The 101118-nt window shown below is 49.0% G+C and overlaps 3 protein-coding genes and 1 long non-coding RNA gene across 15 annotated transcripts; 3 read left to right on the top strand and 1 right to left on the bottom strand.

The window, feature by feature from the left end:
- Positions 2401 to 8611, top strand: LOC110396154. The gene is made up of 2 exons (XR_002436805.1): positions 2401 to 2534; positions 5656 to 8611. It is a non-coding gene; the product is annotated as an uncharacterized LOC110396154 (long non-coding RNA).
- Positions 24543 to 59002, bottom strand: ANAPC1 (anaphase promoting complex subunit 1). 6 transcript variants are annotated; one of them, XM_021391043.1, is made up of 47 exons: positions 58635 to 59002; positions 58305 to 58466; positions 58098 to 58149; positions 57653 to 57762; positions 57182 to 57264; positions 55690 to 55763; positions 55290 to 55435; positions 54564 to 54784; positions 53739 to 53948; positions 53034 to 53129; positions 52480 to 52570; positions 52297 to 52362; positions 51299 to 51436; positions 50191 to 50331; positions 49681 to 49741; positions 48954 to 49141; positions 48112 to 48186; positions 46864 to 47129; positions 45430 to 45521; positions 44389 to 44528; positions 42713 to 42791; positions 42571 to 42607; positions 42402 to 42472; positions 42088 to 42266; positions 40489 to 40715; positions 39228 to 39346; positions 38443 to 38714; positions 37386 to 37620; positions 36406 to 36497; positions 36108 to 36242; positions 35856 to 35938; positions 35625 to 35703; positions 34987 to 35061; positions 33841 to 33917; positions 33488 to 33578; positions 33346 to 33399; positions 32887 to 33080; positions 32588 to 32674; positions 31940 to 32057; positions 31017 to 31094; positions 30527 to 30594; positions 28764 to 28899; positions 28156 to 28242; positions 27530 to 27625; positions 26943 to 27141; positions 25914 to 26048; positions 24543 to 24912 (listed from the first exon to the last, which is right to left on the bottom strand). In XM_021391043.1, exons 1-47 carry the CDS (start codon positions 58845 to 58847, stop codon positions 24797 to 24799), a joined length of 5844 nt encoding a protein of 1947 aa, XP_021246718.1. In that variant the 5' UTR covers positions 58848 to 59002; the 3' UTR covers positions 24543 to 24796. The 6 variants fall into 6 exon arrangements, with proteins under 6 accessions (XP_021246718.1, XP_021246719.1, XP_021246717.1 ...); XM_021391044.1 differs by having other exon boundaries at positions 27530 to 27619; positions 55290 to 55438; XM_021391042.1 differs by having other exon boundaries at positions 55290 to 55438.
- Positions 66991 to 88029, top strand: MERTK (MER proto-oncogene, tyrosine kinase). Of its 2 annotated transcripts, none has more exons than XM_021391496.1 (19): positions 66991 to 67148; positions 70391 to 70763; positions 71021 to 71121; positions 71300 to 71473; positions 73257 to 73343; positions 74215 to 74330; positions 77363 to 77546; positions 77886 to 78037; positions 80950 to 81103; positions 81733 to 81886; positions 83231 to 83316; positions 83649 to 83744; positions 84040 to 84120; positions 84773 to 84865; positions 84942 to 85060; positions 85758 to 85867; positions 86218 to 86377; positions 86763 to 86899; positions 87496 to 88029. In XM_021391496.1, the coding sequence occupies exons 1-19, from the start codon at positions 67070 to 67072 to the stop codon at positions 87950 to 87952; spliced, it is 2913 nt and encodes a 970-aa protein (XP_021247171.1). In that variant the 5' UTR covers positions 66991 to 67069; the 3' UTR covers positions 87953 to 88029. The 2 variants fall into 2 exon arrangements, with proteins under 2 accessions (XP_021247171.1, XP_021247172.1); XM_021391497.1 differs by having other exon boundaries at positions 80953 to 81103.
- Positions 88794 to 94874, top strand: FBLN7 (fibulin 7). Of its 6 annotated transcripts, XM_021391498.1 has the most exons (9): positions 88795 to 88975; positions 89305 to 89567; positions 90908 to 91067; positions 91562 to 91732; positions 92050 to 92175; positions 92272 to 92409; positions 92482 to 92619; positions 93174 to 93312; positions 93427 to 94874. In XM_021391498.1, exons 2-9 carry the CDS (start codon positions 89478 to 89480, stop codon positions 93797 to 93799), a joined length of 1335 nt encoding a protein of 444 aa, XP_021247173.1. In that variant the 5' UTR covers positions 88795 to 88975; positions 89305 to 89477; the 3' UTR covers positions 93800 to 94874. The 6 variants fall into 6 exon arrangements, with proteins under 6 accessions (XP_021247176.1, XP_021247174.1, XP_021247175.1 ...); XM_021391501.1 differs by having other exon boundaries at positions 88794 to 88980; positions 89305 to 91067; XM_021391499.1 differs by lacking the exon at positions 89305 to 89567 and having other exon boundaries at positions 88794 to 88975.

Raw genomic sequence — 101118 nt, forward strand, 5'->3', positions numbered from 1 at the left:
CTGGGGCGGCCGGCCTGCCCGCGGGAGCGCTCGAAGAATGTCACCCGAGCCCCGCGCCCAGCTGTCCGCTGCTGCCCGAGGAATCTCCGGCCGATGTTTGGCTCTCGGTGGGAGCCGGCCGTCGGGTTAGCCGCTCGTTACCCCGAAGAGCGGCTCTGCCCGCGGGTGCGTGCGGAGCGGGCGGCGCTGCGCGCCTGAGCTTTCCCCGTGCCGGCGGCATGTCGCCGCGCGGAGGAGCGTGCGCTTCCCATTGCTCGGCAGCGAGCCGGGGCGGGCAGCCACCCGTGTGCGAGCTGAACTGAAGTCCGTGCTGAGCTCGGGCGAGGCACGGAGGGGAAAGGAGCGGTTTCGTCTCGGCGCTGCGTGAAAGAGGGGGAAATCCTCTGGGTGCGGCGGGGCTGAGTGCGGGGGGGAAGCCTTAAAGCGAGGAGCTGGAGGTGTGCGGGTTGGCGTGCTACGGGCTGGGTGCTCCTCCCTGCCCGCCCGACCCGGCGTTTCAACTGAAGCCATTTTCTGATGTTTTTGCGTGTGGTTGCGTTGGAGGGGATTTGGGTTACGAAGCCTGGAAGGTGCTTTGGTTTCCACCTGTGAGTGTGGGCATGGAGGCGTTGCCTCGCTGGGACGCGCATCATCCTCGTGGCACGCCGCTTCTCAGGGCCGTGCCTGGGTGCGGGCGCTGGGCGGAGGTGGCAGCTCCTGCTCTACGTGGGTGATGTTGGGCAGGGAAACTTGTCAGACGCCTCCTGGGCTTCAGGCTACAGACTTCGCTTTGGCACAATTAGAGGAGGAACTAAAAAAATCACAAAGCCGTAGAATTGCTGGAATTGGAAGGGAGCGTAAAGGCCATCTGGTCCAACTGCCCTGCCGCTCCAGCGGGTGCTCAGACCTCAGATGGCCCCAGGGATGGGGCACCCACCTCATACGGCCCCGCCAACCTGGAACCTCCCTTCCAGCTGCCTGCTGGCCGCGGGCCCCGTGCTGGGGCGCGGAGCTCCCGGCCCACGGCTCACGCAGCGTGGGGCCGCCTGCCCCGGCGCGCGTCGGGCAGCACCAGCTCCCGCTATGACTGTGGCCACGCTCCGAGAGTTCCTCTGCCTCTCTGCAATTATGACTGGACGCTTTTGATATTGCGACCCGGCAGCGCCGCAGAAAGTCCTTTCTGAAAACCTCAGCCCGATTTCACTCTCAGCCACGCGTCCCCGGCGGGCGGGCTCCGGTGCGGGGCCGTGGCCGTGCCGCGTCCCGCTGGGTGCGGGCGGGCTGCTGCGTGGGCTCCGCTCTCGTGCTGCCGCCGTTCATTCAACGACCGGGGAAAGAAACAGAGCGGGGCTGTCCCGGGAAGGCGGCGGGCACCGCTCCTGCACTACTACAGTGTGAAAACAAAACAGCTCCCCGAGCCAAGCCGTGTCAGCTTGGCTCAGAAATACATTTTCCAGTCGGGTCGGAGCCAGACTCCTTATTTAATATTTTTTTCTAATTTTTTTTTTTTTTTTTTTTTTTACTGCCCTACTAATCCTTTGAATATTTTGAGATTGGAAGCTATTTGTATTCCCTCGCGAGTCCTTTTGAGCTTTGGTGCCAAGTTTGTGAAATGCTCTGCTTTGTTTTGCGTGCTGGCTTTTTTTTTTGGGGGGGGGGGGTTGTGGTGGTGGTAGTGTTTTATTTTGTTGTTTTCTATTTATTACTTTTTTTTAATTGTTTTTTAGGCTGTGCTTCTTGCATAAATCTGAGCTTTACTTGGCAGGAGGGGGCACAGGTGCTGCACCAGGGGCTGCTCATTTCCCCTCCAATATTTGGGGGCTTGTACCGTGCTTTTATCACGTGCTCAGGAACTTAAAATGGAGACTGAAGAGCTTGGTGCTTTGTATTAAGTGCAAGTGATGTATTAGCTCTTTTTTTTTCCCCCATTTTAGAAGCCAGTGCTGTTTTCTCGTGCCTGGTTTATTTTCTGCTGAAGTGCTGGAACATAATATTGAAGAGCAGAGCCTTCCAGTCCCGTCGTGGGGATGAAAAGCCCTCGAGTTTGCTCTAAGTGCACTTTGTCCAATTGTGGCTTTCTTCCTAGCGCGGCAGAAACAACCATGCTCCTTGTCTTGTTGGATGCCTCAGCTGTTTGGGGAAGAAACGTGAGAATTAGATCAAATTATCAGGACAGAGGTTTTTTAAGGTTAGAGGAGGAGTTGCTGCTTTGCCTGTGAGAAATCGTTAGATTTAGAAAAGGGGAAAATAAGATGTTGCTAGGGAAGAAGCTGCTGATATAATCATGAATAAAAACCTGATAATAACGCAGAAACGAGGACGATGCAAGCCTGCAGTGCACACCTTGCACGGCGAGCCTCGGCTGCGTTCTTCCCATGTTTAACAGAGTATTTGCTTTTTGAGCTGTTCCTGTTTCCAACGCTCTGTTTTCGCTCTCTGCAGCTTCCAGGTGGCGGTCTCACTCGCTTGCAGAAGAAATACAACCAGAAGTATGGATTGCACAGGAGCTGCGGCGCATCGGGGATGAATTCAATGCCTCCTATTGTCCAAGAAGGGTAATTTTCTTATTTTTACTTTCCATTTCTTTACGCACGGTCTCTAAAAGGGAAAAGCTTAATCATATCTGGAAACTAGCTCTGTGGCAAGTGTTTTGTTCACTCAAATGTAGAAAAGGATGCGCGGGTGGCTGTCGTCTGCTGCCGCCGCATCATTGAATATACTCAGCATCGCCTTTCGAGTTGGGACCGGAGATTTTCGGGTATCGTGGCTTCATTCATGGTACGGAGAGCCAGCAAAGCATGAGCTGTCACTGGGTTAGCGCTGAACTGTGGTAAGGAGGGAACCAGGCTTCTGAAAGTCAAGGCAAGAGGAGCTCAGGTGTAGCGGTGTGTTGTTGGGGTGGTGCTAGGAGCTGTGCTGAGTGGCTGGCAGCTCTGGGGTACCAGCCCTGCTGCTATAAGGGAATCGCTGCTGTGAAGGGTCGCTGGCGTCAGTGTATAGCAACAGGGGTGAACCTGCTCTGACAGCTTCTTTTTCCTAGAAGAATTCAGCAGTAGGTCCTTCAAAAAGTGTGTGTTTCATAGAATCAATAAGGCTGGAGGAGACCGCTTGGATCGTCTGGTTCAACCATCAGCCTATCACCGCTCTGCCCCCTAAGTCTGTTTGTAAGGCTGTAAAATCTCACCTTCCAGTGGTGCAACAAAAGTGAGTGGTACTAACACGCACAAATAGAAGTCAGCACAAAGAGATGAAGTAACAGCAATTATCAGGAGAGCAGTGTTAGCTGATAACTTGCCTCTCATCCATTGTTCACAGCTGCATGTTTGTACATGTGGTTTCTAGTCTATCTCCTGTTCCTTTGGCTCACCTGTGGGAAGAGGAGGCAGGAGATGTTGGTGACGATGTGCTGACTGCCCACATCTTTATTCATCCCCCGGCTCATGAGTCACTTCCTCACTGTGTCCAGAGTCTGCACGGCAGAAGCTCTCCCCAGAATGTGTGCCTGTCGTGGTGCTGCCCCGCGTCCACTCCTGCCTCTGCTCTCTTACCAGCTCATTCTTCTTGAGTTTGTATGTTTTTCCCCTGCCCTGGAGTCACAGCTTCCCTCGTGGGTTTGCTCTTGTTTTCCCTTGCTGCTGCACACGTGGGTGAGGGCAGCAGCAGGGCTCGCTGGGGAGCGCAAGGGCAAAGCAGCATCGCTTCCCGCAGGCTTAATTAGTCTGATGAATTCCTCTTGTCTGTTGCATCTAGAACCAAGCAGCTTTCAGAGCATTTAAGTAATTGCTGTGGATTTATTGTCCCCAGCATGCTTGGCTATCGCTCCCTGAAAAGTTGCCTTTTCCTTCTGCAAGCAGCTTGCTGTTGAAGAAGCAGCTCGTGCTTGCAGAGCTGGATCGGCGGCACAGCACCAGGGAAGGGATAAACATGAGGCTTTGCTGGCAGCCCCTGCTACCATCACCCTCCCATCACAGCGGGTTCATTCGGGTTTACCCCTTCAGCACGGGTGGAAATGGGGAACTAAGCAGTGCCAGAACAATGCTCGCCAGACAGGTCGGGGCTGTCGGACGGGTCGGCGCTGCTCCTCTGCCCCGGCCCAGCTGGGGGCCCCGGGGACGAGGACCTGGCTGGGACACCAGGAGGGGTCCCCAAAAGCAGCCTGGCTGTGTTCTCTGTCTGCCCTTAAAAGCTCCCCAGGGCAAAAACAACAGAGGGAATTGGGTAACTCAGCACTGATCCCCCTTGCCGTGATGAAGAGGTTGAGCAAGCGGGAGTGGCCACTGTGCTCTCCTGCCTCAAAGCCCGGCTCCGCACACAGCAGATGCACGGCGAGCTGAAAGTGCCCTGCTCACCCTTCACCTGGCTTGAGCATCCTCTGGGGGGACAGTGCACTCTGTGTGCCACTGTGCCCGCAAGAGGAGTTTGCACATCGGTGTAAGCAGCGTGGTTTCTCCCTGCAGGGCATGTACAGACATAGCTCTGCTGCACTAAATATAGCCCGAACCACACCGTGTTCTGACAGCGTGGGAAACCAGAGGTGGTGATGCTGGGACTTCTGTTTCACTACTGGGGCTGGGGAAGGAAAAAGGACCCCAAAAGTAAATGCTCTTTGAATGCTGCTGTGAAATACTGGTCCTGCACTCAAAGGAGGAGCGCTCTGCTGCGGTGGCTGTGCCCAGAGCCATCAGAGCTGAAGCCATGGCCACTGCCACCAGCAGGAACCTGCCTCTGCTTCCACCGCTCTTCCTACTACTTCCTTAATTTTTAGGTGTTTTTTTTTTTTAATTATTATTATTACCTCCCTGCTTCTCCTAGCAGGGCTTACTGCTTGCTTCCACACTGCAGCCCCGAGCAGCATTATCTGCATCCCACACCTGGATGAGGGAGTCAGTGTGATGTCCTCTCTGAACTTTCATGGCAAACGTGGCTGGGAGCAGGCAGCTTTGGCCCACTGAGGACTGTAAAGCTGCTTATCAAAAGCCAGCGTGAAATGTGGCTGGGTTTACTTCTTCATAAAGTCACAAAATGCATGATTTCCAGCTTGTGAAATCTCACAGTTTCCAGTGTTAGCAAGAGCTGAGAACTGTGTGCCCAGCCTCCCTCAAAAGTGTTGGGGTATTTGCCCTATTTGTGTTGTATCGTCTTCTGCTCAGAAGAAATCTTGAGTTGACTTCAGTGTACTTGACTTGAGCCCGTTTTGTGAATGTGTGGGGAGAAACAGCAATCCCTGAGGCTGGGGGCAGGGAACTGGTGGTCTTGCAGCAGTTTTGTTCTACCTTGGTTTGGTGCTGGTTGGGATGCCAGCGGTGGATTCTCTGCTACTACTGAAGTGCTTGATGTCTCTGAGTTGAGCTGTCTTCATTTTATGTTCGTCTTTTCCCTCTGCATTTCCTTGGTAGTGACAAATAACAAGCATCAGTGCGTTTCGGCCATCCCCTGGGGCAAACTTTGTGGTCTCGGTCTGTGCTGAGCCCCTTAAAGAAAGCTCAGTAAGTTAATGTAGACCTCTTCTCGTAGTGGCAGCAGCAGGGAGAAAGCTTGGAGTTGCAGTAAGGAAGGTGCCGCGTCTACCTTCTCCTTCCTCACGTGCAGGAGGTGCTCAGCTCTTGGGAGCTGGGAATTCATGTGCAGCTGGGAATTGGAGTCACTTTCTTATTTTCCACCCCGTTTCCCTTCTAGGGTTTCTTGGATAACCACGCGGGAAACCCCCAGGTCGTCATTCTGCGCCTCCTGCATTACATCATCCGCCTCATCTGGAGGATGCAGTGACGCTGGCCGCGCGGGCCTCTGGGACTTGATGGCTTCTTCCAAAACCCAATGGAGCAGAGCCGATGCCAGAGCTTGGCGCTTCCAAGCTGCCCCCCTGGCCAGGGCACGCGGTGGCCGGAGGAGGGTGGATTTCCCACGTGGACCTGCCGGGACGCTCTCAAGCCAGATTTTATCTGAGAGTGGTGTTTACTGTGTTTCTCTCGGTTTTAAATTTATTATTATTATTTTTTTTTTTTAAATGTCTAAGAGAAAAGTCCTCAGTGCCGATGTTTGGTCATCGTTTCTGGAAATCTATCGGCTTCGCCTTGGATGCGCCCCAAGACCCTCCAGATCCAGCTGATCTGCAGAGCTGCCTTATTTGTGCTGCAGGTGTGCTGCGCTGCCGCCTCCTCCCGCCCGCTGATTTTAATCAGCACTTCTCTTACATGTAAATACTCAATGCTACTCCAAATCCAGCTCTGTTTGCGCCACGCAGATAGCCTCTTTCCTGCTGACTGGTGGTTGTTTTTTTTTTTTTTTTTTTTTTTTTTTTTTTTTTTTTTTTTTTTTTTTTTTTTTTTTTTTTTTTCCGATTTTTATTTTTAAATTCTGAATTTCAAGACTTGGCTGCCAGATTCCCAGGGTCTAAAATAACCTACCAACCAAACAAAAACAATCCACCGGGTTGCCTTTTTAGAAATTCTTTCTATAAGACGTGTGAAAATGCCTATGTATTGATAATATTATAATATATAATATCGGTGACTGAGTAATTCAGCAATAAAATGTACGTGGAGGCAGGTTAAAATAGTTCCCAAACCGCTGCAGTTTTGCACCCAGAGACAGGTCCTGGAGCTGATTGAAGGCATGGTTAGCGTGTTGCTGTTAAACCCAGGAGGGTTTTTGGCACTCTGGATGTTTTCTGGGATCTTCTGTTTGGACTGGACCAGGGTGATGGGAGAAGTCCGCCACGTGCAGGCGAGGAGCGAGGGAATGAAGACCCTGAAGGTTCCTGCGATGGGATCCAGCCGAATGAGGGGCCCTGCGGCGCTGAAGGACACAGACTTGCTTGTGCAGCTGTTCAGATGGTATCGACTCATCTTGGAGCGTGGGCTGTGCGCCCCGCTAACCTGGAGCATGTCTTCTCCTTGTGGCACATCTCCTCCTTCCGCCTGGGAAGTCCTCAGCAGGTGTTTGGCGTCCCAGGATGATCCCCTTTCTCTCCTCCCAGCTGGAGACCCTGCCACGTCACTCGACTAGGTCACCAGCGTGGGTCTGTGTCCCGGCCACTGGAGGCCCTGCCGTCGTCTCTGGTTCATCTCGCACAGGAGGCTTCTGCACAGCAGGTGCTTTTTGGGACGTGTCATTGCTTCGACCGCCCGTGTTTCTATGCACAAACATACTCCTCTCACCTTCAAAACTGTCCCCTTCTCTCCAGCTGGTGCGGATGGTCCTAAAATCAACTTCCAAATGCTGCAGTTAGTTCTGGTTTCACCAGCACCATAGAAGAAGAAGCAAACCCGGCCATATAATAGCGGTTTTTCCTCCGCGTTGCAATATGCATGTCAGGAGAAAACTGTTCTGCGTGCCATTGTGTGAAGATCAGTGTTCCTCTGTTAGAAGAGCTGTACAGTCTGACCTCTTTGCACCGGCTGGGAGGCGGTGACCCATTGGCGTGGGGCCGCGTGGCCCTGATTGCACTCGTCGGAAGGAGAATGGAGCAATTTTAGCTTGTCTGGTCCCGCGGGGAGGTGGCCTCGGTTGCAGGGGTGAGTTGGGTGGAGAGTTTTGCAGGAGGAGGACCTCAGCGCTGGTGGAGAGCAAGCGGCTGCCGTGCCCATCAACCCCAGCCAGGCTGGAGGCTGCGCCGCCTCCACTGCGTCCCATGGAGCACACCAAAGATTGGTGGCCAGCACTTTACCCTGTCCTCCTGGCTCTGTTCTGCGGGGGAAAAAAGAAGGGGAAGGACCCAAGGCACCGTGGCTTGGACTACTGCACATCCAGCCTTCCCAGCCAGAAGGCAGGCAGAGGAAAACGTAGCTCCAAAAAAAAAAAACAGAAACCAGGCTTCATCCCTGTAGGATTGTGAGGGTTGCTCATTTTTGTTTTGTTTTCTTTTTTAATGTCCTGAAGAAGAAGGCTGATGGTTTTAAATCGGCAGCTACACTCACTTCGAGCAGTGTTCGCCGATGGATGTGGGTTGTTCTAAGCCTGTGTCAGCTGTGCTCTCTGTTCTGCCAAAACGATTCCATGAAGTTCAGTAGTTTCAGAGAGCCTGAGTGTGCTGGATGGTCTCACGCAATGCGTTACGCTTCTCAGTTGGTAACTGTAAATACCTGACTATTTATTAGAATAGGGCACCATATTATTTTCATCATCTGAGCCAGATATCTGTGTGCAATGTATTCTCTTTCCATTCTCTCATGTAAGTTTTGTACAGCTTATAAGTAATCAAAACAAAAAAACCCATGTTTTTTCCTAAACTTTTTTAGAGTTAAACTTGGTAAATACTGTAGATTACCCCTCCTCTTTTTTTTTTTTTTTTCCTCCCCCTGCCCCTGTGTAATCAATGCACTCTACTGTTCCATCATGCTGTAACTTGTAGAAACGATGTATATTTATTTCCTGCTTATTTAAATTCCTGTCGAGGTTTTGTCTCCCCCTCTCTCCTCCTGCCCCAGGCCTCCGGTGTGGATGGACCATGTGAGTGATGGACCTTCCAGCGCTGCCCATGCCGTGCAGAGAAAGAGATTATTGGTTTGAAGTGCCTAAGTCCTGCACTCCCATAGGGATTTTGGCACCTCCGAGATTGCAGCATTAGTGAAATTTGGGGAAGTTTGGCTTCTCCACCACCACCACCACGATTCAGGTCCTCCCCTCTTTAAAACCACATTCTCCTCCATCTCAGCCAAAAGCCTGGACCAGCTTTAGCATCAGGTACAACCGGAGTGCACACTGATGTCCCAATTAATCACTAACTCGTTTCATAAGACCCAGCATATGTAGCGTTTTTATTGCAATTTCCCTGGCTTACTTGTGTTTTGCACTGATGAATTTTGGACAGGGTAATTGCCACTTTACTTGTGCAATACTGCTGTAAATAATTGCAGATCTTTTTTTTTTTTTTTTAAGATGCAATCTTTTATGTTCTTAATATGAGTTTTATATGAATAAAACCTTCAACTATTTGACTACTTGTCACAAGTGCTGCTTTCTCTGGGGGCTTCTGCATCGACTCTGCTGGGAAATAGTTGGTGATTTTAGGTGCCCGCACGTGAGAAGAGCAAGGCAGTGATTTATTCATTCATTTAATTCAGTGGGGTTTTACAGGGCTTGCTGTTTTCTTTTTTCTTTTCCTGAGTTGTTCGGGGTTCCTAAATGAGTCGCCTGAGTTCTGGGAGGCTTTTTAAATTTATTTTGTTTTGTATTCGTCTTGAAAGTCTGTTCATCGATCCCGCTGTCCTTTGCCTTGGCCCTCCCTCCCTTTTCTGGCCCCAGTTCTGAGCCCTCACCAATGTTTTGTGGCTGGATCCACTTCAGACTGGGAGAGGGTGGGAGAGCACAAGGGGATGGCTCCTTGCTCTGAGCCATGTACCTGAGTGATTGCTCACTTTGCCTTTATTTCACCACAGATAATAGCTGGCAGATAAATGATAGCATCAGCTGTGGTTTGGAGCAATTATTTTGCTGCGCTCGCTCGCGTGGGGCTCTGCACAAAAGGAGCAGCCACGATGTGATCGCGCGGCTCGTGAAGTTCAGCAGGAGACCATCGGGCAGCAGAGGATGGCAGAAACAAGAAGCCAAGCGTGCAGATGCGTGTCTGCGTACACCTCTCTGCTATCTGCTCCCTAAACAGCACCCAAGCTGCTCGTTCAGGATTAGCACACCTTCCTTTGCTGGGAATTTGGCCCTGACCGTGAGTCACAGCGGTGAGGCGAGAGCAGGGCTTGTTTCTGCAGAGGCAGCTGCACTTCCCTGTTTGTTTGTGTTTTGTTCTGTTTTGTTTTTGAGCTGTTCAGAGTCAAGGAGGAGTTACTTCTGATCACAGAATAATAAGGTTGGAAGAGACCACTGTGCCGATCCAGTCCAACCACCAACCCATCATCGCTAAGATATTGCTGTTCCCCTTCATCTGCCCCCTCTTTTCAACTCTCCAAAAGCCTTGAAGTGCATTTCGCTTTAGAAAAAAAGATAAATAATAGTTATAAAAAGAAATAATATAATAATACTACTAAAAGATCCCCAACCTCTCTTCGCAGTCCCGCTGGGCTCCTGGGAGGCTGTCTTTAACCGCTGCTCCCCGCTGCCGAGTGCTCAGTGCTGGGACGCTTTGGCTCAGCGCTGTGATGCTGACAGCTGAAAGGAAGGAAGAAAGTGGGGAAGGAATAAATCAGAGGGAAATGTGCCCAGGAACCCGCGCCCTGAGAGAGGCTTCTGTTGAAATGTATTAAAGAAAATTAAAAGCCCCCCCCCCCCCACCTCCCCAAACCTTGACAAACAACAACATTTCTGGATTTTTTTTTTTCTTGTGCTTGTTTCAAATTACAGAAGTTCTTGAAAGGGAAGTTTATAGGTTTCAGGTGCTATTTTAGGGGCTTCTTTAACTCAACAATGCCCGTATTGCCCAGCCAAGCCCACGCCGTCTGCCTGGGGATTTTTGGTCCTGTTCAGGAGTATAGAGGAACTGGAATGTTAGGGGAGGATTCTGGGGGGAGCCCTGACCCCTCTGGGATCGACATCTCGCCTCTTGTCTTGAGAGAAATCCCATGAGTTCTGCAACCTAACCAACAGGACCTTGGCCACGAGCTGGAGACGGAGCCAAGCCAGAGTGACCTGTGCAGGCAGGTTGTCTGCTGATGGTTCTCCCTTTGTCTTTGCTGTGACTCATTTTGGAAGGAGCTCAGCCTGAACCCCACGACCTCAGTGAGACAGCAGGGAAGGGAAATGCTCTCTGGCGGCATCCCACAGTGGTGAGAGTGCCAACTGGTTTCTGCCCGTGGCCAACCAACCTGGCCCAGGTAGGCTCCGGCCAAGTCTAGGCAGGCTATGGCCAGGCCCATGGCAGTCATGGCCCATATTGGCCTCGGCCCCATCCTGGCTTGCCATGGCTGGTGCAGTGGTGGTCATGGCCTGGGTTGGCCATAGCCCATGTTGGCCATTTCCCAGGTCCACCAAAGACATGTTGTCCAATCCCTCTCCAAAAGCCCGACTCTTTCTTTCTGTGATCTCAAAATCTTGCTTGAGTAACAAATTAAAACCATCATCCATTTTGTGTTTGTTTTAATGATGACAAACTTCCTTTATTCCTTGGAAAGGAAAAAAAAAAAAAAAAAAAAAGTTTGATCATGCGAAAAGCCACGTGCATTGCTCATGGCCACATGTGGATCTGCTCTTAACCTCTTTCAGCTGAACCTACTGAAAATATACCTAGTCTTGTTGATGTGGGACAATTTAGATCTAATAATGACTGCCCTGAGGATAGCAGTGGGCCAAGCCACATGGAAGGAAGCCCTTCTAAACTTCGTGGGAGGCGGTGATGTGGAGAACGGACACCAAAAGCCACCCTAACAATGAGCAGATGAGGGGCTCCTCCTGCCCACACTCTCACACTAGGGCATCAAGGTGCTCTGTGTTAATAAAGAACTCCGAGTGTCAGTTTCATTATGGCTGGACTTGGGGTGGACTTCTACTTGGGATTAATTTTGTTCTTTTTTTATATACTAACCTATGAAGCCAAGTGTCTCTTTCCAAAGACAGTCTGTGCAGGTCGGTGGTACTGCCCCAGCATCCTTGGGGTTCCATAGAAGGATGGACTAAGCCTGGCCCAAGCTCCATCCCCCAGAAATGAGGACGGAAGGGTTTAGGGCCTTCCAGCACCAGGGAAGTGGCAGAGCCATCCTGCCGTACCCTCTCTATATTTTTTTCCAATGACTCGCATCTGACCTTTCAAACACCTGTTCAGCCTAAAACAGCTAAAAATACCCACCAAACTTTGCATCTGATTTTCATATTGCAACAAAGGTCACTGTTTCCAGTGGGTTTTCTTACATTTCTGATGGGTTCTAGGATGTTGGAGCCCTGGGCGCTCTGACTTCACCATGGACGGGCATCCCGGAGCCCTGGCCACTAGGCAGGGTTTCCCAGCCTTCCCCAGCACTTCCCCCACAGGTCCTGGATCTCTGTGGATGTGGTGGGACTGGCTGCATCTGTATGGTGTGACAAAAACAATTTCCTTCTATTGCTGGACTCCTTCTGCTCCCAACGCCAGCACAAAAGCCGCCTAGCTCATGCTCCTCTGTCTTCCCCAGCAGCCCTGTCCTGAGCCAAAATTTCCCAGCAGCTTCAGCCCAAGGACGCACAAATCCCAGCAGCACCGAAGGAGTAGGGTGGGAGTTTCTCCTGCCCGCTATTTTGATGGGCTCATCTTTTAATGTTGTCGGGAGTGCACGGGGGAGCCTTTGCTGCCCGGCCACGTGGGCTGCCGCTAATTAAACCACGCTTTCTCTCGGTGCTATTCCCGACATCACACGGCGAATGGAAACTTTTTGACAAAGGCATCGGTTTAATTAGGGAGAAAATGTTTGAAGGCGACGCGATGTCAGCTCCCGAAGGGGGGCAGGACACGGCGGGCAGCAAAATGCCACCTCCCCAGCCGTGCACCAGCACTGCCGATGCCGCTCTAATTGGCTCCAGTTTGCACATCTGTGTTGGCGCTGGGCTCAGCCTGGAGAAAGGTGAAAATAAATGGTTGGATTTTTTTGCTTTTTTTTTCCGTAAGACAGAAGCTGGCAGCACGCATCCTCCCTGCTCCCTTGGGACACCCAGCCCAGCGCTGGGTCACGGGGCTGCGTCGCAGCATCGCGGCGAGGAGATGGCTGCAAAAATGTGAGCAGAGGGACACGACCTTATTCCTCCCACATGAAAGATGGGTTTCCGAGCTCAGTTATTAGTGCTGGGTCTAGCCCTGTCCTTGGGATTTGGGTGGTGGCACCGCTGACGGTGCCTTGAGGTGATGGAGAGTGGTCTCAGTGGCACAAGGATGTACCCAACATCCACAGCTGCTCAGAAGTGATGGCTTAAATCGGTGCGTGGTGGATGCTGGGAAGCCCAAGGGGAACGCTGCTGCCCTGATCTCTCTAAAACCAGTTTTAAAGAGCAGTTCTGTGAGCAGGCCCTATCCTGACCGTGTGATCATGGTGCTGGCTTTAAGGGATGTGCTCAGGGCATCTCCTCCAGCACATCCCTCAAGAAAAGCCACCAAGTGCCACCACCGTACAGCCAGGGTGTGAGGTGGCTGCCGAGCCCTGCTGCCAGCCGGGGAACGCTGCGAGTGAGCATCAGCATTCAAATTACTTATTGGCAGAAATGGGTTTAAAAATAGGTTTTTATGATAAACAAACTAACCTCATACAGGAAGTGAGCTGCAAATACTAAAAACTCGTATGGTGAAAGGGAGCTGGTAGAGCATAGATCTGCCCTGCAAAAAAAAAAAAAAGAAAAAAAGGGGAAAAAAGGCATTTTAAAACATTTCGTAAACTTTCTTGTGGGTTTGTTTTGTTTTGTTTTGTTTTTGTTGCCCAGAGGAAGCAGCTGGCACGGGAAAAGGTGGCTGGGAACAAGGGCTGCTCCTAGAGCTAACAGAGCAGGGGTGCCAGGCTCAAACTCACCCCCCAAAAATACAAATGCAGGGTTGGGGCACGAACCCATTGCTGACACTGTGCTCCTACACGCCCTGAGCAGGGGATGGAGGGACAAAGCCCAGAAGTGGCCCCGGGGTGATGCTCGGCTCACCTGCATGCTATCCATATGCACGGCCCTGATGAGCAGGGAAAAAGGAGAAAAACCACAGAAACCAAGCAATGCAACGCGGGTCTGCGTGCCGAGAGCAGATTCGGTTTCTCACAGCCCTTTTTTTGTTATGGAAAACAGCATGGAGGCAAACATCCCGCCGGTGCTGCAGGGACGCAGGAGCTGGGTTGTGTGGGGCAATGGGGAGAGGCAGCGGGGTTTCTGCCCTCCTCACACACCCCAAATCAGAGCCAAGCCCCGGCAATGCACAGCCAGCTTCGAGTCACGAACCCGGTGTTTCAGTGCCTTTGGGCTTTAAAAGGCGCCTGCTGCTGCTGCTGAAAAGGTTAAGCAGTTTTCCTACCGAAACCCGAGTGTGGGCTGTGAAAGAACATGTTAATGAAGAAAATTTCCCCAGGGCTGCTCTTTTATTATCACCAAAGCCATCAAGTTTCAGTTTGAGTTATTTGTATTTATTTATAAAAAACAAAGATTAAATAAGTAGAACAAAAACAAAAACCTCATCCTAATTTCTGCGCTCAACCTGATTTATTAAGACAAAGGAAACTCCGCTCCAGCAGGTAGCTGCAGCCTGTGCTGCGAGGCAGTGCATCGTGCTTCGGGCTGAAAAACGCTCCTGCATCTCGGCACCAAGGTTTTGCTTCCACCCCCCACTCTGCTCCACGGGGCCGAAACGATTACGTTCGCTATGAAAATGTTGCTGTGAGATTTGGGCGTTCGCAGAGAGAAAGCAGCCTGACAGCTGCCCCCCAAAAAGCACCACTGTGCTCAGCATCGGCCCAACGCAGGGACTGGCTGCAAATCAAACATGGGAACTGCTATCTCCCCCCAAAACACCAGCAGAGCCTGAGGGCACAGGGAAGGGGCTGGTGGCCCCCAGCACTGCTGCCCATGCCCCCTTTGGTTGTGAGATATTAACAAGGGAGCAGCTGATGTTTCTCTCTTCATGTGTTTTCACTCCCATCGCCAGAGACCTGGTTAGAAAACACACAAAAAAGCCCTTCAGTGGTCTTGTAGCCTTTAACGCGTTGTTTTTCTACATATTTTATGTTGTTGGCTTTTGTTATCAGTCTCATCTGCAATTTGTGGCCAATTCTGACATGCTTTAGGCAGACATCTTGTTCCCAAAACTGTTTGCAACCTTTCAGCTACAGTACAGTGGCAAATACAAGTGCGAGACCGGCTGTGGCAAAACGAGAAAAAGGGCAGATTTAACCCCAAAATCACCTTTGGGATCGATCTGCTCTCTGCAGAGGGCCAGCGGCCTGCGGGCAGGTCCGGCCTGGCACATCGGCCCCTCTGGCTGCCACGGCATGGGCAGGGCCAGCACAGTGCCTGTTTCCAGTGTTTTTTTCCCCAAAATGCAAGGCATCCCATCCCCGCACCGCTGATGGGGTCCTGGGGGAGGCAGGAGTTGCCGGGGAGCAGGGGGCAGCCCACAGGGCCGCAGCGAGCCCCCCGCACCCTCACCAGCCCAGCGCCACGGCCATTAAATCACTTGAGCGCTCATTTACCACCGAAAACAAACGCCGCCGACCCAGTGCGTATTCAATATTAATATCGAAACCAAAAAGCAAATTAATACCGCAGAATCAAGGTATTTAAAAATAAAATGAAAGTCACGCCGGGGAGGGCTGGCTGTCGGCTGCCGTGCGTGCCCCGTGGGCTGCAGGCCCAGCGCCCACCAGGCCGGCCTTGGGCCGGGGCTCAGCACCGCCATTTCGTGCTGCTGGCCACGGCCGAACGAACGCCGTTGTGCTGGGCGGGAAGGGCGTGTGGCTGGGCCCCGCGTGGCACAGAGGAACCGGGAGCGAGGGGCCGCATTCCCGGCCGTTCCCGTGCCCCGAACGGCCGCAGATCGCCTGGGTTTTTCCACCCGGCCACCCACGGCGGGCCGGGGGCATGACACATGCCGAAACCCCGCTCCCCTTCCTGGCCCTGCCGCCGGCGCCTTGCCGCCTCCCGCTCGCCCGAGCCCACAACGGTTTCCGCGAAAGGGCTGGCGGCAGCCGCGGCCGCTGGACGAGGGGCGACGGCCACAATTTCAGCCCCTCGGCTGAGGGGCACCACGCGGCCCTGCCGCCCTGGGGGGCCCTGGGGGGGGACCCCACCACCACCGCCCCACGCACGCCGAGCTCCTGGCCCCCCGTGCCCCCACTGGCGGCCCCGCATCCCTGGCACACGTGGGCCGTGCCGGGGCCCCCGGTAGCCCCTGCCAGCAGGCTTTTGTGCACTGAAATTGAGTGAAAAATAAGCGTGCCGCGGGTCTCCTGCCGCCGTCTGCACTTCCTGTGACTACGCGCGGCACGGCGCCTTTCGGGCTGATTCTTCCTCTATTTATTGGCCGTGAGGGATGACAGCGTGGGACAACCCCACGTCCCAGGCCCCCGGCCCAGAGCAGGGCACGCGCCGAGGGCTGGAAGCCAAGCGGCAGGCTGCCCCGTGCCCCGCCAGCCTCCTCCCCACGCACAGTGCTCCCCACGTCCTCGTTGGAAGCAGGGAGCTGAAACGCGGCTAGAACGGGCTGGGTTGGATCACAGCGTGCTTTGACTCATCCACTCCTCGGCCGCGCGGCCCGCCAGCCACTCAGTATTTGCCACTCGGCGAGGGAGGGCACCCATGCGGTGAGGTTTGCAAAATCCTTTTAGTTTGACTCATGTGGAAAGAGTGAAACACCAAGAGTGTCCTGAAAGTGGGCTGCACGGAACGCTTTTACTGCGCAGCTGACCACATTTGATGAAAGCAGAATTTCGGACAGATTCAGACAGCCATTTTCAGCGGCTCTGGGCTGAGGTGGGTCCACCGCTCGGCTGCTGTTTGAGCGGGCAGGGGCAGAGTGGGGAAAAACAACACAGCCTGCGCTTGGGATCGAGCTCATCTTGCTCTTTTGTAATTCGCACTACACGACGGTGGGGAGGAATGGGGCCGCTCCTGCTGCTCTACCTGAGTGCCCAGCAGGAGCAGGAGCAGCTGCCTTGAAAATGGAACCCATCTGGAAAACCACCCTGGGACTTCCGTGGGGGCTTAGCAATCACCTCTATGACGATTAAGCTGAAAAAGAATTAACACACAAGCACTGCAACAAAACGTGGAGTGCTATTCATTGCTGCAGTGCATCGAATGAAAGTGGAACCCAGGGAGAAGAAAAAAGTGCAGCTTTCTGGGCGAGGGTGAGTGGGAAATCCCAGCCGTGAAGTACATAGGAAATAACATCCCCAGCCCTGCGGGGTGGCATGGGGTGTTTGGGGAAATGTCCCCAGGTACGGCACGGCGGCCGGGCGCCTTGAGCATCGCCGCGCAGCTCAGCTGCGAGATGCCAATCGTGTCATCAAAGCCAGCTGAAAACAAAACTGAGAAGCAGCTTGTGGTTTTACGATGAGCATTGGCATAAAAATATAGAGATTTTAAACACCTTCGGCATGCCGTGAGGAGGCATGGGGGGCGTTCGCGAGGTCCCTGATATTTGGCAAGGTTTGGCCATGGATCTAGACAGCTTTTTGCTGGCCTCTCATCTCTCCTAAAGCAGGTACGCGGCCATCAACAGGTGAGGAATTAGAATCATGCAAGCATTAAGGTTGGAAAAGACCACTAAGATCATCCAGTCCAACCCCAGCCCACCCCCACCGTGCCCTCTGCCCACGTCCCTCAGTGCCACATCCCCACAGCTCTGAACACCTCCAGGGACGGTGACCCCACCACTCCCTGGAGAGCCCTTTCCTTACATTCCTTCCCCTAAAAGCAAGGTGCAGACAACAGAACTCAGACGACAAGGTGCTAGAGCCCTCTTGGGTTGTGCAAACCCAGCATGTGCCCCTTCCCTGGCGTTTTGAGGAGGTGCTGCTCCAGCAGCAGTGCTCTCAGCCCAGTGCTTCCTTTCAGCAAAGCCCGTTCCCTCGTTTCTGAGTCATTTGAAGATCTAAGCGCAGAAACACCCCCTGCTTTCAGAGCACAAATTATGGCAGGGATCAGCCCGGCAGCACGCCTCAGCCTTGCCTTGCTGCCCAGCAGCGTGTGCAAGCCCTCATTTCATATAAATACACGTCAAACCATACGCATTTTTTTTTTATACATAACAAAGTGCCTATCACCAGGCCGACGCGCAGCGCGTGAAGTGCTTTCCGAAAGTAGAAAATCAGCCAAAAAATGGAGGAAAAGCCACCCCTTGGCACCCACCCTCGAACCCAGTGCCACCCAGGGGTGCTGCAGCCAAGGCGGGTGGAGGGCACGGCAGCACCCACGCCTGCGCCGGGCGAGATGAGCACGGCGATAAGGTGCAGCCAGACGGTGCCTCCGAGCCCCGTCGGGAACGGCCGCGGGTGGGTGTTCGGGGTGGCGAGCCCCGGCGAAGTGTCCTGAAACACTCATTTCAGACAAGTGTATGCAAATAAACGGTATATAAGGCTAAACCCTCCCACTTGGGGTCAAACCACATCCCATTATAGAGCGGCGCTGCGCTGAGCCGGTGCCGGGAGCGGGGCCGTGCCGAGGGCTCCCCGGCTTCTCCATTTTGCAGCAGCGGGGCCCCAGCGGCTGGGAGCGGGCAGGGGCCCCCAGAGCCACCCCATCCCCTTCAGAATAACCCCTCCTGAGCGCCTAGGGTGGTAGATCGTAGGATCACTGAGGCTGGAAAAGACCTCTGGGATCATCCAGTCCAACCGTCGGCCCATCCCCACCGCGCCCGCTGGCCGCGTCCCTCGGACGGGACGCCACGCACTGCCCGCACAGATTTGGGGACGTTTGCCCCAGCTGCGACGCTGGCTTTGCAAACCAAAATGCGATGGGGCGGGAGAGGGCGGGGACGGGGGGAACTATTTGCTCGCAGCTCCGAGGCTTTGCCGGGCTCCTGGTGGGAAGGAGGAGAAAGGCTCCCGCCCGTTATACAACAGAGATTGTTTATCTCTGCGTTAGCGATGTTTGCTTTGGAGCCGCTCCAGCCTCTTACACACGCCAGCAAAACACGCCACGAAAACACCGAGCTCCCGCAGGCGGCCGGGCCGCACCTCAGCGCACCCGGCTGCGGCCCCGTCCCGCTGCGGTGCCCGCTCGGCGCCGAGCGCCGGCTGCCCCGGCCCCCCAACCCCGGCCCGGCCTTGGCCCGCGGGCTCCCCCCGCTGCCAGAAAAGTGCATCTGCCGCAGCGTCCCTTGCCCGTCGAACCGTCTATCAGAAAACGCGTGCATCAAGAAAACACGCGTCGGCAAACAGGATCTCTGTCGGCAAATACCAAGAGCAGGGGGGCGAGGGAACGAGCCGAGGCGGAGCTGTGTTCCCAACCCACGTTCCCCAAAGGGCGCTGCTACTCCTGAGGGATCTGGTCCCTCAGCGTCAGCCCGGGCCCACGAGGCGGCAGCGGTGGTTCGGGGCTGTGCGGGATCACGGCTGTCATTAACCTCGACGCGGGGACACGGAGGGGCCGGGGCACGGCGGGGAAGAGGAGCGCTGCGCGGCACGGCGCTTCCAGCCCCAAAGCCCGCGTGGCGGGGGGCAGGTCGCGCTGACGGATGGCCACGAAGGCGGCCCGCAGCCGGGCCCGCTGACTCATTTTTGGCCGCCTGGGGAGGTGCAGCACCTCTCGCCTCCGCCACTCTGTTCCCTGGGGTTTTCCCTCTCCCATTGCTCGAGCAGGAGCTGAATTACCAAAAGCGCTCATCACGTGGCCCTGAGAGTGCAGACCCAGTTTCATTTACTGTAAGTGCACGGGCTCGAAAATACTCCGGTTTCCCGCAGAACAGAAGAGCTGCACACTGCCCGGAGACGCAGGAGGAAAGGGATCTGCACCACGTTTTGGATCCCCGCATCCCACTCACCTGAGGTGTTGCCCCGGGAGAAGAAGCCCACCGTGCCCGGCTCTCGCTCCGTGGGGCTGCCGGTGCCGACCCACTGCTGCGCTCCAGCATCCCCACGCATCTCCTGCTCCAGCCGGGGCCCTGCGGAGGGAACGCGCCTTCCTTAGCAGGATAGGATGCGGGATGCTGTGCGAAGAGGGCTGCCTTCACCAAGCAACTTTCAGCAACGAACACCACCCGGCCGGCGTGCCCCAGCGGTGCGAGCAGCGGGATGCTGCGATGGGATGGATGAGCAGCGCTGGAGGTTGGCTTCAATCTGGGAGGCGCGTGGATATAATGGGGGTGGTAAGATGCAGGGGACAGACTGCATCCCCGTCCCATCCTGCGCGGATCCGTCTCATCCTTCCCAAGCTCCTGCCCGGGGCTGGGAGCACGCAGGGTTTATAGGGAGGAGCGGGATGGGGCGGCTTTCCCACGGCCGCTGGCCAGCTACACCCATCGGGAAGCACGCGGGGTTTTTCTCATCAGAAAAAGCCTTTGCTATGGGAAACTGTGGGCCGGGACTGCCCAGCTGGGAGCGAGAGGCAGAAGTAGGGATGGGAACCGGGCAAAGGCTTTCGGCTTGTCAAATCCAGTGGGAAAACTCCCACGTGGGGTGAAGGCAGAGGCCCTAGGAAGCCCTGGGAAAGGTCTCGGTTCCGAGGGTTTGCAGCAAAACTTTGAGCGGGAGACGGGGACAGAGGCCCCGTGTGTCCCTGGGGTGGCAGAGATGGCCCCAGGAGCAGCTGGGGGGGTTGGAGCTGGGCTCCCACTGCCCCACGGTATTGCTTTTGGCAGCACCGTTCCCCCTCTTCCTCTCCTGCCTTATTTAAAGAGCGAGTCGTATTTTTTGCCATTCCGAATAAGACCTATTAAAACGCCAGGCGCGGAGGGGAAAAGTTGCTGAGATCGGACTTTGTAGGGATAAACTGATTTCTTAAAAAAAAAAAAAAGGACAAAAGAGGAAAAAAAAAAAAAAAAAGAAAAAAAGAAGAAACCCCACCCCCGTGCTACCTCCAGGCAGGAGGAGCCCAGCACGCCAGCACTTTGGGTGCATTTGCTGTTGGCCGTCAGCCCGCTGAGCTGTGCGCACTGCGGGGTTTGGCTCTCGGTGGCTGCAGGAACGTGCACTTGCTGCCCAAGTGGCTCCACGCCTTCTGCAGCACCCGAGAGGGGAAAAGGGAGCGAGAGAGATCGCTCCCTCCCTCCTAATGGCTTCAAGATGTGGCTGCCGGAGCCTAGTGCTGGAAGGGCCGTGCTGCTTTGTGGCCAGCCTGGCTGTGGGTCAAGGGGCAGAGGGAGAGCCCCGAGGTGAAGCTGGGAGCTGCTGCTGGCAGCGTCCTCGTGTGGCACCTTCTGTGCTCCAGTAGCACCCTGGAAGGGGGAGGTGCAAGAGGTCACCCCACTAGCATCACTCCTGCACCCCACGGGCAGCAGCAGGATGGAGCCCTGTGATGGAAGCAGCAGAGTGCCATGGGGCTGAGCCTCCCATCTCTTCCAGAACACAAGTTTGGGCCATTTCCATGGGGGTTATCACAAAAAGGTGACTTTTAGGGACGAAAGCGTGCTGCCCTTTGGGGCACAAGGAGGCAGAGCAGGGCGGCACGCTCGGCTGTGCGTGAGGGCTGGGCAATGCTCATCCTGGCCCCAGGAGCCTCCCACCCCCAAACATCGCAACAAAACCAGAAGAAAAAGCCTTGCTTTCGTCATGAGCTGCATGGAAAGAGCTGCTTTTCTGGCAGAGCTCCAGGAGCCGGTTAGGCAGAGAGCCCCGAGCCCTTACGCGGTGCAGGGGTGTGCTTCGCTTGGGAGCTTAATGAAGAGAGAGAGGTTTCAGCTAAGAGGAGAGCGTTGGGTTTTTGGTGGAGGGAAGAAATGAAACAGGGCCCCGAGAAGGGAATTTGGGGAAAGAGCAAAACCAAGAGAAGAAAACCCGGGGGAAAAAAATGAAATAAAACATGAGCGTGCACATCTGCCCTGCACGGTGGCCAAAATGCCAGCGGTGCCCAGTGTGCCAGCAGCTGCCTGCTCGCGGCACGCAAAGCAAGGTGCTCAGTCACAGCTAAACCATGAAAGAAAAACCACAGCGACCCAAAGCGCTTCTGAGTCACTCCCCGGCCGCGGCGCTGGGACATTCCTCCTGATCTCACCGGCACCCACGGGTGGGCCCGGAGCACGGTGGCACTTGGGGCATGGGCGCAGCGTGCTGGAGCAGGTGGCAATATCGGCGCTCCCTGCTCCTGCTGTTTTCCCTTCTCTCTCATTGAGTGATCCCCTGCTCCATTGAGTGATTCCCCCCTCTGCCACCGACACGCCGAGGAGGAGCGGGGTGGCAGTGGGGCCAGGCGGTGGTGCCGACAGAGGTCACTGTTGCCGAAGAACCGTCAGGGCAACGGCACGCCAGGCAAAAAGGGGAACTCTGGGGGAAGAAGGCATCGATTGGGCCGGGCAGGTTTTGAAAAGGAACCTGCTGCAGAGGGGATGGGCGCGGGGAGGCAGGAGGGGGAGAGCCGAGGGGGAAAGCTGTGCTCTAGGACACACATGTGATGGCACTGAGAGGCATCAAGGGTTGGGGACGCTGCGTTCTGCTCTGTTGCTGTGCAGGGATTCAGATGTGAGTAAAGCAAAGGCAGCCAGCACACAGCTGGTCAGAGCAGGGAACATCCCCTGTCATTGCCCAGAGCCCACGCACAAGAGCTGGTAGGTGCGCTGTAACCCCCCCCCCCCAGGTGTCAGCCCATGGCTCGAGGCAGCCCGGCTGTGGTCCTGGTCCTGCCAGATGCAGGAGACATTCAAGGGAAAAGCCCTGGCCACCCCAATGTGCTCCTCCACAATCACCTCCCCAACGTGCATCTCCACTGCACCCACCGAGCAGAGTGCTTGCAACTTCAACACACAGCATTCAAAACTATCTTCACCCCGTGCCGAGGGCAGAGCCCAGCCCAAGCAGCAAACAGCACCACGAGACCTGCACGCGTTGCAAAGACGCATCTTTGCAACTGAACTTGCAGCAGATATACCGTGCTCAAGTGCAATAGAAATGACCAGCAGACAAAGTAGCCGTGCTCAGCATTCTCAGCGTCACACAAAGGCAGCAAGCAGCACCTTACCCTGGGTGGCTGGCGGAGCGGGCAGCGCGACGAGCGCGGGCTGCGTGTGGCCGGGAGCGAGGCCGCTGTTCGTAACGGGCGCCAGAGCCGCCGAGCTGAAACTCCCCCGTTGCTCTGCCCAGATCATTGGTCCAGGTCGCGGCAGTGGCTGCTTTCAAATTCTGTTAAAGCTTAAAAAGGAAACAGGAAGCCTCTCGGCTTCGCACAGCTCACACACACGCACACCCACGCGCCCGCCTTCCTGCAGGCAGCTCCTGGCTGCGCTGCCAGCACCGCGCTGGACACGCCAATATCTGCACAGCACAGCTCCTTTCTCAGCTGAGCTCCCAAACACTAGCTTCGTGCTGGTGCCCAAATCCCAGCCAAAGCCTCCTCTGTCCCCTAGGACAGTGACAGTACCCTCCCACAAGCTCCTAACAGACTTTTGTAAGCCCAGAAGAGGACGTCAGCCTCCCCCAGACAGACGCGGTGCAGGAGCACATAAGGCAGAACCAAAACCAAGCAGCAGCTCCCAGAGCTTCACCTTCCCAAGTCAGCTAAGTCAGGCTGTGGAGTACAGGTTTCAAAACCACCTCGAGTTTTTTGCACAGCTTGGGCTTGGCACATTTACCCATTCGTGGACATTTGGCCCCTGGCCTGGTGGCTCAGGTAGAGGCCATCTGCCAGAGGACACAGCCAGAAGCCTGGGGTTTATTTAACACACACCAAAGGAGGTGCCTTTGGAATGGGGGGGATTTGTTGTTATAAAACTGAAACCCAAAACGTCTGTTTTCAATTGTCACTGAGGCGCTGTCAGGTGCTCCCCTCTCTCCCACTGGGGAGACAGGGACTCAGGACACATCTGATTTCCTCTGGCACACGCTGCTCCACCCAGCGACGCACTGTGTCAGGCTCATCTTCTTCTGCAGCCCCTGCTCTGACCCAGAGCCAGCAGCAGGAGCTGGAGGACAGGCAGCCTGGGTCACTGGCAGCAGCTCAACGGCAGCTGTTCTGAGTTTTTGTGCTTTGTCCATCACGTCAGTTAACCTCCCTTGGAACAGAACATTGACTTTGCTATGATGAGTGCCCAAAGAAGAGATGGGATTTGTCACGGACTCAACATGGCTAGAATGCAAGTCTCTGCTTCAGGACATCTTAAAGCCACTAAAACCTCAGTTACTACACAAGGGTTCTTCAGAAAAATTTTATACACTTTGTAAGTGTTCTTACACCTTTTGCTTTCTTCATAATCCCTCAGTTGTCTTCATCCATTTCTCCCCTCCCTAAGGCCCTCTGGCTCCCCTAAGCAAGGGTTTGGAGAAAGGGGATCAAGGTCACTGCAGGATGAGATCAAGCTTGAAATTTCAGAATATGCAAACCCAACAACTTGGCCCTGGCTGCTCTTCTAGTAGTAATCATTCAACCACCGGCTGCTTTTATTGGAGTAACTCCACCTGTTTCATGAAAAATTAAGTGCCTTGCCTGCCCAGAACAAATACAGAGCCAGCCGTGCTCCAAGTTCAGCGCACTGGGGAAATACATCAGGCAGCGTAGCAGAGATGAAGGAAACACAAACAAATGCCCAATTATTTAAATGGTCTGTAAGTAGTTTCAGTTCTTGCCCAGACATAACGTAACGTAGTGGAGGCAGGTGTTTTCTCAGCAGCAACTGACTAATTGCAGAACAAAGGTTACAAAAGAAGAGATGTAAACAGTGCAGTATTGAGTATATCGCAGACAAGTTGGAGCAAAATAGTCCAGACCCAAAGAAACCTTACAGAAGAGATCTACTGTAGCCTCTATGAGAGGAAAAAATGGCATGAATGAGACTGAAGGATCGTGTCAGTTCTTGAAAAGCGTACTTGGCAGGATGTGAGCAGCATGGCAGGTGGCTTGCTTTCTCTTCCAGCCTTAGCCCCAGGAGGAAAAGCAAGTTTGGCTTCTTCCAGGCTGCCCGTCTCCTGACATCCACAGTGCCTCACAGAAGCAGGTTAAGATGCATCGCAAGCAAAGAAGCTATAAAAACGAGGAAGTCATATGGTTCCCAGACAAGGTCTTCTCAGAACTCAGCACAAAGTATGTATTCGAAAACAATCTTTACTTATGAAAGTATATTTATTATTTGTTCACTTTTACACATTTTTTTTTATTATTATTCTTGTAACAATTTATATGCAACTCCCGGTCACAGTTATCACAACGAGGGGCAAGTCTGAAGTTTGTTGTTTGTGAAGTTCCAAAATGAAGTACGTTTTACCTGGATGTTTTTGAACAGCATGGAACAACACTGGCTCTGTCGCTCAGTAACCTCATGTAAAATGAGCACACCGCAGACTTCCCTGCCAGAACACTACAGCACCATGGACTGGGGATTTTTAAGCAACACAGGAGCGAGCCTTAGTAATGCACGAACCAGCACATTCCACTGCTTGAACTTCAACAGCATCTCAGAGAAGTTCGTGATTCCTAGAGAGATTACAGAAAGCAAGGAAACAATCACGTACTGATGTAACACTTGCTCAGGAATGGAACTATCAAAAGAGGAAAGGGTCAGTGTTCAGCGAGAGTTTCTGGAGACACACCGCTAATTTTGCTGCAATGCCTGTTAAAAAGCAAGTTTTTGTAACAGAATTTTAAGACATCTCAAATTTGATTAATATGGCACAAAATCCCAGAATGGAGGCTTGTAACAGACAAAGAGCACAAAAAACAGGGTTTCCATCAGGGCCTAAATAGGTAACTATGCACTTGACCAGAAGATACCCGAGATGAGACCCAGGAGCTTGTACTCACAGGGTGCCACGGTCTGTGCAGGAGTCCTGGACTGGGGGCTGTGGCCTTTGGCAACATTCCTTCCACCACTGAGGTGGTGACATTGATTACACACCCCTGAGCAAGCCACAGAGCTCCACAAATCAAATCGAAGCCCAGCTCTATTTCTTTTGCAGCCTGAGAAACCAAGCTGATCCTCAGGCAAGCAGAGGAGGACGGGTATCTTCCCAAGATGGGCTCAGGGAGGGCAGAAGAAAAGCTGCCTAAAGAAAGGGCCCAGAATTTCTCTGGATCTCAAATCAGATTACCACTAGAAATCTAAAAGAGAATGCGATTACTCTAACTAGGTACTTACAGGAAAGATTTAAGGACACTTAAGATACAGCTAGCCTAATGAAAGGAATGCTTACTCCTGCCACAGGCCACCACATCTGGTTCTGCTGCCTGTGAGAATATCATTTCCTTCAGGTCTGGAGAAAGCCAAGACTTTCATAGTGGATAATGCCAGCTTCTCTAGTCCCACATCAGGCCTTTAACCTCTACGCCCAGATTCAAGGCAATTAATAAAGAATAAAAATGATGTTAAGGCTTTCAGAGAAGCACAGTCACATAATTGACAGGATGCACTCCATTCAGCGTATGAGATTAAACCCAAATGCGTGTCCACCCAAGTTCAGTGTGTACCCCAGCCTTACCTTCCAGGCCTCCAGCTGCCAGCTGACCAGGCATTGGGACAGAGTGGTAAACAAGGAAGCAAGCCAGCATGTTCTGCTGGGATTCATCTTTAGGCTGCCTGCTTAAGTAGGCACGCAGGGCGACATCCCCTCCAGCTGCAATGTATAAGACACACTGATGAAATTTAGGGAGCATGCGATGGTGGAAGAAAAGGTGAGATGTAACAGCATTTCACCAGGAAGAGCCTGCTGATAAGCTTCCATCTCCCTAGAGGAGGTGGGCTAAGGGTTTTCTTAAAAAAAAAAAAAAAAAAAAAAACTTCTTCCTTCTGTTACTGCCAGCTTTTACCACTACACCTTGTTTTCTGCTGTGCTCATCCCTCACTCTTGCTCCAGAAGATTATATTAATGCAAAGCTAGGGAAGTATTTTCCCTAAGGTAGCATAAGATCTTCTGAGTTAGTAAAATCTTCCACACAGTGTGGCCATCATGCTTAATTCAGTGGATGCTTCACTCCAAACACACTAAACACGAAGAAAATGGAAGGCTGGTCGCCCCATCTTAGTTTTGGCACCACAACCATCCACGAGGAGATAACATTCATGCATACACAAACACAGAAGTACTCAAACAGAACAGAAAATCAATAATACAAATACTGTATTACTAGTTTCCTGCTAAAATGGGGGTATGTATCATACAATTTTGGAGCCTTTCCAATTGCAGTATCAGTAGGTGGTCAGAGAACACTTCAGCATTTGTATTTTTGGTGTTAATATTTGAGAGATTAAAGACTCAAGCAAACAAAAAAAAAGGAACAACTATTTTGAAGGCAGTAGCTGGAGCTTATCGATTGTACTCTGTCAGAGAAACAGATTACAATAACCCAGTCTTTCCCTGACAGACTTCCAGTGCCACGTTGAAGAAAGCCTAAGCAATAAGCTGGTAGGCAAGATACAAAAGAAACAGTTACAAAGGAGTCAAACATGAGCAGGACTTCAGTCACTGAATTGCAACCACAGTTGTAGGATTAAAGTCAGTTCTCTGTACCTTGAAGCCACTGATCCAGAGCCTTATCGATAGTGCACTTCATCACAGGCAGAAATTCAGAGTTCATGAAGAGTCCTCGGTTTGGATTCCTGCTTGTCCTCCCCTGGTGACACCTGGAGTTGAAGAACTCTAACACCAGCTTTATCTGCCCCAGCTCAAACGTCTCGGACATTTCTCCTCTTTCCAGTCTCCTCACAGCCTGGTAGAGGGGCACACAAAGAGACTGTGAGAATGTGAACTTAATGAAGAAAGAAAATGAAGCCTAAAAACCCCTCTCTCCAAGGGCTCCCCTTCTCAGCACCTACTTAGAAGGGCCATCAGCTAACCTTGTTGTGTAATTATAGTTTTTAAAGCCTTAGGCCATTTTCCAATTTGCTTTTAAGACCACCACTCTCTTCCTATAAGCTCACTGATGTACCCCCTGTTCTTTACTTCCCTAGAAGTGTATGCAATCATAGAATCATAGAATTAGCTAGGTTGGAAAAGACCTACAAGATCACCTAGTCCAACCACCCACCTAATAACATTCTTATGCCAAAACACAGTTTAAAGAGAACAGTAACAACTAAATACAGTATTTACTTCACCTGATCTATTGCTATGTACGTGGGCAGCATCTCTGGTTTTTCTTGGGTAACACACTCATAGAGAATTGAAGAGAAGAAATCCAGCATTTCCTGTTTCTGATAAAACACATGATTTACAAAGTGCACACGATAGGTACAATTAATTTCAGGTTCTTACACTGCTCCAGTTTCCTTCCATTAAAGTCAACCCATGCACTCATGTTCCATAAATTAACGATAGCTGGACAATGCTATGCAGCTTGCTTCCCTTCTCGTGATTATTAAAACTAGGCACAACGCAGTTGTATTTTACTTCCTCCCTTAGGTGAAGGAGTGCAGAGAAATATAGAGCCCCCTTCTGCAGTGACTCCACCTAAATGCTGCAGGACACAGCACAGGGCTCTCAGGATTTGTTCAGTGCATTCTGCAACGAACACAGCGCAACCTTTGGTGAATTCTGTAGCTTAACCAACTCTGAGGTTGCACAAACAACTAAAGAGTTCGCACTATCTTGCGCCTTCGCTCTACAAAGCACCCCTTAGAAAACTCCCAAAGGGCTGGATTTTGTTCCTCGCAGCTTAACAGACTTCTTCCCACCTTTGATTCATGAAAAAGGAAGCACGCTAGATCACATGTACACATCATACCTGGCCCATGTTCACAGTTGGTTTGCAGAAATACTCAGCAAACAATAACAGAGCAGGATCAGACGTGAAAGCTGAAATATCTTCAGGCTACAAAGCAAGATGAAATACACTCTTAAAATGAACTTGTTGGTTTCATCACACAAATGAAATGGCGATTTGTACCCCTCTTTTCCGTCCCCAGTACGTAAGTGAGAACACTACAACCTATGAGAAGTATATCATGGGTGAAATCTGTCCAAAATTTCTGTTGCAAATATACATTTGCACAGCTGCTGTTGGCCTAAGCTCACTGCATGCCCTGTGAAAGCCACCAGACGACTTCTCCCTCAAGCAAAACAAATGACTTCAACACTCATAACCTGGTGGCAGCGCTACCTGCTGGAAATAACACAGCCCAAACCTGCTGTGCTTCCCTCAGTCTTTCCAGAGGTGACATTCCCAGTTCCTCAAGCCTGTCACCTCAGAGGAGTGTCTGAGGACACCACTTTACCGCCAGATCTCTTTTTACCAAAGTTTTACCAGCTTCCATCTCTATGCGCCGTGTTGCCTGCATAAGGAAGTCTCCATGTTGCTCTGCATGAGCCAGAGAACTAGTGAGGCAGCGATACCTTGAACGACCGAGCTTCATTTCCATGAGTAATAGTCTGTGCTGAGAAACTGCGCCAGCCCATGGGGTCCTCCTTGTAGGAGAGCTGCCCAGCTCTCAGCTTCACGTATAAGACACCACCCTTTGAGAGAATTGATCTGAAATAACAACAGTGGTGCTTACTTTACACTGGCAGACGCACACAATGAGGTTGACCTGCAAAATAAACATGAACTCCACAGCTCGTATGTAATGTCCCCACTTATGCTTTGCCTTGATTATTTAAACTTGCATAAACAGTGTTGGTGTCTTCGAGGGTAAGGCTGCTATTAAATGGTGATGAAAACAGGGTAAGCCCTGCTAATACAAGGAATGTAACTTCCTGAAGAAAGTTTTTGTTAGACTTTTACAGGATGAGTCCAGCACCGTGGACAACCATGCAAGCTGGCACTCACAGCTTTAAAAGCATGCTGTGATGCGGAGCAAGTCCTTCCTCAATGTAAAATAAACAGAAAAAACTCAACACAACCCCTCTTCCCCATTCCTGACCAAGCCTACAAAGAAAAGCATGTAGAAGTTCAAAGTTACCCTACTACAAAGCAGCTGCATGTTTACCTGATTTAGAGTGTAGGCACTGGCATCTCTAAAACAACTAAGTTCTCCGTATTGGAAGTAACGGCTTAGCATAACAACACAGCAGCAATCTGCTTGTACTAAGACAGCAAAAAAAGATCTTTCACACATGCATTTACCTCCAAAACACTGTCAGCCAGGTCCTCGACATTGTAAAGGGTTGGGGACAAGACAATGCAACTGGTGTTGTGACAAGAGAGATGGCAGAGTCAAAGCATCTGGAGTCCCAGAGAGCAGACAGAGCCAAAGGCAGCAAGCTCCCCAGCCACCCGTGCTGCTTTCTGCTGTGGCAGTACTGGCAGGCTCTTTTTGGGCAAAGAAATGCTGAAGTGTGAGCAGTCTATAAGACTCTGCAGAAGGACAAAGCTGTGTCCTGCCAGCTCTGGTGCAGCAGATGAGTCAGGATGTGTCTGCTGATCTGGAGGACTCTGCACTCTGCATCAGTTCTGTTTGTTATCTCTAAAGGCACGGACCAACAGCCGCAGCATTGTAATGCTTAATTTAATCTCAATGGTGGCATTTAATGTAATTAGAACAATTATGGTGCTGATGAAAGACGCAGCTGGCTCCTTCTATACTACTCGGGGTGACAAGTTACACTGTAGGCTGCTAAAAGCACTAAGTGAGAATGATTTTACTCACAGATACTGTATTCCGGTAAGATTTCTGTTTTTCACAGTTGCCCAATGGAGAGTTTAAAAATGCAGCAAGCAGTACTTTGTATACTTCACGTAACATCAGAGAAATTGTATTTCACAAAGCGGTAACTGCTGGCTAATTACTGTATCAACAGCCTGGGAAACATGACATCACAACAACTCAAAACTAAACTAAAACCATGAGATTCAGATGGTTTCTGGTGCTGCTAAATCCCGCTACCAATATCTGTGGTTTTTACTATCAGGTTTTCCCCTGACCTGTTTTTGCATGAATTATTCTCATCAACAGGTGAAACCAACTACGCAGTTTCTCTCTTCACTTTAAAGCACTGTCAAATGCACAACAGCAAACTGATCAAAACCAGACTACTTTGCAAACCGTAGGTGTTACAAGTATGGGAGTTTGTTGGGTTTTTTTTTATTTTTTTTATTTTTATTTTGAAAAAATACTACAAAGTCATTATTCATTTAAGCATTAACAAATAGTACTTACTTGAGATGATTTGTTTCGTTGCTTAAATCTATTAGCAGTTCCCAGTACCGTGGTCCCTTCACTCTGATCTGTTGATGTAAGCATTTTTATTACTAGGTATAACCAGAACCCTAAAAGTAAGGGTTTTCTACATAAGCCTAAAGTTCTTTCTCTGCCCTTACGAGGGGAAATGACCTTTTATCATGACTCTGAAAACATGAAAGAGGGCCTATTTGTCTCTCCTGCAGTGAAGCTTTTGGCACAGGGAAATCCCTGCTGCATCAGGTCTTGAAAGTGTGACAGCTGAGACCAAAGAGAAGCATGTGCCACGAGACAGCACCTGCACTTCATAGTGACAACTGTCCTCAGAGCCACCGCTATAGGACAGCATTGTCCAGAGCCTGGCTAGTGTTGGACACGGGATCAAAGAAACTTCACCAAGTGTTCCTGCACCACGGGCAGCACAAAACTCAGGTGATTACATTCCCCATTAAACAGAGACTTCTTTTACCTGCTTCAGTAAGTGAAGCTCTGGAAGAAGCGTGGGTGCCATCATTTCCTCGGTGGTTTCTGCATACCACTGTGTGCCCTTCAAAATGCCATCAGGATTCACAAATTAGTAAAGCTCACTTTCATGTGAAAAGAAAGAAAATGTGCTTCTCACAACACAGTTGCAGAGGTCAGTCAGTTTCTGTTGCTGAACTCTGAGTAAATACATAGCTTAGCATTGCCTTTAACATTACAAGACATAAGCCTGAACTAGAGAGATACTTCTCATGGAAGCATCACCACACACGAGGCAAACTCAACTGAAATCCAAAAGCTTGAGAAGGAAACAATACTATGAATAGGGCTGTTGTTCTACAGCAAGGAACAGAACTTCAGCATCTTTGCCAGATCCACAGAGGATGCGCACTGCAACTCTTCTCCTCTGAAATCTCAGCAACCCTCTCTTTAGGTCTTTCTCAAGCACCACCCATCTCATGTTAATCTATATGAGAATAAACAGTGCAGTAAGCATCCTTCCCCAGAAGGCACATTGTCTAAAGAGAGTCACCAAGTTGCCAGTTTCAGCAGAATTAGAAGGCAGCTGTTAAACCCACAAACGGCTCCAACCCACCTCTGTGTTTTTGGAAGTTTTCTCTTTAGAAAGATGAGAACTATGACTCCAGGTCAGTTATTACACACTTGAACGCTTTGTGGTGCTTTTTATTTGTCCTGTATTTTCCTCTCAAGGTGTCATCAAAGCACATGTAACGCGTGAGTGGGCTGCACACAACCCTTCAATTATTTGCCTAAAGAACGGGGCTTATCTCCACCACAACTTGAAAACAAACCCAAGACTGCAGGCCACAACAATGAAAATAGCAGAGCTTTGGTATATCAGAGTTTTCAGCTGCCTCCCACACCTCCTCAAACGCCTTCACTTCTTACCTTGAATGTAACCTCTATCAGTGCATAACAAGGAGTGTTCGAGTCCACATCGACGGGTATTAAGAGCCTTGGATCTGCTGCCAGCACATACAAGTGCCGCAAAGCCTGAAGATGATACCTGTGTGTGGGAATAGGAAACTCAAGACATGCAGTACAGGCACAGAATAATCCCCAAATATTAAACTGCACACAGCTCAGTAACCACATACAGCTGCCAACTGATCCAAAGCAAAATCTGGAGTACCTTAGTAGGTTTCAAAGATTTCCCTACCGCGGCATGCTTCAGCTAACAAGACAGGACTTCATGAATTTTAACTAGAACAGATTAAGAATCATAAATGGACAGATCTTGCATGACTTTTTTTTTTTTGCTGAGCAAGCTGGAATGGACAAGTCATAGTAGCACAGGGTAGAGGCCAGAGAAAACCTGCTTGCATTTCTTCACTGATCAAAGATCAGAGCCATCACCTTATTTCTTGGGTTTTTTACGTTTCTGCAGGGGGAGAACCTCCAAAAAGTTAGCTATATGGTGCCTATATAAACATTCTAGAGGATTTCTCTATATAACCTCTATTGTAAGGAGATGATACAGCCTGAAAGTTAAGGAAATATGAACTTCAAGGAAACATGAACTATGCAAACCCTTACCTATTGTCTGTGCTGTGAACAGGGAAGTGAGGGTACAGAGCACAAAGAAGAGCAGCAATTGAAGAATTCGAAGTGCTCAGTGAGTATCTGTTGAAAAACGTTATCTATTAGTTTTAGTGCTAACAAACACTTGCCACTACCACAGACATTCAAAGGAAAGGGAAGGACAGTAGCAAAGTGCTAACAAGGAATTTACAAGTGTGTTCCCATTAAAGAAAGAAAAAGGAAATAGTACATTGCTCCAGCTTTTGCAGGAAAGGGGGAAAGAAGAAAAATGGCCTTGGGAAATGGCAAGTTACCTTCCTCCTCCCAGAAAGAGAAGCCCCAAAGCCATGTGGTGAGCCAGATGGAATCCGTAGTTCATCTCTCCGCCGGTCTTCTTGTGCATGAAACGGCAAAGCTGAAGAACTTTCAAGTTTCCAGAGCCAGCCACCACCATCGCAAGAGACAGCAGCAAGACGCTCAGGCACGTTTCGAGATTATAGTGACCTATCTTCATGTAGAACAGGGAAGGTGTCATTACACTTCTGTGGTCAAACACACACTTCTGATCTGTCTAATATGCTGCTCTCTACCCCAGAGTTTGAAAACCACACTCCACAGAAAGAGGGAGAGTGGAGAAGTCCTTATCAGTGATTCACAACCCTGCTACATTCTGTAATAAGACTGTAATACACACAAGTAGAAGGGGTAGTTTTCTTTGCAGTAAGGTTTCAGTGAGGGTAATCAAAGTAGAGAGAAAACTTGGAAAAACTTACTATAGAAGCTGTTGGTGCTGACAAACTTTTCAGGAAATCTGTTGCGTATTTGTCCTGGAAAGAAGAGAAAACCATCTAAATACAGGCACAAAGGATAAGCCATAGCTTCATGGATTCAAGGTGAAGAAACCCATCCTCTTACCAAGCAGTTAAACGCTGCCTTATTTTCTGAGCCAGCGAATCGAAATCCCAGTGACAAACATGCCCCAGCAATGATGTAGACATGAGCTTGCCTAATAAACATAAACAGGAATTGACTAAGTGTTTCTCTTTTTTATTGATCTGAGTATGCATCATAAGCTCTTTATAATAAAAGATAAAAGAAAAAAGACAGATCCTCTCTGTTATTACAGAAAACAGAGAATAAATTCCCCAAATACCAAGGGAAAGATTTGATACTATGTCTTTAAAAGTTCAGCTGCATTTTTTCAGAAGTAGAATTTGGCTTTGTAAAATATTCTTTTATCTGCATCTGATCTTTTATGAGTTACTTACATCAGTGTTTCTAAACTCAGGTCTTCAGATGAAGGCAGCTCTGTTGCATGAAGAGGTATACTGTTTTCTCTTATGATCTATAAAAAAAACATAAGAGATAAAAGAATAGAGGGGAACCTCTCTAAGCCCTTTAGCCATCAAGGGCTCATACGTGATACAAAACAGATCTGTTTCAAAGGAACACAAAAGCTAGCTTTTCTTCAACATGCTACTGCTCCACTGTATTACTGATCCAGAAAGCACACCTTTTAATGCTTGTGTACCTGGTTCCTTAGATACTTCTAAAACAATGGTATTACTAAGTCAGAAGAGTGATAGTGTTCTATGTATTCAAATATCAGAAAACAGAACAGGAAGAGACCTCAAGAGGCCAGGGAGCTCATCTCCATCCTGTATTTCTTAAAGACTGGGAGATATCACCTATTTGCTCTTAAAAATTCCACGTAACATATCCTGGAATATGATTGATCCTCCTGTTGAAAAGTTTTGCACCTAGCCTGTCTGGTTCTAGTGGAGGAAAGTTTAACCCCTTTCTTCCTCTAGCATCATTGCCTTGAAGAGTTCCATCCCATCATGCTAAAGGGGATGTGAGCCCCCAGGGCTCCCGTAACAGTCGAAGAATCCTGTGTAACCATCATCTCTATCACATGAACAAACTTAAAATGCAATTTGATTATACACCTTGGTCAAAAACACCTGACAAACCTCAGAGGGTCGGAAGCCTAGCAGTCTTTGGTCCAAGCCCATGCTCAAAGAAAAGCCATCTTCAAAGCTAGATCGGACTTGCTCAGGTTACGTTAACAAATTTTGCTTTGAATAATCTCAAAGATAGAGGTCCCAGGCTTTTCTTCTGATGTCAGATCACTCCCCCTGCAAACATTATTTCCTTACAAAATAACAGAAATTCCGACATCGCAATTTGTGTCTGTTACATTCATCTTTTCTGCCTCTCTTCTCTGACCTTAGCGTGATAAGAACAGTTTTAACTGTTAGCCCAGCCCACAGTTTCTCTTCTATCAAATTAGATCTCCCATTTCAAGGAAATGCAGCAAATTAACATACATTTTATTGCACAGCTCATGTAACTGAGGAAAGGTTCACACGCACAAGTCAGCAAGATGTAAAATTGGAAGCATAAATACCTACTTGAGGCACATTGCTATCGACCCACTCAGAACTGGGCATGATGTCATCCCACAAAATCAGGCACCGAGCTAAGGTCTAAGAAAGTGATAAAGCCAAAAGGTAAGGAAGAAAAAAAAATACATCAATGTTAGTTTTTAATGTATTACATGCATCCAGAAATGCAGCTGCCCATTAGCAGCTCCATTGCTGTTTCTTAAGTTTCATATCAGAAATGGCAAAATAGCTTTTATTTCAGTGAGATTAAAATTCTGCTTGGAAGAACCACTGAATAAATTCTTGTTAAGTCTGTATCTTTAGCTGGTAAATTGACATGAAAGCACATTATCTGCTTATACAGATGCTGAAGCCTAACTTTTTTTCAACATGTGAAATTAATTTGGGAAGAGCTACAAAACATTTAATTTACTCTGCTTGAGATGTATCCTTCAAGTGTTTCTCACCAAATTCTTTGTCTTTCCAGCACAGTGTGAAAAGCAAGCAGACACTGTTTGAAGGTATGACTCTATCTGACAAGTAACAGAGCAGCTATCTATAGAAAGAGTTCTGCACGACAGGCATATGGACTTTATTAATATAAAAAATAAGTATTTTTAGTATCAGTAAATAGACTGAGAAATGAAACAAAAGAAAAATCTTACTCTCAATAAAAGGAACTCTGGTTTTACAAAGTCCAGCAAGTACATGGTATCTGGTGCTTGAAGCCAGTCAGCAATGGATCTGTGGAGCACAGTAAAGGAACACTGTTTCCAGATCATATTACAGTGACACACAAACCTGAGTGAGCCACACGAGGCAAAGCCAACACCACGGCAGTTTGAACTCCCATCACAGGATACAGCAAAGTGCTTGGGTACCACCAGTGTTAATACCTGTTATTAGTCTTTAGGTAGATCATAGCAAAGGCGAGTGTGGCACCTGGACAAGTAACATCCACATTTATTGTGTCTCCTTCCTGTGAAAAAACAAGTGCATACTTTCAGACTAGTTGACTAGGAAAGTAACAGCCCACAGTGATGTGAGTAAGGATTGAAGGTCACTTCATTCACCAAGATACAGGCTTCTGTAGACTTCTAAGCTAATACTATTCTCTCCTTAAACAAGCAAAGAACATCAACACATACCTTAATTTGGTAACTGGGAGACTTGTGCTTCTCTCTGTGCATTCCTGCTTGGAACCGCCTGTGACCCCCAACCATGTACTGGTAAAGCTGCTCAGGAACGTTGAGGTCTGACATACCTATCAGATTACTGCCATGCTAAAGAATAAAGAGAAGAAATAATAGACAATTGTGTCCTTATTATAACAAAAAGATCATTTGGCCAAGGGAGGGTTCAAAAATGAAATCGTTCTCATTAGCCCTGCCCCAATATATAGTGACACTTCTACTAATTGCAGCTGGAGTGAAAAGAGGCACTTACTCCTAAGCACACCATGCCCAAGGCTAGCCCAGATGCCAGTGAATAGGACTCCCTGTCTGTGCAGTACTCCATTTCTGGTCCAGGTGGACGTCCTGAAAAAAAACAGTTACATATACCTTGAAGATCACTGAGCGTATACATTGTCAGCAGAGTTCAAAAGCTGTCACTTTTAGAAGACTACACATCAGATTACCAGACACAACAGATAATTTCATCTTAAAATGTATCCCATTCTCTATTTAGTAAACTGCAGTCTCTTTTAACTGAAGTTGCACATAGACATGAACAAGACCTTTACCATTGGAAATAAAATCAGAACTACACAGAGAACAAGGACAATTCAGATCAGAACTTTACTACTCAGAATCATCTCTCAAAGGAAAACCTTGAGCAACAAAATTGGGAACAGGAGAATTTATAAGATGATAACTGCACTTCCACCAATGTAGCTAGTCAGAAAGCCTGCCCTTGCAAGAGGCAAGTGTTTTTACCATCAAGTGCCTCAACCTATGTCTATGGTGACAGCTACCTCATGGACGGAGGTGAGAAATAACAGGCATCTTGGAAAGTACCAGATCTGCATGAGTGCTGTTGAGTCAGAATTTCTGCAGGAATCTACAACATCTGGGTTAGCAGGAATATGAAATTAAGGCAGTCCTTCTATCAAACAGCTGGCAACCCCAGAAGCCCCAGATCAGTTCTACTCAGCCAAAGTTTCCAGATGCAATAAGTATGTAGGTCCAGCACCAATGATTCTGCATTTCCTCCGCTAAATTCTGTGAGTGTTCTCTACTTTACAAACACAGTTCACAAGAACTTCTGCTCCTCTGAAAGCAAAAGATGATGTTTGGGAAACGTGAGATGCCTACTGCAGTGGCAATCTCTCAAGACATTCAGGTCCTCCCTGATGCATTGCAGAAATCATGCACACGTTGTGACACTCCCAGCCATCACCTTGTTTTTACAGCATTAGCACCCACCTATTTCAGCCAGCAGAACCTCAGCTGTGTGCCTGTGGGCAGTGCCCTGATAGACAAGGCCTATTCCTATCACAGCAGCCACCTGCACATTGTGGGGGACATCCAGCTCTGTTGAAGTTGGTGGGAGCAGGGCAGGTATGTGGATACTCAGAAGTCGTGTAATAGCCATATCCATCGTGCCCAGCTTGGCAGCAGAAACACCAAGCAACAGCCCAATACTTGTCATCTCATGGCCCTGAGAAAGGAAGCACATCAGCAATGAAGGAGAGTGGGTACATTCAGAAGAGAAAGGTGCCTGCCCCAGTACCAAAGACAAGTCTTACATTCTCCAATATACGCAGCTGCTAAAGCTCTGCAGCCAGCTCTTTAGGAAAATGAACACTAGCTGTTATGGGTGTAACTGTATTTCCCAAGTTTATGATCTTGCTACAGAAGTAAACTTCAATCTAAATCAAAATTCTTACACGATGAATTGATAAAGATGGTTATAATGTAGATACTTACTTCCTTGTACTCCTAGCAAACAGGATGTTTTAAAAACAAAACCTGAAGTTTTTGCTTTACATCCCTGGTAATTCATTATCTATCCCTCTTCCCACTCGAGCCACATGTAACATTTATTCTTAAGCTTTAAAGGAAATAGATACACACAACTTCAGACAATTTAAGGTGAAATTTCCAGAGCATATGTGGTGTTCAAGCCTTTTAATACTAAGTTCATAAAATCTCAAGTCCCTGGCACTGTAATGCTCAAATATGAACAAAAACTTTTTCACAGGGATTGAGCAGAGGTACTTCAGAGCATTTACCACTCTTGATGAGCTGTCCATCATCACAATGTGGAAAGGTTTAGTGACAAAACCACTGAAAAACTTTTTCTATTTTAAAAGTCTTGCACTACTAAGATTAACAAAGCAGTTCTGATTTTTGCCCACACCAGGAAACTTCCAATTTCAGTTCTTAAAGAAATACGCTTTCTTTTTTTTAAACTCGTTTTGTTTACAGAAATCAGCTCTCAGAAGTATTTCTCTCTGTTGCTTGTGAAAGAAGGCCTCACCTTTGTTAAGTAGTCATGTATATTGAGCGTGGCAAGTTTTGTGAGATGCCCACTGAGACCTAGAGCCATGAGGAAGCCGGCGTACTCATTTGCTTGTTCAGCATTCTTAGGCTTGTTATAGATAATCCAAGAAGAGTCTATCCGTGAAGCAGGTGCTATCTTCAACCCAGCAGCTACCCCATTGTGAAAGCTAGCCCAGCAAGCCATGTTAGGAGGCACGTCGATGTTCCCACTGTTCAGATCAACGGTAGAGTTCCTAGGAGGAGCACGGCCTGCCCGTGACAGAATCATTAAAAGCAATTAGGTGAATCCAAACCCCTTCAGAACCTGCTCTGAACTTCAGCAGGGCACCAAGTGAACACTGGCAGGGTGAAAGTCATACTTCAAATCTAAAGAATCTTGGATATCTTCAGGCACATCAGATGACGAGCACAGTACACTAGATAAAAAGCAATGAGGACTCGCAGTATCTGCTTTCTGTATGACTGCAATACTGGACAGTGGCACATCCTTGGGCAACTTCACCATTCTCTGCCTGTCAGAATGTATCTGATATAAGGTCTGCATTAGGAAATAATGTTGGTCTTGACCATTTCAGGAGAAAACACTAGCAAGCAGCAAAAAGTGCTATTTCTTCCCAAAGCCCACTTACACTATGGAAGAAAGACACGGAAGGTGCTCTAAGATTGCAAGAGGTTCAAAAAACAATGGGCTAAAAACTAAGAAATTACATCATGTTCTGTTAAATACTGAATTTCTTCACAAGAAAGCACCGGGCAACATACCAGTTAGATTCAGCTTAGGAATGGGCAGCTGCTCAGCTGGAATAGGATGGTAGGAGAACAAAGTAAACATTCCTCGTCCAACAGGCAGTGCCATGGTTCGCTGGCACAGCTGTAACAACCTGTTGGGGAAACCAAAGCAAAACCCATTGCTTAATATATTCCAAACATATGAAATAAAGTGAGACTACACAGAACAGGCACTGGTTGGCCAGCTTTTTTTTTTTTTCCTGTCTCAAACAGTATTGTTCCCCCCCTTTTTTTTTTTAGTAGGTTAAACTTATGAACCAAAATCTTCGATCCTTAATCTCAAACATTTTTTAGCTGATATCATGTTGAAATTTGCCTGTTTTTCACTTTATGCTAGGTGCTAATTAAACAAACCCACGCTACAATTTAGCAGCATAGCAGAACGCAAGGTGAAAGGAGAAAGCAAAACAAAGTTAATTGCTGTGTGATCCTGCTATGACTAGTGATCGCATTTAGTAATAACAGCATACAGAATTAATAGTGTACTTCCAGGAATACTGACCACAATTCTCTATGATTTACTCTGGAAACACTTTCTAGAATTGTTAGATTACTCAGCTTGTAAGGTCAGACAATAATTTGATGCATTCCTTTAGTTTTCTACTTCTGTAGAGTGTTTAGCATGTTAACAATGTTCTGAAGTTTCTGGATTTCCCCTCACTCTTTTTTTCTTTCCCCAAAGACGACACTTTTAAAACCCCCAAAATAACTGAATAAAGAAGCAGAACAGGGAGGTGAGTGACTGGGCAAAGTATAACTCCAATAAAAGCTTTCAAGAGAGGGCTGAGGCAGTGACCTTGCTTTCTGTAGAATTAACTAGGTCCCCTGACTTAAGTCTTACTTAGACCAGAATGAAGGGCTCTCCAGTTTTATACAGGAGCTAGACAATGCTTTATTCTCTACAGACACATGTTCCTCACAAAGTAGGTCCTGCTTTTATTCAATACCAATTCAAACCCTAAACTCCACATGGGGTTCAAACTAACAGACTTTGCCATGTGCTGCACCAATCCCAAAAGCTGTCCAATACAACGCAACGCAGTTTTGATGCATACTGAACTTCAACACTTCAATTACAAAATACAACCCTCTCCTGTGTGTCCCTCGCTCAGGTCTGCCTACTTCAGTGTTCCGCTCAGATAGAAATACACCACACAGTTAGATTAGACATACTTAAGTCAAGAATATCCATTTTTCACCTAAGTGAAAGCCTGCTAGAAACAGAACTCTTTACCGGTTTTCTTTTTCTTCTATGAAATCATGGTCACTAGCTTCTGGCATCTGCACTACATTGACACGTACAGGACGGGCACTCTGAAGGAGCCTGCGTACTTCCTGCACTCTCAAATCCTTGCTCCATATTAGTGACATGACTTCATCATTCATGTTGTTCATGCCATCCTCATCCTCCTCCGATTCAGCTCCAGAAGGACTATCAGAGGACAGCACTGGGCCCACAGACTGCAAGGGAAAGGGAAAAGAAGTCATTTTCAGTAGTGCACACACGTTGCTAACTATCAGAAGGCATCAAATCTAGAACTAGAAAAAGAACTAGATCAAAACTAAATCTAACATAGGCTCTCCTAAGGCACACGACACCAGGAGTGCAAGCAGATTAACAGCTGATGAATGAAAACTAATTTCTTCTGATAAATATGCACTAAATCTCAATACATAACTGCACCACCCATATAGCCAGCGTCCGTTTTGAAACAGGAAACTCCACCCTGCCCTCCTGAGAAATGACAAACAATTTGGTTTTTGAAGATCACTATCCTTTTAAGGTAACATATATTCGAGGCATTGTTGTAAAGTGATAAAATCAGGTTTATCATCATTTTAAGATTCAGCACTGTTAGAGTTAGGAGAAGTTAACCAGCAGAAAATAAAACACATTTTAATTAATGGTGCTATATCAGATTTGAATATATCGTTTTATCTTTGTTCTACATGATTAAAACATTTAACTTTTCTGAAATGGAATTAGATGTCCCTGTTAAAAAAATCCAAGTAATTTTAATAACACTTCCAAAACCAAGACAGTTAAAATTATCTTGACCAAGGTGTACCTGAGAATAAAAGACTCTTTTCCTGACTTCTGAAGAGTCGCACAATCTCTCTGCTATTATTTATGCATGGCATTAGTCAGCTTTCACATAGAGTTTTGGATTCCAGTGTCCTCAACAAGAGACACTTAAGCAAGCTCTAACTCCAAGAGATGCTACTAATTCCCACTATCAGAAGAAAACGTTTAAAAGAAAAACAATCAAAGACACATTTTTTCAGTTTTCTTCAGGATAAAAATAACTAAGCCCTTTCTCACAAAAAGGAGAGAAATACAAGAAGCAGACCTCAGAAAGCAATCCAGATCTTCCAGTGAAAAGGGATACCCACAGCTATGCCAACTCAGGGAGCAGCTAGACTGAAAAATTCCTGCTTTCTTCTCCCTGGGCCACTGTTGTTACGATGGCAGAGGCTCTGGGTAGAGTACCAGAAAGGTAGTACCGAAAAATTTTGGAAAGGAAGACTTACAGACAATCAAATTGCTCTGTAGGCAAAACTTTTGAATACAATGCAATGCTGAAATGAAGTTCAAGATCTGTTTTATTGAGTTTCCCAGCTATGCATGTCCTCTTCCTGGGCCAGATGCTGGCTTTTATACTGAAACCCTCATATGCAAGCAAATCCTGTATTGCCTTCAGTCTTGAATTCTGTACCTTCCACACGTCATTAACCTACATCCCCTGAGCACCAGCAGATGGTGGAAAAATTTCTGCACAGAGTGCTGTGTCCAACATTCAATATCATGAAATCCATTTGTGCCCGTACTCACAGATTTACTCTTTAGCATGTTGCCTTCACATGCCTGTTTGGACAGATCCTGGCGCCCAATCAAGACACAAACTGCTTCTGGCCAGTCTGAGGCAGGCTGCTCTCGGCAATAATATATTGCATCTCTGATAGGAAGAGCCACACCAAAGGGGAGAGTCTCCAGATCTCTCAAGGTGAAATCTTAAAGTTAACGAGCAGGGAAAAAAAAACAAACAACTGTTAACCAAAACTCGATATCATGCTTTTCATACTATGCAATTCTGAGACTTATTTATGACTGTTACCATCTCACACAAAGATAAAAGTTGTTTATACCAATATCAGTCAACCAAATAATTAGCTTCTCGGCAAGGCTGGAAATAGATGTGCTGTGTCCAAAACTGCATCTGTAAAATAATGGAAAATAAAGGAGAAGCCAATAAAACCTAATCAAAAACTCCACAGAAAGGCAAGTAGTCAGAATTTAAAATATTGAAAAACATACCGATTGTCATCCTGTTCTATTTGTTGCTTTTGTTGCCCTAGAAAAGACAAGGCTGTATTACCCCCTTGTTTCCCAAGCAAAAGGACAGCACACAACAAACAAGACACTAGGAGATAGTACAACGGCATCAAAGCATCATTACCTGATGTAATTTTGTACAAATAAGGGGAAGCTTCATTAGATACAGCACTCTCATCCCCCAGTATGTACAGAGCCACACTCTGGATAGGAAAGAGACACCATAATACAGAGTCACTTTGTTTGCAGCTATTACCAGTCTGCCTATCAAAACAAGCAGACGGTAACTTCAGTAACTTAAACAGTGGGATGCATTTAGTACAAAAACAACATGAAGTAAAAGTAGATTCAGACAACTGAAGCCAGTAAATTTTCCACGTTTTAGGTTTCTAGACTCACATTTGAAAATACAAACCTTGCAACAACTGAATTTCCTCTAATAATTGTTTCGAAGGTAAAAAGAAAAAAGCTTTCAAAACAGAAAAACATGTTTCTAATCATCTTTCCCATCTTAATCATGCTTCATTGAATTTCTCTTGGAAAACAACATTTTCCACAAACATATTTAGTTTGGTTTCCTCCGCTTCTTGATTATTGGGTACTTTGTGAAGTACCTGAGCGAAGAGCATCCATTTCAGGTAGAAAAATCAGTGATCCATCACTGTTTCCTTCCGAATACTACCACACAAGCTGGCAAGCCAAAGGCAAAATCACATCCAAGCAAAAACATGCCATGATTTTCCCAAATACTTTCTTACAAGCTGCATCACCAACATGCCAGCTCTGACTTCCGCACAGAGAAGACAGAGTCTTCTGCACAGGCAGACAGAGTTGGGGACAGACGAGTGACAGCCTGAATGAAAGGTTCCATTGCCCTTCAGAGCTTGAGGGTAGGATAAATTGTAAGTGAAAGCATCAGCACTTTAACAGGTTTCAGTGCTGCTGCTTCAACCTCCCATGCTTTGAAGCAGAGGACAGGCTGACTCATGGCAGTTCCAATGGAAGACTCTGCAACTACTCTTGGACAGCTGGGTCACAACAGGGCCTTGTCGCTCTGTTCTTCTCTTCAGCTCAACATTTCTGCTCCAAATCCTGCACTGACAGGTTTTCTCCACAAACACTTCACGAAGAAGCTAACAAGGCTGACCAGAAGATAACATCAGCACTAATAACTACTCATGCAGTTAAATATTTATGTTGATACGTGCCCAAGAGAAAAGCCAGGAAATTCTCACTCACGAAATACAGTTAACTGAGTTACATTATTACTTTGCACATGCCACTACTGCAAACCACAAAAAACCAAAAACATGAGCAGCGAAGCATAGGCCATTTACCCTGCACTCATACGCTCTTCTTCCCAGCCTCAAGTACCTCCTCCCACCTGCTAAAACCCCTCTAGATCCTTCAGTAATACTCAAGCTGTGATAAAAGATAGGACTTGCAGAGATTTCTCTCTGCTAAATGTCTGTTATTCCCCCCAGAAAGAGGCTGACACCACTATATCACAGGGATACCAAGAGAATTCCATGCAAACAACTGAGTCCTGCTTAGAACAGCAACACTTGGAGATGCTTAAATGTCCAAACAGTACAGCTACAGCCGTGCTCCTCAGCAGTCATTCATCATAGGCTCAATACTGCTCCAGCATGCTCCCACACACTACGACTCAACTTTTCATTATTTGACCTCCTACTGAGGGCACCTCACCCTCAGGAAACTAAGCAGCTAGAACAAACTGTGACCACAGTGCTGCTAGGCTGGCACAGAAAAACACATCCTTTTTGCCAATGTACGTACCAGTATTACCAGTTTGCTCCTTTCACAGATTCCTGGTAGGTAAGGATAAGGCTGCACTCTTCCTCCCTTTAGACAGGAACTCAGCCACTGAAAGATACTTGGAGGCTCAGCAGAAAAAAATGAGGGATGATGCATGAAACCTGTTTGGATTTAATGGTGTGAATAGTCACGACATTGAGCTCATGGCAAATACACAAAAATTGTTCTCTATTCTCAAAGCAAGCCCTACACTACTTGTGTAAGTACAGAAACACAGTATTTCAAAGCATTATGGATCACATCTGCCTTCTGCCAGATGCAAGTTTATAGCTAAACAGTAATGAAAGCATGAGACACCTTTGTGTCTTTCAAGAAAGAAAGCCTCAACCCACAGTGAAAAGTAATGAATGTAATTACTAATTTTCAAACACCTCAGGGGAACAGTCTTGTAATTAAGCATTAAATTGCTAAGTGAGAGAACAGCCTAACTATAACCTCTTTGCCTTCCCTGTCCACAAACACGAGCAGCAAAGCCCAGCCAATATGATGTGATTGTATTTTTTGTCAGGAAACACAGTATTTTGTTTTGCATGACTAGCAAATTCCAGCTGGTAGTACATTAAACAGGTGCACAAACAATATATGACCTTATTTTAGCTTTCATGATTGTGCACGGAGCTCTGATTTTAAAAGAACTATAAGCTACGAGCATACACCAGCCTACAGATACTTTTCACAGCAGAAGCACATCTCATTACCAGGCTTTTCCATAGCTCTCCACGAACGTTTCTCACTCAGCCTGAGCTAGGAGTTTGCTGGGATAAAATCCCCATTTCCTCCCAGGTCCTTGTTCTGTGAAACATCCCATGAAGCACCACACTGAAGGCAACAGCTTGTGACTGCAGGGTTCTAACAGACTTTTAAAGACAAGGGAACAAGGCAACCCATGCACAGTTTTACACATGTGGGTTAAGTCCTGACCAGTTACCAACATGCTCAGTATTAAGAGAACTTGCACATCACTACCACTGAACACCCAGATTCACATAGCCTTTAACTCACCTTGGTCAATTATGCAAGTCTGTCCAGAGCTTTTTACAAGGGCTGGATAGTCTCTGTAGTAGTAATCTATATAAGCTTCAAGTTTCAAGTCCCTAGAATGAAAGATGTGAATCATCCTACACTGAAAAACAAATAGGAACAAACTCCACACCTTCCTCCATTTCTGACATTTTCAGCTGACTTTTAATGTTAGTATATGCACCAAATACAAGGAGTGAAGTTATGACTCCTTTAACTAGTGCTGCCCCTCATGGGCATTGCCCCTTTGCTAAGTAAGTAATCTGCATGTTTTATTTCCCCCGGCACTATTCTCTTCAGTTGTAGTTCTACATTGTGCCATACCTCCACTACCACCACTTGCAGCCTGACAACTATCACTACAACTTCCCCAAACTTTTAAATATTAAACCCAGATAACACAGTGTTATCTACAAGATGTGAATGCAAACAGCAGCTCCCAGCCCCAACAGATATGCAGGGTTTCATCTCAGAGTTGCTTTTCGTTGACACAACAGAATAGTGGACAGGCCAATCTTCTCAGGATTAGATGCTACTTCTGGAAACTACTACCATCAGTCAACTGCAGTGCTAGGGGAAGAATCTGCAGCCACAGAGAGATCTTGGTAGAAATATCAAATCAAACTTGGAGAGGCATTACTGAGTCTTTTGCTTATACAGATAACTGCATGCACGTGTGTCTGTACATATGCCACGCAATCTGAATGTGAGCGTGGAAGATGCAGTTACTGGCTGCAGTGAAAACAGCATGAAGATGAATATTTGATAGATCTTTGAGCTGGAACAATGCAGCAGACAAAATGTGGGTTGTCCACGGTACGCAGAATTTTAGCTGCCACTCCCTGGCAACGTAGCAAGCAAAGCAGCTATGGCTCAAGTTTCTTGCTATGATCTAAACAGTATGGTCATGTAAAACCAGAACTGAGATGAGATTCTGTTTGTGTGGGGGATTAAAAAAAAAAAAAAGAAAGAAAAAAGAAAAAACCCAAACAAACCCACCACCACAAGCAAGAAATCACTAAATGCAGAAGACTTTGGTGTAAACTGAGGACTGAAAGTCAATAAAGTGATTGATTGTACTTCTGCCTGCAGCAGGGTTGCCCACTCTCTCTGATGTACAACATCTGTTGAGTAGACTTCTTCCCTCTCCCTTCTCTTGAATCACAGGAATAAAAGCCATCTACCAAGAACTGAGATTTGTGAATCAAGTTTAATGTTGGGAAGAGGTCAGAACTATACAAGAAATTTGCTAAAACAAATATCTTAACTGTTACTTATTAATTTTCTTCAAAAATGTAAGTTTGCTCCATTGTGGGTAATCCCCCAACTCCCCATAAGAAAACCACATCACCACATAGCTATCATCAAGAGGCAGCACCCAATACACAGTACCTGTCATTTTTCAGTTTGGCATACCTGGCCAGCTGAACCAGAAGAACAACAAGTGACCGATTTTCTTCTCCCATCAGAAGGTTCAGTTTGAACTCCTCATAGACCAGATGAAGAACAAAGAAAATAGCAGGAATGTGGGTGAAAAGGAGAGTTGAGTAATCCAGGCTAAGGCTCTGTAAGAAGTCATCCTTTGGAGCTAAAACTTCCAGAGGGTCCAACCCCAAGACTCTGGATAGAGGATGAGACTCAAAATTCCTGTGGTAATCAGAGCTTAAGAGATATTCCCAGTCCTAAACCAAGCAAACAGGAGAAAGAGGCAACAAACAATGAACAAAATTCCAGCAAGAGAACTCCAAAGCACCACTGCAGAGGGTTCTTTCCCTAAACCAGGGCAAATGCAACTGATCTATGGTAAATGTGCCACACAAACCCTGCAAGCTACATTGCACAGATTCAATCCTTAAGCTGCATCTTCCTATCCTCCCTCCACTTATGCATAAATGAATCAAAGCATTACATTGAAGAAAACGAGACAGAAGAAAGCTGATTCAAACCACCTTCTTTGCACTGATAATTCTGTGTGTGGCACCTTGCTGCAGTTTACCCAGTGCCCTCAGCCTTTCTACTTTCATCACAGCACACTGGGCATTCAGATCTTAACCTCCACTTCATACAGGTTGTAGCCTGTAAACTCCACGAGTTCACTGAGCTGTCAACCCAGAAAGCCTAATGGCATGATTGCACCACTGCAGCTTGTAAGCCTCTTACAATGGAATGCTAGTAAGCTTTATCCACTTTACTGCTTGATTACATTAAAAAAGAAAAGCCTTCCTATTCTTGCCTAGGCAAAAACTGGCAAATCAATGTTGAACCCTCTACTAAATACAGTAAGAAGCAGCGCATTTAGTGAAGCATGTAATTTGATGCTCGTAACTTGCTGAAGGTGCTGAGTGGATGAGAGAGAAAGCCAACTTTATTTTAAGGGGATAAAGCATCTAGGAGACATTTGACATTGTCAGAAAACTGCCTGGGGTTGCTTTGTAATTCATATTGAATTCATTCCCAAATCTAACTTACTTCTCTGAAACTGGGACCTCACAAGCAAGGTCACGTGATACAAAGCACAATGCAAAACAACTTTTCTTCCCCCAAAAGCTTGCAACCCCTGGTGAGCCCAGATCAGAGGTGTGTCCTCTGCACTGCCTTTAAAAAAAGTAACAATAAATCAACACACCCCTCAGCTTTTATTTGTCAAAGAGAACCATTTCTTACTTCATCTGACCCCGTTTCTGATGGCCTAGCCTTCTTTGGCGCACTCACTGGTGAGGGTGATCCTCCAACATTAAGCTGCAAGAAATAAGACCAAGCTTGCATAAGGAATTCACCAGTCCTAACATGTGCATTCAAACCACATGGTACATGATGTTGCTTTGTATTTTTACATACAACACACACACTGCAATTAGATTTTTCTACACACAGCTAATTAGTCTGGTGTATGTTGCAGGAACCTTGTGGTCTGACTGCCCAACATCTGGTATTGGCTAGGACAGAGGAAATAGTAGGGGTGAGCTAATGGAAGTAACGTATACACTGCTTTTATTTCATCAGTACACATATCCCTGCATCCTCCACTCCTTCCATCCTGTGAGTACCACAAGTGTATTTGATAGCATGAAATTCACTTATGGAAAACTCCAAGTTAAGTTCAGTTTGAAAGACATAACTTCAAGTGCTGTAATTTGAAAACTGCAGGGAAAACCTTCTTTAGAAAACATGGATCTCAACTGCGTTTTGTGCTTCTAATCAAAATAGGCTTAATTCAGGCTGCATGAATAAAATCTTTAATCCAACAGTGCTAGTAATGGAGCAAAATATTCTCAATTTATTTTCACCTGACCAGCTGGTGTTAAGTACCTTACAGGTACATGCATCACAGACTAAAATGTTTACCTGAAATTCAGAAATACAGAATTAATTCAGAGGCATCATGTTATTTAGGACAAGAGATGATCTATTTTTGACTTCAGCATCTCTCTAACCATTTCAAAACTTTGAAAAATTACCAGTAGTGTTAGCATAAGCTAAGGAAACAAACATGCACACTTGCTTACATTACGCGTCCAGGTCAGTTTCTCTGTGTTATAACCCATCATATTCATGAGACAAGTTACAAATAAATTCCATTCCAAGCGATAACTTGGTCCTCCAGGTGCATTATAAGCGTTGTACCACTTGACAAGCATCTGTACAGCTATCTCCTTGGGCAGGATAGCCTTGACCCCTTGCAGACATGTTTTCACTGTTGCAAAATGAAAAAAACAAAACCAACGAAGTTAGGCCCATTTTCCATTACTTCCTATCCCACTCATCCAATTAGTGCTACAAATTGTCACAGTACTTAGACCTACTTTTAACTCCCCAGAAACTCTTTCAATAAAAGCCACACCACATAACCTTTTGTTCCTTCAGTTTCGGTTAAACACAGCCTCTCTAATTCACCACACAAAGCAGGGGAAGGAGGGGGAGTTTTTTTGCTCATTAATGAAAACAAGTTGTGTCTGAACTGACATCTCAGCTTTGAGCAAGCATGAACAATGAAGTGTAAGGAACCTAAAGAACAAAAGAAGTTTTAAGAGTGCATCGGATGAAGCACTCGAAGCAGCAGAGCACACCTAAATAAATGGTAGCAGCTCTACAAAGTAAGCCAATAAATCTCAAAATACATCGTATCAAATGTTTACACAGTCTAAGCTATGTATAAACTACCTTAAAAAAAAAAAAAAAGAACCCTCAAAAAAATCATGGAACGTATTTCACGTGATAGATTCTGACTCATACCTAGCTCTGAAGTGGCAATTTCAGGAATCGTAATCCGAACCATTGTGTTACTGCTGAGCTCCTGGAGGAAAAAAAAAAAAGGAAGAGTTGAATTACAAAATGCATCTTTAAATAAAGATGGGGACTTTTTCCATCTACACAGAACTCATTTATGCATCAAGCATATTCCGAACTCTTAACTGTTCGCTGAACTCAAGGTTTGCAACCTCAGATTCTAGCTCCATGAAATGCTTTAAATGGATCTTGACCTGAATCACTTGAAAGAATCATTAAACAGATGTGCCTTTTAGGACACGCAGCATAGGAAAACATGGAGTTCACAGTGCATGTTTAACACTGTACTGCTAATCTGGAGCTGCCAGCAATGTCTTACTATACAAGGGGTTGAAACTAGATGATCTTTGAGGTCCTTTTCAACCCAGGCCATTCTATGATCCTATGAAAAATAAGCTTAACCCTTATTTTGCTTTGCTAATGAAGTCATGACTCAAATTACAGAATAATACCTACTAAAGTTACTCTGTTGTGGACAGGATCTCTTAGAGCATGAATGAAAGTCCCGTGCTGCTGAAAAGTGCAGTCCTCAACGTAAGTCGAGTCATGGAGTTTAGAAGAATCCCTTAGCTCTGGAACTGGTGACAAAAGCATACTCTGCAAAGAGGAAGAAATGATTGCTTAGAATTGTTAAAGCACGTATCTGAGCAAAGGACAGTTAAAATGACCACTTTGAAGTGTACTTGTAAGTATTTTGAAAGCTGTTAAATGTCTTTTCAATCTCTGCCTCAGAAGTTCTATGAAAATCATAGATAAGGCAGGACATAATAGACATACTTTAAACACTGTATTCAGGGAGTTTACAGGAGGAAAGTAAAAGATTTAGCTCCCAAAGACACTTCAAAAGTTAAAAATCAATTGATCATTCGAATGAAAGATGCCCAACTTCAATTGTCAAACATTAAATAAGTTGTTTTTTAAGATTCCCATTTCAGTTTACAGCACATGCTTATGAGATTTGCATCACACACCCAGCTCAGCCCTCACTGTACATTCATTTATCCTGGTGTATCAAAGCATCCAAAGTATGGATGGAGGCTGTGCATGAAAACTAGGGTGGAAAGAAAAGAGAGTGGTCTTGAACCACAGAAATAAGAGAAGCAGAGCCATAAAAAGTCTTTCACGATAGCTACATGAGGCTCAAAGTAACAGGCTTTCTCTGGCAAAATATTCGTGTTCTCCTCTAGCCATACTCAAGTCTCCCTCCTGCACTACTAAACAATGAGGAGGGACTGAGCCCCTCTCAAAGCCCATCCATGCATCCGCATTTGGCTACTTTGTAATTAAGAAACAGATGTATCAGTGTTTGAAAGCTTCATTGTTACATGCTAAAGATGTTCACAGGGAAGCTTCCCTAGGACTTCATTTTTAGCTAAAGACCACTACTAAATACAAGATAACATCATAAAATACCATTTCCATCACAATTTCTATAAATCTAAGAGAATGCCATTAAGATTCATAGAAGATTACATTACAGAAAAAAGTATCCAGTTTCTTGCTCAATTATGCCAAAGCTATTAAAACAAAACCCTTTTCAAGGCAGGATTTTGTTTCTGCTTACCTCTTCCAAGGGCCCCAGATGTTTATTCAACGGCTTGGATGGAGTGCTGACACTATCCAAAGGAGTGCTTGGCCGAGGCATTTGGTTGGACATTGTCAGGGATGGAGCAGGCAGTCCAGGAATAAAAACCTTCCCCACCTGTTTTGAACAATATATAGGGAATCAAATAGTTGGTTTTCACGCTTGTCCTTCCACAAGCTTGCTTACAAACGCCGATGGTTTCATATTTTAACATGCTAAAAGAAAAGTTTGGAAAGAAGTGGATGTATACTTGAACTGAAGCCTGAAGGACTGCTTAATTTAATGCCTTTCTTCAGATGAATATACACTGAAAAACGCTACCATATATGGTCAGTATTGTACATTACTGCTACTGGTCTATTTCTACTGAAAATTTAGCAGTGTTTTCATAGGAAAAATTGCACTTCCAGAGTAACTTCTTTCAAAAAATATATACACCACACACACAGGTACCTACACATACAAATTCTAGAGTTCAAGGTGTCTGCCTACATGGAAATAACATACTGCATCTGTAACCAGTCCAAAAACCACTTATTTTGAATGAATGACATCCATCCTAACAACAGCCCTCTGCAAAGCAAAATCATTTGACATCTACCACTGTCCAGCACACTGCAGAGAAGTTTGGAAAATTTTAGTTTAGAAGAAATTCTTACTTCCAACATTCTTGACATTTCATTTGTTTGAAAGCATTGTATTAGTGCAGCATTTTACTGTTGTAGAAAATAAGCTCCAGAGATTATTTAGTTCTACCACAAGGTGCCAGTCATTCTTCAGAACCACTCTTCCAGCACTGTACATAAATTACACTCGTTAGGTGACCACAGGCACCTTCCCAAGTAAGTCTCAAGTGAGAAGCAGTCTGCAGTAGCTTAAAATGATACCTTGTAAGGTATGATGCACCCTCTGCACAGCCTAGTTTATAACCAAAGAGTCAAACACTTGCTTTGGGACACAAAAAACCTGCTACTCACACGAACAATTCCAGAATAAAGCACCAGATTTCCACTGCCTTCCAGAACCAGCAGCGTATCAACACCCTGCAAGAATCAAACAGAGTACTCAGCTTCTTTTATTTAAGTAAAAGGTGACAAATGGATGACACACGTGACAAAGGAAGCCACTTTGCAGCTAATAGTCCATAAAAAGCTACATACCTGCACTGGGGCTGCATCCTTCGCCTGAATATTGGTAACAGAACCAAAGATTAGCTGTGACTTATCATTGCTCTCTTGAAACTTTACACACCTAGAGATTTGAGAAAACAACAGGAAACGTAAAAGGATTGTCCTATCCACTGCTATAGAAAGACAGAAAATAAAAGCTGCGTTACGTCATGCAATTAGCCTTATTGTGGTATATCTGGTTCCTTCCTCCTTCCTTTGCTTGCTTTGCCCTGCTAATCCTTTTACTGTTATTCCTCTAGTCTACATGAAATCCCCAAAGTGATTCTGAAGGGTAAAGATAAGGATAAATAAGAATACCACTCCAAGTACAGAATATCTATTTTTATTTAAATAATCCAAATCATCTACACCACTCTGATTAAAAACTGGTCATATGAGAGGCACTGCCACCTCACATCACAACAGATTCCACTAGCTGAAGGAATAATATGTTAAAGTCCTGATCTAGACAAAAATTTTTAGAGTGCTTTGCCCCACATACCCTCCCTATGTCTTTAACCTGTCCCCAAACTAGGAATGCTCACCGCAGCTGAAGCTGGGATTCCACTAAAAAGCACAAGAACTTCTGCCCACAAAGGTCAGTGGTAATAAACACTTTTGATGCCTGCGAATTCTTCTCTCTAAATAAGACACAAAGAGCAGCATAGTGTTGGGTTTATTACAAAAACTTTAAAGAAAACAATGTCCACAAACCACAGGGACACCAGACTTCAATTAGTAGTGCCTCAAGTTGCTAAGAATGTGCCAGTCTCAGTTTCAGTCCTTACAAGTGAAATCAATTTTCTAGCACTTCAGCCTTCACATTCACACTTTTTGGTGTGCAGAGCACATGCCGTTTGGCTTTGTTCTCCCATTCAGTCTTAGATTTTATGTTCTGCCCCTTTCCATGGTAACAGGGCAAGAAATATTCCTGCTACAAGAGTTTCAAAAAGTGCACACACACACACGCACACACAAATAATCAGTGATGGTATTTGAATCTACTTGGCTTGAGAGATCTCCCAACAGCATTCCCCACCTCAAACTGCTATGAATAACACAACAGGTAGAACTATTCCAAGTGCCCAGCTCCCTTTTCAAGTGGTCTGGACACTCAGCAAGCATCACTTCTCAAAAAGTGGGAAGTGCAAGTTCACACATCTATCTTAAGGTATCGCTGTCGTTTTACTTTCTTTCCCTCACCCCACTGGCAATCCCACACTTCTCTCATATTCCAACAAGCACTTAACCTCATTTTTGTGATAGCTTCTGTCCACAGATGATCTATACACAGCTCAGGAACAATTGGTTCTGTTTCTGTTACAAGAAAAGAATCACTGCAAGTGCTCTCTGGAGAGTGGGTAATACTGTGCCTTCTCGGTGACTGAACATTGCTGGATGAGTTGAACCTCTGCACTCCTGAGAATGAATGTACTCCCAGGGCAGGTGAATGAGAACGGCTGCAAGCAAAAGCAAAACATTACTGAAAAGTGAACTTACAAAACCAGGTAAGAATCCCTCTTAAATCAGTGAGCTCATACACTAAAAACAAAAAGAAAACCACTCTGAAACAGCAGCTAGGCCAGTATTAGCCTCCGTTAATGATACATTCTGTCATATGAAAACAATTCTCCAGTTTACCTTCAGTTGTCTCTGTCAAAATCCAATACGTGAGATTTCAAAAGCAAACTAACATTTCAAGTTGTGTGGTCCTGTCTGTAAAAATGTGTCCCAACCTGCTCTCTCTAAGTATGGCTTTCTTTAACTGAAAACACTCCTGAGACTCAAAAAACCTGGAGATAGTCCTCAACTCCACTACAGACTGGCTACACGAGAACAGAACAACCTCTTTGTCTCTTGCACACCCATTATCCTCCTGTGCTACAAAGATAATTGCAAAAAACACCACAAGAGCATTCCGAGAGTGCTTTCAGATGCTGTAAGAGAGAAGGCATAGTGCAGTTTAGGTGGACAGATTTGTAAGGGCAGAGAAAGGCAGCAACACCACAGGTGTTGCCTATTCTATAGCTTGTATTTGTTTGGTATCAGGTCTACGCATTATGTTTAGCACTCACCTCAAAGCAGCCATGTTGGAGATGGACGGCGAGCGGGACTGCATGCTGGGTGATGACACTGATCTGCTTTGGCTGTGAATAGATGAGTAGTTTTGGAAGGGTGAGGCCATAGGTGAGTCTCCTTTTGAAAGGCTCCTGAGCTGAGCAGTCAAGGAGCTGCTAGCAGCCACGTTCTGTGGTGTGCCCAACTGCTCTGAGAACTTCAGCACAGTATTCTGTTCCTGAGAAGGAAAAGAATTCTCTATGTACAAATCATGCATGGGGACTACCAGCCAAGAAGTAGCTCAAACAGCTTGTTTCATCAGTTAGATGTTAAAAGTGCATGCCTACATAGGTAAGGCATAAAGGTACATCAGTCTAAGCAATTATTCCTTCCAACAGTGCTCTCCCTCCCAGTCACCGACACTACTCCTGTGATTCTCAGGGCAGAAAGTTGTTTGTCACTTTTCTCATGGAAGACAACAATTTAAACAGAGTACAAACTTTCTGGTTCAATGCAAAGAACATCATAAGCACTGTATATACTATGTGGCCATTGTTATTGCGTGATCTCCACAACTGCTGTACATGCAAAAGCATTACTTTTTTTCTCCCCACTCCAACGGTCACCCTATTAATGGAATAAGTCACAATAAATCAGGCATTTCTAACAGACATGCCTAAGAATGGCACCTAAACACATAGAAAAAAAAGTATAATGACATATAGTCAATAATAAATTTGTACCTCTGGCTTCACTCTGCGGAGAGCCCAGACAGTATGTAAACTCTGTACAGTATCATAGGTCATCACAATGGAAGGTTCAGCATTGACAAACACAATCCTCAAGGTGTAATCAGCAACATACTGCACTCTAGCAGAGCCAAACACACCTGCTGAAGAAGTAGCTAACCTAAGTTAAGGTGAAAATATCATTTCTGCAGTACTGTTATCAGGTAAAGGATTAGTATTTTTCATACTCTTTTTATCCCTGAAATCTGGACTTTTATCCTGACCAGTTTCCCTGTTCATAAAGCAGCTAAAACAAGTCACTCCTGACTTCTTAAAATAGCCATTATTGCAAATTTGTAATACAGAAAATGCTTGAGTGATACATTAAGCATTTGATGTCAAGGCCTAAACCTACCTCCAGACTTACAGACAAGAGGTGTTATCTCATCTAAGGGATGCAGCATGCTGAACATAGTAGGCAAAGGTTCTCTAAAAAGAAACCAAACAAAGCATGTTCAAAAACCAAATGCTAATAAGCCTAACTGCCCTCTCTTGCAGTTGGTACACATGCTGCAATCCCAAAACACTCCTTCAGACCTTAACAAATTTGAGCCTGAAACCTAACAGTAGAGACATATTCCATTAACAGAAGCTCTTCTGGTTAACTGAGCAGAGTCACCCAAAGGCTGGTCTATCAAACAGGATGATCAGGCTTAATTTTACATTTTTCACATAGCACTTGAGAATGACCCCACCTGGTGGCCACATGACAAACTCTGGGTGGCCCAAACAAATGGAGCTAGCATTGGGGTAGCTACAAGGGACAAGGAGGGGAGAAGGCTCTTAATCCAGACTCAGTTGAAGAGTTTGGGCTCCACAACAGCAGCCAGACATCAGGTAACCTGTACCCATCACAGAGTAGCAATAGTGCCAACTATCTGTTGGTGGCAGTGGCAAAAGGGGAACATTTTCAGGAAAGTCCAGGTTGAGTAGGATCAACCATGAATTTTGTGAAGTTACAGAGAGCAAGAAAATCTGGGACCGGTGAAATTTTATCCTGCAGTAATCCCAAGGGGGTCCAGTGCAGATGCCAGCCAAGGCCAGCCACGAGAAGCAAAACAGGGGATAGCAGGCTGGAAGATCTGAGAGATGATCACGGGTTCAGATCCAATTGAGCAAACTGCCCTTCAGGGGAAGAAGACACTTCACTATCCCTACTGACAGGGTGCTGAGAGCACAGCACACCAACACACTAAAGGGGCTATTTGCCTGAGCTAACGTTTAACCCAGTACCAAAATTTAAATGGAACACCCAGTGCAGCTAGCTCATGGAAATGTAATCTTTTTCAGATTTTTCTTGAATATTTTCAATGCCTTTATTTCTAATCTCAACTCTGATGAGGACTAGACAATCACAAGTGCCTGGAATGAACACAAACACCAAGGAAGAGCAGGAGCGTATATTCAGACTGCTTATCAGCATGCCAACCAACTCCTTACCCTGCTTTTCACCTGTATATCCAGCCACAAAGCACAGGGTCTACAAATATGGGGCAGGACACTCCACAGATTCAAAGCATGTTGCAGTTGAGAGAAAACTTCTCAATGACAATTTCCCAGTGAATCTCCACGACCACCATCACAGCCTGGAACCAATTCCCAGGACAAACCTCAATGAAATTAAGTCATATCCTGTTCCCAGGATCAAACGCTCTCACATAGTTAAGACAACAACACGCTGGAGGAAATTCTGACTTGGTAGATAGCCCCTTCCTAGGATTTCCAGTTTCAGCTGTCTCTGTTATGAACACACACATTCTTTCATTATTCCTCCCCAATTTTCACACATCCGTATGAAGTTAGTAAACTGTCTATAACAAAGCAATCAAAAGCCACTCACTACATACCTGGGTGGACTTGGAGGTACTTCATGTGAAGAACTACTACGCTCCAATAACAAACCAAATTTTGTTGCCCAGATGTTTGCAACCTATTGAAAAATTAGAGATACAGTCATGGCGAAGATATCAAGCATTTACTGCATTGATAATGTTTCATGATGGAATATTGTGCTATGGCAAAACATGTTGCCTAAGCCTTTTCTTGAGAGAAGGGTAACATTGATGGGAGCAGGTTCTCAAACTACCAAACTGGCATAGCCATACTTCCCCACATCTTACAGTCCGGCTGCTGCTACTTCCAGAAGTGCTCCAATGCAATAACCAATGCCACACTTTCATCACTGGTGCACATTCACCCACTAGAGTGAAGAATTCAGGCAGCCACCAACAGCAGCACTTTATGCACACCTGCCCACCACAATACAGCAGGCAACCAGACAACAAGCCCACTGATGGACAACAAGATGAAGCACTTACCTGGAAGGGTAAAGCAGCAATGTAATCCTTTCCATCTATGCTATGCACATTTACACATGAGCTCTGCAATATGCAGACACATTTCTGTACTATTTCTTTACTGCCTGAAACTGCAGAACAAAGAAAGAATAGTAAGATTATCTCTTTTCTTAGATATTCTCTACGCAAAAGAATGCGTATTTAAGGGGCAGGGAATAGCCTTAAAACAACAGTTGCCAATGGCTAAAATTCTCATGCCAAGAGAGCTGAGCTCGAAGTACTTGGCTGGCATTACAATAATGCCAGAGAGGTGGTAGAGACTGCTTCTCTGGAGATATTCAAGACCTGTCTGGATGCCTTCCTGTGCGACCTGCCGCAAGGAACCCGCTTTAGCACGGGGCTGGACTTGATGATCTCTTGAGGTCCCTTCCAACCCCTACAATTCAGCGATAAGTACACAACTTACCATCAGCTTTGTCAGATTTTTCCTGCTGAATAGTGAAGTCACACCACAAGGCCTAAAACCAAGCACAGCACAACGACGTCTGAAGAACGAGTTGATGTTACTACCGAAACCTATCTTTCTGCATTTCCCAGAACACCCCCACCTCAAGGCACTGCTTGCAAGCACACACCAAGCATCCAACGAACATGCTGCGCATTCAGCACGTACCTGCAGCACGGGGCTGTCAATGCTGAACGCCTTATAGGCGGCGGACGCTTCGCTCTTACTCCCTTTGCTCCAGATGACCATGTTGCTGGCCACATACAGCTCTTCATCGTAGTCCACCTCCTCCCCAAAATCACTGACACCTTTCCTCAACTGCCAGCTTTCCTTAATAAAGAAAAAAAAAACACGAAAACACGCGACTTTGTAAGGACAAGCTACAAGAGATGCGGCCGATGGGCTCAGGAAGTAACAGACAGGTTCCCCTGGTCGCGTCCCCTCACAGGGCCCCCCCCAACAACAGCCCCGCTGCGGCCCGGCCCAGCCCAGCCCTACCCGCTGCCGCTCGTGGATGGTGACCTCGCGGAGGGAGCCCACCAGCCCGGCCGCCCCGTCGGACGAGCAGAGCTCGGAGGCAGGCTGCAGCTCCCGCGGCTGCAGGTTGTGCGCGCCGGGATGGCGGCGGCAGTGCTCGCGGCCCCGGGGGACGAACTCCTGCAGGTCGCCGGCCGCAATCATCGTTGCCCTCTCTTCAGAGTGGTCCGACATGGGGGCCCGATATCCTCATTATTTCTGGGGCACACAGCCGGCGCGCAGCTCGGGCCCCGCTCCGCTCGGGGCACCACCGCACACGGGGACCAAACGCGCGAGCGCCGGCGGCGGCGCTTTATAAGGGCGCGGCCATGTCGGCGTTCCCGCCCTGCTCCGCGCCGCGCGGGGGCCGACGGGAGGCGGGATGGCGGCGGGAGGGAGGTGTTGGGTGAGGTGTTGGGTGAGGTGGGTTTACTGCCTCTGTGCGGCCTAGGGTTGGAGGGGCACGTACACGTCTTTTGAACAACTCCAGGGACAGTGGCTCTACTACTTCCCTGTTCCAATGCTTCACAACCCTTTTAGTGGAGGAGTTTTTTCCTAATACCCAGCCTAAACCTCCTCTGGTACAACTTGAGGCCGTTTCCTCTTGTCCTATTTCACAAAGCATATAAAAGAAAAAAAAATAGCCTGCATTTATAATAATAGAGCATAGAGTTTAATTTTTTTTTTTGTGTGTGTGGTGCTGTTGTTGTAAGTCAAGCAACTGAACTTTTATGCACCATTTCAGCTTCCAGAAGTGATGTATTGATGATAAAAGTAGAAGATCCTGCTTGATGAGGACTGGAGATGAACATGTTAAGTTCCACAGCTGAGCCACAGGTTTCAGAAAGGCTGGGGTGTGAAGTTATGAACTATTTAGTAGATACCAGGGCTACTTACTCCACTATAAATTATTGTAAAGGACCTTTAAGTAGGTATTGTGTGCCAGTAGTTCGGGGCCACAGAATTAGATGTGAAATTTGATATTTAATAAATGAGTTTTTGTATATGCCAGAATGCCCTTACTTCTCATGGGATGGGATTTGTGGAACAAACTGGGAGCAAGGTTTAGATACACATCCCCCAAAAGAACTCCTGGTAGGCACAAGTCTATTTGTTACAGGAATGCCCAGGAGAAGAAAGCAAAGGAAAACAAGTAACCAAAATTCCATCTGAAATTAATTCAGTAGTTCCTTTCGTATGGGCTACAGAAAAGCCAAGGAGAGCCAAGTCTGCTGAACCTGCAAAAGTAGAATTTATGCCAGGAGTTAATCCGATAAGACAGAAAGAAAATCCTAGGAAGCTAGAGGCCTGTATTGGACTAAAACATGTAAATGAGAATTTCCTAAAGTATGGACTATTACAAGAATGCCAGCCTGTATATAATACTGTTAAAAACCCATGTTCTCAAGACTCCTGTTTATATGAAAAAGAAAGTAAGTTAGCAGAGCTATTAAATTGTACTAAAACTACTGAAGGATGGCAGGTAATGCCTCGTGAACCATGTGTAGTTACCCCTCCAATAGCGAAAGAATTAATGGAAAGAGCATGCAAGAGCACTCATATACAAACGTATGTATACTAGATACTGTATTGTAGCAGTGCAGATATATGTGGTAGGAAGTAGCATTGTTATTGGCTGCCAAAAGTATTGTTCAAATAAACATGACCTGCCTTAAAAGTAATCCTAATATCCAGAGGAGAGCCCCTCTGGGAGAGCTAAAAAGGGGTTTTGTACCTGGGAAATACTGGCAAATTGATTTTTTTGAATTACAGTGGTGTAATGGCTTTAAATGTTTATTGATATTGGTTGACACCTTTTCTGGGTGGCCTGAGGCATTCCCATGCCAAACCAATAGGGGAAGAGAAGTAGACAAATTTTTTAACTGAAAGAAATATTTTCAAGATTTGATATTCCAGAAGGACTCTCATCAGAGGACTTCATTTTATAGCAAAAATAATGCAAGGAGTATCTATGTTCCTGCAAATGATATGGGACTTACCCAATGAAGACCACAGTAAAGTGGCTGGGTAGAAAGAATGAATCCAATATTAAAAAGACAATTTCAATAGTTATGTCAAGAAACACATTTGAAATGAGTTGGCATTGTTAAGAGTTCAAATAGCCCCCAGCATTATGGAAGGAGCTAATCCTTTTGAAATCTTGTACAGAAAACAATAATACTATAAATTTGACAGGAAAAAAACAATCAGATGCACATAGCTAATGGTCAAATACTTACTGAATATGTCTTTTCTTTGGCAAGAGTCTTTTCTTCCCTTCTCAGGTATGTGCAATTAGGAGCTCAAATGCCCCTGAACATGCCCATACATTCCTTCAAACCAGGGGACCAAGTGTATCTCCAAACTTGGATAGACGAAGCTCTGGCCCAGAAGTGAAAAAGAACCTTATCTGATACTCCGAACAACAGATACCACAGTAAAAGTAAAGGGAATTGAGTCCTAGGTTCATTACACCGGGACAAAAACAGGTCCATATGAGAAGTGGAGAGGTGGAGAAGTTGATTGCCTAAAGCTGAAAATCAAGAGACACACATGAACTGTACCCAGAATAGCTTGGGTGCTTATTTAGGATTAGATTGTACTCTGGGAATATTACTCTTTGTTTTTGTAACTTCCGTTTTACTCATTCTATATTTCACGTATTTTTAACAGATGTATTGTTGGTAATGTTAGCCTTTGTTTATATGTCAGATTGCAGTGTATATCCAAGTGTTGCTTGAAGTTAGTGAACAAAACTTCAGAGAAAATGAGAGTGATCTAAACTGTACTGTTAGATCTGTCTCAAAGGGGGGAATTGTGAGTCAAGTGGGAATTAATCTTTGTACAAGTCTTAGTATGGGTACCCTTAAGAGGTAACAAAGACATCATTTTGTCTAGGACTGGATGACCATCCTTGAAAGTGTTGAAAGTCTTTAAGTAAAGGAACTCTTCATCATAGTTTGGCTACTAAGCTTGTCCTTGAAGATGAGAACACCCTGCAAATATCCATAGGTGCCCAACCTCTTGGCTTGCCTGGGCCGCATAGAGTGAAGAGGAATTGTCTTGTGCTGCACACACAATGTATAATATGGTTAATGTATATAAGTAACAAAACTTTTAAATATATATATATTTATTTAAAGCATAAAAAAGAGGGCAACAAAAACATAGAACTAGTGGGTTGCACACGTACTAATGTATTTCATCAGTGTGACTAGAGTAGTCAGCAGAAAGGGAGATTAGCCCCATTCTTAACTGAAGTATCCTCATTATAATACTAACAGTCACACCTACAGGCTTGAAGACCCCAGCCTGTCTGGAGACCCTCCCCAGTGAGCATGCACAGTGCCACAAGTATTGTGTAACATTGTATAGTGATACGCAGATTAGGTAACTGGTCATAGAGCTGGAGGTTGTATTGGAATAGTGGTCAAGTGATAAGAATATGTATAAAAAGCATCACAGAAAATCCCTGTGTGTGCTAGCTTTGTGGGAGTCCTAGCACCCAAATTTGTGCAGCTTTGTGATAAATCACTATCTTGTATCTGTGTGTGAGATTGGCTTACTGCATACTGGGTAACGAACCCGTCTTTCAAACAACACTATGTGGGGCCAAGATTTTGACTTGATCCTTGTGGGTCCCTTCCTACTCAGGATTTTCTATGATTTTATCCAGTTCCTAGGCTAGAAAGGATGGTGTCACGATCTGAGAGCACTCAGCATTCACATGCGGGCTGAAGGCAGAGGTATTTGTGTCCTAGCCCCAAGGATGAATGTCCCTGTAGCATACATGCTTGTAGCTGCCTAAGTTAGCTTTTGCTCCTTCATTTCCCTTGGCCTGAGAGAACAGCCAAGGAACTATTCTGCAATTTGCTGAGGCCTGCAATGAAATCATAGAACCATAGAATGGTTTGGGTTGGAAGGGACCTTTAAGATCACTTAGTTCCAATTCCTCTGCTCTAGGCAGGGACACCTCCCTCTAGACCAGGTTGCTCACAGCCCCATCCAGCCTGGCCTTGAATGGTTCCAGGGAAGGGGGCATCCACAACCTCACTGGGCAACCTGTTCCAGTGTCTCACCACCCTCACAGTAAATAATTTCTTCCTAATGTCTAATCTAAATCCACCCTTATAGCCAGGCCTCTCTGGCTTTGGTTAACTATGTTAACTTCTGCACTGACTCTCGAGCATCTTTTTGCTTCAACTTGCTAAAGCTTCCTCAGTGTGGAACTCATTCGGGTGCAAAGTTTCTACTGAGGTTTGTCTGTCTAAGGAGCATCACAGGCTTGCTGTACTCACAGGGGCTGAGGGTGCTGCAGCCCTCACAGCTGCATTTCTGACTGCCAGCACTAGGTGTCGGGCGATTAAAATGGCTTTTGCGAGAAGACCGGACAGATTTTGACAAAGGAGTGATGCACTCATGTGTTGTTTTTTTTTTTTTCTAGAATCAAGTGTCATCCATGTATAACCATCTGCTTGGCTCCCAGCATCACTGTTCTCCCTTGGTTGTGGTGTCACAGCAAAACGTGCAGACATACTGCTTTGGGATCTGCTCAGCTGCCAAAATCTGGCAGGACAATGAGATTATTTTTATTCCTTTGAAGACGAGCTTCACTGATGAGGTCAGCACCGTGCTGTTCATCTGCCCATCTTGCGGGCGCTTGTAGCACACACGCAGCCATCTGCACCATGTGGATGTGTCTGCAGGGAGCCAGCTCGTCCTGTGGTATTTTCAGCCATTTGGACATTGCACTGTGAGCTCCTCTCTGCACCTCTCACCCTTATAATTGCTCACCTAAACAACAGGGTGTTGCTGGCTGCAGATGACAATTACTAGCTCTCACCATATCACCACTGCTGCAAATAAAAAAAAAATGCTTTTTTTCTTCAAAAGAGGGAGAAGCAGTGGATGCCTTGACAACATGTTTGAAATCATGTCTCTAGCATGTGGTCTGGGGAGTCCTTGCTTCAAGTCATGACTAAAGGCTTTATCGTTTTTTCGGAAATAAGAAGCAGCCTGCTGGGGAAAGCCAGAATTAGGAGAAGTAAGAGTTTACTGCAGAGTACTTTCAAAATACATTGCAATTTCTGGTAGAAAGGCAGCTGGAAGAAATAGTGGCCTGGATCTGCAGAGCCAGGGACCAAATTTCTGTATGAAGACAAATGGAAGTACAAGATGGTGCAACGCAAGCAGCAATTTTGTGGGCAAGAAAGAATGCCCAGAGCTCAAAAGCAAGGGAGTTTTAGCTAGTGTCCAACCTTGGGAGATGGCTTTCTGCTTTTGTGAAATAATCTGCAGAACAGGAGAAATTGGCCTAGGAAGAACCAGCTGAGCCAAGGGACAGCGTGGGCCAAGTGAGAGACGTAGCATGTACAATGTGTCCAAAGAATGCAGCACAAGAAGAAAGGTATTTTGGTAGCACCACAAAAGGCTCACTTTTCTCTGCAAATCATTTGAGAGCTGTATCCTGTGGCCAGGATGTAACATTTAACACAGGAAAGCCATCTATCTGCCTTGAGCTAACAATGTGTTCCTGAAGCTGTTTGGTATTTAAAAGAACAGGAGGCTCTACGGTGGGAAGAAAAACACGCACAAACAGAAAGCAGAAATAAAGAGATTTAACAAAATGGAAATGAAAATGGGAATACAGAAATAGGGAAGGGGAAAAAAATCTCAGCGGATAAGATCCCACAGCCTGGTTGCAGTGCCATTTCTGCTAAATGAAGTATTTCATGCATATTGCATTGACTCCAAAGTCTCCAGAAAGTCTTGTGAAGAAACGATGTCTCCGCTCTGAAGCAAAACTGAAAATAACCTGAGGGGTCAAGTTTGGGCTCCTGTCTGGCACCACAGCTCCAACAGCACCAAACACGCTTGCTGAGGTGCTGCTGAGACAAAGCCAAGAATACTGCAGAGTTGCTGATGCTATCGGAAGGGGATTATAACTTCTTGTGAAGGCAGGAGAAATCCGTGATGATAGAGATCTTTGTGCTCCCAAACAGGACTCCGCATGCGTGTGTGTGTGTACGTAGGACTCCGAGGGCACTGGCCAAAGTCTGAAGGGTGGGTGGGTAGGACAACCTTTGTGCTGGAAAGCCATTAAAGTGTGAGTCAGGAAGGGCTGCTATCTGTGTGGTGCTACGGGCGCTCACTCTGCATCCTTCAGCCTGGGAGAGGTGGGTGCTCCCTCCAGTGTGGTCTGTGCTAAGCCATGAAAAGCTGAAAGTACAACTGGTTGGGCTGGTTCGGGATGCTGGCGCTTGGGCAGACAAGACAGACAGCCTTTGTTTCACTCTCTTAAGGTCTGTCCCCCGCCGATTAAAGATTATCCCCTCATCTCTGTCCTCTTGACATCAGTTTTTTGGGGGAGGCTGGAAGATATTTCCTGCCAAATCCTGGAGGACGCCCAGCCACTGGGCAGCAGGAGCAGGCGATATGGCTCCAGCCAACCATGTACTTTGGGACTGTAATATACGGCCTGTTTGCAACTCACTCTTGAGTTTCCCATTGAAAAGATGAGGGAGGAAATGAAACCACTGTCAACATCAAGCTCTCAGGAACAAGAAGATGCATGAATTGATCCACGTGTGGAGTTGGACAGGGATGTCAGGACCTGATAGCCAGGCTTCCCTTGGGAAGGAGAGAACTTGCCACATTTGCTGTGTTGAATGCTGAAGACCGGTACCGTGGAGGAGACTGAGGATGGTGGTACACTGGGCGAGGTGGAAGCTGTGTGCCACCAACCAAAGGGCAGACAAAGTGGTCAGGCTCTGTCCCAAGCATAAGATCATAGAATCACAGGATGACCTGTGTTGGATCACCTTAAAGATCACCTAACTCCAACCCCCTGCCTGGGCCTGGCTGCCACTCATGAGATCAGGTGCTAAAAGTGTGAGTATCTCATGCTGGCTGCTTCCAGAGCTTTACTGTCACCATCTGGGGGTGAGTGTTCCTCTGGTTTCTCCTCTCCCTGTGTCTTCCTCTCCTTCCATGCACCAGCCCCTTCTTCATGTTGTGCTGTGCCCAAAGGAGCTGTGACAAACCCTGTTGAGTTGGAGGCTAAAGCACCCCAGCTCCAAGCAGAAACTAAGCTACCATAGCAAAATGACCCAAATTAAGGTATTACAAATAGCTACTCAAATCCTCTTTCTGTGTCCATGTTGTGTTCCTTTTTTTTCCTTCCTCTATCTTAAAAATTGCTCCTGCTCCCTTTCCCCTCCGTAGCGGGGTCAACTATATGCTGCCATCCTGATGCAAAAGGCTTTTTCCACTCTGCACCCATGAAGTCCAGAGCCCCTTCAAGTACTTTGTTCCCCAAAATTTGCAAGGCCAGCAGCAATGGGGAATGGAGCCAGACGAAAGCGCTCCTGTGCTGCAAAGGCTGACCCCAACAGACCAGCTCGTGCCGTGATTCCAGAGAGGAAGGAGAGGCTGAATGCCTGTTCCCAGGCCCTTGGGTGACGGTGGGTGCCTGCTGAATGCACTCAAAAGCCAGAGCTGCACAGAAGGCAGGCACCCTGGGCATGGCTGGAGATGCCAAGCCTTCCCGCAGCAGCTTCAGTGCAGTTTGCTTCTCCCCTTTAACCCGGGCCTCCAGCGACACGCGCCCTTCCCTAGCTGCTGATCACTTCAAGATGTCAGGAGCTGCTCTGGAGCACGAGAGGCGGCGAGGGGGGAATTCAATCCCTGTCACCAGGGCCTGGGAACACACAGTGAATAAGCAGCTTTGCAAGTCAAAGCAGTCTGGAAGTGATTTATTCTTTTTCTTTTTCTTTTTTTTTTTTTTTCCTTCCCCACTGAATTTCAGACATTTTTTCTTCCCAACTGAAAAAAGATTTCGGACCGGATTTCATATGGTTCCTTTCCTTCTAACAGCCTGAGAAAGGCACGTCCTTTCCCAGCTCCCATTAGGAGTCACACGCGAGGAGAAACAAGTTGTTTCGCTGTGCCTCTTGGCATCACGTCCATTCCCATGGGGTGCTGAGGTGTCCCCAGTGCCATCAGCAGAGCTCAGCCCTGCGCGGCTTTACGAAGACCGTAGGCAACTGCCAGAAAGTTACACTTGTTGCGGGAGTGTTAGGCACGGGGAGCAGAAAGCCTGCAGCACAGAAACACGGAGCTCGGGCAGGCCGCCCGTTCCCAAAGCCCAGCCCCCTGCCGCTGGGCTGCTCTCAAAGCCCTGTTTGTGTTGGGGCACGCGTGTGTCTCCTCGTCACCCCCCTGACCCCCCCAGATCTCCTCGTTTCGCATCACCTCGTTCCCTCGGGGTACCGCAGCCCGGGGCTGTCTCCGCCCCGTGCCGAGGCGGGAGGCGTGCCGTGCCGTGCCGTGCCGGGCCGAGCCGAGCCGAGCCGAGCCGAGCCGCCACGAGCCGTGCGGGGCTGCGGAGCGGGTCCGGTGCTCGGTGCGGGGCCGGGATGGGCGGCGGGCACTGGGCGCTGCTCTGGGCGCTGCTCTGGGCGCTGCCCCCGCCGCGCTGCGGGGCCGCTGAGTTCGGTGAGTCCGGGCCGGGGGGGGGCCGGGACTGCGGGAATGCGGGCAGCGGCATCTCCGTCAGCCCCTCCCGGTGGGCAGCGGGACCCCGCTCTTTTTGGGAGGAGGGAAGTGATTTGCCGTCCTGGATTTGCTGTTGGGATGTGCCCCGGTAGCGCTGGCCGAGTTGGCTGCGTGGCTGTGCTGCCCAAAATTGCTGGAAGCGACGCGGTTCGTGGCACCGGCACGCTGTTTGTGGCGCTTGGTTACTTGGAAAAAGCAATGCAAAGAGCCAGACGTGGTCTGGGGGCTTAAAAGCGAAGCGTGGCTGCCCCACACGAGCTGTTGGGGGTCCGTGGTCCATCCCAGGGGGCTGGATGGTGACCCGGTCGGTGGGAAGATGTGCTGCTCAGCTGGGATGGTAGTGAGATCATTTTGCTTTGGGCAGGGGGGAGTTCACAGCGTGGGCTGTAGCTGGGGGAGCCTGCAGTATCGCAAACCCACCACTGTTTTCGGATTCAACAGCAGTCTTGGAATGCGTCGCACAAAAGGGGTGTGAAGCCCAGGGTCTCTTTAAAAGCCAGGTGTGGCCACAGGGCAAATCCATCTCGGTCAGCTCTGGTGGGCAGGATGGAGGCAGCGGGCACGGCAGGTGCTCCCCATCCCTCCTCAGGTCAGGCTTCTGTGCTGCACGGATGTGAGGATTCACTTCAACAGGTGCCCAGGCAGAAAGCTGTTGTCTGCAGGTGCATTATTTCTCTTAATACAGGAGTACAGGCGTAGGGCATTTGGGGGCACATCTGTGCATTTTCTAACACTTTTTTTTTTTTACTGGGATTGCAGTAGGACAACTTACTGACTCCCTCATGGGGTGTGCAACTCCTCATTTGTTGTTTTTATCTGTAGTAAGGCATCGTGCCTCTTTCAGCAGGCAGACTTTCTGCTTAGGCTCCCTTCTCCGGGCTAGTAGCAGAGAAGGCGCGCAGGATGCTGAGCATCATCACTGCTCTGCCACCTGCCTGCCTGCTTATCCTGGCCCTGGGGTCTGGGCTTTGCTAGTGCTGGAGTTTTGCTGCCAATCCAGGTACGTTGAGTGGGCAGCATCTTGCTTGCACGTGGAGTTTCTTCCATATCAGCTTATGCTGCTGCAGGGCAGTGGGCACCCAGTGGGCACCCATACACGTCTGCTCCCAGCTCTGGGGCTCCAGATTTTGGGGCCAGCCTGAGTAAGCGGCCCTGACCACGGGTGAGTCTTTGGAGATAGCCACACCCCAAATAACTGGGGATGGAGGGGTGCTCAAAGGGGAGCTCTTCGTTCAACAAATTCCTGTTGTCAGCATGAGTCAAAGAGGAAAATATTTCATTCCCGGGCCAGCAGATACCTCTTTCCACTTCATCAGTGCAGAAATTGAGGCTAAGATCCCCTTTGCTTTCCAAAATTTGCCTTGAACGGGAACGCAAAGGGAGAGCTGGTGATGGCCAGAAGCTGAGCCGGCCCAGAGGGGACCCTGTGAGCAGTCCCAGTGCCACCAGGCAGGCTGCGCCGAGCCCCGCAGCGGAGCAGGATCGCCGCTATTCCCATCAGGCACCCGGCTTTCCTTCATTCAGCTGGGGTCAGTCCTGTCGGGACGGGAATGCCTCCAGCCTGGCTAACCTCCTCCAGGAAAAGGGGAGGAGTTCTCTGCATTGCTCACTTGTTTGTTTGCTTTTCCCCGATCTTTTCTGGGGGGTATCTGGCCACTGCAAAGCCGGTCACCTGGCCACTGTGAGTAAATCGAAGGAGACTGCCTTTAGCTGCAGTCACGTGGACTTTGTGTTGCGAGATTAGGAAGTGTGTTTGAAAAGCTTAGGGTCTTTTTTATTTTTGTTTTTTTTCCTGAAAGGGAAACCCATTGTTTTGTGTGTTAGCCAGGGAGAGCCTTTCTCTTTCGCCTGTCCAACTTCAAAACTCCTCTCAAGTTCCTGTCTAGAAGCACCATTTCTTGGGGGTTAAAAATAGCGAGCAACTTAGCAAAGGAATACATCCAGCCTCAAAATTAGGTTGTGTTTCTTGGCTCTCTGCAAAGAACGCCAGGCTCGTGCTCTGTTTCTTACGATAGTAATGACGTATCTTTAAAACCTGGAGTTGCTTGATGTTTCAGGATGCAGACCTGCCCCAAAACAAACGCAGCCAAGCTCGGGTTGAGCAAAAAGATTGTGTTTTCTGCCCACAGCGTTGCTTTTGCCTTTTTTTTTTTTTTTTTTTTTTTAAACATTGCAAATAGCTTTTTTGGAAGAGGGAAATTAATGGAGATGAAACTCCTGTCTGGCATAGTGCCCTCACTTGCAGCAAGGGAGATTTACGGATCTGCTCGGGATTTCTCTATGCCTCCAGAAGCTCAGAAGTGGCCTTGAGAGAGCACCTATTTGTGGGGTATTCTCTAGATCGTCTCTCTTCAAAATTTGTTTTGGGGGAATGACTGTTTGTGGAGCTGCTCCTCATCTTGTTTGTGGCTGTGCGGAATGCACGAGGAGGGAGGCGGAGGGCACAGCTCAATGACTCTGTGTGTTAAGTGGCACGTAGGTGGGGGAAAGAAGCCCGCAGAGGGAGCTGGCAAATTGTCTTCTGTTGGGAAAATGTCTGCAAAAGGGTAGTCTGGTGGGACAACAAGGCTGCATAGCGGGCAGCTCCTACACACCATCTGAAGGCACGTCTCCATCAGTGCAGTTATTTCCCCCCAGCATCTGGGTGAGGGCAATTCCCAGCAGGAGCAGCAGCCTGACTGGCTCAGCCTGTCTTTTCCGGAGGCGCAGCCACAAAGCTGAGTGGTTCTGTGCCCCGAAGCACCGCACTTGCCCTGTGCTGCCCATCCCTTGCTGCCCAGCTCACCCCGTGCTGGGGACAGAGCAGCTTCAGGAGCAGAAAACCTAAAGCCAGCCCATGCAAATCCTCTGCGGGGACTCCTTCCCAGCTGGAAATGCCTGAGATGAGGCCCCTGAAAGGGGTTTTCTGAGTCCCAAATTCCTCCTGCCGGACTCCAGTCCCCAGGGCGTGATCCAGCACAAACAGCTCCCGCCTCTCCTCTGCTATAAGAAAAGCACAGCCTGGGACTTTCTGGGTTGCTTAAAGGTGCCTTTGGAGGTGCTTCTTGTACATGTTCAGTCCTAGGACAGCCCCCAGCTCCCTGTTTCCTCCCTGGAGCTCCTACAAGAGGTGTCTCAGAGGTTTTGAATCTTTTGGGAAAGTTTCTGGGTGACAGTGACAAACCCAAGCTCTCCTCTTGCAGGTGATGCTGGCGGACGTGGAGGCCTGCAGCCCCTCTCTGCAGGAGCCCAGCTGGCAAGGCCCCTGTGGGCTAGGCACCACCGCCCCAAGCGAGGCCTCACCAGTGGCCACTGGCCTCCCCAGGGCACGAAGCCTTCTGCCAGCTCCCTGGGACAGCTGAAATTTAACCCCACGGTGGGACATGTTGTGATAAATGAGCTCAAGGATGTCACGTTTAACTGCTCCATCAAAGTACCTCAGGTGCTGCTCCGGCCGGACTCCTCTGGCATTTCCCTGTGGAAGGACGGCAGGGAGCTGCACACGCTGGACCGCATCGCCACCAGCCACTTTGAGATCCCCGACGAGGAGGAGGTAGCCATGACCTCCACCTTCAGGTAACTGGTGCTGTCCTGCAGCAGGGATGTCCCCAGCGTGGTTCCTGTGGAGGGACGGCTGCCCTGCAGCTGGCAGGGTTGGGCTCCCTAGCCCTCAGTGGCAGGCTTTGCACACACAGCATCTGTTAGCTGTGGGCTCTGGGCTTTCTGGTGCTGATTTCAACCCACCTCTCACCTATCTGTGTCCTCAGTGGAAGCTGTGTGAGGGGCAGCTCTCCCCATCATAGCCCTCACAACCTCGCCCTTCTCTCTTGTAGCATCCGGGCTGCTCAGCGCTCGGATAATGGCTCCTACGTCTGCAAACTCAACATCTCTGGCGTGGAGATTGCATCCGATCCCATCTTGGTGCAGCTGGAAGGTGAGCTGGAGATGGGCAAGGCCAGAAGTGCCTGAGGAGCTGCCATGTCTGCCACAAACTGGGAGGCCTGGGTGGGAAGGGACTGGATGGCAAAGCCAAGCCCGAGTGTGGGGTTGCTGTTGGAGCCGTGCTGCTGAGCTCTCTGAAGCTTTTGTTTCTCTGCTTCACATCTGCGCAGGGCTCCCACACTTCATTCAACAGCCTGAGAAGCTGAATGTCACCAAGAACAGTCCCTTCAACCTCACGTGCCAAGCCGTGGGCCCGCCAGAGCCCGTGGAAATCTACTGGTTTCGTAACAACGTCCAACTCAACATGAAGCCCTACATCTCCCCGTCAGTTCTGACTGTGCCAGGTGAGCCCAGAGGGAACCTATTCCAAGGGAAGAGGATGCGAGCATTTCTATGAGTGCTGGATATCCTGGCTGCCCATAAGGCTTAGCTCTCAGGCACCTCTGTGAGGACTTACATCCTTGAATTTAGATTCGAGCCCTGCAGTGCACATGGAGTGTGCTCCTGAGAGTAACCCTGCTGCTGTAGGTAACCCTGTTGGCCTCCAGTATGCTGCTGCTCTTGTGGGCTGATCCTCTCTTAATGTCTCTGGAGGACCTGGATATTGCCCCTGAGCAACATCTCCCTGCCAGCCTGGTGAAGCATAGGGAGAAAAGTCCTCTGTGATACAAAACCCAATGTGGTTATGCTGTAGATGCAAAAGAGAGGAAGGATTTCTCGATTTGCTCATGCAAAGGAGACCACTAGCCAATTAACAGCCAAGCTGTAACCATCTCATCTTGGCATCCAAAGGCAGACTTTAAAAGGCAGTGAAAGCCGGAAGAAGTGACTAATTCCTCTTGGAATGAATCCGGTTGGCCCATGTTAGATTGGGATTTTTTTTGGACAGTTCCCTCCGGGTCCAGAAGCCCTGTCACACTGCCACAAGTGCCACTTGGTAAGTCCAGGACACTGCAGTGAGTCCTTTGTGTGGCAGTGGCAGACAGGAATTTCACTAAAATCAGAAAGGTATTTCATTAAAATCATCCCTGGTAGTCCTAAGGTTTTAAGCCTTAGGCTTTAGGTACAGCATTGTGTGCTGATGCTGCCAGATTTGGTGTCCAAATGTCCTTTCTTCATCTGTGGGCTTGGGTTAGTTGGTTCGTTCTACTTGTACAACTATGGGAGGCTGTTTACCTTCCACTGGAGAGGAAAAGGCTGTAAAAGCAAGGCTTGGACAGTATCCATGAAGCAATGGCATGTGTTGATATGATAGAACAGGCTGGTACGTCGTTCCCTGTCCTCATTTCCATGCAGGGATGGCCACACCCTCCCCTCTTTGCAGCCGACCTCCCAGCCAACTGCTGCACATCCAGGTGGATGAGCTGCCAAGGCAGACGACTCTTTCGTGCACTTTCATGCAGTCTGCTGAGCTGAATTAAAAATGCTGGGAATGCTGCACACAGCTTGAGCCGCTCTGTGAAGGCAGCAAGTGATGCACTCCGAGGCACCCGTGCCATCATGTGCACAGCAGGGATAGCCAAGCACCTGCCTCAGGCAAACATCCTTTGCAAACATCCTTTGTATGAGACAGAAGTCCTGAGTGCTGTTGCTTGCTGGGTCAACTCGCAAAGGCCATGCTAACACCCAGAGGAAACCAGCAGCAGTCTGCGCTCGGGTATTTCCAGCGGGCGGACCCCAAAAGCAGACTTTCTTCCTTCTCAGCCGGGAGATTTGAGCAGGCTTTGAAAAGTGGTCATCTGATTCAAACCGTGGTGGTGGGCTCTTCTGCTTTCTGTCTTTCCCTTTTTGAACGCAAAGCAAGTGCTTACTCAAGAGGTTGTGCAACGATGCCGTAGAAACGCGCTGTCCCGTCCTGTGCGCTGGTGCTGACTGCGCACATGGGCTCGCGGTGTGGAAGGTGGTGAGTAGGTCTGCACGGGTCACCCTCGGCCAGCCAGCTGCCAGCCAGCAGGACAACAAGTGGTGGAGAAGAAGAGGTCCTTTGTGTCGCTGGAAAACAATAGGGTGACATTAAAACAAAGGAAGCCACAGTTTTTTGGGGGGGGGAGCAACAGGTGGAGGGTTGGTATGATTCGGGCATTTTGCGTAGGTGCAGCAAACAGGTCCTTGGTTTTTCCCCTGCAGGTCTCAATGAAACAGCACTGTTCAGTTGTGAGGCTCACAACAGCAAAGGGCTGACTGCTTCCAGCCCCGGGCAGGTCAACGTGAAAGGTGAGCGGGACCATGGTGTTACCTTTACCTGCTGAGTAAAGATCTGTCCATCAGGAGCTGCCCTGACCTCCACACTTCCCAGCGCTCATTCTATACCAGCTGAAGGTGGCATTTTTAGGATTTGCACGTTTATTTTTCCCTGTTTGAAAACGATATTTAAAATCAAGCAGGTTGCAGGTAGTAGCACGGTCACCCAGTGCTGTTTTGTTGTTTGGAGCAAGCCTAGCCCTGATATCATAGCCGTGGGAGGAAACACCAAAAAGCACATTTGAAAGTAGAACTGTCGGACCCGGAGCAGGTTTCGGAAGGGTTGTATCACTCTTTTCCTTCCTTCACAACCAGGGCACCACTCACAACTTTCCATAGGAAATGGTGTAAATTCTCGACATTCCTAATGGGAACCACTCCAGTAATGCACGGAAGGTGTTCCCCAAAATATGTCACTGCCACTAAGCAGTGCAGAGTGCTGTTTCAGCTCGCAGATATGGAGTACTATCAAAACAGAGTTTTTCTACTTCCCTGCCCAGAGGTCTAAAATATCTACGATGCACTGATACAGGATACTGCTGCGGCTCTAACCTGGACAGTTCCTGGGCTTCTTGCACAGTTAAACTGAGCCCCAGGAGCTGCCTGGGGGAAGCCAGCCATGCCATGTCTGTGCTAAGGCATAAACCTCCTGAGCTTGTACTAGGCATGTGGGCTGTTGTGCTTTTGCACAAACCTTCCTGTGGCCATGTGCCCTCCGCTGCTTACCTAACCCCCCAGCACTATGTGTCCCTACCAGTACAGTCCCACTGCCTCCCCTGAGCTAGGCAGAGCTTCCCATAGCTCACCAGCTCAAGAGCTGACTGTGCTCGGCTTTTCCTTACAGGAATACCATCTGCACCAAAAACTGTGCGTGTCCTAAAGAGAATGGCCCACAGCATTGTGATCTCCTGGGTGCCGGGCTTCGATGCGTTCTCTGCCTTGAACATCTGCAGTGTCCAGGTAAGCATGTGGCCCCTGCCTCTACAACCTGGATGCTCAAAGGCATCGGTGTTCTTTGATGTGAATTGGCAAATTGAGCTGGACTTTCTCAGTAGTTTTGAAAGGGGAAGCATGAAGTTAAGAAGTGAAAGCTGAAGAGTAGAGTTCCCAGGTGCTGGTAACTTAGGCAGCTGGAGCACCACTATGGTGAGCAGGAGGAATCAAAAGCAGCTGCAGTGGGCCTGGTGTGGGCTGCTCACAGAGTGTGGCTTTGTTCTGCCTGCTGCCAGGAGAAAGTTGGCTGAAAGGTTTCCTGCAGAGAAGCTGAGTGGAAAAAGGGCTGTGCTGGGTGCCACCGCCCAGACAGCTGTTTGGGTGGGCAAAGGGAACAGGATGCAAATGCTGGTCCTCAAGTTGTGAGTCATTAGGGGAAAAGGTCATCTCATCTCACTAGAAATACAATAGACAACTGAGGAGGGAAACAGGAACCTCTAAATTGAGGTTTAGAGCTCTCAGTCAAGACAGTTGGGTTGTCAGATCTCTTCATAGAGAGATGCCCAGAGAGATGCTCTTCGGGAGGCTTCCTGCATCCTGAATTGCTGCTAGCACGTGCTTGTCCCTACTTTTACCTCCTGACCAAACACTTCCCAGATGTGGCCTTCCTGCTGGAGATGGAGGCTTCTCTCAGCTCTCCACTCCTGACACCTTGTGAGTACTGGGAAGGAGCTGAGGGTTGTCAGTCCCCTGGACAAGCTAGTGAAGCCATCTTCTTGGATTCAGGAAGCCCTGCAAATAGCTTTTGCTTGCTGCCTGCCTTTGGCATTCTGGGTTTCACAGTCCAAGCCCACTGCTTGCTCTCTTCTGGGTATGTTTTCTGTAATGGTTAATCTGTACTCTGGTTCAGGCAGCACACAGTCTGTTCTGGGATGAGGAGCAGCCATTGCCAGGAGAAATCCAACACAGACTGAGTTCAGCATAGTGTGGCAGCCAAAACTTCCGCATTTACAAACCCTCTGTACTCATTAACCTTCATGTCAGAGCAGTCCTTCTTAGGCTCTTACACCGAAGGTCCTGTCTCTCTCAGGGCATTACAAATTATGTGGCTTTAAGGATATCACGTGAACTCTCACTGGTAGGAAGCGAAAATCCCCAGAAGCCTGGGTGGCAGTGGTGACAGCAGAGCTCCAGCTCCCAGCCTGCTCCGGTGCCCTCCCGTAACCCTCCGACAGCCTCCCACCAGTCAGCGCCCTGTTAGTGCCTGTGGCCGAGAGAAAGGCTGCGCAGTGCCAGGAGCCAGAGGACAGATTGCTTCCTCCCATTTCCTCTCAGCCATCTCCCCTGTTTCTACGTGACATCTCCTCTGACCTCTCAGGAGACAGAGGATGTTGGAAGGCAGGTAAAAGTGAAAGGAGTCGCCGAGGGGAAAGGTACCTGAGCTAATATTAGCGCCATGTCCACCGCCGCATTCCTACTGGGGCTCAGGAAGTGGGGTGGAGAGCCAAGGAATTTCCTATGACTTCATGTTCATGGTCTGTCAGTAGGAAATAGCCTTTCAAATTGGAAAACAAGACATGATTTCTGGCAAAAACACAGCCGTGACTAAGCCTTTTCTCTCCTGTCCCCTTTGATGATCCCCTAGCTTGGGTAGCATGGCCCATCGATCACGTAACTCGTTTCTGAGCATTCTGGTGCTTAAAGCAGGAGCTGTTCTTATCATATCTGGCAAGTTCAAGCCGTTAAAGTTTGTAAAAAGCATGTTTTTTAAAAAAACACCTTAGTCTGATAGACTCTTTCCAAAAAACAAATATGGGTTGTCTTCTGAGTTATGGCTCACGCCAATGTCTCTCATTCTTGCTCTTCCCCTCTCTTCTGCCCACCGTCCCGGTGAGGCTGCTCTTGTGGGGCTTGTTGTGCTCTGACAACTTTGCTGACATGTGTGGAAAGCAAAACAGAAGAGGAGACACTGAACAAGCACGTGGCTCTCACGCCTGACCGGAGCAGAAGCTCAGCGTCCCAGCCCCGCTTCTGGGGTCAGATCGGCCCGGTCAGTCCGTGGCAGCACCAGCTGCAGTGGAAGCAGGTCCTGGAATATGATGAAATGCTTTTCCCTGACGTGAGCCTTCATTCCGGCCCTTTAAGGAGTTTTTTCAGCCCTGATACATTGGAAAAAACAGTTTATCTTTGTGCAAAAAACATGACTTGTTTCTAATGCATTTAATTCATCCATTCCGTTAAATGATCATAGAATCATAGAGTGGCTTGGGTTGGAAGGGACCCAAAAGCCCCCCCAGTCCCAACCCCCTGCCATGGGCTGGCTGCCCCCCACCAGTTCAGGCTGCCCAGGGCCCCATCCAACCTGGCCTTGGGCACCTCCAGGGATGGGGCACCCACAGCTCTCTGGGCAACTTTCTCTGGGTAATGATGGAGTGTAATGAGGTCTGTGATTGGTCTTTCTACAGGGTTTCATGCGAGGGAAGACTGTGCTAATAAACTGAGGTCCCTGTTGGGGAGAGAGCCTCTAGAGCTCTCCCAAGGCACAGGCTGTGTCTAGACCTTCGTCCTTAATGCCCTCGGCTGCTCGGTTCCCCATCGATTTGACTGATGCTCCTCTGAGGCTCTGTACACTCTTGGCTCCCACAGTGTCTGATAGCAATAAGTTCTGTGAATAATGATGTGCTGAATGAAAACAGACTTCATCTTGTTTGTTTGAGACTCGCTGCCTGGTAATTTCACTGGGTTCTCCTTCTGCTTCCAGTTGCAAGAAATAGCAAATCATCCATCTCTCCCTCTCCTTTCCACAGTTTCACACATCTCTGCCATGCCAAGCTGCAGCTCTTTCTTCTCCACATTCATTTGAGACCCAGCGCTGGGTTCTGAGCATGGCCTGCTGTCAGCTTTCTGCTCGGTGGGGATGAGGCAGCATCCAAGAACGAGGCCCTGGTGTTGTTTTGATGGCTCTGGATCCTGTTTACAGATGTAAAATCCTGCTGTGCGCCTCACCCTGCAGGTTGTTGCTGACTAATCCCTGTTTCTGGACTGATTTTTCCATTAAGGTCAAGGAAGCTGTTCCACGAAGCAATGTCTCACTTCTGCTCTTTAACACGTCGGTGCCTCCCCACGTGTATCACATCCAGCAGCTGTGGCCCATGGCAGACTATAACATCAGTGTTTCCTGCAAGAATGAAGTCGGTTGGTCGGCATTTAGCCCCTGGATAACCGCCAGTACCACGGAAGGAGGTAGGAAATGAGTCGCTAGCACTGAGAAGGGTTTCCCCGCTTAAAGCACGCTGCTGTGCTTTGTGCAGGACCGCCTGGGAGAGATGCTGGTCCAGAGTGATGGTTGCATCACTGGTTGGTTGGGACACCACCACTTGGACGGCTGGGACATCCTGACTCTCAATCGGAGAAAGGAAATTTACCCACGTGTGATCACCTGCTGGAAATATTAAAGGCTATTGGAAAGAGTGGATGCTGTCTGGCTGAGCTCCAGCTCGTTTTCAGCCCGCCTGCCACATCCCTCAGGGATGCACACGTCCACCTACCTCCCCTCACCTTATTTCTCTTTGACTTCTGCAGCTCCAACTACCCAGCCGCTGAATGTCACGGTGTCGTTCAACGAGTCTGGCTCCTTCCTGGAAATCCGATGGGTGAAGCCACCCCTGGAGAGGACAAATGGGGAGCTCCTGGGATATCACATCTGGCACACGTGGCAGGACTCCAAGGGGCTGGTAAGTCACCGGGGGACTGGGGAAGAGTTCAAGCACAGAGAACCCACGGCACTGAGTTTTTAAGCTCAAGGAGCATGTTAGGGCAGGGGACCTGTCTGCAGCATGTGAAATCATTTGGCACAGCCTTGCTTGCCTTCTCCAGGCTTTGGGACATCTTTGGTACTGGGCAAAGCAGCATCAGAGACGGAAGACAAGATCCCATCCGAGCTCTGTCTGTGGCCAAGGAGCCTTTGGATAATTGCATGGATGAACCCAGCCATCGCCTTTGCGCTGTGGTTTGGTCTTCCTCTGTCCCAGGCCAAAAGCACAGAGAGGCACTGACGACCTCAACTCTGTGTGGAAAAAGTGACTCATGCTCTTTTTTTGTAAGATGCTGCATTTTCTGTTCTCCTTTTATGCTTCTGAAAAAGAGCATGTATAGATCCAGACTGAATGAAGTCAAGGAAACAATATTATGGTCTTGTGACTAGCATGGAAAAAAAAAAATGCTGACACATTTGTCATCTCTTAAGCAGTAAGTAAAAAACAAGACGTGCCCTTAAGCTCTGGGAAACTTATTATTTTTTTTAATACAATTCCCAAGTCAAATGCTTTGGCAGTGAAATTTCTGCTCAGGACCTGGGTCAATTACGGTTCTCATTCATGCTGGCTTTCAGGAGGCTAAAAAACCCCTCCAGTGTGGACTGAGCTCAGATGGGAAGTAGGTAGCTCTGCAAGGCAGTTATCTTCCAGACGACCTTGGCTTTGCAGATCAAAAGGTGCAGCTATGCTCACTGCTGATTTGTTTTATCAGCTCATGGGCTTTCTGGAAGGCAAAAATGCCTGTAAAGATGTCCAGAGGCAGCCAGCCAAGGGCAGGGGCCAGCACTTGTTTTCCTAAGGGCTGTTGCAGAATTCAGAGGCATGGGGATGGGGTAGGCTGTGTCACATCCCCTCACAGAGCATCTTGGGGCTGGCTGCAGAGCTGGGCACCCCGGTGAGCTGCTGTGGTCTGTCTACTGGAGCTGATGGACAGACAGACTGAAGCACAGGAGCAATGCGCTTGTTGCCAATTGCCAAAAAATAAGTGGAAAAGCTCTGGTTTTCCAGACATAAAGCCTCTGAATTTTGGCTCTGGAGAGGTTGGATATTAAATGCTAGATATCCCCTGCTTCTTTTCTCCTTCCTGTGCTAATGGCCCCACAGAGCACAAGTGTAGTGTATAGTCCTGCCCTTCTCACGTCAGACTTCCCCCCAAATAACAATCAGTCTGAAAGTCCTGGCACCAGAACTGCGGTGGGATTGTGGATTTCTGTGTCAGCAGGGCCACCTGCAGGCCTCTTTTTCTCCACAGCCAGTTTAAAAACAATTTTTAAAACTTCAAAAAGTTCTGGTTTTATTTTTAAACCAGCAATTCTTGCTTAACCCAAGGCCGCAGGAGCTGAGACGTGGAGGAATTCCTCAGCTACCGCAAGACTCATAAAAATCATTAAATTTGGCAATTCTGTCCTGACAGAATGGCTGTCTGCTTTGAAAATGTGCTCATACTCTCCACGATCTGTTTGGTAGCTGTTGGGCTCCGTCCTCAAGTGACACAGCAGGGCTGTGGGAGATGTTAAAGGATCCCGGCGCAGTTTTAGCCCGGTGGTGGGAAAGTGACCTCATGTGCATTTCCGCTGAAGGATGCCATGAAAGCAGAGTGGTTGGAGAAGAGATGTTCCTCAGGGCAGTGTCTTCTGCTAGTGCCTGTGGAGCTCTGCCCGGTGCTTGTGAGTGTTTCACATCAATTTTGGTGGCCTTTTTCATGAACGGAAATCAGTTCTGATTTTCTCCTTGCCCAGCCCTGCTGCCGTTTTCGCTTGGCCATGTGAAGCCGAGCAGCAGCACGGAGCCAGGCTCTGCCGCTTCCAGCAGCCTGCCAGATGTTTTGCACATCACAGGGCAGTTGCTTTGCAGCTGGCAGCCAGCGAGGAGCAGAAGCAGGCACTTTCTCAGCTGCTTGGCCGAGTCACAAGAAGATGAAGAAACAACCGGGAATTTGCAGGAAAAGAGGATCACTTGTGTTTTTATCAAGGAAAAAAAAAAAAACCTGTGCCACGAAACACATTGACTTCTCTAATGTCGCCAGGCAAGGAAACACGCTTTTAAAGCTGGGAATATTATTAGCTTGACATAAAACCAGAAGATATCTGCCCTAAGATTTACTTTCTGTGGCCGGGTACTGGAAGGATGAAGCCGAGAGCGCTGCGATGGGAAGCCATCGGGGCAGTGCCATGTGAGGGAGTGGTGGTGGCTCAGGGGCTCGTGGGACTGCCTGGCACAGGGCTCACAGAGCTCGGGTGGCACCGCGGGGCCATGGCCATCTGCCAGACACAGAACAGAGCCCGTGCTGTCCCCGCGTGCGTCAGATCCCCACGCCGCGTGGGACAGAGCTGCAGCATCGCGGTGGCCCTTGCTCCAGCTCCTGGCAATCAGGAACACAGCCTCAGGCGGAGACAGCGTAACTCACACTGGAGAAGTGGAGGCTGACATTTAGAACACCTTTATGGCCGTGGAATGGGGCTGATGCATGTAGAAGTGAGAGAACTGGGAGAAGAAAGGTGTTTCAGACCCTGGTGTGTGCAATGCCTTTCCTCCTCCCTTGCAAGATGGCTTTCTTGCCCCTTTTCTGGCTCTGTCCTGCTGCTTCAGTTGATAAGCAAAGAAATGGGAGACAGAAGCACTGAAATGGGAAACACCTCTCAGCTCCTTTCTAGATCTCATCCGGTCCTCTCTGGGCTATTATTCTCCATAAATAGCTTGCTGCTCCTGCGGTATTTCCTCTGGGCTTCCAGAAGCGAAGCCATGCAGTAGTATAACAAATTCAGCAAACCTCTGGCTTTCACTGTTGCTGTCAGCCCCATCCCATGCCTGTCTTCTCCTCTTGTCTCCAGCAGAACATCTCCTCGGAAGCCCAGCCTAATGCCACCGTGGCCATCCTGCCTGTGGTGGCCACCAACGCCACGTGCTCGGTGCGTGTGGCTGCCGTCACCAAGGGCGGCGCGGGGCCCTTCAGCAGCCCGGTGGAGGTCTTTGTTCCTGGCAGTGGTAAGGAGATTCCCATCTTTGTGGGTGGGAGATGCTGTCGAAGCACACAGTGTAGGCTTTCCTTGACTGGAGTTAGCACAGATCTGGCCAGAGTTGCCTGCTTACCATCACACTCTGGCAATGCCAGATGCTGTCCCCTTTGGCCAGGCTACCTGGATGCAGCACCAAGAAATTCATAGAATCGTAGAATCATTACAGTTGGAAAAGACCTCTAAGATCATCCAGTCCAACCCACCCCCACCACTACCATGCCCACTGACCACGTCCCTCAGTGCCACATCCCCACGGCTCTGAACACCTCCAGGGACGGTGACCCCACCACTCCCTGGGCAGCCTGTGCCAGTGCCCCACCAACTTTCTGAGAAGGAATTGCTCCTAACACCCAACCTGAACCTCCCCTGGCACAACGTGAGCCCATCCCCTCTCGTCCTGTTGCTGTTACTGGGAGCAGAGGCCGACCCCACCTCACACAGCCTCCTTTCAGGTCATTGCAGAGAGTGATGAGGTCTCCCCTGAGCCTCCTCTTCTCCACACTGAACCAGGGTTGGTTTCAGCCACTGGGAGATGCTCCCCTGCTCTCCATGGGGTGACTCTCATTCATCAGCTCTGCTAACATGATGTTTCCTTAGGGTTAATAACCTCAGCCCCCTCTTCGACACCAGCATCTGGGAACACGGACTCCTTTATAGTAGCGCTGGGCTTTGTCTGTGGTACGGTTGCTGTCGGGCTGATCCTCTGCTTGTCTGTGGTCATCCAGAAAAGATGCATGGAAACAAAGTACGGGTAAGGCAAAGGGAGAGCAGCTGGTGTGGTGCTCCGGGCTGGGCAGGTGGCAGGCACAGGGGCAAGGCCAGGCTGGGGAGCTTTGCCCACTCTGGATCCAGGGAGAAGGCTCCTGCCTCCTGCAGCGTTGTCATTTCCCGTTTTTATGCCAGTGAGAGGCACAGGGGAACTAAGTGTAAGACGGTACTTCCCCTTCCTTCCTTAGCTCAGCAGTGCACCTTTTGCTTAATTATTCCTATTTTTAAAGGGAAGTAAACTTGGGCAACTTAGTATGGGAGGTGGCCTTGGCATTTTGACACAGTGGAGAGGGAACAAAGATGTATGATGCCTTGTGGCCTAGAGAAACCCCTCCTGCCTCATCACGCACCAAACCTGTCTTGGTCCAATGGCTGAGTGCAGCATCAGTGTCCGCAGGGCAGAGACCACTGGCCCACACTTAGTGACGTTTTTAGTAGCACGGACAAAGGGCTGTTATCTGCTACAATAAGCCAGCACTGCTCACTCACCCCTGTGACTTTCTATGTGGCATTTAGCTGCCCTGTCCTATTATTTGTGCTAAATAATTGTGGCGTTATCAGCTTTTCTTATAGGCGGTGTCATTTGGATGCCCACTGCCAAGTGGAAAAATGATATAATAGCTCCTTTGGAAGTGGATCACTTCGCTAAGGGAGCTTATTGAGCTGCCTAGGGAATGATGTCTTTTTGGTCCCCCATGGCATCACCTCAAGCCCAGTCTGAAAAATGGTTGTATGTAAGAATCTCTTTTCTGACCGGTGTAACATAAGGGGAATCTCCATGTCCTTGCAGTTTTTGTTTCCCTGAGCTGGGCCTCTGCACTGCCCTGCTCCAGAGGGGTAGCACAGCATCTCCCAGCAGCATCCCCACTGTTGTTCTGGGGTTGTGGTGTACAGCTCCCGTGAGTTTTTTTGGCAAAAAGGTCGTGGTGGCTAAAGGAGCTACGTGCTGATGTAGAGCGCCCACACGCTCCAGCTGCACATCGTGCAGAGGAGGTCGCTGTAGGAAGTGGTAGATCTGGGTACTATTGCTACCAGCCCAGGCTGCTGTAAGACTAGGAAATGAGTATCCCATTTCCTGCCCAGAATGCCTCTGTGACTCACTCCTTTGTAGATCAGCCTTGGTTATCAAGTAGATGTTTTGATCGGACATTGTAGGCAATGGCAATGATCCAGTGAGAGGGAAATGAAAAGGATCAGAGCGAATGTGCATTTCCTCCTTTGCTGCTGATCTCATGGGTAGCTCCATGGTCACCCGTGCCCACAGCTGAGGTTCGCTGAGCAGAGGAAAAACAGCTGAAGTGGCCTCGCACACTTTCTATCCCACCAGGAGTGCCTTCAGCAGAAACAACTCGGAGCTGGTGGTAAACTACACGGCCAAGAAGTCCTACTGCCGGAGAGCCGTCGAACTGACATGTGAGTGTTCTTTTCATCCCGATGCAAGGAGGTGATGGGATAGCAACAGGCAAGCCAGCAGGGAGTGGCTGTGCCCAGTCATGGGCCTGATTCTTCCAGTTCTTCACGTGTCTGCCAAGCTGGGCTTCCTCACCTGGTTGCCTGTGAAATTCTAAGGCTCTATCTCCAGCTGCCCCTCCAGCAGGGCATTAAGGGAAGCTCAGCTGCTACAAAACTATGAAACCTCACCCCTCGGTCACCTCTCTCTGTACCATGGAACACCCTGATGCTGTAAATGGCAGGCCTGCAACTGAAGTCTTCTGAGTCTGAACTCCTCTTCCCCTCTCTTGCAGTGGGTAGCCTGGGCGTCAGCAGCGAGCTCCAGCAGAAGCTGCAGGATGTTGTCATTGACAGAAATGCCCTCAGCCTGGGGAAGGTCCTGGGAGAGGGTGAGTGATGGTGCTGCGGGGGCTGGGGCTGGGTGTGTGGCTGGACTGATGGGGCAGGAACCGCTGCTGATGCTCACATCATCGCCTGGCCACAGGATGGCAGAGTGTCAGGCTGGGAATTTGGACCCCTCCATTCATGCCTTTGTCCTGCCACAAGGACACAGGCATTCTCCTCTGCCTTCTGGGGACAAGGTCTCTGTCTCAGAGCATTTCAGATCTTTGAGAAGACAGTGCTGTCCCAACAGGCAGTGTGTTGGGGTGTGGGTTAAGTGCTTGCTTCTTTCCCACGGTGCAGGGGAGTTCGGGTCGGTGATGGAGGGGCATCTCAGCCAGCCAGAAGGCTCCCCACAGAAGGTGGCTGTCAAGACCATGAAGTGTAAGTAACCCTGGCCTTGCAGAACCTGATGCTGTTTGGCACAGCAGGTACTGGTGCTCCTGCCACCTCTCTCTGGGGCTCTTTCTGCATCCTGGAACTGTTCTGTAGGGATGCTGGCCTCCTGGTGCTAGCCAGAGAGACATAGCTGTGGCGGGCGATCTGCTGAGCGGATGCTGGGCAGCAGAAGGGAAAGTGTGGTGGGATACGGGGGGAGATGTGTGGGTTGACTCATTTTCCAAAGGGTGACCATGGTGGCAGTCTTTGCTGATCTCCACTGAAGCCCTGCTGGGAAGGGACACTCCTCTTACAGCCAGATTTGTCTTGAGGAACTGGGAGATGCCAGGACTTGTCTCCAGCTAGTTAAGAGACCCCAGGGTTTTTGGGGATACTCATATCTAATCTTTCTTTGTGCTGTGGCCTCTGTCCACCCTGGCACAATGCTTACTGCATAAGTGGGGTGGGGCTGTGCCCTGCTTCCACGTGCTGCGTAACCCAGTGCTGGTGCAAACCTCTGGTGTGACGACTCTGTCATATTGGTGTTGCCTTACCCTTTACCCACACAGGAACTCTGCTGTGAAGGGATGTGGCAGCAGTGATTAAAGCGTTAAAGCTCTCAAGGTTTTAAACTTCCTGTTTTTACTTTGCTTCCCAGTGGATAACTTTTCCCATAGAGAAATAGAAGAGTTCCTCAGTGAAGCAGCGTGCATGAAGGACTTTGACCACCCCAATGTCATCAAGCTCCTAGGTACGGGCTCCCCTGGTTGGGCTGGGAGAGGCACCATGCTCAGGTCCCCCGTGTGAGATGTGTCCCCATGTTCCAGGTGTGTGCATCGAGCTGAGCCCCCAGCAGATCCCCAAGCCCATGGTGATTCTCCCGTTCATGAAGTATGGTGACCTGCATAGCTTCCTGCTTCGCTCCCGGCTGGAGATGGCCCCCCAGGTAATGAAAGCAGGTAGCAGAGGGTCCTATGCCTGTGAAGAGCAAGGGGTGACCATGCCTCTTTTAGGGGCACTGGGCAAAACCCGCCTTTGGTTTCGGGGAACTTCAGGAGGACTTGGTTGTAGTCCTGCTGCCTGCCTTGTTGGATGATGGTGGTGGCATCTGGCTCCACAAAAGCCTGCAGGATTCATGCTGTCCTGTCATGATGGGCTTGCTCCACACCACGACCCAGGGTCTTTTTCTGCAGAGCTGCTTTCTAGCCCCAGATATGTGATGTTAAGGCAGCCAGTGGGAATGGCCACAAGGAAACAATCTGTAGTGGAAGGCTTCATTCAAAAGTTGTGAAGGGAGGAAGCAGAGGTGCAAAGGGTATGCACCGCTACAACAAACCGTGGAGATACCTGTTTTGCCAGGATGGGCTGTTCTGGCCTGCCTTACAGCCTGGCAGACAGCGCTTGGTTTTGTTTCTGAAACAGTTGTCCCAGCATCTGCAGCTCCTGCAGGTTTCTGATTCTATAAATCTCATGGTCTGAGGCTGTCACCCGATGGGGATGAGAAAATCCGTGGTGGCCACTGCGGTGGGCTCCTTGTGTTCGCTGAGGCTGGCTGCCAGGCAGCCGCCCTGAGCAGGGGCTGGTCAGACCAAATGTGCTTCCCAAAGCGCCCGGACCCTCTGACCCACATCCTCCCTTCTCAGTTTGTGCCCCTGCAGACACTGCTGAAGTTCATGGTGGATATTGCCCTGGGGATGGAGTACCTGAGCAGTCGGCAGTTTCTCCACAGGGATTTGGCGGCTCGGAACTGCATGTGAGTTTGCTTTCCTTCTGTTTTGGTCTGGCTAGGTGAAATCCAGTGGAAGTCCCGTGGCTTTATAGTGCTAGGAATGAGCATACAGAGTGGGTTGCCTTAAGTGAAACCTCCCTTGGAGCCTCCTGGAGAGACGTAGCAAGGAGACCAATCTCAGGACTAGAGTCCAGAATTTGGCATGTCAAACTTTTCTTTCTTATCATTTTTTGAGCTGTAGAAAGAAGAGGCAGTCGTGTACGACGTGTTCCAAGGGCCAGCCTGATGGAGGCACGCTCACCAGTCATTATGCATCTGTCAGAAAAGCAGGCTTTGCCTCCCCGGGGCTCTCTGACCCTGTTTCTATCTGGCAGGTTACGGGATGACATGACGGTGTGTGTGGCAGACTTTGGGTTGTCCAAGAAGATCTACAGCGGCGATTACTATCGCCAGGGCCGAATAGCAAAAATGCCAGTGAAGTGGATTGCGATAGAGTCCCTGGCTGACCGTGTCTACACCACCAAGAGTGATGTGGTAGGTACACACGGCTGGGCAGCCAGAAAGCAGGAGCCAAGAGCTAGAAACTGATCCCTGAGTTGAGTCCTCCACAGCTGCGGCACTTTGTAGTGATTGTTGTTGTACCTTGCAAGTGCAAAAGCCGGATGGACTGTCAGTAACAGGCCATGCTGACCTTTTGTTGCCTGCCCAGCATCCTGGAATAAGTTTATTGAGTGGGCTGCTTGCCTGCTGTATGGCATTTCATATCATTTCCAATTTTGGGGAAGGCAGGACTGGAGATACAACTCTTAGCATTGTGCAAGAGCCCACTGGATGCTAGGAAGTGACCTTTCCCCATGAAAAGACTCATTCATTCCTCCTGGAAATGTCCTTGCAGCATGCTTTCCCTTTGTTATCACAGTGGGCATTTGGCGTTACCATGTGGGAGATAGCGACCAGAGGGATGACTCCGTACCCAGGGGTGCAGAACCACGAGATTTATGAGTATCTGTTCCATGGGCAGCGGCTCAAAAAGCCTGAGAACTGCTTAGATGAACTGTGAGTATTACATCACCGAGCCCAGGCTGCAAAAACCCTCCCACATCCCCGCTCCAGCTGTCCCCAGAAACAGAAGTTATCAGACACTGAGTTTAAATCCAAACGTTAATCTCCTGAGTTTTAATAAGAGCCAGATCCCAGAGCAGAGTATGATCCGGGGATGGAAAAGCATCTCCTTAACTCCAGGCAAAGCATTGTATGGAAATCTCCAAAAATATCCCGAAAGAAAGCAGTGTGTTGGCAGGGTTTGCACCGAAGGCTGATGATGGGCTGTCTGCAGCAAGTGGCTGGAGGTCACCTCACCGGGTCCTGCAGAGGTGGCAGCAGTGCCCTCTGCAGTTTGTGGTGAAGGAGTCCAACTTTTTGTTATCATTCTTTCATTTTTAAGACAGTTTGTTTTGCCCTGAAGGTCTTGCCTGGGGATGCTGCAATGCTTTGTCAACAGTTTAAGTGAGGGAGTGGGTTTCGCTTTGTTTTAATGCAAAGTGACTCAGGACTCACCCAGTTTCCAAGCAGGGAATCAGACCACGTACATCCTGAAGCCAAACGCTCAGCAACATCCTCCGCCACAGCTGCATTCCTCTCCTCGTTCCCAGGTACGATATCATGTCCTCCTGCTGGAGGACTGAACCTGCTGACCGACCGACGTTCTCGCAGCTGAAAGTTCATCTGGAGAAGCTTTTGGAGAGCCTGCCTGCCCTGAGGGGGTCCAGGGACGTCCTCTACGTCAACACCAGCCTGCCAGAGGAGAGCCCCGACTCCACCCAGGATTTGGGCTTCCCCCAAGCGGACTCTGACTTGGACCCCGGGGACATTGCTGAGCCCTGCTGCTCCCACGCGAAGGGAGCGCTGGTGGCAGTGGATATCCACGATGGGGGCTCGAGGTACGTCCTTGAGAGTGAGGGCAGCCCCACGGAGGAGGCTTACGTCCCGCTGCTGCCCCACGAGGGCCCGGCGTGGACTGAGGCCGGCACCTTGCCCGTCGGCAGCTCACTTGCACCTCAGCTGCCGTGTGCTGATGGCTGCCTGGAGGACTCCGAAGTGCTGCTGTGAATGGAGCCTGCGCAAAGCAGGGCGTGAATCGGGACAGAGAGATTTTATTTTAATAAACAGTCTTATTTCTTCTTGCATTCTTTTCATATGGGAGTCTGGCCCTTCCTGGGTGGAGATCACAAGGTGGTGAAATGCTCTAATGATGTTTGATGCACTGGGAGGCTGTGGGTGCTGGAACTCTCCCTGGCTCACAGGGCAGCCCACGTCTCCCTGAGGGCAACAGCTATGGCAGAAGTGGACAGCGTGGAGGGCTGGGGCAAACGGTGCTGCTCCCCCGAGGTTGCCTTCCTGCAGTCCAGGCTGCACTGGCACCAGAAGAGGTGGGATTTTTTATTTTATTTTTTACCTCTCTCAGCAATTTTAGTGTTTTTTTCAATGGGCAGTACCGTGGATGGTCAGGGCTGATACACAGCCCTCGGGGGGCATTTCATACTGTGATACACCCCTGTTGAAAACCACCAAGTGGAGCCCAAATGAGAGCACCAGGACCTCTGAAATCTCCTCCCCAAGCAGCGGGTTCTGGTTTGTCCCCAGCGCATCTCTACGCCAATCACTGAGCATCCTGGCCTACCCCTGTGCTGAGAAAAGTATTGCTCCTGCTGATGGCATTATGGGAGGCAGGACGGGGGAGGCCAGGAGTGATGGAGTCACCCTTGGCCTACCTGAGAGCTGCTCTGCGGCTTGCATTCCTCCTCTGCTCTGCGGGGATTTCTGCTCTTTCCATCTCACAGGCTGATTTAGAGCACCCCACTGCAGGGTGGGAGACATCCTCCCCAAAACTCTGCCCTAGGAGCCCGCCCCAGCCCTGCCAGTACCCAGCTCCGGCTCTCATTACTGCGCCGTGCCCAGCAGATGGTGCAGGGACCCCGCACAGCGCACGGTGTTCATTGCACCTTGCGGTGCATGGCTGCAGGAAGGGGGCACGGCAGGGGACACGGGCTCGGGAAAGAGGCTGCGTGTGCCCCAGGAGTGGCCTTTTTGCAAACCACAAACATTTGCTCTGCGTGGGAATCCTACGGGCTGGTAATGTGAGCTTCATCGAAGGCGGGGTGCAGTGGTGGAGGTTGGTTGAAATCCAGGTAGCTAAAGAGATAAGGGGAAATGAGGTGAAAAAGCGGGCTGCGTGATGAACCAAAGGCAACCCCCCCCTTAAAGGGCAGGCCTTGAGGTGGCTGTGGGCAGAAGGGCTCCACGCAGCCAGCCCTCCAGACAGCATTTGGGATGGCTGTGACCACAGCCAGGGCACAAAGAGGAGGACGTGGGCTGCCCCCGGGCTGGCTGTCCCACGCGAGCCCTGAGCCCCGCTCCCCAGGGTGAGCTCCGCCATCCTCTTCCCTCGTCCTGCTCCACAGGGTGCGAGCAGCGCCCGGCACCCGCCGTGCCGTTCGCCAGGGCTCGGCTTCCCCGGCCGCGGTGCGCAGGGCGGCGTGGGAGGGATAACTCATCCCAGCCAGGAGGCAGAGGTGCCGGGCGGAGGGAGCTCACCGCCTTCCTCCCGCCAAGAGCCCTGCTCGACCGCGGGACCATGGCTTCGGGGCTCCGCTGCAGCCTCCCCCTGCTGCTGCCGCTGCTGCTGCTGTGCCCGGCGGCACGGCTGGCCGCACCGGCAGCCCAGGTGAGCTCGTCCTTCTCCTCGCGTGGGTCTGGGGTGTCCTCATGTGCGTCCTTTCGCCCCTCCGCCTCCCTTCTCTCGGGTCTCGGGGATGCCTCCTGCAAGATCTCACCTTATTTCCCTTCTCCCCAAAGCGGGAGGCTTAGAGCATGCTAAACGCACCCTCCCACCCCCTAGGTCTTCAAATCCCCCCTCGCAGTTCCACGCAATTTGCGTTCCCCACCCCAGCAGGTGAGCCAAGTGGGGAGCACGCGTCTCGCCGGAGCTCCGCTCCCCTCTCCGGCACCCAGCGCTGTGGGAGGGAAGCGCGAGCACGCAGGCTGTTAGTGCAAAGCAAAGCTTTGCTATTGCTTTTGTGCTGTTGTTTGTTTGTTTGTTTTTAAATTTCCCTGCACCTGAAATCACGACCAAGTACACCCAGAGCAAAAAGCACCACTGTTTTTATGGGAGAGTGGGGGTTTGTTACGGCTCCACATCCTGCAGGGAGCTCTGCTGGCTCTTGAAGTTAAAATCAGACCTAACAAAGAGCTGTTTATTGAAGTGCGCAGGATGCCAGGCATCTATTTGCTTTTTCCTCCCTCTTCCTGTGCTGTACACCCCAGAGCTGCCGGCAGGGCTCAGCTCATCCCTGGCAACCCTAAAACAGCCACGAGCAGCAGCTGGGGATGATGCCGGATGCTCCGAGCATGCTGTTTGGGGCTGGCTCTCCTTTTTCCTTTGCAAACCCTCGGTAGCTTTTTGCAAAGTGGATCAACCCCTGCCCTGCAGCTCAGTTTGCTCGGTCCCAGCCTTGGACCCATCTCCTTTTCCCATCACACCGGGGCACGACATGGGGTTGTGAATTCCCAAAGGGGATTGTTCGTCCCCTGCTCCACGTGCTCTGCAAATCTCCAGGCTTGAAAACTGACTCTGCTTTGCTCAGCTCTTGCTCTCTCCCTTTGGTTTTCAGTTAATTCCTCAGGAAACCTATAATAAAGATGCCCGTCGCCTGCATGAGTCAGTCCCTTGGTAACCATTAGCTTGCAGGCAGAAGTCCCACAAGTGTTTCTGGCCCTAGAAGAACTCACAAGACATCTGTTTTCCTATTATTTTGTAATATGGAAGTGGGACATGGCTCTAGCTCCAGCAGGCCGAGCTGCAGCATCTCTCCCAGGGCTAACAAAGCTATCACAGTGATGCGTTGCCATGTTAGGATGTAGGAGGCTATGCCAAGAGCTAGGGATTTCCCACATGAGGTTTGGGTTCAAAACCCCCGTGTTTGGTCAGTGGGGGCAAACGATGCGATCTGGAGGAGGCAGGTAGGTGCTGGGGCTGTGGGTGCTGAGCACTTGCCGTGCCCGCAGGGCTGCCCAGGCAGGCAGCAGCTCCTGGCAGCTGTGCGGCAGATGCAGCAGCTGCTGAAGGGGCAGGAGACGCGCTTCGCCGAGGGCCTGCGCCTGATGAAGAGCCGCCTCAGCACGCTGCACTCAGCCCTGGCCAAGGCAGCCCCGGAGCCGGCGCCTGGTGAGTGCCAGGGAGCCATGAGGGCATCGGGATGGGGTGAGCAGTGGGCTCGAGGGTCGCTGGTCTTTTGGGGCTGGATGCTACCGATGAACCACTGTGCCCACTGCCGCCATCCCACTGCTCTTGGAATTTGATAGAATCATTAAGGTTGGAAAAGACCACTAGGATCCTAGTCCAATCCCAACTCAGTCCCACCATGCCCACTGCCCATGTCCCTCGGTGCCACATCCCCATGGCTCTTAACACCTCCAGGGATGGTGACCCCACCACTCCCTGGGCAGCCTGTGCCAGTGCCTCACCGCTCTCAGTTTTTTTTCTTAATATCCAACCTGAACCCACCCTGCAGCGCTGCGTGGGTGCAGCACCCGACACTTGATGTTGGCGAGGCTCATCCCATCGGGCTCAGCCCATCAGTCCAGCCTGTCCAGATCCCTCTGTAGGGCCTTCCTACTTGCAAGCAGTTCACCGCTTCCCCCCAACTTGATCTATTGCAGTGTCCTGCCCAGCCCCACAGGCCCCCGCTGGCGGGCGGATGTTCGGCACCAAGTACCTGGTGGAGCACGAGGTGCACTTTGCCTGCGAGCCCGGCTTCGAGCTGCAGGGTTCCAGCACACGGATATGCCAGGCTGATGGCAGCTGGAGTGGACAGGAGCCGCGCTGCACAGGTACCGCTTCCCTTCCTGACAGGGCTGGATGCGGCTACAGCTATGGGAGTGTTTCCTGGGGCTGGGGTGGCAGGTTTGTGCAGGAAAGAGTGGTTTGGATTTTCTTATGCTTTCCAAAATGGCAAGATGGAGTGATACTACAACAGCACCTCCAGCCCCTCTTGTTCCCCTCATGCATTCGGGTACAGGTCTGGCTGCAAGTACAGGCGCAACCCGGGCTTATTGGAACAAGAGGGATTCTCATGGTCCAGGTTTGGTGAAATATCAGGTTCTGATGCTGCTTCAAAATCTATCAGGCAAAACTTGGCTTTTTGCAGAACTCAGCACATGCTCCAGCAGCCCCTGCCAGAACGGCGGCACCTGTGTGGAGGGACCAGGCCAGCACCACTGCCTCTGCCCACCACCATGGAGCGGGGCAGCCTGCCAGCACCGCACGCAGACGGGTGAGTGACACATGTACCGAAACCCGGGGCCGCACAGGGGGCTCGGGTTGGGTGCGTGCTGTGCCTTGGCCTCACCTTGCCCCTGGTGCCCTGCAGAGCCCCCGACGTGGAGCACGACGGCCGACCCTGCCTTCAGCCGCAAGCCCCGCTGTGCCCAGGTGGAGCACGCCCAGCAGTGCCGCTGCGAGCCTGGCTTTCACATGAGCGGCACAGCCTCCGCCAGCCTCTGCCAGGGTAAGGGCTTAAGGGGCTGCAGGGTGAGGAGTAAGGGGCTGTGGGTGTGCAGCTCTGCTTGTCTCCCCGCAGACGTGGACGAGTGTGAGCTGTACCAGGCAGAAGGGGCACCACGGCTGTGTGCCCACGCCTGCGTCAACCTGCCCGGCTCCTACCGCTGCGCCTGTCCCAGCGGGTACAGCCTGCTGGGCGATGGCAAGAGCTGTGAAGGTGAGGCAGCACGGACAGCTTTCCCACTTTGTCCAACCTTGCATGATTACCCAAAAGGTAGTTCGTGGTGAAAAATCTCACGCTTTCCCATTTTCAATGTGATTTCTGCTGTTGCAGTCTGTTTTCATAACATCTTGGTAACGCTCCCAACACATACCCGCAATAAAAGCTCTCGGTCTTACTGCTAGGTAAGCTACCCTTACCTTACTTGGTGTGCTGACGCATTCAGCGAGCTTAGCAGAAAGTTAGGAAAACAAGCCTGCCCCGCTGCCCTAACCCCTGCTGGCTCTGGGCAGAAATAGTAGGAAAAGAGCAGGAGTAGATGGAAAGTGAGATTTTGGGGTGAATTTAGTGGTTATTTCCATCAGATTTGGGTTCGCATCCTTACCCTGAAAGAGGCCAGTGCATGGTCAGGGAGGGATGCAAGCTGCAGGGTGGGAAGCTTCCACGCTTTCCTTATTCCTATTGAAGGTTTGCTCCATTTCACCCGTTTCCTGCCAAAATGCACCTGGAAATGAGGGTTTCCAGGTCTCTGTCACCTGCCTGTTTTGCAGACATCGATGAGTGCGCTCTGTCACGGGACAACTGCACGCGGGGGACAACGTGCATCAACACAGGCGGGGGCTTCCAGTGCGTCAGCCCTGAGTGTCCCCAGCCCGGTGGCAATATCACCTACGTGAAAACATCACCCTTGTGAGTGCGGCATGTGCTACCTGGCACAGGGCCCCCCAATACCCCAATCCCTCCTTGCAGGGAGGAGGACCACTGGGGGACCCCCCCAAGCCTCCCCCTTCATTCCCTTTGCAGCCAGTGCGAGCGCAACCCTTGCCCGATGGACAGCAGGTCGTGCCACCAGGCGCCCAAAACCATCTCCTTCCACTATCTGCCGCTGCCCTCCAACCTGCTGACCCCAACCCCGCTCTTCCGCATGGCCACGGCGGCGGCACCCGGCCGGCCGGGACCCGACAGTCTCCGCTTTGGCATTGTGGGAGGCAACAACCGGGGCCACTTTGTGATGCAGCGCTCGGACCGGCAGACTGGGGAGCTCATCCTGGTGCAGAGGCTGAAGGGCCCCCAGACCATCCAGGTGGATGTGGACATGTCCGAGTACCTGGACCGCACCTTCCAGGCCAAGCATCTCTCCAAAATCACTCTCTTCGTCTCTGCCTATGAGTTTTAGGGCCGACCAGGGGGCGGCTGCAGGGTTTGGATGCTCTCGTGTGCGTGCGGATGCCAGCAAGCACTGGAGCCCTGAAGCCAGCTGTCCCCCCTCTGCGTCGCGGCGATTTTGTCTGAGTCTCCAGGTGGTTTTTACCCCCACCTCCATGGAAAAAGCAGCATGTGAGGTGCAACAGACTGCATGCGGGTTATCTGCTTGCTGAGTGCGGGAACTGGGCATTATTTTTGCCTGCGGCTCCAGGAGGACATCGTATAACCTCTGCACTTACACAGTGCAAACCAGCAGGTAGAAACCAAGGTGCTTACGACCTTTTTGATTCCTTTTTTGTAGGAAAGAAGCTAAGCTGGTGCTGTCAGCCCTCCTCTGCACTGGGCTGGGCTTGCTTCCCTCTGAACACCAAGACCCCCAGCTGGGATTCGCTGGGCAGAGCTCAAGCTCTTGGTGCTGCTTGGGGCCGTGCCCTACACGCCCTGAGGCTGTGTGGCACAACATGGAGCAAGTGGAGAAGTTCTTCCCAGCCTCAGCTCCCAGCCCACACCCGAAGCAGCAAGTTTGGGATGGGACTGTCTAAAAGTGAGGTTGTTGCTCAGGGTGGGGTCAGCCAACCTGAGGTCCCCAGAGACACAGGGAGGACTCGGTGCCATCCCACATGATGAGCTGGAGACGAGGGATGGCTGGAAGGACCTAAGGCTGTCCCATGCCTTAATCCTCTTGGATGGGGTCATGCACCTGCATCCACCCATGACCACTGGGAAGTCCTGGCATGGATGTGTGTTGGGGATGGCTTCAGCTGAGCACGGTGCTTGTCTTGCAAGAGCTCAGGGTGTGAATATCTCATTTTTTAACACCCCTCGTCCTCTTGCAGGGATAGCTGTGGGGTTGGCTCCTGCCATGGTGCTGCAACACGTGCCCAGGGCTGGCACCACTGTGGTGCTCACCTCTGCTCCCCAGTGCAGCGCTTGTGCATGTAAACCACAAAAACATTATGCATGTTTCTTTTTCATTTAGTACAATTAAAGGATGATATAGCCTCTGAGTAGGTGCAGAGCAGAATAAAGTACCTGCAGCGCGTGTAGGGTGTGTTCACCCACAGCCAGCTGGGGCTGGGTTCCGGGTTTATGGGACTATAACTTGCCCTTGTTGTTTTTGTTCTCCTGCTTTATGCTGCTGGGGAGGGCTGGGGAGGAGAGGAAGGAAGTGCGGGGACGTGCCAAGGAAGACAGGCACAGGGAGCTGTTGGGAAGATGGGGAGCTGCCTGGTCAAAGTGCCCCAAGCTTTGGATGGAAAAGCATTAGGGCCATGCAGGAGGAAGGAAAACACAGCAGAGAAGGGCTTTGCAATCACACCTGGTAGCCCTTCAAAAAGCAGCTTTCTTTTCTTGGGAACTTAGCCCAGATTTAAAGAAATCTTGCTCCTAGGATAAAGAAGTCCATATGCCAAGGGGAAAGAGATTGAAAAGTACAAGTGAAGAAACCATCTTGAGGCAAACTATACTCCTCGGGTTTTGCAAGGAGCATTCTCTGTGTGGAGACCTTGTCTCTTCCTTCCCCTCTCTCCCATTTCCCAACACAAGGCACCTGCACTGCCTCATGCCCCAAGTGAACCAGGGGGAACCAAACTGCCTTGAAAAGGGACTGGAGGATTCAGAATGGCCCAGTTTGGGGGCTGACGGGAATACCAGCCATCCGCTGGATTTCTGCGCGTGGTTTTTCCCTGTATGGCAGAGCCCAAATCCTGCCCACAGCCAGGAGGGATGGATGAAATGCACCTCGGCTGGGAAGGAGGAGAGGATGACTTTCTGAATAGTTTCCATCTGATGCTTCAGCTGGCTGATGAGGCTGGGGATGTGTGTTTGGACCTTTGCGTTGGAGGCTTTCATTGTGGAGTAATCCTTCACTGACAGCATTTTCCCAGTTTCTAAGGCCAGGGTGAACGGGTTTCCTCTCTCCAAGATGCACTGAGACACAGGGGACTGGCACTGGGACATGCAGGAGCATCTCTGATCCACTTGCAAAGTCCTCCCAAGTGTTTCTGGCCTGCCCCAAGGGCCAGGATCAGAGCTGGGAAGCTTGTATGTCTCACAACCTCAGCTGGATGCAGATCTCTTTTTCAGCCCCAGAAATGTTTCAGGTTGGCTCTGCCGTGCTTGGACTGGGCTGGAAACCTCTGGCCAGCATTTGAGCTGACTAAAGGAGATTTTTCCCTCTCCCATAGCAGCAACTGCAACGTCTTGCAGCCTGGAATGTGCAGCGTGAAGCTCTTCTGGCCCTGGTAAATACAACTTCTCATTGGGATAATAACATTTCAGAGCCCAAGAAATAGCTAGGTTTGCCTCTGCTCCCCTACAGGCAGTGAAGGCAAGCAGTCCCCATGCAGCTGGCTCCAGATTTGCTCTGCATGCCCTGGGAGAGCCCCAAAGCCACTGTCCCTCCCTTCAAAGGGCCGATGAGAGCCCTCCCCTTCCCAGGAAGGGCAGTAATCCCCAAATCTAAATATATAGAGAGATTCCTGGAATATCTACCAGACCAAAAATGTACATAGAAGGAAAGAGGAATCCAAATGATTTTTTTTTCCAGAAAAAAAACCATCAAGACTTAATCTTGGCTATGGCCCTGGACCTCTTGAATGTTTTACCAAGTGACCTATACCAATCTCTTTGCCCTTTTAGGGAGGGAGTGATAGCAGTGTTAAATGGAAGAGGATCTTTTCCACAGTGCTGTCTCTGAGAGAGTTCTCTCCAGGTTTCCTCACAAAGCTTCCTAGAGTTGCTCTGTCTTCTCCTGGCCTCCCAGTTCAGACAGGAAGAATTTTGTATTTCTCAAAAAGCACAGTTACTTCACATGCCCAGCTGCTCCAGCTCCTGTGGGGCGTGCTGGCAGCAGAGCTGGGATTTCACCTCTGGAGTCACCTCACCATGGTCTGTGCTGCATTGAGGCCTGAAGAGATGTCCAGGTACTTGTAGCACTGGCCTTCCCGAGTGACTCTCCCATTTGGCTCATAGTAGAGCTAGCAGAACAACCTGGAGCCTACACTGCCTGCCCATGCACATCCAAGCCCATCCCATAAGCTGTTGGATAGAGAAGGAAACAGCATCTTGCTCCAACTGCTTCCCACTTGGCAGCCTGTGGAAATCCAGAGCACGTGGGGCATGCACGCAGCTGCAGACCATCCTGACAGTCCATTAGCTGCAGTAGGCAGGGTTGGTGTATCCCAGCAAGGAGGGATTGAGTACTTTCCTCTTGGGGCACATGAGAATAGGGTACTGGAAAGCCACCATGGGCATCCCTCCCACTCACCCACATGTCTGTGACCACATAGGACATCCCAATGTCCAATAGCCCAGGAAAGGGGTCTTGAGGCAAATATGGGCAACACAATGAACGGCCAAACCTTCACATGTGCACCAAACAGACCCTCAGCCTAATGAGAGAGACCCTCACAAGCAAGAATTGACAAATCTCTTGCTAAATGCAGAAGAGAATATTAACACAGTTATTTTAAATGGCAGGCTAAAATCTGGATTTTACTACAGCTGTGCCAAGCTAGCACCTCCAAGAAAGCCAGCCTGGTGCTCAGTGCATACATTAATGCTGCCCCGTCCCCTTCCACAGATTTATATCACGGTTTGAGTCCTTGCAAAAGCACAAGCACACATTCCACAACACTTATTAATCCTGTTACAGGCCTTGATGAAGAGCTGAACCGTGACATTTTTATTTGTTATGGTTGCTAGGTATGTTGCTAAGCCATACACACCATACCCCAGATCCCAGTATATCTGTGATATCTGAGAGAGTGTACTGGAGAGTTTGTTTATCTGATATTGCCAAATTTAGTTATACTTTGAAAACGCTGAAAAAAAAAAAAAAAAAAGAGCCATTCACAAGCTTCTCACAGGCATACCTTTTTCCTTGACAACGCAAACATACGTACGGATATTTAAATAAACAGCTTTACTCTGCTGGTGCTGACACATTTTTCTGTTTGCTTAAAATTAATTTTGTGGGTACAACTATGCCCAAGGAGCACACACAGCTCCTATGCAAACCCCCACAGTGAAAGAGTCGTCCCCAAAAGCAGGGAGCAGACCCAGTGCTGTATCCCCATAAAGAAGCATCCCAGAAGGGGTCCAGACACCACCTTATGCCAGGGTTCCCCCTCACTGCACAAACCCCAGAAAGTTCACATACCATATGAAAAGCAGGGCTTTTATTCTGAATTTGAAATGCCTTTTTTTGTTTTTTTCTTCCTATTGCCTAGGGAGATGGTGCTGGCATCCAGCACACGGAGACACCCGCCTACTGAAGACACTAATTAGCCATAACAGCCCTGACCAGCCCCACCTGGGGCCAGCAGCCCTACCCCTGCCCATGCTCCCTGGAGCTCCATTTCAGTCCCTGCTGGAGATGTGTTGTGGTAGTGCTAGCTTTACCTTAGGGCTGCCTTGTTTCTATGAACGTGTGTGTTGATCTGGATGTTTGGTTGAGCCAGGCTGTGCTCTCTCTGCCCTGCTTGCTTAGCCAGGATCTAGCCTGGTATGTGGCATCAGAGCAGCAGGGATCCTAAGCTTCTGGAGGCATGGATATGCAACCCCAGGCAGATGATTCCTCAGTAGCCTGGTGTACAGCCAGACTCCCTGACTGTGTGAACGCCAGAGGCTGGATATGGGGAACTGCAGGGACAGGAGTTGTCCCACCCATGCTATCCAAGGGATTAAGAAGAGCTGCTTTCTCTGTGCTCTTCAGAGCTGACTCCATGTGGAACAGCATCACCTGTAGCCCCATGCAGTAGCACCTTTCCTCTATGCCTGGCAGGCAGGAGCAGGAGGATGTCCCAGAGGTAAGAAGCCACCCCAGGCTTCTGGATGCCAAATAGGTAGGAGAGAGAGATTCTCTCTGCAGTGCCAAGGAGCAAAAAGCTGCAGCGTGAGTCAGGCTGTTGCACAAGTGGAGCTTTAGTGGGATAATGGGAATGCTTCTTCCATGGGAAATGCTTTGTTCTGCAGACCACGCTTCAGCAAGCTCAGCCAGCAGTGCAGAGGGAGGCAGGCAAGCTTTGTTAGCTTCGCTCTGCACTCAACTGTTTCTTGTCTGACTTATAACAAGCCACAGTTGTACAGCATTTCAGGCAGTCAGGCATAGGCAATGCTCAAAGACACTTTGTGTGTGCTTGTAAGGGGAAAAATGTCCTATGTTGGAGCAGAGCAACTGCAGGAGTACCCCTCCCAAATAGGGACCGATGTGGGTGTTCTCATTTTTTATTTTTATGTTAGGATTGTTGGCACTGGAAAAAGAGAGTCATATGTCCTGAAAAGCCCTGTAAGCCAGGGAGACTAGCCTGTAAAGGAAAATAAGTTGATGTAACTTACTTGGGGTTTTTCCAAAAAGTTATGACAAAGTCCCTCAAAAGACAATGTTAAATGAAATATCATTAAAATCGTTAGAGAACAACAAACATTGCTCTCTCAGGGATGGTGAACTGCTGAGAGTCAGCAGAGCCAGGGCATCAATGAACAGCTGGCTCCTGGTGTGCAGCAGCCTGGCAGGTGGGATTGTCTCCATCCTGGTGCCAGTGTTGTTGTAAATAGATACATAAAGTTAATGGAAGAAACGATGAGCAATGAAATGACAACACTTGCAGCTGATGCTATTTATTTGAGTTGGACAAGACCATCCTAACGTTAAGGTACATGACTTAGAGATGCAGTACTGCAGAAGAGGATGAAATTCACTGAAAATGCAAAATGACATGCACACAAAGAGATGCTAAGAGCTACCATTCATGTTGCTGAACTGTGGAGTAACAAGAGTGTGGGGAGCATCAGAATGCAACCAGCCCAGTCACCTCTACCGGCAAGGGCTGCTGAAAGGAGAAGTGGGACCTGCCCCCAAACAATACCTGGGATAGAGTACAAAATGAGATGCCCCTTGTTGCAGCTATCAACACCAGCATTACGAGGGTTTGGTTTGTTTTTGCTGCATTATTGACTTCAGTAGTGCCCTTCAACATTTTCTCCATGACTTTATTAAGGATTTCTTCTTGAGTGTCAAATGTCCTCCATTTTATTAATAGAATACTCATTGAAGTGATGATAATGAAAACATTTGTACTATCTTTCCCATACAGATTTTAATCCTCTACTGGCCAACAACTGCTTATGTTAGTAACAATTTTATTATCAGTCTTTGTTAAAGTGGAAATTTCTCCGGGCCCCAGTCCTGCTTGCTTTAAGTGCTCCTGCTTTGAGGAGGACTGTAGTGACAGCCTTTACCTGGGGAGCCTGGGAGGACAATACAGGGTTTTCTTCTTTTTTTTTTTTTTTTTTTTTAGAAAAAAGGCAGAGAAAAAAGCTATTTTGAAGCTGTTAGTCCCAGTGATTGGAGTTCCTGGACAAGCCAAATTTGAACTATACTAGGGGACACTTGTTTTATTTTGGAGCAGTAAACATAGAAATACTAGACCCAGTGAAGCTGATTGCCCAGAGTCTCAGCTTGGTACTTAAACCAGGAAGATTAATGATCGTTTCAATTAATGATCCTTCAACTCTAGCATGGAAACTGGCCACAACCTCCATGCGCAGGCTGTGTGGGGGAGTAGAACACATGGGTAATTTTAACAGTGTAACATAGTTCATACAGCCACGTAATCTACGTAGTGAGGGTGGAAAGGAAGGCTCAACCAGGTATGTTTTGTCAGTATTGTTTTACAGTAATCTGAGCGGCCTTGATGCTGTGGGAAATCTCACCCTCACACACCTTGCCTTGGGGAGGATTTCTTTATGGAGAAACTTAACATTAGGTAACCTTTATGAGGTAGATTACCTCGTGAAATACCTACAGTCGACCTAACTGCTTATTAGTTTTTTGGTTTTTTTTGAAATGGTAACAGTGCTGTTTTTAATGGTAACAAAGATGGCTGCAAGTGAAGAGTGTGTTTCTGCTGGGATGAGCACCCAGAACTTTTATTTCAAACACGGGATCTTTTTTTTTTTTTTCGTGAAAGCATTTTTTTTTTTAAACAAACGAGCAAAAAATCCCTCAGGAATCTGGGACATCAAGAACCACGGGGCTCCTGCGAGGTGAGGCGCAACGGAAAGACCCGCCGCCCCTTTCAGCTCTTTAAAAACAAACGCAGACTCTCCTCCTTCAGAGCCGCGCCACAGCTGCGCTAAGCCTGGCCTGGGGGCGGGAGCACCGTGAGGGGAGAGGCGCCTCTCGGTTCACGCGAGAGGACGCGCAGCGGAAGTCGGCCGCGAGACGCGCGGCCCGGAAGCGACATGACGGGCGGCGGCCGCCATGGCGGGCGGCGGGGCGCGCAC

Source organism: Numida meleagris, chromosome 3 (assembly GCF_002078875.1).
Source record: "Numida meleagris isolate 19003 breed g44 Domestic line chromosome 3, NumMel1.0, whole genome shotgun sequence".
Classification (NCBI taxonomy): domain Eukaryota; kingdom Metazoa; phylum Chordata; class Aves; order Galliformes; family Numididae; genus Numida; species Numida meleagris.

What these genes read in the sequence shown, in the direction of transcription:
- ANAPC1 (XM_021391042.1), bottom strand. Translation starts at nt 58,847, where the DNA reads ATGTCGGACCACTCTGAAGAGAGGGCAACGATGATTGCGGCCGGCGAC. An exon ending in CTCTTTCTGGGAGGAGGAAG is followed by an intron (nt 32,675 to 32,886) that starts GTAACTTGCCAT and finishes GTTTTTCAACAG; the next exon opens with ATACTCACTGAGCACTTCGA. An exon ending in TGATAGAGGTTACATTCAAG is followed by an intron (nt 31,095 to 31,939) that starts GTAAGAAGTGAA and finishes GGCATTTTGAAG; the next exon opens with GGCACACAGTGGTATGCAGA.
- MERTK (XM_021391496.1), top strand. Translation starts at nt 67,070, where the DNA reads ATGGGCGGCGGGCACTGGGCGCTGCTCTGGGCGCTGCTCTGGGCGCTG. An exon ending in GGTCTTTGTTCCTGGCAGTG is followed by an intron (nt 81,104 to 81,732) that starts GTAAGGAGATTC and finishes ATGTTTCCTTAG; the next exon opens with GGTTAATAACCTCAGCCCCC. An exon ending in TTGGCGGCTCGGAACTGCAT is followed by an intron (nt 85,868 to 86,217) that starts GTGAGTTTGCTT and finishes TCTATCTGGCAG; the next exon opens with GTTACGGGATGACATGACGG.
- FBLN7 (XM_021391499.1), top strand. Translation starts at nt 88,805, where the DNA reads ATGGTGCAGGGACCCCGCACAGCGCACGGTGTTCATTGCACCTTGCGG. An exon ending in AGCCCCGGAGCCGGCGCCTG is followed by an intron (nt 91,068 to 91,561) that starts GTGAGTGCCAGG and finishes GATCTATTGCAG; the next exon opens with TGTCCTGCCCAGCCCCACAG. An exon ending in CTCCGCCAGCCTCTGCCAGG is followed by an intron (nt 92,410 to 92,481) that starts GTAAGGGCTTAA and finishes GTCTCCCCGCAG; the next exon opens with ACGTGGACGAGTGTGAGCTG.